The sequence below is a fragment of the Aotus nancymaae genome, unplaced genomic scaffold (assembly GCF_030222135.1).
Source record: "Aotus nancymaae isolate 86718 unplaced genomic scaffold, 86718_ANA_hifiasm-v0.15.2.pri h1tg000036l, whole genome shotgun sequence".
Lineage (NCBI taxonomy): Eukaryota > Metazoa > Chordata > Mammalia > Primates > Aotidae > Aotus > Aotus nancymaae.
In genome coordinates, this window is record NW_026988450.1 from 51,356,330 (window position 1) to 51,500,508 (window position 144,179).

The following is a 144,179-nucleotide window of genomic DNA, read 5'->3' on the forward strand; positions in this document are numbered from 1 at the left end:
GCCCTGCCTCCTACCATGCTAGTATGAAATGATGGAACACGGAATTGCTGCCTTTGTCACTCACATTTGGAAGAGAAAATAGAAGACACACAGCAGTCATTGGTCAAGAGAAAATCTGAAATCCTCTAGACGTTCATGCTTTCAATTAGGCCTGAGCTTTTCTCTCTGGGAGGAACTTTCTATTGCTTTCTGTGGCACCTGCATCCACCCTCTAGCATGGCTTTCATTCATTGTCCATCATTTTCGCTGGCCACAACTGAAGTATGTATTTGGAGGATGCCCTTCTTGAGCCAGATTAGGGGCTCAAAGCTTGAACAGTCAAAAGCAAAAAGCTTGGGATCCTGGATTCGAAAACTCTGTAGGCTTTCTGTCTCTTTACTTCCAGTCAGCTCCATGTGCCAGTAACCCAAAGTTTTTTCCTAGACATAGTTTTTTTTTTTTTTTGAGATGGAGTATTACACTGTCACCTGGGGTAGAGTGCAATTGTGCGACCTCGGCTCACAGCAACCTCTGCCTCCCGGGTTCAAGTGATTCTCCTGCCTCAGCCTCCTGAGTAGCTGGGACTACAGGCACAAGCCACCATGCCTGGCTAATTTTTTGTATTTTTAGTAGAGATGGGGTTTCACTATGTTGGCCAGGCTGGTCTCGAACTCCTGACCTCGTGATCTGCCCGCAGCCTCCCAAAGTGCTGGGATTACATGCGTGAGCCACCCTGCCTGGCCCCGAGACATAGTTTTCAAGCCTGCCTTGTTTTCTTTAGTTCCCTCTGCTTCCCTCTTCCCCCACGCCTCTCTCAACTTAATGGCTGCCACCTCACACTACCATACCTGGCTTAGGAGCCCATTCTCTTAATTTGATCTTTGGCACAAGGCTCAGTCACTTTGTTTAACTCATAAATTTTCTTAGAACTTTGTTACTCAAAGCCTTGTTCTCACATCTTTCAGTTCAGAGCCTAAAAAAATTTGGGGTTTTCGACTCAGCAGGACACTGAATTTCTGCACTCTATTCCTTTACTACATCTGCTTGTAAATTGGCCAATTTTTCCAGTGCCCATCGCTTTCTTGTAATAGCCTGTCCAGTGCGGTCCATAACAACCAACACACAATACTACTGTGCTGTGGTTACAGGTGCCCACCACCACATCTGGCTAATTTTTTGTATTTTTAGTAGAGACAGGGTTTCACCATGTTGGCCAGGCTGTCTTGAACTCCTGACCTTAAGTGATCCACCTGCCTCGGCCTTCCAAAGTGCTGGGATTACAGGTGTGAGCCACCACGGCTGGCCTTTCTTTTCTTTTCTTTTCTTTTTTAAGAGAATCTCATCCTGTCACCCAGGCTGGAACGCAGTAGCGTGATCTCAGCTTACTGCAACCTCCACCTCCTGGTGCAAGCAATTCTTATGTCTCAGCCTCCCAAGTAGCTGGGATTACAGGCATGTGCCACAACGCTCAGCTAATTTTTGTATTTTAGTAGAAACAGGGTTTCACCATGTTGGTCAGGCTGGTCTCGAACTCCTGACCTGAAATGATCCACCCACCTCAGCCTCCCAAAGTGCCAGGATTACAGGTGTGAGCCACTGCACCCTGCCTGCCACTTTATAAAATGGATCTGCAGACATCCACTTTGCCAAATCTGTTTCCTTGCTGCCTACTACCTGATGCACAAATTTGTGTGTGTGTGTGTGTGTGTGTGTGTGTGTGTGTGTGTGTTTTAACAGCACTTTTGGAACTAATTTCTGTATTAGTTGGGATGAGGAATTCTGGGTATTGTTCCAAACAACCCCGAAACCTCACTACTTTAACCCAACAAAGTATTTCTTGCTGGTTTCACGGTAGGGTGGGGCTATAGAAGTGCTGTGCATCCCACAGTCACTCAGGGACCAGCCTGCTATCTGGGCCTCCAGTATCTTCTAGGGCTTCAGACTCCATCTCAGAATCCTCTGGATTTGGGGACATATGAGAGAGACAGAATGAAGTATTTTACAAGAAATTTTAAAGCCCATACCTAAATGCAGCACATAGATCGCCCTTTTGTCTACATTCTGTTGGCCAGAATTCTAATATGCTTGGAAACTGGAAGCCATGTAACATGCTTATTAAAATTGTGTGCAGTACAAATTACATGGGCTATGAGTCAGGATCCAATGGATATGCTTGGCTTCTTAAGGGGAAAAATGCACAAATGCTTATAAAATCACAGGCATACCTCAGAGATATTGTAGGTTCAGTTCCAGACCACCACAATAAAGCAAATATTGTAGTAAAGTGAGTCATACACATTTTTTGGTTTCCTAGTACATATAAAAGTTATGTTTATACTATACTGTAACCTATTAAATATGCAATAGCATTATGTTTAAAAAAAACAGGCCAAGTGTGATGGCTTATGCCTGTAATTCTAGCACTTTGGGAGGCTGAAGCGGGTGGATTGCTTAAGCTCAGGAGTTTGAGACCTGGGCAACATGGTGATACCAAAAATACAAAAATTAGCTGGGCTTGGTGGCATGTGCCTGTGGTCCCAGCTACTCAAGAGGCTGAGATGGGAGGATCGCTGGAGCCGGGGAAATCGAGGCTGCTGTGAGCTGTGATCATGTCACTGCACTCCAGCCTGGGTGACAGAACGAGATCCTGTCTCAAAAAAATAAAAATAAACAACAAAAAAAATGCTGTACTGAAAAAAACTCAATGTATATACTTCAAAATATTTTGTTGTTAAAAATGCTAATGGTCATCTGAGCCTTCAGTTGAGTTGTAATATTTCATTGGTGAAGGGTCTTGCCCCGATGTTGATGGCTACTGACTGATTAGGGCAGTGGTGCTGAAGATTGGGGTGGCTGTGGCAATTCCTTAAAATAAGACAACAGTGAAGTCTGCCACATTGATTGACTCTTCCTTTCACAAAGGATTTCTTTGTAGCACGTGATGCTGTCTGATAGCATTTTACCACGGTAGAACTTCTTTCAAAATTGGAGTCAGCTGACTCTGGGCACACTGCCTGGAGTTAGCCCTGCTCTGTAAGGAACAGCCAAAAAAGAAAAAGAAAAAAAAAAGGAAGCAATCCTCTCAAACTGTGCCGGTGCTTTATCAACTTAGACTGTGGAATATTCTAAATCCTTTGTTGCTATTTCAACGATGTTCACAGCATCTTCACCAGGAGTACCTTCCATCTCAAGAAACTACTTTCTTTGCTCATCCATGAGAAGCAACTCCTCATCCGTTCAAATTTGATCATGAGATTGCAGCAATTCAGTCACATCTTCAGGCTCTACTTCTAATTCTAGTCTTGCTATTTCCACCTCATCTGCAGTTACTTCCTCTACTGACGTCTTGAACCCTTCAAAGTCATCTCTGAGAGTTGGAGCCAACTTCTGCCAAACTCCTGTTAATATCGATATTTGATCTCCTCTCATGAATCAGAAACATTCTTAATTGCATCTAGAATGGTGAATTCTTTCCAGAGGGTTTTCAATTTACTTTCCCAGAGCCATCAGAAGAATCACTCTAGCGCAACTATAGCCTTATGAAATGTATTTCTTAAATAATAAGACGTGAAAGTCAAAATTACTCTTTGACCTATGGACTCCAGAAGGGATGTTATGTTAGCAGGCATGGAGACAACATTAATTTTCTTGTACATCTTCCTCAGAGCTCTTGAGCAGGAATATTTTGAACAGAATATATTTTTTTTCTGAACAGTACGTCTCAATAGTGGGCTTAAAATATTCAAAAAACCATGCTGTAAATGACATGCCATCATCCAGGCTTTGTTGTTCCATTTATAGAGAATATGCAGAGAGATTTAGCATAATTCTTAGGGGCCCTGGGATTTTTAGAACAGTCAATGAGCACTGGCTTCAAATTAAAGTCACCAGTGGCATTATCCCTTAATAAGAGAGTCAGCCTGTCCTTTGACACTTTGAAGCCAGGCATTGACTACTCTTCTCTAGCTAGGAAAGTCCTGGTTTGCATCTTCTTCTAATAAATAGAAGGCTGTTTTGCCTGCATTGAAAATCTGTTGTTCAGTGTAACCATCTTCATTAATGATCTTAGCTAGATCTTCCGGATAATTTGCTGCAGCTTCTCCATCAGCACTTGCTGTTTTACTCTGTACAGGCGTGAGCCATCATGCCTGGCTTGCTATTACTTTTAATAGCAAAACCTACAATTACTTTTGCACCAACTTCTGTTAGCTTCAAACATTTCTCTGCAGATTACTCACCTCTCAGCCTTCATAGAATTGAAGTGAGTTAAGGCCTTGCTCTGGGTTAGGTTTTGGCTTAAGGGAGTGTTTTGGTGAATCTGATCTTTTTTTTTTTTTAGACAGTTTCATTCTATCACCCAGGCTGGAGTGCAGTAGTGCTATCTTGGCTCACTGCAGCTTCTACCTCCAAGGTTCAAGTGATTCTCCTGCCTCAGCTTCCCAAATAGCTGGGATTCAGGGATGTGCCACCACGCCCGGCTAATTTTGTATTTTTAGTAGAGATGGGGTTTCTCCATGTTGATCAGACTGGTTTCAAACTCTCGACCTCAAGTGATCCACCCAAATTGGCCTCCCAAAGTGCTGGGATTATAAGTGTGAGCCACTGTACCCGGCCTGGATTTGATCTTCTATTCAGACCACTATAACTTTCTCCATATCAGCAATAAGTCTGTTTAGCTTTCTTATCACTCACGTGTTCACTGGAGTAGTACTTTTAATTTCCTTCCAGAACTTTTCCTTTGCATTCACAACTTGGTCAGCTGTTTGGTGTAAGAGACTCAGCTTTCATCCTATCTCAGCTTTCAATGTGCCTTTTTCACTAAGCCTAATTATTTCTAGCTTTCGATTTAAAATGAAAGACATGCAACTCTTCCTTTTACTTCAACACTTACAGGACATTGCAAGATTATTAATTGACCTAATCTCAATATTGTTTTGTCTCAGGGGGTAGGGAGCCTAAGTGAAGGGACAGAGTGGGGAATGGCAGGTCAGTGGAGCAGTCAGAACACACATGTTACTAAGTTTTTCATCTTACACGGGCACAGTTGGTAGTGCCCCAAAACATTATTTAGGTTGGTGCAAAAATAATTGCAGTTCTTGCTATTACTTTTTTTTTTTTGAGATGGAGTTTCACTCTTGTTGCCGAGGCTGGAGTACAATGGCACGATCTCAGCTCACCACAACCTCTGCCTCCTGGGTTCAAGCGATTCTCCTGCCTCAGCCTCCTGAGTAGCTGGGATTACAGGCATGCGCCATCATACCCGGCTAATTTTATATTTTTAGTAGAGACGGGGTTTCTCCATGTTGGTCAGGCTGGTCTCAAACTCCTGACCTCAGGTGATCCACCTGCCTCAGCCTCTCAAAGTGCTGGGATTACAGGCGTGAGCCACTGCACCCAGCTTGCTATTATTTTTTAATAACAAAACCCACAATTACTTTTGCACCAACCTAATACAATAGTAACATCAAAGATCACTGATCACAAACCACCATAACGGATTATGATAATAAGAAAATCTGAAATATGAGAATTGCCAAAATGTGACACAGAGATAAAGTCAGCACTAGCTGTTGGAAAGATGGCACTGATAGACTTGCTCAAAGCAGGCTGGGAGGCTGAGGTTGGCAGATCACCTGCAGTCAGGAGTTCAAGACCAGTCTGGTCAACATGGTGAAATCCTGTCTCTACAAAACATGAAAAAAAAATGAGCTGGGTGACATGGCATGCGCCTGTAATCCCAGCTACTCGGGAGAAGTGCAATACAGTGGAATGCAATAAAATGAGGTATACCTGTATTTTATTTTCTCATAGACATGTGTGGTTCAGTTTTGTTTTTAGCTGTGTTCCTGAGCAGAAGGAGATTGCTGAGTCTCCTAGAGAAGTGAAAGGTTGTGAATTGGTAAACCTTTACTTTATTTTGTGACAGGATCTTGCTCTTTGGCCCAGGCTAAGGTTCAGTGGTATAATCATAGCTCACTGCAACCTCAAACTCCTGGGCTCAAGAGACCCTCCGGCTCAGCCTCTGGAGTAGCTGGCTTTACAGGTATGTGCCACCACAGCTGGCTAATTCAAAAAAAATCTTTTTAGACATGGGGTCTTGCTATATTTCCCAGGCTGGAATAAACTTTTATTTTAAAGCAGAGAAGTCTCAGCAGACATTTTTTAATTTTGGTAAAACTTCAGAGACAGCTACTTAGTTCTTAGTCCCCGGTGCCATGGGAAGTAGGTACTCGAAATTTCTGACCCTTTTAATGTTGTTTTTTCAGGTGGGTTATCACATTATATGCTTACAACTGACCCAGACTTTTTTTTTGAGACGGAGTTTCGCTCTTGTTACCCAGGCTGGAGTGCAATGGCACGATCTCGGCTCACCGCAACCTCCGCCTCCTGGGTTCAGGCAATTCTCCTGCCTCAGCTCCCTGAGTAGCTGGGACTACGGGCATGCGCCACCATGCCCAGCTAATTTTTTGTATGTTTAGTAGAGACGGGGTTTCACCATGTTGACCAGGATGGTCTCGATCTCTTGACCTTGTGATCCACCCACCTCGGCCTCCCAAAGTGCTGGGATTACAGGCATAAGCCACCGCACCCAGCCAGATTTTTTTCTTTTTGTGACAGAGTCTTGTTCTGTCACCCAGGCTGGAGTGCAGTGGTGCAATCCTGGCTCACTGCAACCTCCACCTCCCAGGTTCAAGTGATTCTCATGCCTCGGCCTCCTGAGTAGCTGGGATTACAGACGTGTACCACTCTGCCTGGGTAACTTTTTGGATTTTTAGTAGAGATAGGATTTCACTATGTTGGTCAGGCTAGTCTCAAACTCCTGACCTCAAGCGATCAGCCTGCCTCGACCTCCCAAAGTGTTGGGATTATAGGCATGAGCTACTGTGCCTGACCACAACCCAGACTTTAAATTTTCCTGTATTGGTCGATTTATTTTTCCAATTTTGGAGGGAAATGATGAGAAGGGTGGATTAGTCACTCAAATCTCTGCTAACTTCAGGGAGACTGGTGATTCCTACAGTTTAGATCTGGCTCCCTGGCAAATTGCCTGTGATTGGCTTTAACATTTCTATTTCCCCTGCTGAGGACCTGCTATTTTCCTGGAACTGTGATCTCTTTGCCATGATATTTATTCTATATTTATCCCACAGACTCCATGGCAAAGTTAATCATTGATGGAGCCTGAACCGAACCCTAAGCCTGCCGGTGATTCTGATCACACACTTGGAGCTGCTAGAGAAGAGCCTTCTTTATGGGCTCTACTGTTACAGACAGATATAGTCATCAAATGGAAAAATCCTCAGCATCCTTTTGAATGGCAGTATGTGAGGGTAAATCAGGGATTGGGGTGGTCATCCATAGACCACATTATAAATTTTTATTACTGTTAATCTCTGTGACAGAAATTATTTGCCCCAGGCCAAGAACAGTGGCTTATGCCTGTAATTTCAGCATTTTGGGAGGCCAAAGTGGGAGGATTGCTTCAGGCCAGGAATTCAAAACCATCCTGGGCAACAGAGTGAGAGCCTATCACTACGAAAAAATTTAAAAATTTAAAAACAGGGGCCAGGTGCAGTGGCTCACCCCTGTAATCCCAGCACTTTGGGAGGCTAAGATGGGTGGATCACCTGAGCTCAGGAGTTTGAAACCAGCCTGGGCACATGGTAAAATCCCATCTCTACTGAAAAAAAAGAAAAAAAAGAAACATTAGCTGAGCATGGTGACACATGCCTGTGGTCCTTGGTACTTGGGAGGCTACAGCAAGAAATTTGGAAGGGGTCTGGGCCTCTGATGAATCCAGAGCTTCCATATCAGTTCTGAACTGCCCTTTCAGATTTTTATGTAAGAGATAAATGAGTTGCTATCCTATTTAAGCCACTGTCACTGTGATCTTTCTGTCACTTGCAGCTGAGTGGGATCCCAAATGATAAAGTCCTCCATCTTTAGAATGAATATTCTGTATCAAGTAATCTTTTCCCTTTCTTTTCTTTGTCTTTCTAACAATGAGCCTGAATGCACATGTGATTGGAATGAGGAGGTTAAGTCTTTCAATTGCCGACCCCTTACTGGCTGAGATCTCCTTAAAACTCTGACTTCTTCTCTTACCACTTAGCCATTGTTGGGAACCAAAACTCAGTTCTACCTGCAGAATGTCCTGGCAAACCTGGTAGACAGTCTCCAAATACCTGTGTGGACAAAGTTTGAGGACGTGACTAAAATATTGTCAAAATTAAAGCTAATTATACATTTCCCATCACGTAAGAAAAGTAGGAACTACAAATCCCAGCGGGGGGATGTGAATTTGACTGTCAGCAATACAGATGAGTTTAGATTCTGGGAACAGTTAGTGAAGACATAAAACTTGCCAACCAAAATCATGTAGGCAAAGCCCCTGCTTGAGACATGGGTGACCCACACTGTACAAAATAAGGGCAACACTTCAGATCTTCCTCTGTCTGGAAGCTAGTAATTATCCCTTGCTTTAAATAGTTAATTGAAAAAACATCAAGCAGCCAGGCGTGGTGGCTCACACCTGTAATCCCAGCACTTTGGGAGGCCAAGGCAGGTGGATCACTTAAGGTCAGGAGTTCGAGACCAGCCTGGCCAACATGGTGAAACCCCGTCTCTACTAAAAATACAAAAATTAGCCAGGTGTGGTGGCGTGCACCTGTAATCTCAGCTACTCAGGAGGCTGAGGCAGGAGAATCGCTTGAACCCGGGAGGCGGAGGTTGCAGTGAGCCAAGATCATGCCTAGCCTGGGCAACAGAGCAAGACTCCATCTCAAATTAATTAATTAATTAATTAATTAAAAAACATCAAGCTGAATAAATGGCTGCAGGAGATTCCTGGCCCCCAGAGTTACTGAGAATAACACCCAGAAGAGTCAGCTCAAGTGCTCAGTAACCTTGGATCGTTCTCTCTGCATTGTCCGAGAGTGTAGGTTTTGTCTGTTTTTCAAGATGGCCAACTAGGGACATCTGCTTCTGGGAAGATGGAATAGACATATTTCTCCCTAGTTTTCCCACTAAAAACCCTGAAAATTATATAAAAACAAACATAAGAAACCCAAGAGATGAAGAGAGGAAGAGACGGACCGGGTAAGGACATTGAGACCCAGGGAACAGCACGGTGGTGACTTCCCTGGGTTTTCCTTTCGACTCTAGCCCTCACCCCTGCAAATGCTACTAAATGTTGAGTGGGAGACTAGATGTCCCATCTCATGAGGCTGTAATGTAGACTGTAAACATAAAATGCATATATAGAACCTACTGCTGGGGTGTTATGAGAGAGGGCCAAGAATTTCATCCTTAACAGGAGGTAATGACCCCACCTTGTCCTGCAACCCCACTTTATGGAATCAATGGAGACCATGTGAGGGGCCTGGACTTCTACCCCATAACTCACTATAATGAGCACCCACAGAGGCCTTTCCATTGGAGTGGTGGCAGAGGAGCCTAGTGGAGGGTCAGGATTTTCACCATTGCCTAGCAGTAACAAGGTCACTCTGCACCTTGTGGCCTCAGCAGCCACATGTGGTGTAATAACCAGGCACCCCTACCTCTACCAGCCAGGGAGGTATCCGTGCAGGCCTAGTGGAAGGCTGGATCTCTCACCCCCACCTAGCAATAATAATAAGCACCCCTTCCCCCATCAGATATCAACAGAGCCAACTGAGAGATCTGGATTTCTACCTCCATTTAGCAGTAATGAAGCAGCACTCATCCTTGCCTTGCCAGAATAATGTCATAGAAAGCCACCAGAAACAGAAGGTATTGATAAGATCCAAAGTCTCATTACCCCCAAATTCTAAGTTTAAATAAAAAAATCATACATTATGAGTGATCCAAAAACCATCAAGAACTCAAATTGAATGGAAAAAAAAAAAAACAATCAATAGATGCTAACACCAAGATGACAGAGATGTTAGAATGATCTTTCAAAGATTTTAAAGTAGCCATTGTAAAAATGCCTCAATGAGCAATTAATAATGAGCTTGAAGCAAACAAATAAGCAACAAAAAAACTCAGCAAAGAAATAGAAAGCCTCAGCAAAGAAGTGGAAGATATAAAGTAGAACCAAATTAAAACTTTATAGGTGAAAAATACAATAACAGAAATTATAAACTCAATGAATGGGCTCATCCGCAAAATAGAAGGCACAGAGAAACCAATCAGTGAACTTGAAGATGGAATGATAGACATTACTCAATCTGAACAGAGAGAAAATAGAAAAATGAACAGAATTGCAAGGACTTATGGGACTATAACAAAAAGGCTAATATTTGTTTCACTGAATTCCTGGAAGAAGAAAAGAAAGAGGCCAAGGCTGAAAAGTATTGGAAGAAATAATGGTGAAAACTTTCCAAGTCTGGCAGAAGACATAAGCTACAGATTCAAGAAGATGAGTAAACCCCAAACAGAATAAAACAACAGCAACAAAAACTCCAGGCCAACATACTTCATAATCAAATTTCTAAAAACTGAAGATGAAGAAAAATATCTTGAAAGCAGCAAGAAATGAAAAAGTCTTGCTTACAGAGGGAAAGAAATTAATTGTAATGGCTGGGCATGGTGCTCATGCCTGTAATCCTAGCACTTTGGGAGGCCAAGGTGGGCAGATCATGAGGTCTGGGGTTCAAGACAAGCCTGAACAACAAGGTGAAACCCCACCTCTACTAAAAATACAAAAATTAGCTGGGCATGGTGGCACACACCTGTAATCCCAGCTACTTGGGAGGCTGAGGCAGGAGAATCACTTGAAACCGGGAGGCAGAGGTTGCAGTGAGCCAAGATCATACCACTGCACTCCTGTCTGAGTGACAGAGCAAGAGTCTGTCTCAAAAACAACAAAAAAGAAATCAATCTTAATGACAGTGGATTTTTCATCAGAAGCCATGGATGCTGGAAGGAAGTGGCACAACATTTTTCAAGTGCTGAAAGTAAAGAACTACCAACCAAGAATCCTATACACAGTGAAAATATTCTTCAGGAAACAAGGAGAAGTCAAGGCATCCTCAATCAAAGGAAAACTAAAACTGTGTCATCAGCAGACATGTTTTAAATAGGCAAAAGGAGTTCTCAAAAAAGAAAGAAAATGATAAAAGAAATAATCTTGAAATATCTGGGAAGAAGAAAACACATGGTAATCAAAAATAAGGGTAAGTATAGTAGACTTTCCTTTCCTAAATTGTGTTTGATGGTTGAAGCAGAAATTATAACACGTTTGATGTAGTTCTAAATGAATGTATAGGAAAAATTTAAGACAATTATATTAGAAGTAGGAAAAGTAAGGGGCATAAAAGGAGGTAAAGTTTCAGCTGAGTGCGGTGAATAATCCCAGCACTTTGGGAGGTCTAGGTGGGCAGATCGCTTGATGTCAGGAGTTTGAGATCAGCCTTGCCAACATGGTCTCTACTAAAAATAAAAAAATTAGCCAGGCGTGATGGTGCATGCTTCTAGTCTCAGCCACTAGGGAGGCTGAGGCAGGAGAATCGGTTGAACCCGGGAGGCAGAGGTTGCAGTAAACTGAGATTGCGCAACTGCACTCCAGCCTGGGTGACAGAGTGAGACTCAGTCTCATAAATAAATAAATAAATAAATAAACACGACCCAACTATATATGCTATAATATACAAGAATCTCTCTTCAAATACAATGACACAGGTAGGTGGAAAGTAAAAGGATGAAATAAGAAGTATCAAAAAAATTAATCAAATGACGGCAGAATGGCTATATTAATATGAGATAAAGTAGACTTTAGAGCAAAGAAAATTACTAGGGACATAAAAGGATATTATATAATAAAAGACTTAATCCTCTAATAACACACAGCAATCCTCAGTGTGTTGAGCAATCCTCAACTGAGCTGCGAAAATATATGAAGCCGAAACTAATAGAACTGTGCTATGGTTTGAATGTTTGTTCCTTACAATCTCATGTTCATATTTAATCCCCATTGTTGGAGGTGGGACCTGGTGGGAGGTGTTTGATCATGGGGGAGGATTCCTCACGAATAGTTTAGCAGCATCCCCTTAGTGATGAGTGAGTTTTTGTTCTGAGCTTATGCAAGATCTGGTGTTTAAAAGTGTGTGGCACCTTCCTCCCCATCTCTCTTGTTCCCTCTCTCACCACGTGATATGCCTGCTCCCTCTTGGCCTTCTACCATGACTGTAAGCCTCCTGAAGCCCGCATCAGAGGCAGATGCTGGCACCACACTTCCTGTGCAGCCTTAAGAACGATGAGCCAATTAAACCTCTTTTCTCTGCAAATTACCCAGTCTCAGATGCTCCTTATAGCAATGTAAAAACAGCCTAATACAAACTGAAAAGAGAAACAGACAAATCTACAATTATAGCTGGAGATTTCTACACCTCTCTCTCAGTAATTGCTTAGAACAAGTAGACAGAAAATCAAGATTGTAAGAAGGCTTAATAACATCATCAGCCAACAGGATCTAATTAAACTTTATAGAGTACTCCACCTAACAATAGCAGAATGCACATTCTTTTCAAGTACCCATGGGACACACACCAAGATAGATTACATCCTGGGCCATGAGACAAGCTTCAGAAAATTTTAAATAATTAAAAACACAGAGTGTGTTCTCTGGCCAGTAGAATCAAATTAGAAATCAATGAAAGAAAGATGATGAGTACAACTACAAACACTTGAAAAATAAACAACATACTTCTAAGTAATCTGTGAGTCAAAGAGGAAGTCTCAAGGGGAATTAAAAATACGTTGAACTGAACGAAAATAAAATGGTAGCCTATCAAAATTTGTGGGACACAGCTAAAACAGAGCCAAGAAGGAAATCTAGAACACTAAATACATCCATTCCAAAAGAGGAAAAGCTGGTCAGGTGTGGAGTTTCATGCCTGTAATCCCAGCACTCTGGGAGGGTGAGGCCGATGGATCACCTGAGGTACAGAGTTTGAGACCAGCCTGGGCAACATGGTGAAACCCCAGCTCTACTAAAAATACAAAAAATTAGCCGGGTGTGGTGGCGCATGCCTGTAATCCCAGCTACTAGGGAGGCTGAGGCAAGAGAATCACTTGAACCTGGGAGGTAGAGGTTGCAGTGAGCCAAGATTGCGCCATTGTACTTCGAGCTTGGGTGATAAGAGTGAAAATCTGTTTCAAGGAAAAAAAAAAAAAAAAAAGAAAGAAAGAAAAGAGGAAAAGCCTCAAATCAAGCTCCTACCCAACAAATCTAGAAAAGGAGAGCAAAATTAACCCAAGCCAGAGGAAGGAAATAATAAAGATTAAAAACAGAAATCAATAAAATTCAAGACAGAAAAACAATGAAGAAAAATTAGTAAAACAAAAAGCTGTTTCTTTAAAAATGTGGATAAAATAAACAACCCCCTAAGCAAGACTCCAAAACAAAACAAAACGAAATAAGAGAAGGCCAAATTCCCAATATTAAGAATGAAACAAGGGCTATTGTTACTGACACTGCAAACATTAAAAAGATAAAGGAATTCTTAAAATAATTCTATACATATAGAATTGAAAATTTAGATCAAATAGACCAACTTCTTGAAAAACAGAAACTACCACATCACACCTAGTATGAAATAGATAATTTGAATATTTTATAACTACTAAGAAAATGTAATTTTTAATTAAAAGATCCCCCCCAAAAAAATCTCCAGGCCCAGATAGAGTTTTACTGGATAATTCTACCAAATACTTAAAAGAAAAATTAACATCAATTCTACATGATATTGTCTAGAAAATAGAATACTTTTCATTTCATTTTATGAAGCTAGTGCTACATGTAGGGCATTTAAAGGATTTGAAGAATTATAGGGCTAATCAAGAAAAATGATCTGGGCTGGGCACATTGGCTTATGCCTGTAATCCCAGCACTTTGGGAGGCCAAGGCAGGCAGATCACTTAAGGCTAGGAGTTCAAGACCAGCCTGGCCAACATGGCAAAACCCTGTCTCTACTAACAATACAAAAATTAGCCGGGCATGGCGGCGGGCACCTGTAATCCCAGCTACTTGGGAGACTGAGGCACGAGAATCACTTGAACCTGGGAGGCGAAGGTTGCAGTAAGCTGAGATTGTGTCACTGCACTCCAGCCTGGGTGACAGAGTGAGACTCCATTTCAAGAAAAAGAAAAAGAAAAAGAAAAAAGATCTGACCATAAGAGGTGGTAACTCATAGCATGAGACTGTGCAGAGACTTATGGTGAGCAGGCCACTATCCAGAAGGGGAAAAAGGCCAGGGAGCTCCCAGAGGAAGGGGAATGGGAGAGAGGGCTTCTGTGTCTAGGTGATGCCACTCAGCAGCATGGTGGGCGTCTCTGGTTCAGAGAACTCTAAAGGGCATCAGTGGCTTGGGATCTCATAACCGTAAGCCTCTGTCTGATAAATGGACAGCAGATGCAGATAAGGTTTCATGGGATATGCAAAGAAAGCAGGCCCTAAATGACCAAACCTTTGCTTATTTGGGTGATTTTTAAAATAATTGGGCCAGGTGTGGTGGCTCATGTTTGTAATCCCAGCACTTTGGGAGCCTGAAGTGGGAGGAATGCTTGAAACCAGGAATTTGAGACCAGCTTTGGTAACATAGCAAGATCCCGTCTTTACAAAAATACAAATTAGAAAATTAGCCAGACATGGTTGGGTGCTCCTGTAGTCCCAGCTACTTGGGAGGCTGAGGTGGGAGGATCACTTGAGCCCATGGGTTCGAGGTTGCAGTGAACTATGGTTGTGCCACTGTATGCAAGCCTGGGTAACAGAGACCTGTCTCTAACACAAAACAAAACAAAATAAAATAATTGAATGTATAAAATTTTCAGTTTGAAAAGCCAGTGGGCTTTTGAGCTAATAGCCTACAGTGAAAAAATAAATGACCTGGAATACAGTAAATAAAAGCCAACTTTAGCTTATTTATATAACATTACCCAAACCAGACAGGACAGAACAGCAACAACAACAAAAAGACAGAGACAGACAGAGAAGACTGCAGCCCAATACCCCTCATGAATATGGACACAGAAGTACTGAACAAAATATTGGCAGAGAGAATTCAGGTATATACAAAACAATTACACACTGTGACCAAGTAGCGTTCTTCTAGGAATGTAGGCTGGTCCAATATTCAAAAATTAATTAATGTGGTTCACCATATAAAGAAGAAAAAAACACGTGACTGTATCAGTCCATAAAGAAAAAGCACTTGATAATGTTCGACACCCATTCATGGTCAAAGCACTGAGAAAGAGTAAGATTAGAGGAGAACTTCTTCAAACTGGACAGAGAACCTGAACAAAATACCTACAGTTAACATTAAACTTAATGGTGAAAGACTGAATGCTTTCCCTGAAGGACAGAGAACAAGGCAAGGATGTATGCACTCACCACTCTTATTCAACATAATGCTGGAAGTTCTAGCCAGTGCAATAGGCAAGAAAGGGTAATAAGAAGCAAACAAATTGAAAAGGAATAAAACTGTCCTTATATGTAGATGACATGATTGTCTACATAGAAAGTCCTGAGGAATCTGCCAAACAAACAACCAAAAAACTCCTAAAAATAAGTGAGTTCATCAAGGTTGACAGACACAAGACAACACATAAAAATCTACTATATTTCTATAGACCCTTCCTTCCTTCCTTCCTTCCTCCCATTCTCTCCCTCTTTCTTTCTTATCTTTCTTTCTCCTCTTTTTCTTTCACTTTCTTCCTTCCTTACATTTCCTTCCTTCCTTCCTTCTTCCTTTCTGCCTTTCCCTCCCTCCCTTCCTTCCTTCTGTCTTTTTCTTTCTTTTTCTTTTTGTGAGATGGGGTACTCACTCTGTCATCCAGGCTGGAGTGCAGTGGCATGAGCTCAGTGCACTGTAACCTCCAACTTCAGGGCTCAAATGATCCTCCCACCTCAGCCTCCTAAGTAGCTGGGACTACAGGTACATGTCACCATGCCTGCCTAATTTTTTTGTATTTTTGGTAGAGATGGGGTTTTACCATGTTGTCCAGGCTGACCTTGAACTCCTGAGCTCAAGTGATCTGCTCACCTCAGCCTCTCAAAGTGCTGGGATTATAGGTATGAGCCACTGCATCCAGCCTTTATAACTAGAATACTTCTATATATCAGAAATGAAGACACAAACACCAAAATTAAAAATACAATACCAGGCCAGGTGCAGTGGCTTATGCCTGTAATCCCAGCACTTTGGGAGGCCGAGGCGGGTGGATCACTTGAGGCCAGGAGTTTGAAACCAGCCTGGCCAACGTGGCAAAACCCCATCTCTACTAAAAACACAAAAATTAGCCAGGTGTGGTAGCATGCAGCTGTAATTCCAGCTACTTGGGAGGCTGAGGCATGAGAATTGCTTGAACCCAAGAGGCAGGGGTTGCAGTGGGCAGAGATTGCACCACTGCCCTCCAGCCTGAGTGACAGAGCAAGTCTCTCTCTCTCTCTTTCCATATATGTATGTATATAATATATAAAATACATATAAAATAAAAATACAATACCATTTAAAATTGCTTAAAAAGTGAAATTCTTAAGTGTAAATCTAACAAAACATGTAGGACTTGAATGCTGAAAACTACAAAATGCTGACAAAAGAAATAAAAGAAGATTGAAATAAATAGAGACAAAATTGTGCTCATGGATTGAAACCTTAATTTAGTAAAGATGTTAACTCTCGGCCAGGCTCAAAGGCTCACACCTATAATCCCAGCACTTTGGGAGGCCAAGGCGGACAGATCACGAGATCAGGAGTTTGAGACCAGCCTGACCAACGTGGTGAAAGCCTGTCTCTACTAAAAATACAAAAATTAGCTGGGTGTGGTAACGCATGCCTGTAATCCCAGTTACTTAGGAGGCTGAGGCAGGAGAATCGCTTTGAACCCAGGAGGCGGAGGTTGCAGTGAGGTTTCAGTGAGCTGAGATCACACCATTGCTTTCCATCCTGGGCAACAGAGTGAGACTCTGTCTCAAAAAAAAAAAAAAAAAAAAAAAGATGTTAATTCTCCCCAGATTGATATGCAGGCATAAGTCAATTTCTATCAAAATTCCAGAAAGATTTTGTAGATCTTACTGGATTATTCTAAAATTTATATGGAAAGGCAGAGGAACAAAAATAGCTAATCCAGTTTTGTAAAAGAAGAATAAATTGAGAAGACTCAGTCTACCCAATTGTAAGACTTATTATATAGCAGCAGCAGTTAAGATTGTATGGCACTGGCAGAGGATAGACTTAGACCAATGGGACAGACTAGAGAAGCCACAAAGAGAAAAAGTCAACCACTCGCATATGTCCAGTTGATTTTGACAAAGATGCAGAAGGCATTCAATGGAACAAATATATTTTTTTTTTTTGCCACTCGAAAAACCATATCGAAAGGTCTTTTTATTTTTAGACAATGTCGTACACAAATTAATCATGTAGGCAATTATTTTAGGTGCCGTATAGGGAAAAACTTACTACTTTGGGTTTTTTTTTTGTTTTTTTTTTGAGACGGAGTCTTGCTCTGTCACCCAGGCTGGAGTGTAGCGGCGTGATCTCAGCTCACTGCAACCTCCGCCTCCCGGGTTCAAGGAATTCTCCTGCCTCAGCCTCCCAAGTAGCTGGGACTATAGGCACGTGCCACCACACCCAGATAATTTTTGTATTTTTAGCAGAGACAGGGTTTTGCCATGTTGGCCAGGCTGGTCTTGAACTCCTGACCTCAGGTGATCCACCCGCCTTGGCCTCCCAAAGTGCTGGGATTACAGGCGTGAGCCACCGCGCCCGGCCTACTGTGTTTGTTTTTAATAATCTGATGCTCTAGCCAATGAAACTGTCTTCTTTATACTCATAACACTTCTGACACCAGACATGTATGGGGTTTTCCCACACCAAGCAATTCTCCAGTTCTCCGCAGGCATCACCTGGGTGTCCTACAACTCAGCTCTGACACTATCTACCTGGAGTTAGCATAGACCACTCAGGTTAAGGGCTCAGTTCCACAAGACTGCCCCCCACTTCAGACGCCAATCTCATGTCCATGTTTTCACAGGTGCTTCTGATTGACTGGCTATAAATTTGAGGAATTTGGGTTCCTACAACCCCCTCCTAGGGTTTTAGGACAGAGATGCATAGGGTAAGCTGTGTGGGAAGAAACTGGGCTTCCATGCCCTTTCTAGGTGTGCCACCCCCCCAGTACCTTGACAAGTTCACCAGCCTGGAAGCTCTCCAAAACCTCCCCTTTAGATTTTTATAGAGATTTTTATGGAGGCCTCATGACGCAGGCATGACTGTTGACTCAGTCATACCTATGGTTGATTACATAGGCATGGATGATTACATCATTGGCCTAAAAAAGATTTCTTTTTTTGAGATGGAGTCTGGCTCTGTCACCCAGGCTGGAGTACAGTGGTGTGGTCTCAGCTCACTGCAACCTCCATGTCCAGGGTTCAAGCGATTCTTGTACTTTAGCCAGAGTAGCTGGGACTAGAGGTGCGCCACCATACCCGGCTAATTTTTGCATTTTAGTAGATACAGGGTTTTGCCATGTTAGCCAGGCTGGTCTCGAACTCCTGGCCTCAAGTGATCTGCCCATCTTGGCCTCCCAAAGTGCTGGGATTACAGGTGTGAGCCACCATGCCAGGCTTATTTAATAGTCTTGAAATGACAAAGTTATAGAAAGGGAGAATAGATTAGTGGTTGCCAGAGATTACAGAATGATAGGAAGAAGGCCTATGGCTATTAAAGGGCTTCATGATAATCCTTGTGATGGAAATTGTTCTGTATCTTGACTGTATCAACATCAATATCCTGGTTGTGATCTAGTTTTGCAACATGTTGCCACTGAGGGAAATTGGGTAAAGGATACACAAGATTTCTGTTTCTTTCCTTCCTTCCTTCCTTCCCTCCTTCCCTCCCTCCCTCCCTCCCTCCTTCCCAGGAAAGACCTGATAATCTCTTTCTTTTTTTCTTTTTTTTGTTGAGTCAGGGTCTTGCTCTGTTGCCCAGCCTGGAGTGCAGTAGTACGGTCTTGGCTCACTGCAACCTCCCCACTCCCGGGCTTAAACGATTATCCCGCCTCAGCCTCAGGAGTAGTTGGGATTACAGGCATGCGCCACCATGTCCAGATTACTTTTTTTTGTTTTTAATTTTCTTTCGGCTTAGTTTTGTATTTTTTGCATAGACAGGGTTTCACAATGTTGCCCAGGCTGGTCTCAAACTTCTGAGTTCAAGCCATCTGCCTGCCTCAACTCCCAAAGTGCTGGGATTACAGATGTGAGCCACCGCACTGGCCTGAGAATCTATTTCTTATAATTGCATATGAATCTACAGTTATCCCAAAACAAAATTTTTATTTATTTATTTATTTATTTATTTATTGAGATGGAGTCTTGCTCTGTTGCCCAGGCTGGAGTGCAGTGGAATGATCTCGGCTCACTGCAACCTCTGCCTCCTGGGTTTAAGTGATTCTTCTGCCTCAGTCTCCCAAGTAGCTGGGATTATAGCTGTGTTCCACCATGCCTGGCTAATTTCTGTATTTTTAGTAGGGACAGGGTTTCACCATGTTGGCCAGGTTGGTCTGGAACTCCTGACCTCAGGTGAGCCACTGTGCCCGGCCCAAAACAGAAATTTTATTTAAGTGTGGTGGCTCACGCTTGTAATCCCAGCACTTTGGGAGGCAAGATAGGCTAATCACCTGAGGTCAGGAGTTTGAGAGCAGCCTGACCAACATGGAGAACCCCACTTCTACTTAAAAAAAAAAAAAATTAGCCAGGTGTGGTAGCACATGCCTGTAATCCCAGTTACTCGGGAAGCTGAGGCAGGAGAATCGCTCCAACCAGGAGGTGGAGGTTGCGGTGACCCGAGATTGCGCCATGGTACTCCAGCCTGGGCAACAAGAGCTCAATTCTGTCTCAAAAAAAAAAGTGAAAATTTAAGGCCAGGCACAGGGGATCAAGTCTGTAATCGCAGCACTGTGGGACGCCAAGGTGGTCGGATCACCTGAGGTCAGGAGTTCAAGACCAGCCTGGCCAACATGGCAAAACCTTGTTTCTACTAAAAATACAAAATTTAGCCAGTCATGGTGGTACATGCCTGTAGTCCCAGCTACTTGGGAGGCTGAGTCAGGAGAATCGCTTGAATCCAGGAGGTGGAGGTTGCAGTGAGCTAACATCAAACCATTGAACTCTAGCTTACAGAACAAGACCCCATGTAAAAAAAAGAAGGAAAAAAAAAAAAAAAACCCTGAAAACTTGGACAAGCCCCGTGGCTCACACCTATAATCCCAGCATTTTAGGAAGTGGAGACAGGAAGATCCCTTGAGCCCAAAAGTTTGAGACCAGCCTGAGCAACATATGGAGACCTTATCTCTACAAAAAATGAACAAATTAGCCAGGCTTGGTGGTATGTGCCTGTAGTCCCAGCTACTCAGGAGGCTGAGGTGGGAGGATGGCTTGAGACCAGGAAGCAGAGGTTGCAGTGAGTCGAGATGGCACCATTGCACTCCAGCCTAGGTGACAAAGGGAGATCCTGTCTCAAAAATGACAACAACAACAAAACAAAACAAAACATAAAATCCAGAAAATTTTTTAACTGATTACAGATGTATTAATTTATCAGATGTTCCATGCAAAAGACAGCCTGTTTTTACTTAGATTTATAAAAAATCTACGTCTGGGGTTTTCAGGCCAGTACTTAATATGAGGAACCAGAGGTTTTAAATGTGACTATTTCACTATAAGCCACTGTCCATACACATATAAAGTGGTGGTCTTAAAAAAGCTTTTTATTGGGCCGTGACTCAGTTAGTCCAAGCTAAGTTGCATGAGCCCTGACGAGTCATTCTCATAAGCACCGACACCATAACCCACTTTGAGAGGTGATGGGTTCTCTTAATAATCTCCAGTCAGAAAAAAAAATATTTTTCTCCCCTCCTTTAGCTTAGACTTAGAGTGTAATGTTATTTTTCCTATTCTGGCTCAGCTGGATGCATAACTTTCTATTGTGAAAGAATGAAAAGATAAGCATACTTTTCTATGCAGATTACACATGAAGATTTTTTATCATGATCTAGGAGTGGCCTTAACAGGTATTTGGTCCTGATGACTAATTATTGCCCAAAAGAACAGCTTCGGGTCAACTATTCAAAAGCCAAGTTCACTGTTTTTTAATGTTTTTTTGAGAAGGAGTCTTGCTCTATCACCCAGGCTGGAGTACAGTGCTGCAATCTTGGCTCACTGCAACCTCTGCCTCCCTGGTTCAAACGATTCTCTTGCCCCAGCCTCCTGAGTAGCTAGAATTACAGGCACCCACAACTATACCTGGCTAATTTTTTATGTTTTTGGTAGAGATGGGAGGTTTCACCATGTTGGCCAGGCTGGCCTCAAACTCCTGACTTCAAGTGATCCGCCCTCCTCGGCCTTCCAAAGTGCTGGGATTACAAGCGTGAGTCACTGCACCTGGTCACAAATTCACTGTTTTAAGCAGATATCCCATAACGTTTTCCCAGTCTGCCCCAAATAAGCCCCTAAAAGACCAGTAAGCTCACTCATGGTCTGTGGCTTGGGTAGAAAATGAAGAGGGGCATGCAGTGTCCACTCAGAGACAAGGGGGTGTGCCTCTCCAGGGAAGGCAGGCAGACTCCTTCTCAGGAGGCCTCAGGTGGCACCTGTCACCTTCAGCAATTTTCCATGGTCCACTGGGTGGTCTTTGGTCTTACAGGCTAAGGAACCTGGTTTTGCCAGCTATACTCACCAGGCATATGAGATTAGATGGAAAAGCAAAACTTGATGCATTAATTTACTGAGAGGCATGTTTCATATTCGCTTTCATCAATGCTTTGAGACTACAAAGAAGTCTCTAAGAACCAGGAAATGAGGGTGCCCACTGAGACTTAAGCTACAAAATCAAAACAAATGCCATAGACTGAGATACCTGAGTGGCCACAGGCAGTGCATTCCCTCCCTGTAGTCAAGTTGTGTGGGAATCGAAATCATAAACTGAATAACAATTAAATTCATTTACAGCGTCAAAGATAATTGTTATGAAGATAGGAATACGTGGCGTCCATATTCTCCACATAGAATTTCTCTGCAGGGACGCTGACGTGAGCAGCCAGAGTAATCAGGAGATTGCTTATCAACATGGAATGAAAACAAGAAGAGTCAGATTAATTGAATTTTTTTTTTTGGCAGTGAGTTGTTACACACTCGTTAGCAGACTGCCACCATCCTGCTAGATTAATTGAATCTTTAATGGTATCAGGCACACATAGCATGATACACACCACTCACATTAGGGAAAGTCTTGTCTATGGGATCTAAACATTTATATTCCCTTGGTGACAATCTCCTATTTCTAGCCCCACATTGGGAATGGCCTTTCTAGGCAAAAAACAGTCAAGATTCAAAAGCTGTTGGCTGAGATTTCTGCTCCTCTAAGCAGCGCTGGCTGCGCATTGCCCAGTTTCTCTCCAGGCTTTTTCTAGGCAGCCAAGTCCTGCCTGGGTGTCATTCTCTCTCTTTTTCTTTTTTTTTTTGGAGACAGAGTCTCAAATCTGTCACCCAGGCTGGAGTGCAGTGGCATGATCTCAGCTCACTGCAACCTCCGCCTCCTGGGTTCAAGTGATTCTTCTGCCTCAGCCTCCAGAATAGCTGGGATTATAGGTATGTGCCACCACGCCCAGCTAATTTTTGTATTTTTAGTAGAGATGGGATTTCGCCATCTTGGCCAGGCTGGTCTCAAACTCCTGACCTCATGATGTACCGGCCTCAGCCTCTCAAAGTACTGGGATTACAGGCATGAGCCACCGCTCCTGGCCTGTCATTCTTTTTCTTTAAAGGCAATTTTTAATATTTGTACCTTAACCCATTATGGGTTTTGTTTTTGTTTTTTGTTTGTTTTTTGAGACAGGGTCTCACTCTCTGTGACATTGGCTGGAGTGCAATGGTGCGATCTCGGCTCAATGCAATCTCCACCTCCCCAACTCAAGCAATCTTCCCACTCAGCCTCTGGAGTAGACGTGACTACAGGAACGCACCATCATGCCCAGCTAATTTTTGTATTTTTTGTAGATACGGGGTTTTGCTATGTTGACCAGGCTGGTCATGAACTCCTGGGCTCAAAGTGATTCGCCTGTCTTGGCCTCCCAAAGTGCTGGAATTATAGGCCACTGCTCCTGGCCAACTCATTATATGTTTTGATTTTATAGTTTAGCTCTCAGAGGACCATCTCATTCTAAGCTCTTGGGATGCTGCTTGGTAGCCTACAAATACTGACAAGCAAATATCTTGCAGCTTATTTATCTTGGAAGCCACCCCAAGAAGCTGTGCAGCTGAAATCAATAAAGGTTTTTTTTTTTTTATTGACCCACGTGGTCGTTGGTATACCTGCTCTAAAACCTTCAAGGTCAAAATGACTTCTGTATTGTTACAGGGGTGGAGGCCTTGGGCTTTTTTCCATAGTCTATGTCAGACTAGGCTCCCACTCATTTTCTAAGTAATCACTCCTCTCAGTACAGTATAAATAAACAAAATGACACAACATTGAGCCTGCACATGTTGGTAACTCACTAAACTGGATGTTACTTCAAACAAATGGATATGTAGTATTTATTTATTTATTTATTTAGAGACAGGATCTTGCTCTGTCACTCAGGCTGGAGTGCAGTGGCACAAACATGGCTTACCACAGCCTCGACCTCCCTCCTGGGCTCAAGCGATCCTCTAGCTGTAGCCTCCCAAGGTGCTGGGACTACAGGCATATACCACCACATCTGGCTAGTTTTTATTTTATAAGAACTCATATATGTATAGGAAAATAGTTTTTATTTACACCTTTGAGGAATCTGTCTTTGTCTCTTTTGTACCAGTTGATTTTGAATGTTATACTTTTGCCATAGGGTGACGTGGGGTGACAAAGCATTCATCTACCAGAAAGAAGTATGAACTCCTTTCCTGTGACTTGGTTCTTAAGCATGATCTGTTTATGCTGCTGACAATAATTCCCCTTTTTAGCTTTGACATCGCTAGTAAAAAGTGCCTACATTTACTATGGAGTTTTAAGCACTAAATCTCTCTAAGTGGAATGGTGATGGATCACTGCTTGTTGTACATCTTTAGCGGTCACACAGCCTTGTTCAGAGGCTTATCATTGGTGATGAGAAGGATGCATACTGGTTTCTTCACCTGGGTTCCCTAGTTCAAGTCAGGTTGACTGATGACTTACCTTTGCTGCCACACCCTTTATCAGTTGTCATCAGATGAAGGAATCTGAACCAGGAATTCAAGTCTAGGCACCTTCATTGCTAGCAGGCAGGCGAGCCTGGAACTGAATTAGGGAGAGCCTCAGAGCAAGTGTTTCCCGAACAGGATTGGGCTCCTGGGGCACAACCATTTTGAGAGCATGGAGCCCTGAACTGTACACATTTACAATATACACATGCCAGGCAGAGACCCCCACTGCAAAGAAAATCCAAGGGTTTGATATATACAACTCCATTCCCACCCACCCACTCCCATCCCTCCCAGATTCTTCTTTTTTTCTTTTTCTTTTCTAGATAGGCTCTCCTTCTGTTGCCCAGGCTGGAGTGCAGCCTTGAACTCCTGGGCTCAAGAACCTCCTGCTTTAGCATCTTGAATAGCTGGGACTACAGGTGTCTGTCACCACACCTGGCTAATTTTTAATTTTTAATTTTTTTAGAGACAGGCTTTTGCTATGTTGCCCAGCCTGGTCTTGAACTTCTAGGCTAAAACAATCCTCCTGCCACAGCCTCCCAGAGTGCTGGGATTCCAGGCATGAGCCACTGCATCCAGTCTCCCACATTCTCATTTATGGGTCTCTGCTGAGAAAACAGACATTACTGTTATAATATATTGTAACGGCACTTCATATAGAATTTCTTATCTCATTATGACCTTTATACATTTCTTTGAAATTCATCAATGTAAAAATCACTGCATTTCTTGCCAAGTTATCTGTTGGAAAGTTGCCTCACTGAAGCATTTCTATCCCCTGGCATTTAGTTGTAGTAGCCAATGAATTGTCAGTTGCACTAATGTAACAGACCACTTGGCTCTCAGTAGAAATGTATCAATACAGTTACAATGTCTTTCTTTTCAACGATCACTAATCTAGCTCATGGCCTTGCAAAAATAATTTGGCTTTTTTGTTCTGAGTAATTTCCGTCTTGCCTACATCACTGTAGCATGTGGAGTTAAGATAATACAAGTAACACCAACCACCACCATCATCAACACAATCACAATAGTTGATGGTTAATTGTATGTGTCAGCTTGACTGGGCTGAGGAGTACCCAGACTGGGTACTCATACCTGGAATCCCAGCACTCTGGGAGGCTGAGGCAGAAGGATCATTTTAGCACCACCCAGACTGCTAAAACACGATTTCTGAGTATGTCTATAAGGGTGTTTCTGGAAGAGATTAGCATTTAAATTGGTGGACTGAGGAAAGTTCTGTCCTTACCAATTGGGTGAGCATCATCTAATTCATTGAGGTCCTGAAGAGAATAAAAAGAAAGAGGAAAGATGATATGCCCTCTGTTTGAGCTGGGATTTCAGGCCTTCTGATTGGTTTTCCTGGTTCTCCAACTTGCAGACGGCAGACTGTGGGACTTCCTCATCTCTATAACTGTGTGAGTCAATTCCTGTAATTATCATCTCTCTCTCTCTCTCTTTCTCTACATACACACACACACACACACACACACACACACACACACACACACACCCCTCCTGGAAAGTTACATCACTGAGTCATTTTTACTCCTGGACATTTAGTTGTAGTAGCCAACTAACTGTCAGTTACATATATGGTCAGATACCTGTTTATCACTTATCAATATTCTATTGATTCTATTTCCCTGTAAAACCCTAATACGAATAGCACTGAACATTTCAATGTTTTAAGCACTGTTCTCAGTATTTTACATATATTAATACATTTAATCCTCACAGTCTCATGAAGTAAACTATTGTTATCTCCATTTTATTTATTTATTTATTTATAGATGAAGTTTTGCTCTTGTTGCCCAGGCTGGAGTGCATTGGTGTGATCTCCACTCACTGCAGCCTCTGCCTCCTGGGTTCAAGCAATTCTCCTGCCTCAGCCTCCCGAGTAGCTGGGATTACAGGCCCAAGCCACCACACCCAGCTAATTTTTGTATTTTTAGTAGAGATGGGGTTTCACCATGTTGGTCAGGCTGGTCTTGAACTCCTTGCCCCAAGTGATCTGCCCGCATCGGCCTCCCAAAGTGCTGGGATTACAGGAGTGAGCCACTGCACCTAGCCCAGTCTGGTCTTGAACTCCTGGCATCAAGTGATCTTCCCACCTCAGTTTCCCAAAGTGCTGGGATTATAGGCATGAGCCACAGTGTCCAGCATGCAATCTACCTTTTCTTCTCCAGTAGATGATCCAGCACAGGTAGACAGCAGCAGCCCTTTAAACACTCTTGGGTTATTAGAATGATTGGGGCTGAGAGGAACCTCCCAGCTCCATCAGAAGGGTGGACTTGAGATCAGTGTTTCCAGTATGTGATGGATTCTTTATAGCAAGTTATATTTTAGTCTGATTTTTAATGTGGCTCTCCTTGAGAATGCCACAAAAATCCTTTCTGGAATGTAAGCCAGGAAGGGCTGCTGGCCACTGACTCTGAACTGAGAGCATGACCTTCTTCTCCAGCTCTCTGGAGAACTGGCACCAAGCTCTGGGCTGACCACCAGTTTGGTGACATCTGAGGTCATATGCCAGCTGGCACCAGGGAAGCCCAGCATGCAGACACATATCCTTAGAGATGACACTGGGCTGAGAGGTATCCCTGGACTGTGTTATATCAGCAGTACCATGGCATGTGATTAGCTAGTGAAGACAGAAGTTGAAACCATTCCAGAAAACCAGGTAAGTTTTGTGATGAGGGCTCCCATGCATCACAATAGGCAACACTATTCACACCACAGTCTATAGGGATGACACCCCTGGGTTGTACCATACACAGCATGAGTAGTCCTAGCTGATGGACCTACTGTGGATCAGCTGAGGCTGGGCCTGCAGGACAGAGTTACATCCTATGGCCAGTTGGCAGAAGACAAATAATGCTAATAATAATGACTACGACTAGCAACAGAACCTCCAATGTGCCACACACTCTATTTATCAGAGATGGGGTCTCACTCTGTTGCCCTGGTTGGTCTTAGACTCGAGACTTGAATTCAAGTGATCCTCCTGCCTTAGCCTCCTGGGTAGTTGGGATTACTGGCATGCGCTACCACACCCAGATGAAACATTCTACACCTCTAGGTGTTGGACATGTATCATCTCACTGGAGTCTTCCAACAGCCTATGAGGGAAATGTTAGTCTTAGCATGCCATCATCCCATTTTACAGATGAGAAAAGGCCAACACAGAAAATTTCATCAACTTGTTCAAAGTTTCACAGATTGTAACTGGAAGAGCAAGGGCCCACATCCTGGCACTCTGAGTTGAAGATCTGTGTGTCTACCCACCTTCCATGCTGCCTCCAGGGAAATGGGGCAGATATTTAAGGCTCCCAATATACTTTTTTCTTCTTTTCTGATGAAATCCTCCTGGCATTCAAGTTAAGGAAAACGGTAGAGTGTAGTGGTTAAGACCCAGATATGTCCCTTGAAAATGGTGTGGCTGCAGCAAGTAACTTACCTTCCCTGAGCCCTGGTTCCCTCCTCTGTCTCGTGAAGCTAGTACTTCGTCCCTCGTGGCATATGGTGAGGAGTTACTGTGGGCTGGCACACACATAGGCAATAATCAATACGGGGTTGTTATGGAGAGGCGTAAGGGTAGGGCAGTAAACCCTAAGGGGCCAATAGGTTTTCAACAGCAGTCTATTATTGGGGTAAAAATAACTAAAGGCTAAGCCACACTCTTTTTTGAGACCAAGTTTCACTCTTATTGCCCAGGCTGGAGTGCAATGGCGCGACCTCGGCTTACTGCAACCTCTGCCTCCTGGGTTCTAGTGATTCTCCTGCTTCAGCCTCCCTAGTAGCTAGGATTACAGGCACCCACCACCAAGCCCAGCTTAGTTTTGTATTTTTAGTAGAGAAGGTGTTTCACCACGTTGGCCAGGCTGTTCTCAAACTTCTGACCTCAAGTGATCTGCCCACTTTGGCCTCCCGAATTGCTGGGATTACAGGCGTGAGCCATTGCACCTGGCCCAGACCATACTCTTAATCTCTGAAGTGTACCAGTTACAGGAAACCAAAAAGCAGATAAGCCACAGAAAGAGAAGGAACAAAGAGAACAAAGACATTAACCTTGCGTCACAGCTCTTAAGCTTTGTTTTGTTTTGTCTCCTGGGTAGCTGGGATTACATTCAGGCATGCGCCTGTAAAGATGGGTCTTCATCTTTAAAATGAGAACCCTGATTTTATGAGGGTCAGCAGCAAATCTGCTCCACTAAGAAGAGAAAGAATGGGGAGTAGCATCTATTGAGCTGCTGATATGTCCCAGGCTCTTTTTTAAAAATGTAATGTAATGCAATTTTTTTTTTTTTTTTTTTGAGGTGGAATTTCGCTCTTGTTGCCCTGGCTGGAGTGCAATGGCGTGATCTTGGCTCACTGCAACCTCCGCCTCCCAGGTTCAAGCAATTCTCCTGCCTCAGCCTCCCGAGCAGCTGGAGTTAAAGGCATGTGCCACCACGCCTGGCTAATTTTGTATTTTTAGTAGAGATGAGGTTTCACCATATTAGTCAGGCTGGTCTCGAACTCCTGACCTCAGATGATCTGCCCGCCTTGGCCTCCCAAAGCACTGGGATTACAGGTACAAGCCACTGTGCCCGGTCCCAGGCTCCTAACATTTCACTTCCATTGATGGTAGGGAGAAAAAAGTTGTTTTTCTGAAAGCTGGAGACAGAATTCCTCTTGGGAGATGTTATACTGGGTTTGGGCCCCTTTGGGAAGAAAGGTGCAGCTCCTCATCTCACTTCACTCCCCTCACTTGAACAGCAGGAGGAGTGGATTTGGTCTGTGAGGGGCAGATGGCTCTACAGAGGAGGGCTGGGGACTGAGAGGCAGAGGAAACTTAGCGGCTTGAGGGAAGGCTACTGTCCGCTTGAAGAGAAGGGTGGAACGTGCTAGGAACGGCTGAGGAATTGTGAAGAACAAGGATATAAAATATTGATTCTGATTTTTAATTCGTGCTTCCTTGAATTATAATTCTCCTCCATAGTCTCAAACCCTCAGAAGACATCTGAGCCACCACGCCTAGCCTTTTTGGGGAGGGCAGACACTGGGGCCATGGCTGCAGCAGCGCAGAGAGTTCTTGAAAGGGGGCAGCACAGAGATCTGAGATGAAAGCAGTGATCCGTGGAAGAAGAGGTGTTGTCAGAGAAGACCGGGAGAAATGGCAGCTGCTGTGAGAACCCTTAAGATAAGAGGAGGGTGCTGGGCTTCTCACTGCAAGAGGAATGGGAGTTTGTATAACTTCTATTTAATGATAAAGGACTTGGAAGATGTGGGGTTCAACAGACATCTGAATCAGATTAAGACATCCGATTCTTCAGTAATGCATTTGTTCCTTTGATCCTTACAACAATCACATGAGAGAGTCCTCACTCCCCACTCAGCACTCCATGGGGACAGGGTCTGTGCCGCTCTGATCACTGTGGTGTTTTCAGCACCCAGAATAGTCCATGACACAAAGAAGGTGCTCAGTAAATATTTGTTAAATTAATGAAATAATTATCCCTATTTTACAAATGAGGAAACTGAGGCATGGGAATTCTAAATAACTTTCCCACAGTCACACAGAGCAAGTTGGTTTTGACCTCAAAATGTACACTTTCTTCTACAAAGCACCCCTGTCCCTCTGGTTCTCAATGGAGGTTTGAAAATTTTTGTTGATTCTTAAACAAAATCTTGTCAAAACATCAAGTTAGGGAAAGTGGTAAACAGTAGAAGTGCCAACATGAGAAAATGGATTCCTAGGCTGATTTTTTTTTTTTTTGAGATGTAGTTTCACTTTTGTTGCCCACAGTGGAGTGCAATGGCACAATTTCGGCTCACTGCAACTTCCACCTCCCAGGTTCAAGCGATTCTTCTGCCTCAGCCTCCCAAGTAGCTGGGATTACAGGCATGTGCCACTACACCAGGTTAATTTTTGTATTTTTAGTAGAGACAGGGTTTCACTGTGTTGGTCAGGCTGGTCTTGAACTCCTGACCTCAGGTGATCCACGCGCCTCAGCCTCCCAAGTGCTGGGATTATAGGCATGAGCCACTGCGCCCCGCCCTAAGAAGAAAAATCTCTGAGGCACACACACTCATCACGTGACTAAATCTCTCCTGGGCCTGTCAGTATTTGTTAGTGTGGGTAAAACTCCAGCTCACCAGAAGCATTTCTAGCACATTTCAATAAATGTTTTAAATACTATCTTCTGACTTAAATGAACAAACAGTACAACTCCCCCATCATCCATAATTCTTTCCACCTTTGCCCAAAATAATCACAGTTAATATTTAGGTATATTTTCTTACAGCTTTTTCTGTTTAGTATTTTTTTAAAGAGAATTGGGTATCTATACAGACAAGTTCACAATATTTATCATAAACATATTTCCCAGTATCATTAAAAAATTAGCCACAAATGTCAAGTTTAATGGCTTTATAATAGTTCACTCTATGGCTCTTTCCAAAGTTATATAGTCACTGCCATGGTCTCAATGCTTGTGTGTCCCAAAATTTATATATTTAAACCTAATCTGCAATGCGATAATATTAGAAGGTGCGGCCTTTGGGGGACAGTTAGGTTATGAGGGTGGAGTTCTCATGCAGGGAATTTGTGCTCTCAGAGAGACTCCTTTCCTCTTCCACCATGTGAGGACTCAGTGGGGAAGGCATCATCTATGAACCAGAGAGTTAGCCCTCGACAGATGCTGTGTCTACCATCCCCTTGATCTTGGACTTCTCAGCTTCCAAAATTGTGAACAGATGTCTGTGGTTTATAAGCTACCCAGTTTATGATATTTTTGCTATAGCAGCCTGAACAGACTAAGCTATCACAATAGTCTTTTAAAGCAATTAAAGAGGTTGTCTGGGACAGCCTGGGCAACATAGTGAAACCCCATCTCTACAAAAAATATTTAAAAAATAGCTGGGCGTGGTAAGTCATGCCTGGAGTCCCAGCTACTCAGGAGATTGAGGTGGGAGGATCAACTGAGCTCAGGAGGTCAAGGCTGCAGTGAGGTGAGTCGTGATTGTGCCATTGCACTCCAGCCTGGGTGACAGAGTGAGATCCTGTCTTAAAAAAAAAAAAAAAAAGGGTTGTCTGGGAACCAATGCTCAATGCTTAGATCAATGCTTAGATCATTCCCTCCAAAACAGATTTATTCCACAAGTCCAAGTAGCCCCTGTAATCTGGGGTGATGGCATTGATAAAAGGACATTCTCTTTGTTTTTTCTTGTCTCGTCTGTCACCTAGGCTGGAATGCAGTGGCACAAACATGGCTCACAGACGCCTCAACCTCTGATCATCAAGTGATCCTCCCACTTTAGCCCCCAGTAGCTGGGACTACAAGTGTGTACCACCACGCCTGGCTAATTCTTAATTTTCTTTCGGTAGAGACAGGATCTCCCTGTGTTGCTTAGGGTAGTCTTGAACTCCTGGGCTCAAGTGATTCTCCAGCCTCTGCCTCCCAAAGTGCTGGGATTACGGGCATGACCCGCTGCACCCAGCTCAGGACATCCCTCTTGTTTTCATTTTAGATTTAACTATTTTAAATTAATTCCTGCCTTTGGAAACAAACAAACAAAACAACTAGCAAACTTCAAAGTATTAAATGTATATATATTAAAGAAAAGGCTCCCTCATTTCCCTCCCTAGAGGTGACTCTACTGCCAGTTTCTTGGGCATTCTTCCAAAGATGTTCTGTGCATATGCAAACATGTATGTCATGGTCATCCCCAGTTTCTTTTCACGCAATGACATCGTACTTGGTACATTGTTCTCATCTTGCTTTGTGCACTTAATGGAGATAGATAGAGAGTGCGGTCTCGTGGTTAAGAGCACATGGCTTGGGAACCAGACTTCCTGAGTTTAAACTCGAGTACCAGCTGGGCATGGTGGCTCACGCTTGTAATCCCAACACTCTGGGAGGCCAAGGCAGGTGGATCACGAGGTCAGGAGATCGAAACCATCCTGGCTAACACGGTGAAACCCCATCTCTACTAAAATTACAAAAAATTAGCCAGGCATGGTGGCATCTGCCTGTAGTTCCAGCTACTTGGGAGGCTGAGGCAGGAGAATCGCTTGAACCTGGGAGGTGAAGGTTGCAGTGAGCCAAGACTGCACCATTGCACTCCAGCCTGGGCAACAAGAATGAAACTCCATCTCAAAAATAAATAAGTAAATAAATAAACTCGAGTACCACCATTAACTAGCCATGCATTTTGGGGCAAAAGACCTCATTTCTCTGTGCTGCAGTTTCCTTTTCTTGCATGGTGTTATGGATTGAATTGTGTCTTCCAAAAAAGATATGTTAAAGTCCTTATCTTCTGTATTTTAGAAGGTGACTTTATTTGGAAATAGGGCCTTTGCAGAAGTAATCAGAGTTCATTAGAGTGAGCCCTAATCCAATATGACTAGTGTCCTTATAGAAAGGGGAAATTTGGGGAGCCGGGCACAGTGGCTTACGCTTGTAATCCCAGCACTTTGGGAGGCTGAGCGGGTGGATCACCTGTGGTCAGGAGTTTCAGACCAGCCTGACCAACATAGAGAAAACCTGTCTCTACTAAAAATACAAAATTAGCCAGGTGTGGTGGCACATGCCTGTAATCCCAGCTACCTGGGAGCTGAGGCAGGAGAATCGCTTGAACTGAGGAGACGGAGGTTGCACTGAGCTGAGATGGCACCACTGCACTCCAGGTTTGGGCAACAAGAGCAAAACTCAATGTCAAAAAAAAGCGGGGGTGGGGGTAGAAATTTGGACTAGACACACAGACATGCACGCTGAGAGAATACCATGTGAATAATATTGGATTTATCAGTTTAACAATAACCCACAACACTTGGACAGTCATGAGCCACTGTGCCCAACCAAGAGCTGATTGTTGAAAAGATCCTGGGACCTCCTGCCCCTCTTTCTTGCTTCCACTCTCTTACCATGTAATCTGCACATTCTGGCTCCCCTTCACTTTCCACCATGTGTGGAAGCTTCCTGAGGTCCTCACCAGAAGCATATTTGGCACCAAGCCTGTACAGCCTGTAGACACATGAGCCAAATAAACCTTGTTTCTTTACAAATTAAAAAAATATATTGGATTTATGCTGCCACAAGACAAGGAACATCTGGGGCTACTAGAAACTAGAAGGAGCTAGAAAGGATCCTTTGCCTACAGGTTGGAGTAAGTTGATCCTGCCAACACCTTGATTTCTGAGTTCTAGCCTGTAGGACTGTGAGACAATACCTTTCTGTTGTTCTAAGCCACCCAGTTACCAGTGTATTGTACTTTGTGACAGCAATCCTAGGAAACCAATATACATACATTAAATGAGTTAGTATAGGCCCAGAATCTAAGACTATGCCTGCTATTCATGAAATACTATATGAGTGTTAGCTATTATTATTACATAGATCTACATCATTCTTTCCTTTTTTTTTTTTTTTTTGAGACAGGGTCCTTGTCACCCAGGCTGCAGGGAAGTGATGTGATCTCAGTTCCGCCTCCTGGGCTCAAGCCATCCTCCCATCTCAGCCTCTTGATTAGCTGGGGCTACAGGTGTAAGCCATCATACCTGGCTAATTTTTCTGTTTTTGTAGAGAGGGGGTTTTGCCACATTGCCCAGGCTGGTCTTGAACTCCTGAACTCAGGTGATCTGCCTGCCTCAGCCTCCCAAAGTGCTGGGATTACAGGCAAGAGCCGCTGCAGCTGACCTGCCTCATTCTTTGTAATGACTGCATAATGTTTTCTTTGTGGCTTTGGCAAAATTTATCACTTAAATAGTTTTATTATTATCAAAATAATACATTGTTAAACAATTTAATACTAAAAGGCTTGCAATGAAAAATAGCAGCATCTTCCCCCGCTCTTCTTCAACCCCTAGTCTCACTTCCCAAAGGCGCGCGTTTTCAGTTACTCAGGTCCTCCTTCCGCCATTTGTCTCTGTCTTTCTAAATGCTGTGCTGATGCTGCTGCTTCCTGATTTATCAGTTTCACAGACTCTCTTCTGTCTCCCTGTTACAATAAATGAGGATTTTGGTTTATGACACCCTACACCCTCCACACACACACACACACACACACACACACACACTTTTGTCATCCTCACAGTATGATTATATAACCATTTTTAGTTACGTAATAGATTGTTAAAATAGAATTTTAAGTCTTTGAGAACCAACTGAGACTCTAAAGCTGAGAACAATAGGTACAATGAACCCCCATATTCTACACAGAAATTCTAGACAATCCAGGCAGGGCTTGCAAATGAGGTGTCCCCAAAGTGACTCTTTCAGCCTTAGTCACTGACTACCTCCAGTCTATAAAAAAGAAAGCCAAGAATTAAGCAGGGGCTGAAGGGCCAGTACCGGGGACTGCTCTGGAGAGAGTTATCATTTCCTATCCCATCTGCAACATGGGATGAAAGACTCCTCCCTTTCATCCTAAACTAGTGAGCGGGGTTTCAAGAGCATCCTCAGAGAGTCAGATAGGTGTTTCCTGAAGTTTGGGAAGATAGTCACATACTCAGTGTACTCAGCAACTGACTCAAACCTGAAAAAAAAAAGGTGTGTGAAGGCCAGGAGCTGGCTGGAGCAGACTGCCTCACAGCAGAACAGAGTCAAGGTTGACCAGCATTTCCAGGGGCTTGGGGGATTTTCTATGGGTCAGATTGGATTCTGTGGAAAAGAGCTGCTAATGGGTTGCTTTCGAGATTCTCCACCTGGCCTGGCTTGGTGGCTCACACCTGTAATCCCAGCACTTTGGGAAGTCAAGGTGGGCAGATCACTTGAGGTCAGGAGTTCGAGACCAGCCTGGACAACATGGTGAAACTCCATTTCTACTAAAAATACAAAAATTAGCTGGGTGTGGTAGCACACACCTGTAATCCCAGCTAGTCAGGAGGCTGAGGCAGGAGAATCACTTGAATCTGGGACGCAGAGGTTGCAGTGAGCTGAAATCATGCCACTGCATCACAGCCTGGGTGACAGAGTGAGACTCTGTCTCAAAATAATAAAGAAAACTCCATCCAACAGTACCATCTGCAAGGGTGGAAAGTGACTCCAACCAAGATTGAGCCACCAGAAGCCAGGCACCAAGGGGACAGTTGTCAGTGGCCAGCCCAATGAGGCATCTCCCAGGTCAAGGGAAGTACATCTAGAACAGTGACGGGGCTGGTCCCATGACTCACCCTTGGACAGCTGATACACCAAGAAGGCACCCATGGAGGTGACAACCAGGGGGGCAAGAGCTCTCCTCCTCCTTACGTCTATCTTTTCCACGTCTTCCTCTAACCCGAGAGGAGCCAGAGACAGCACAGTGAGCAAGACGGGACATAGTGACATTGGCCCTGAACTGAGGGTAGCCAGATTTAGCAAATAAAAATAACTGGATGCCAAGTTTAATTTGAATTTTAGATAGACAATAAATGCTTTTTTAGTATAAGTATATCCCATGCCATATTTGGGATATAATTATATTAAAGTAGTTGTTGCTTTCTGGACTTCTCGTTTAGCTGAGCATCCTATATTTTATTTGGCTGCTCTAATATTCACACTTCTTGTCTGCTACCAACTTCAAGTCTGTGTCAGGCCCAAGCTGCAGGAGAAAGCTATAAATTGGATAAGAGCTTTGTATTCTGATATTAGACTAAATTGGACTTTGGGTTACCTTGGGGGAAAAAAAGATTATTCATTAATAACTCAAGAGTACTCAGAAAAGCTACAAAGATGGTCTGATATTTCATCCATGGAGCCGAAAAGGTGAGATGAAAAGGTTTGTGCTGGAACATTTCAAGTCCATTTTGTTCAGTAAGCTTGTTATAGGTATATTAAGTTCAGCATTTAGGGTATTAATATTACATAAACATTATTTGTTGCTGAGCCAAGTTGTGAATCAGATTGCGTTTCTTATACAATTTTTATTTTTTCTGAGTTAACAATTGCCTGGTTTAAGCATTTTCCATTTTTAAAAGCTATTTGTGTTTCTTTTTCTGTGAATGGCTTATTCATGTCTTCTGTGGGGTTGTAGAACTTTCTCTTACTAATTTATCTAAGTTTATTTATATACTAAAAATTAATCTAAAGGAAGCTCTTTTGTTAGCGAACTGGAAATTGCAAGTAAGATAGGATAAGTGGATCTTCTCTGACATTTGTGTTAGATTTCACTGTGCCCAGCTGTTAATATCGAGAACTGCTCTTCCAAAACAAACTTTCTCAAATCAATAGTCTTTAAATATTCCTTTAATGCTTATATGCTCATTTCTTGGTTAAAAATTTCCCAAGAAGAATGTTTACAATTAAGACACAGCTTATCAGCATTTTTCTTGTTTAAACATGATCATTCATCATTGGGATTTATTTCCATAAAATTAATCCACACCAGGAAAATAGCTGCAATTATCACCTCACTGATGTTGTGAGAAATTTCTCTTGAGAAACAATTGCTATTAGTAATAGTAATGTTGGAACAAGGGTCACAAAGATTAAAATCATGAATCTTCTTTCTTACTCTGTTCATGGTTTTGTAATTCTGATCTGATAACAAATGTTATTGTAATGTTGTTTTTGATTAGAGTATCAGGACCTTACTCCTGTACTTGCTGGTGAGATTTAGTCTCTGAAGTTTCTCTGAAGTAACGGGAATCATATAAGGTAAATGTAACATTTCAGATTACTGCCACTGCATGTAAATTTTCATTGTAAATGATGGCAAACCACTCAGCTAATTTTCACATAAGATTCTTTTCAAAGAGTCTCTTCATTCTTGAGGGAAATAAAATGCTCCAAAAACAAATACACTAAAATATGAATTCAGAAATGATTTTAGAGAATAATAGACAGGAAAATTGCATCTCAGATTAGCTGTCAGTCAAATCTCATATTTGTCTATAATTTCTCAGAAGAGTCCAGGGTGTGCTTCATTTCTAATTTTTATTTACAAATTCAGTTTTAAAACTGCAATGAGGCATGCTGATTCTCCTGTTTCGTTATCTAATTTATTTCTCTAGAATGAGCAACACGTAGGAAGGGCTGGATTCCAGTATCCCATGGCCCTGGAATAAAAAATCTTCGCATGTCTTGCAGATGCCAGCTCTGTTTAGTCTTGGCGAAATCATCCTCAGCATATGTAATATCTTCCACTCCTGTCCTCCTTTTCTCTCTATTCAGTGGGAAACTAGCTTTATGGGGACCTCTGTCTTGAAAATTGACAAATGTTATTCCTCTGCAGGACACAAGTTTATCTATCAGGCCTGGTGTTTCTTTGACAGAGTGGTGATAAGATAAAAATCTGATCAGTGTACCAATCATTCAATCAATAAAATGTACTCCAGGATATCTAAGGCATTAGGGAGGAAGAAGGTGGCTGTTTTTTGAGCGACAGTCATATTCTTGGCACAATATTAGGTGTTTTCACTGTGCAGTTTATTATTTTAGCGATGGGGTCTCACTCTGTCACCCAGGCTGGAGCGCAGTGGCACAATCATAACAGCTCATTGAAAGCTAGAAACCCTGGGCTCTAGTGATCCACCTGCTTCAGGGTTCTGAGTAGCTGGGACCATGGGTGTGTACCACCACATCTGGATAATTAAAAACATTTTTTAAAAAGAGATAAGGTCTCTCTATGTTGCCCAGGCTGGTCTCTAACATGTGGCCTCAAGTGATCTTCCCACCTCAGCCTCCCAAGTCACTGGGATTACAGATATGAGCCACTGCACTGGCTATGTGTGCAGTTTACTTGAACTCTTGCAACGATTTTCTCAAGACAGATGAGGAAACTGAAGGTCAGAAAGTTGGAGTTACTTTCTGAAGGCCTCTAGCTGGTAAATGTCAGCCTTTGTCCACTGCCCCCTGCCTTACTCTCTCATACTCAGCTGCAGGCAGTTCTTCAGCTGGTCTCATCCAAGTGTCTCTGGCTAGTTTGAGACACAAAAATAATCATACTTTGAATAACCTTTGTGCAAGTTTCATATAGCTGATGAAAGTGATGTTTTAGAACTGCTAGAATCATAAGCAAACACGGAGTTAATCAGATAACAATCAAAGAAGAAGACATTGACAAGGATGATAACATAATAGGATCTTCAAAAGAGAAGCCTGTGACAATCGTAGGTGAAGGGAGGCCACTGAGAAAAAACTAAGTACTTCAACGTATTTGTCAAATGTGCTACTGGACAAGTAGACCCCAAACCCTAAATCAACACTAACTTTGTTTTTTGTTCTAAATATTAGAGCAGACTTACAATTACTACCTAAATGTTATTGTATATATAACAACATAGAATGTTGTTGTTGTTGTTATTACTGAGATGGAGTCTTGCTCTGTCGCCCAGGCTGGAGTGCAGTGGCACCATCTCGGCTCACTGCAACCTCCGCCTGCTGGATTCAAGTGATTCTGGTGCCTTAGCCTTTTGAGTAGCTGGGACTACAGGCATGTGCCACCACGCCTAGCTAATTTTTGTATTTTTATTAGAGAGGGTTTCACCATATTGGCCAGGCTGGTCTTAAACTTGTGACCTCAAGTGATCTGCCTGCCTGCCTTGGCCTCCCAAAGTGGTGAGATTACAGGCATGAGCCACCATGCCTAGCCTACACAGAATATTGTAATGATCAATTTTTTCCATATCTTAAATGAAATTTTTGTGTGGGAATATCTTTGTCTCTTCCTGAGGCAAAACAGTGACTGAGAGACCTCCTATTCTTTGTCACGCTGTTTTGTGCTTCTGAACCTGTGTCCATGGTGTTCCGACTGCCTGCAGGAACTTCTCTTGTTCTGCAGGAAAACAGTTCTTGGCTGCTCTCAACCTTCAATATTACCTTTTATGTGAGAATTTCCTTTAACCTTTCCTGCCCATTAGCAGTCCTCCTACTGTGTTCCTGTAACACTTGGCACACATCTCCATAGCCGCTCCCCTCTGCATGTAATGATTTGTTGACATGTATCTTGCCTTCTGGGCTGTAACCACCTCTTCAAAAGCAAGCTAATCTCTCATCCACTCTGTCACCCAGGCTGGAGCTCATTGGTGCAATCATGGCTCACTGCAGCCATGACCCTCGGGCTCAAGCCATCCTTCTACCTCAGCCTCTTGAGTAGCTGGGACTACTGGCATGCCACCATACCTGGCTTATTTTTTGTAGAGTTGAGGTTTTGCCATGTTGCCCAGGCTGGTCTTAAACATCTGGACTCAAGCGATCCACCCACCTCAACCTCCTTGCTGGGATTACAGGAGTGAGCCACTGTACCCAGCCTGTTTTTATTTTTTAAATTAAATTTTTTTTTTTTTTTTTTTTTAGAGACAGGGTCTCACTCTGTCACTCAGGTTAGACTGCAGTGGCACAATCATGGCTTCATCACAAAACCCTGAACTCCTGGGCTCAATTAATAGCAATAATTATATTATTGTTTAATAATCTTTAAAGTTCCAGTTGAAGTGGTACATATATCTACCCAGCCTTCTCATTTTCCTGAAGCTGCAACAAATCACTCAGAATGCTCAATCTTCACTTCTCATTTTTTTTTTTTTTTTTTGAGACAGGGTCTTGTTTGTTGCCAAGTACATTTTATTGATTGAATGATTGGTATACTGATCAGATTTTTATCTTATCACTGCTCTATGTTGGAGCGCAATAGCACAATCTCACTGCAGCCTCTACCTCCTGGGATCAAGAGATCCTCCCACTTCAGCCTCCTGAGTAGCTGAGATGACAGGTATGCACCACCACACCTGCCATCTCTATGTAGAGATGGGGAGCTGATGGGGGCATGTCTCACTTTGTTGCCCAGGCTGGTCTCGAACCCCTAGGCTCAAGCGATCCTCCCACCTCAGTCTCCCAAAATGCTGAGATTACAAGTGTGAGCCTCCACATCCAGCTGGCTTCTCATGCTTTTTAATTGTGGTTTTTACCTCCTGTCTAGATTACTGCTTCTTGAGTTCAGAGACATATTTTGTTTGTCTTTGTGTCTTTCAATGCCTTGTATGTAGAAAGTGCCCATTAGACTTAATGCATTGTCACACGACTTGGCCAGCTTTGGTTGTCTTCATGACCAATCCATCACCTTATAATTTACTGCCAAAGTTGTATGCTTTATTCTGACATCTCTGATTTGGTTGGAGTTCCCACAGTGCCACAGTCTCTGCTTTCTTCACTGCAATGTCTGTGCATCTGATGACAGTTTAATAAAACTGGATATCCTGGTCTTTGAAATTCCCTTTTGCATCCCTCCCAACCCCCAACCAGAGTCTTATTCCCATTCAGTCTCGTGACAGAATTTCACAGGTAACTCTGCTGTCGGCAGCTCAAAGAAGCCACTCTTAGTGACGATGAGCTGACCATTAAAATGGGCTGCAAATCAGAAAGGACAGCACAGCTATCCCAATTGTTGGGGATTTTAGAATTCTGTTTAGGTTATTGATAGGTTTATGTCCAAATACACACTAATTGAGGAATCTCTGATAAATCCATTTGACATTCTTTTAGCAAATATTTAGCACCTAATATTTGCCACATGCCATGCCACATGCTAGAGATGCAGCAGGATATGTGACAGATGCAGTTCCTGTCATCATAAAGCTTTGTTTAGTGGTGATGAGAAGATGCAGAATGTAGGTGCTGGGAGTTATAATTGAAAAGGGCAGGGTGCCCTGGGTGATGTTGGAAGGGTCCTTACCAGTGACAGAGGTGAGACAAGGAAATGATCATGAAGCTAAGACTAGAGCAGGAATTAACTAGGTGTGTGTGTTTGGGGCATGGGGGAAGGGCTGGGGATTGGTTTGAAAAGAGAGTCCCAGGAAGAGTGACTGTGAGTGGGGAAAACATGAAGAAGGGGCATGCACATTGCTCTGGAAGAAGTATAATGTGCCCTGAGATAGCTCTAATTCTACAAAGGAATTCATGATTATTTGCATTGCACCTGTATGGAAAGACAAAATAATATAACCGAAATGTGAATTAAGTACCAGGGGAAATAGCCTCTTCTGGTTATACTAGGTCAGGATAATTAAAAGGGATGATGTGTCAACAGGTTTCTTATTAATTTCTTATTTTCAGTATTTATTCATTTCACACTTACCACATGTTAAGTGGTGGTAAGAATTCTACTAAGAAACTCATTGAGTGCCCCAAATAGACTAGAGATGTTACATAATGAAGGAAGTTCATGATCTTTCTATCTTCAGAAGACTTGTGTTCCAATAGAACTCACATCTTATTGATAGACATAGTAATTATGAGTAGAATATCAGATTTTGGTTTCCAGTTCAGTGTGTCCAAAATGTGACATTTCAGAAGCCCTACTAGTTTGTATTAAAAATGTATATCCATTACCCCGCTTCAGCTACTCAGCTGTGGAAGGTGAAGGCTTGGGTACATTTAGGATTCAGCTGCTGTGGCTGAGGGAGGCATTGCTGCTGGAGGTGTCATGGGCATTAATATTGCTTTACAAGAAGTGCCAAAGACCACTCTCATCCACAATGGCCTAGCACATGGAATTCTGAAAGCTGCCAGTCAGTCTTAGACAAGTGCCACGCCCACCTCTGTGCGCTTGCATCCCACCGTGATGGCCTATGGATGTCAAGCTGGTGGAGACCCTCTGTGCTGAACACCAAATCCACCTAAATAAGCTGATGACATCAAGAAACTGAGACTGGGTAGGCCTCTGTGAAATTGAAGAGAGGGAAACCCCAGTAATAGTTGGTTGCCGTTGTGGGGAGTTCTGGGGTAGTTAAGGACTATGGCAAAGAATCTCAGGCAAGAATGTCATCAGAGTGCTGTGCTTGCCTTTTTTTTTTTTTTTTAATTTTTTTTGAGATGGAGTCTCGCTCTGTTGCTCAGGCTGGAGTACAGTGGTGTGATTTCTGTTCACTGCAACCTCTGCCTCCCAGGTTCAAGTGATTCTCCTGCCTACACCTCCCAAGAAGCTGGGATTACAGGTGTGCGCCCCACGCCCAGCTAATTTTTTTGTATTTTTGGTAGAGATGGGGTTTCACTATGATGGCCAGGCTTGTCTTGAACTCCTGACCTCATGATTGGACTGCCTCAGCCTCCCAAAGTGCTGGGATTACAGGTGTGAGCCACCACGCTTGGCAAAGAGTACTGTACTTCCAAGACAAGAGATGAACAAATAAAAAACTTGACTCTTTTTTTTTTTTAAAGCAGGCTGAAGGCGATGGTTCATGCCTATAACACTTTGGGAGGCCCAGGTGGGCAGATCACTTGAGCCTAGGAGTTGGAAATCAGCCTGAGCAACATGGTGAAACCCCTTCTTTACCAAAAAAATGGAAAAAAAAAAAAAAAATTAGTCGGGCATGGTGGTGTGTGTCTGTATTCCTAGCTACTCGGGAGGCTTAAAAAAAAAAAAAAAAACATATTCATAAGGCTGCCATGGATATACTTAATCAGAATGCCCACTGTGGAATCTACACGACTAGCAACTCTCTGGAGGTTCTGCTGCGCACTTAACTTTGAGAACTTCCACCCTATTGAAGGGGCTCTAAGTGCTTCATGGCAGCCTGGAGCCAAGCTGGCTACATAACTGCCTGGAGTTTTGTTTCTAATTATTAACTAAACTCTACACTTGATTTGGATTTCACTAGTTGTTTTACTATCATCCTTTTCTGGTTCCAGGATCCAATCTGGAGTACAATATCACATTTAGTCATCATGTCTCTTTGGTTTCCTTTGGTCTGTGACAGTTTCTCGGTGTTTCCTTGTTTTTCATGACCTTGATTGTTTCTTTTATTTATTTTTCCTGAGACAGAGTTTTGATCTTGTCACTGAGTTTGGGGTGCAATGGAGTGATCTCAGCTCACTGCAATCTCTGCCTCCTGGGTTCAAGTGATTCTCCTCAGCCTTCCCAGTAGCTGCCATTTAGGCCCAGCTAATATTTTGTATTTTTAGTAGAGATGAGGTTTTGCCATGTTGACAAGCTGGTCTCGAACTCCTGACCTCAGGTGATCCGCCCGCCTTGGCCTCCCAAAGTGCTGCGATTACAGGTGTGAGCCACTGCACCTGGCCCTTGATAGTTTTGAAGAGTACCTTTTGGGTATCTTGTACAATGTCCTTCAATTTGGGTTTACCTGATATTTTTCTCATGATCAGACTGAGGTTATGGATTTAGGGAAGAATACTGCAGAAGTGAAGTAGCCTTCTTATCATATTATATCAAAGGTAGACACTATCAACATAACTTATAAACTTGGATTGCCAATCTTTGGCTAACTGACCAGGGAACGGATTGCCAGTTTTCTCCAGTCTAAAATTATTCCCCTGGCAATCCCCTCCCACAACACTGTATTCTTTGGAAGCGAGTCACAAAGTGAAACCCACAGTCAAGGTGGAGGTGAGAATTAAGAATTCCTTTCTGGAGAAGGGAATATCTACATAAAGTGTTTGGAATTCTTGGAATTCTTCTGTAAGGGAGATGTGCTGCTTCTTCCCCCTTTATTTATTCAATCATTTATTTATACCAATATGGGCTCATGGATGTTTATTTTATATTCTGGCTTATAATCCAACACTATGTTATTTATTTTATTGCTCAAAATTTCCAGCTTTGGCCATGGAAGTTTCTTTCAGCATGTCCCTTGAACATGCTCCGTCCTTTGGTTTTGGGGCGCTTTGTTCTTTTTGGCATTAAAAGATGCTCCGGTCTCATCTTGTACGTTTCCTGTCCCAGTCCTAGAAGCAACCATTTCACCAAGTGGAGTATTTAAAAAAGAAAACATACATTTTTGCCTCCTACTCACAGATGATCTAGAAAAACCCAAGAATATGATTTTTAAATTACTATTAAATGAAATAACACATGCTCATGGTAAAAATAAATCCAAACAATGCAAAGGGACTATCAGTGTTAAAAGTAAGAGTGTATCAGTCTTCCTGCTCAAAGGCAACCTATTGCCAGTGTCTTTCAAATTCTTTCATAAATGATCTATACATATTTCTGATACATATATATATGTACATATGTCCATATCACTCATATTTTCACAGAAATGACAGTACACCACCGACACTGTATTGAACCTTGTTTTCACTTACCAATACATTTTGGAGACTGTTACATGATCACAGATCAATATTGTCTTAGCCTGTTTGTGCTGCTATAACAAAATACCCAAGACTGGTAATGTATAAAGAACAGACATTTATTTTCTCATGGTTCTAGAGACTGAGAAGTCCAAGATCAAGGCACCAGCAGGCTCAGTGTCTGGTGAGCACTGCTTTCCACTTCCAAGATGGCGCCTTGTTGCTGTGTCTTAACATGGTGGAAGAGCAGAAGAGAACAAATCCACTTTCCCAAGCCCTTCTACAAGGGCCCTAGTCCCATCCGTGAGAGGGCTCTGTTCTCATGACCTCCCAGAGGCCCCACCTCTTTTTTTTTTTTTTTTTTTTTTAGTTGGAGTCTTGCTCTGTTGCCAGACTGGAGTGCAGTGGTGTGATCTCAGCTCACTGTAACCTCTGTCTCCTAGGTTCAAGCAATTCTCCTGTGTCAGCCTCCCAAGTAGCTGGGACTACAGGTGCGCACCACCATGCCCAGCTAATTTTTGTATTTTTAGTAGAGATGGGGTTTCACCATGTTGGCCAGGATGGTCTTGATCTCTTGACCTCATGATTTGCCTGCCTCAGCCTCCTACAGAGCTGGGATTACAGGCGTGAGCCACTGCGCCCAGCCATGGCCCTACCTCTTAATACTATCATATGGGCCCTTAAATTTCAACACATGAATTTTAGGGAACATATTTAGACCATAGCAGACATTATCCTTTTCTGCAGTGGCATAGAGATTTAGTGGCAGTGGCTAGCCATGGTGTAGTTTATTTAACCCCCTGCTTACTGATAAACATTTAGGTTACCTGTGGGTTGTCCCATTATAAGCAGTGCTGCTATGAACTTCCTGTAGATACATTTTCATACATGCTTTATGATATCACTGTACTGACCACAGAGGAGCAAAATCATTGGGTCAAATGGAATATGTCTGCAGCATTTTTTGTTTTGTTTTGTTGTTTTTCATCCTTTAGCTGTTTCTGAACAAGGAATATGCCTGTAACATTTTTTATTTTGTTTTGTTGCTTTGATTCCTTTAGCTATCTCTGACCAAGGAAGATTCCTGTAGCATTTTGATAGATATTGATGAGCTGCCATGCAAAAAGGTTATGTCAACATCTACTCCCACGTGGAGTGTGTCTTTTCTCCACATTCTTCACAATGCAGTGTATTGATGAATCTTTTTAACTTTTGCCAATCTGAAAGGTGAAAAATGGTACCTCAACATTTTAAATGTTTATGACTTTAATAATGAGTGATAATTTTTTTTTTTTTTTTTGAGATGAAGTTTTGCTCTGTCACCAGGCTGGAGTTCAGTGGAGTGATCTCAGCTCACTGCAACTTCTGCCTCCTGGTTCAAGCAATTCTCCTGCCTCAGCCCCTTGAGTAGCTAGGATTACAGGTGCGTGCCACCATGCCCAGCTAATGTTTGTATTTTTAGTAGAGATGGGATTTCACCATGTTGGCCAGGATGGTCTTGCGCTCTTGACCTTGTCATCGCCTTGGCCTCCCAAAGTGCTGGGATTACAGGTTTGAGCCACTGCACCTGGCCAACAATTATATTTTTGTCTGTTTATGAATATTTTGAACTTTTATGAGTATGTGAACTGCCTATTCATATCTTTGGTACTTTTTATTTATTGGATTAACAGCCTTTTCTTATTGATTTGTAAGCACTCTTTATATATTAAGGAAACAAATATACCCTTGCCTTCTGTGTTGTACATATTTTTCAGAATATGCATTTTAAAAATGTTTCCCATAGAGAGTGAAATAATAGACATTGGAAACTCTAAATCTATTTTTAAAAATAAATACATTTTAAAAAATGTTTCTCAGGTGACTCTAATGACAGCCAGGTTGGGGAACCACTGCTAGGAAATTGCATATTAATCAGGGTGAATGTGTCCCATGTGTGGGCCACCTCCAGCTGTAGGTAAAGGTAACAACTGCTGAGCAGGTGGGGCCTGAAGATTACAAAACTCCCTGTCTGAAATTGTCTCAGCTACTTGAATAGAGATTCTGAGCATTGAACCCACCTTTGAGGGGTAAGGCAGTGTTACCAGAGAGGTTAGCAGCACTGACCCCTCATTGTGCAGTGGCAGGACTGCCTTTCCTCCCGTGTCCCTGGGTTTAGGTACAGAACAGACTAGGATGACAGAGGGAGACTTTTAGCATAATATCATAAGACATAGCCACAGCCTTGTTAATGAGGCCGAGCGAAAGTTCTGATTCTCTCGTAAGCACCACATCCTGAGAGCAGACAAGGCAGAGGCCTCTCCTCCCCTTTTCTGTCTTTCACACCCCAGGTCCTGAAGCCTCATACTATCAAGATGGAAAAGAACAACACACAGCTCAGCAGAAGAAAGGAACCAAAAGAGGGGCTGTGTGGAGAAAGGGACAGGATAGAATGTCCAGGGGAAAAGGCTCTTCCTCCAAAGGGAAGGAGCTGCCACCTGGATGCCAGAGGGTCACAATGAAATCCTTGTTAGTGAGAGAAACCCAAGAAGAGCAAGCTGCTGAGAGAGGAGCACACAAGCCACTCTGGACACTTGGTTGCTTTGTGGTCTATCAGGTGGGAATATTCAACTGAACGTGAAAGCGCTGTTTTATACATAACTCCGGACTCCATTTATGTTTCACTGGCTAGCTATAGGACCATCTGCTCCGTCCCCTTCCTCCCATGATGATTGTGTAGAGAAGGTTGTGTTTGAGCCTGCATTCTGGGATCAGACCCAAACTGAGGAATGATGACATTTTAGATGAAATGCATAGACCAGTGGTTCTTCAAATGTGATCCCAGGACCAGCAGTGTCAGCATCACCTGGGAACTTACTAGAGATGCAAATTCTGGGCCCTCACACCAGAGCAACTGAATTAGAAACTCAGGGTGGGGGTGCTAGCAGTCTAGGTTTTAATAAACCCTCCAGGTGATTCTAAAGCTCAAGTCTGAGAACCACGGCTCTAGAAAGGAGTCACTGACGTCTGCCACAGCTTCTAAAGTTAGTGGAATGGAGCCTGTAAGCAGAATGAAGGGAAGAGGAGCACCACTCTGGATAGTCCCTTCAGGGTAGAGACGTTTTCACCGGAGAGCTGGCACCCGAATGCTGTGTGCATTTGCCGCACGGGTTTCTGAACGAGAACTCCTGCAGGAGATTCCAGGGGAGGCCCAGGAGCCAAAGCTTGTCTACAGACAAGAAATTTTTAAAGATCCACCCCCATCTGCAGAGGTGGAATTTTTAAAGAGAGTTACATTGCTATAGGAATGGAGGCATTAATTTTTCTTATTTCGCCTGGTGCAGTGGCTCACGCTTGTAATCTCAGCACTTTGGGAGGCTGAGGTGGGAGGATTGCTTGAGCCCAGGAGTTTGAGACCAGCCTGGGCAACATAGAAAGACCCTATCTCTACAAAACATAAAAAGAGTTATCTGGGCATGGTGGTGCACATCTGTAGTCCCAGTTACTTGGGAGGCTGAGGCAGGAGGATTGCTCGAGACTGGGAGTTCCAGGCTACAGTAAGCTGTGATTGCGCCAGTGCATTTGAGGCTGGGTGACAAAGCAAGAGCCTGTCTCAAAAAATGTTTTTTAAATTGTTTCAACGTGGCTTGGCGCGGTGGCTCACACCTGTAATCCCAGCACTTTGGGAGGCTGAGGTGGGTGGATCACAAGGTCAGGAAATGGAGACCAACCTGGCTAACATAGTGAAACCCCATCTCTACTTTTTTTTTCTTTTTTGTTTTTTGAGACGGAGTCTCAATCTTGTTGCCCAGGCTGGAGTGCAGTGGTAAGACCTTGATTTACTGCAACTTCTGTCTCCTGGGTTCAACAGATTCTCCTGCCTCAGCCTCCCAAGCAGCTGGGATTAGAGGCACGTGCCACCACTAATTTTTTGTATTTTTAGTAGAAATGGGGTTTTTCTCCATGTTGATCAGGCTGGTATCGAACTCCTGACCTCAGATGATCTGCCCAACCTAGCCTCCCAAAGTGCTGGGATTACAGGTGTGAGCCACCGTACCCAGCCTCCTATCTCTATTAAAAATACAAAAATTAGCTGGGCATGGCGACACATGCCTGTAGTCCCAGCTACTCTGGAGGCTGAGGCAGGAGAATTGCTTGAACCCAGGAGGCAGAGGTTGCAGTGAGCGAAGTCCCACTATGCTCCAGCCTGGGCAGCAAGAGTGACACTCTGTCACACACATACAAAAAATGGTTTCAACATAAGTGGAGTGAGGGCCCTGTGCTAGTGTCCCATGTCCCCTCACTTCTCTGGATTTGAATTGAGCTCATTCTACTTTAGAGTCCCTCTGGTTTTACCCAATCCCCAAACAATTCCTCCTGGCAAAGTTACAGAACAGGTTAAAAATAACAACAATAATTACACACACACACACACACACACACATCTTGACAACTGGATTATTTCAACTTTAACGAGTCAGCGAGTAACATTAATGAGTATCATGCTGTGATTTATTGCCAGTCAATTTTTTTTCAGAATACTTTTTGTATAAAATATTTAAAAGCTACATCTGATTTTGGGTCTTTGGAAGTGATTAAGTTTCCTCTAAATGTCTAATGCATCCCCTAGTGTTTTGGCCACAGCCCTGCCAACAAGCATGCTTGGCGAGAAGCTCAGTGCTCTGGGGTGCTGGCAGTTCATCGCCCCAACTCAACAGATTTTTGCATCAACTAGAAAAAATGCAGCAGACCTAACCATTATAAGAATTGTTTTAAAATTAAGGCGGGACACAGTGGCTCACACCTGCAATCCCAGCACTTTGGGAGGCCGAGATGGAAGGATTACCTGAAGTCAGGAGTTCAAGACCAGCCTGGCCAACATGGTGAAACCCCCATCTCTACTAAAAATACAAAAATTAGCCGGGTGTGGTGGTGCGCACCTGAAATCCCAGCTACTTGGGAGACCGAGGCAGGAGAATCGCTTGAACCCAGGAGACGGAGGCCAAGATTGCACCACTGCACTCCAGCCTGGGCCACAGAGTGAAACTTCATCTCAAAAAAAATTAAATTAAATTCCCTCTATTTTTCTTTCGTTGATAGAAAGAAATTCAAAAACTCCAAATACCAAAATTTTTTTTTTTTTTTGAGATAGAGTTTTGCTCTTGTTACCCAGGCTGGAGTGCAATGGCACGATCTCGGCTCACCGCAACCTCCGCCTCCTGGGTTCAGGCAATTCTCCTGCCTCAGCCTCCTGAGTAGCTGGGATTACAGGCACACGCCACCATGCCCAGCTAATTTTTTGTATTTTTAGTAGAGACGGGGTTTCACCACATTGACCAGGATGGTCTCGATCTCTTGACCTCGTGATCCACCCGCCTCGGCCTCCCAAAGTGCTGGGATTACAGGCGTGAGCGACCACGCCCGGCCCAAAATGGTTTTTTTAATGACGTTTTCTGTCTCCAGACCAGAATGTTCCAAAAGAAAAAAATGTTTAGAGCTAGGAACTGTGGCTCACACCTGTAATTCGAGCATTTTGGGAGGCTGAGGTGGGAGGATTGCTTGAGACCAGGAGTTTGAGACCAGCCCATTTCAGCCTCCCAAAGTGCTGGGATGATAGGTATGAGCCACCATGCCCAGCCAAGACTCCCATCTTTATTAAAAAAAAAAAGTTTCAGGTATGGTGGCACATCCCTGCAGTGCTAGCTACTGGGGAGTCTGAGGCAGGAGGATTGCTTGAGCCAAGGAGTTTGAGGTTGCAGTGAGCTATAATTGTACCACGTACTCCAGCCTGGGTGACAGAGTGAGACCTTGTCTCTAAATAAATAAATAAATAAAATTTTGTTTTAAAAGTCATCTTAATTCCAGCCTAAGGTCGGCAGACAAAAGAGAACTGCCTGGGCACTGGATGGGAAGGCTCTGTCTTCATTACAGAGTTTGGGTGAATCCCCAAAGCCTTCCATCAAGGAATGTCACATGCTGGCTGTGCCCTGAGCAAGCTGCTCATCCTGACCAAAGTCTGCCCACTGCGTGGTCCCTGCAGGGAGAGCAAACAGCCATCCTTCTGCAAGACCAAATGTGTTTCTCCAAATTTCCTGCTCCAGGCTGAGGGAGGCTCATTCCGAGGACCCCAACACTGGCATTTACACTGGCAGAAGCTGGGCTTCCTAAGTCTTGAGTTTCCCAGAATGATCTGACTTGTTTACATTATAGTTCAGGAGGCAAACTGAGAGTTCACGAGAAGCTGTGCTTACTTTTTTAGGGCATCAGCAGTTACACACTCAAACACACACACACAGAGACAGAGAGAGAGTGTCCAAACCTCCTTTCTTCCAAGAGAATGTTGTATTTATATTTTATTTTAACAAGTCTTCTTGGTCTCTGTTATGCATTTCTACTTGGCAGCTCTAAAGGTCAGAACGAGCCAACCGCATGCTATTCTGCAGCAGTGCAGACTCCACCTGAGGGCTGCAACCCCCCCGAAATTATACGCCAAACTGTGTAGGTGTATTTCCCCCCTAGAGTCAAGAGGACACCACTTCCATCAAAGGGTCAAAGAGGGCTGTAGGTGTTTAAAAGCCTCAGCCAACTGTTTGAATTTAAATGCCAAGGCAATGATTAATTTCCGTTGTCAGCAAGTTGATATTTCTAAAGGATCATAGTCAAAGTTTTTCACCAATCCCTCCCCACCCAGCACAATACAACACAACATACACATGTATCCCAAAAAACCCGACTACAGAAGCCATATTTTTGTTTTCTGAGAAAAAAAAATTTTTAAGATAGAAAAGTGTCCTTATACTCTAACCATCATCCTGAATTCAATTATTAATATTTGTCCTTTAAAACTCTAAACGTTTTTGTATTTGAAAGAAAGAAAACATTACAGATAAAATTTAACTCTTCTTGGTTCCCAAATTCCCCTTTCCAAAAGTAACTGCGATATGATGTTAGCATGTGCCTTCAGCCCATTGTTCAAAACTTGTACAGACATGTAGTTCTAAACAATATTACAGTATTGCTTGAGATTGAGTCTTGCTCTGTCACCCAGGCTAGCATGCAGTGGTGTGATACCGGCTTACTGTAGCCTCCGCTTCCTGGGTTCAAGTGATTTTCCTGCTCAGCCTCTCGAGTAGCTGGGACTACAGGCATGCACCATCATACCTGGTTAATTTTTTTCTTTTTAGTACAGACAGTGTTTCACCATAGCCAGACTTGTCTCAAACTCCTGACCTCAAGTGATCCACCCACCCTGGCCTCCCAAAGTGCTGGAATTATAGGTGTGAGCCACCGCACCAGCAACTGGCTGCTTTTATATCTTTAAATGGTATCATATTGATGGCATTTTTCTTCATTCAAGATTATACATTTGAAATCTGTCCATATTGATACACAAAAATCTTGCTCATGCCTTTGCATTTGCCAGTTTGTATTTTAACATTTAAATGCATCAAATTTTATTTCTTCACCATTAATGGATATTCCAGTTACTTTAATTTCTTGATTTTGTAAACAATGCAGCAATGCATCTCTTTGGACACATCTCCTTGTGAGAGGGTCTGTCTAGAGTGGAGACCTAGAAGTCCTGGGCCGCAGGGTATATGCACCTTCTGCCAAATGGGTCTCCAAGGTTGACTGTAGCAATTTTCATCCAGCATCATATGGAATTCTGTCTACTCAGGCTCAGATGGAAAAGTACCTAGTCCGAGGCCTCCTGCCTCCTTCCACCTTTCTGTGTTTAGAAACCTACTTCTCTGAGCATGCAGATGAGGGCTCTCCAAATAAAGGCTTTTGTGGGGAATCTAAACTGGGTTTGACCCATGAAACATGCTCACTGGTGGTCTGCACGTGGGGCTGTGCTGCAGCCCAACCATGAAACCTCTTAGTTACTGTTTTCTCCTCACTTGATAAATCAAGTGGAAACTCTTCACCTGCTCATTCCTATGTCCTAAGCTAACCTCTGAACAGGGGCCCAGTATCACATTGGCTTGATCTTACATTCCCTAAGGTCGACGTTGCTGATTGGTTTGGCTTGTCCACTTATTAGCTGAGTATTTACTGAGCACTTGGGTGAGGGGTGCAAAGGTGAACAAGACAATACTCATGTAGCCATTACCATCTGTAGAAGTGGGCACTGGCAGCTGATCTCAGTCAGTTCTTCCAACCTGCCTACGAAGTAGGTACCATTATTGACCCCATTTTACAGAGCGGGACACTGAGGCTTTGAGTTCAGGAAGATCTCACTTGCCCAGGCTTAGCTAGGATTCTAGCCCACATCTGTCCACAGATGCAGTCAGAATAACTGCCTTATTCTTCCACAATGTGTTAGAAGTTAGCTGGGGTGACAGGCCACTTTGGTTAAGGGAATCAAAGGAGAAAGGAAGGGACATTTGGAATGGGCCTAGAAGACTGTTTTCCATTTTAATGGGAAATGATGGTGAGAAGAACAGAGGATCCACATGGGCATGAGGTGGTAAAGAGTAGAATACATTTGGGGAGTGGCGTGAGAATGGATGAAGTCGAGGAAATTGTAGGAGTAGGACATACACCAGAAAAACAAGTTGGGGACTGATCACGGAGGGCCTCGAATGACAGATAAGGAAAGGATGAGTTATCTGAGGCTTTTGAGCTGGGGAGTGGTGTGATTACAGTCAGCAGCATGAAAGAGAATGGAATTGTGCAGGAGAGCAGGGAAGCTGGGAGGCAGGGCTGGGAGGGGAGGGAGACGTGGAGGCCAGGCTGGTAGAGTCAGAAACCTGAAGACTGCAATTCACGCATTTCTTTGTAGCTAGAGTTCTGGACAAGTATTTGTGCAGCCGGCATGGGTGATACAGAGGCTGCTTAGTGCTGGGGTCATTTGCTTCTTCATTCAGGGACTTCTGCATGGCAATGACAGCTTTCCAATCTTTTTTTTTTTTTTTACAGAGGTAGCAGGATTCCAAGAGTTAGGTGTTGCTCCTGGAAGCTCTGCTTCAAATATCTTCCCCAGATTTTTTAACAATGTGTTACATGAACCTGAGTTCTCCTGAAACTAGCTTGAGTGGCTGTTTCTGCAAATGAACTGAGGCCATTGCAACAGAATTAGCAAGGACTCCTACTTGGACGAAAAGCATCAGGGCTGGAAAAAAGGGAAATAGATGAGCACATTTTGGAGGTAGAAATGGGCAGGTTGAGGTAGATCTTTGAATGTGGGATGGAGGAAATTGTCAAAGATGACACAGGGACAATGCAAGGAGTGACAGCATCATTAATGGGTACAAAGGGTAGATTTTGAGAAGCTGGCCGTAATCTAAAGCTTTGGGCAATCAATTCCCTGCCCAGAAGCCTCTGTGTCCTTGAAGTTAAAGCTCCATGAGGACAGCTCTTTGCCAACGTATTCACCCTCATAATCACTTTGTCTGGCTATGTGCTTGGCATGTGGTAGACACTCAAGACATATCTGTTGAGGAATGAAGTTAGGGTCTAAGATGCAAAAGGAGTTAAGGAAGGAACATATTTTTAGAGCAAGGGGATAGGAAATTGTGTAGAGAATTCAAAAAAAGACTACGAGAAGGCAGGCATGGTGGCTCATGCCTGCAATCCCAGCAATTTGGGAGGTTGAAGTAGGAGGATTGCTTGAGGCCAGGAGTTCCAGATCAGCCTGGGCAACATAGTGTGACCCCATCTCTACAAAATATATTAATAAAAATATTTTTTAAATTTTTAAGAAGAAAAAGACTACAAGATATAACAATTAGTGATAGATAAAACAGAACTTTTTTTTTGAGACTGAGTCCTGCTCTATCACCCAGGCTTGAGTGCAGTGGCGCAATCTTGGCTTACTGCAACCTCCACCTCATGGGTTCAAGCAAGCTCCTGCCTCAGCCTCCTGAGTAGCTGGGACTATAGGCCCGTACCACCACACCTGGCTAATTTTTTTTTTGGCTGGGGGGGATGGAGTCTCTCTCTGTCTCCCAGGTTGGAGTGCAGTGGTGCAATCTCAGCCCACTGTAACCTCCACCTCCTGGGTTCAAGAGATTCTCCTGCCTCACCCTCCCAAGTAGCTGGGACTACACCACCACACTTGGGTAATTTTTGTATTTTTAGTAGAGACAGGGTTTCAACATGTTGGCCAGGCTGGTGTCAAACTCCTAACCTCAAGTGATCTGTCTGTATCAGTCTTCCAAAGTGCAAGAATTACAGGCATAAGCCAATGTGCTTGGCAAAACAGAACATTTTAAATGTTTTTCTAAACAAAATTTTTTAAAAGCAGTTGAAGTAAACATACATACAGAGAGTATATATCATATATGTATAGCTTAAAGAATTATCACAATCAAGTAACCACGTTCCTGATTTAAAAAAACCAGAATATCCCTAGCATAGCTGGAACCTCTTGAATAACCCCTCTTAGCCATTAACTGTCACCACCTAAAATAAATCACTGTCCTACTTCTAACAGCATAAATTAGTTTTGCCCATTTTGAACTTTATAGAGTCTATAGCACATATTCATCTATATCTGACTCCCTTGCTCAAAATTATGCTTGAGAAATTCATCCACATTGTTGCACATAGCAGTAATTTATTCATTTTCAATGCCGTACAGCATTCTGTAGTATGACTGTACCGTATTTATTTGTCTATTCTACTGTTGATGGACATTTAGCTTGCTTCCTGGCTTTGACTTTAATAAAGCTGCCACAGGCCAGGCGTGGTGGCTCCTGCCTATAATCCCAGCACTTTGGGAGGATGAGGTGGGCGGATCACCTGACGTCAGGAGTTCAAGACCAGCCTGGCCAATATGGTGAAATCCCATTTCTACTAAAAATACAAAATTAGCCAGGCGTGGTGGCACACGCCTGTAAATTGGGAGGTTGAGGCAGGAGAATCACTTGGACCCGGAAGATGGAGGTTGCAGTGAGCCAAGATTGCGCCACTGCAGTCAAGCCTGTGAAATAGAGCAAGACTTCATTTCAATAACAATAATAATAATAATAATAAAGCTGCCACAAACATTTGTATAGAAGTGTTTGGTGTCCCTATGTACATATTTATATAGAGTACATATCTAGAAGTGAAATAGCTGGAATATAAGGTATGGACATATTCAACTTTAGTAAATACTGTCACACTGTTCCAAAGTGGTTGAATTAATTTATATTCCACCCAACAAACATATTTTACAATTATCCTATATCTTCTCCAAAAAGGCTTAGTGGTTTCTGTACTCTGTTTAGCAAACCTTAAAGTCATGAAGATCATGTTACATTTTATCTTTTAAAAGATTTATTGTTTTGTTTTTTACAATTGGGTCTATAATGTACATGATGTTCATGTTTATATATGTTGTGAGGTACGGGTCAAGACTGATGTTTGCTCCATTTGTACATCCAGTTGGGTCAGCCACTATTTATTTAAAATAACTTTCCAGGCTGGGCGCGGTGGCTTACGCCTATAATCCCAGCACTTTGGGAGGCCGAGGCGGGTGGATCATGAGGTCAAGAGATCGAGACCATCCTGATCAACATGGTGAAACCCTGTCTCTACTAAAAACACAAAAATTAGCTTGGCATGGTGGCACACGCCTGTAGTCCCAGCTACTCGGGAGGCTGAGGCAGGAGAATTGCTTGAACCCAGGAGACGGAGGTTGCAGTGAGCCGATATCGTGCCATTGCACTCCAGCCTGGGTAACAAGAGCAAAACTCCGTCTCAAAAAATAAAAATAAAAATAAAAATAAAAAAAATAAAATAACTTTCCTTTCTCCATTGTTCAGCAGAACCATCTCTAACATATATTACGTATCCTCATAAGTGTGAATCAGATTATGGACTCTCTATTCTGAAATTTTGACCCTGCCATTTACCCAGATCCTATAACTTTTCCCTCTAAATATTCTTTATTCCTTGTTCCAAGAAATAGATATTAATGATCAGTCATTTATCCAATTTGCAGTGAACACTGAGATTTATAATGAATGTTACACTGGATTTTCCATTGGGAATAATTTCTTTCTTTGTATTATTCTGGATCGAGTTGGCAAAAAGTGAAGTTGTGTGAGATTCAGGAAGCAGAGATGAAGCAGGCACCATTGTGAGCTAAAGATTGATGTTGGTGAGAGGTGATGAGATACAGACACAGACATGCTGGCAGCTTTGTTTGCCCTAGTTCTTCCCCACTCTGGGTCCAATTGTCCTTTCTCCCTACTAACTCTGCCAACAACAGCAACCCCAGGACTACCAGCAAATGCTATGCCGTAAACTCAGGCTGCAGTCACGAAGAGCCCACAGCCCTTGGTAGACTGAACATGCCTGGGTTCCAGGCTTCCTTGCAAGCTGGGGCTAGTAAGTAACTTTCCTCTGATTCTTCATCTCCTCTTTCCAGACTTTTACCTCCCATCTCCTCCCCAAATTGTGCAAAGTCCACATCCTAGAATAAATTCCTTATCTCATAACTTATAGTGGTCCTGCTTCCCTGAATGAACCCTGACTGATACATGTATGTTGAAATAGTCAACAAATGTAAAAGTGGCAAGCCCTAAAACGGCACATGGTAAAATCCGCAATTGATAAAAAATGGACAGAAGAACTGCTTATGGATATTCTGGGCTGACAACATTGGCAACATCATCATGTTGTTTTGAATTTAAGATCTTGAGCCCGGCGCAGTGGCTCACACCTGTAATCTCAGCACTTTGGGAGGCTAAGGTGGGCGGATCACAAGGTCAGGAGTTCAAGACCAGCCTGACCAACATGGTGAAACCCAATCTCTACTAAAAATACAAAAGTTAGCTGGGCATGGTGGCATAGGCCTGTAATCCCAGGTACTCAGGAGGCTAAGGCAGGAGGATCGCTTGAACCCGGGAAGTGGAGGTTGTAGTGAGCCGAGATTGTGCCATGGCACTCCAGCTTGGGCAACAGAACGAGACTCCATCTCAAAAAAAAAAAAAAAAAGACCTTAAAGCTGGCTAATTTGCTTCTGTTCTAGAATCCTTCCTCTATCCCATCCTTAGCTCCCTTGGATCATGCCTTTGTCTCTACGGTTTTGTGTGTATTTCCCTCCAGGTTAGGGGCTTGTCTTGTCCTATTTGTCTTTGCACTCTTTGCCAGAAGGGAAGTAAACCCTGTGCCTTAAAAGAATTCAAGGAAGGAGTGATTAGTTCTGGCCAGAATAGCTCCCAAACATGTCCACGGGGGTGCTGGCACGTGACCTGGGCCTAAGTGTCTTATCAGGACCTCAGTGGGCAGAAAGAGGGAAGTAAGAATAGGTAATATTTATCTCCATGCTGTGTGCCAAGCATTGTGCTAAGGGCTTTCTTTACACATTAATGTATTATCACATCAATTATGTGAAGCAAGCACTATTATATCCTCATTTTATATATGGGGAAACTGGGAATCAGAGTAATTAGAAAACTAAACCATCATCACATTTCCCTACTAATATGCAAGCAAAGTTCAGGGCTGAGGGGGTTGGCTTGTCCTAGAATTTAACAGCCCTCTAAGAGTGGTACTTTCAAAACTGCAATATAGGGAGCTGAGCTATGAGGATGCAAAGGCGTAAGAATGATAAAGTGGACTTTAGGCACTGGGGGAAAGGGCGGGAATGGGGTGAGGGATAAAAGACTACACATTGGATATAGTGTATACTGCTCGAATGATGAGTGCACCAAAATCTCCACTAAAGAAATCACCACTAAAGAACTTTTCTATGTAACCAAACACCACCTGTTCCCCAAAAACCTATTGAAATAAAAATAAATAAATAAAAGCAAAACACAGGTTGGGTTCAGTGGCTCACACCTATAATCCCAGCATTTTGGGAGGCTGAGGTGGGTGATCACTTGAGGACAGGAGTTGGAGACCAGCCTGGCCAACATGGTGAAACCCTGTCTCTACTAAAAATACAAAAATTAGCTGGGCGTGGGGGCAGGCACCTATAATCCCAGCTACTGGGGGAGCCAAGGGAGGAGAATTGCTTGAACCCAGAAGTCAAGGTTGCAGTGAGCTGAGATCACACCACTGCACTCCAGCTTGGGTGACAAACTGAGACTCCACCTCAAAACAAAAAACCAAATGTTTTCCCAGGCATGAGAAAAAAAAAAACAACAAACTGCAATGTAGTCCTTGAATATGTAAAGAAGGCCTGGAAAATGGGAGGAGTGTGTGTGTGTGTGTGTATGTGTGTGTATGTGTGTCTGTGTCTGTGTGTGTGTCTGTGTGTATCTGTGTGTCTGTGTGTATCTGTGTGTCTGTGTGTGTGTATGTGTGTCTGTGTCTATGTCTGTGTGTGTATGTGTGTGTGTCTGTGTGTGTGTCTGTGTGTGTGTGTCTGTGTGTGTGTATCTGTGTGTGTGTATCTGTGTGTCTGTGTGTGTATCTGTGTGTGTCTGTGTGTATGTGTCTCAGCAGTGGTAATGATGTTTTGTGTTGTTTTCTTTTCTCCTGGGAGAACGGAAATGAGGCAAGAAGAGAAAAGGAAAGAAAACAGAAAGGCAATTCTGTAACCTTACAGAAGGTGGTAGAAATGATGGAGGGATGTTTTTAAGAACACGACCAAGGAGATTATAAAGTATGACTAACGTTCACTTTTAAGTTGCCTGACTTTTGCTGGGCATGGTAGCTCACGCCTGTATTCCCAGCGACTGGAGCAGCTGAGGTGGGAGGATCACTTGAGACCAGGAGTTTGAGATCAGCCTGCGCAACATAGCAAGACTGTCTCTAAAAAGGTGCCTGATTTTCTGCAGTGTAAAGCCCTCCATCTTCCTGAATTTTTAGTAAAAATAGAGTCTGCTGTACATGCAAAGACGTGTCAGTGTGAATTTATGTAAAATAAGGAAATGGCTGAGGCTTGCATTTGAGTTATACAAAATAGCAAGATGAGCCCTAAGCTGAACTAATTCACAGAAGCAGAAGGTCAGAACAAGAGGCAACCCAGATCGCAGGTCTCCTAGGAACTCGCAGAGGTCTTAGGGGAGGCACCGGACTTTCTAGTTTGTAGAATGGTGTACTCCAGAAAATCTCTGGATCTTAAGGGGCAAGAAGGCTCCAGCTGACTCTTCTGTTATTTAAGAAACTGGGTATGTGTATCCAGCCTGGAGGCAGAATCTGTGAGCTTGGGGACAGGCTAGCATCAAATGTGGCTGGAGGGTGGGGGCCAAAATAGAGTGCTGTGAGGAGTTGAGATGGGACAGATGTAGCCCTTATGCTCATGGAATTCAACAACTATTAGGATATTCAAATTATACAGATGAAAAAATGGAAAAGCAATGCAAGAAGGGATCTCACCGGGTGAGGTGGCTCACACCTGTAATCCCAACACTCTGGGAGGCCAAGGTAGGAGGATTGTTTGGGCCCAGGAGTTTGAGACCATCTGGGCAATACAATGATGTCCCATTTCTAAAACAAGTAGTCAGGTATATTTGGCACAGCTGTAGTCTCAGGTACATGGCAGGCTGAGGAGGGAGGATCACTTGAGCCCAGGAGGTTGAGGCTGTAGTAAGCCGTGATTGCAGCACTGCACTCCAGCCTGGGTGACAAAGTGAGACACTGTCTTAGGAAACAAAAATTTATTTAATTAAACATCAAAAGGAAAGATTAATGTGGCCTCCCACTTTTGTTTTTTTTTTTTGAGATGGAGTTTCACTCTTGTTACCCAGGCTGGAGTGCAATGGCACGATCTTGGCTTACTGCAACCTCCGCCTCCTGGGTTCAAGCAATTCTCCTGCCAGCCTCCTGAGTAGCTGGGACTACAGGCATGTGCCACCATGCCCAGCTAATTTTTTGTATTTTTAGTAGAGACGGGGTTTCCCCATGTTGACCAGGATGGTCTCGATCTCTTGACCTCGTGATCCACCCATCTTGGCCTCCCAAAGTGCTGGGATTATAGGCATGAGTCACTGCGCCTGGCCCTGTTTTTATTTTTTAAATAAAAAAATTTTTTTTAGAAACAGGGTCTTACTCTGTTGCCCAGGTTGGAGTGTAGTGGTGCAATCATAGTTCACTTCAGCCTAGAACTCTCAGACTCAAGCAATCCTCCCACCTCAGCCTCCTGAGTATCTGTGGTGTGCCACTACGATGGTTTTTTTTTTTTTTAATAGAGTCAGAGGAGAGACCACATTGCCCAGGTTGGTCTTGAACTCCTGACCTCAAGCAATCCGCATGCCTCGGCCTCCCAAAGGGCTGGGATTACAGGTGTGAGCCACCTCATCCAGCCTAGATCCCTTCCAAAATCACCATTTAGTTATTTTGAATGGACTTTGGTAGTGAAAGCTTTTGAAAATAGTCAACAAGCTGCCTAAAAACACTAGTCTTCCAAGATCAGACAAGATCGGGTGCATTCAGGGTGGTATGGCCATAGACTAAAGCCACTAGCCTTAACGTGCGTATATAGCATGGACAAATGCACCAGACACCTGTCATCTTCCCCCAAACCCTGACCTGAGAACTACCCTCTTTCAATCCTGATCAAAATTAGTAGGGAACAAGGAAAATCAGGCCCTTTTGATCAGGAATTTCATTGTGACTTCCAAAATATTTTGACCTTTGGAAATATTCTAGAACAAGATCCTAACTTATCTCTCAGCGTTAACGGTCTCCTGTGAATGCCCAAGTCAACAAATGTTTATTGAGCACAGACCATGTCAGGCACCGGGAGTTACAGAGAGAACCAAGACCCAGTCCCACTCTTGAAGAGCACAATGACTTACTAAAATCCAGAAATGACTTTTAAATACACAATGACCTGGCCTCGAAACAGTCTTGAAGAAGCATTCAACATGTAAGCTTTAAAATACTCTTTCCCAGACTTAACCTTCTTTCTTTTGGTACCTTACCTTGCCAAAAGTGGGTTGGGTTTTTGTTGTTGTTGTTAAATATTAAAATGTCAGGGATGTTCTTTTAAGAGATTGCTCAACAGGGCCTTATGTTTCTCAAACGAGAACTTTTGTACAAATTCAGTAACTTTATGGAATAGAATGAAAGACACTATCAAGCAGGCTTGAAGTTGAGGGACATTAAATCTACTTTTCAGACTTTATTAAGCCTGAAGCCCACAAATACCTTCACTCCCAAATCACCATTTATTATGGAAGATAAGAGCAAATGACTTAAAGAAGAGAAACTGCAAAACAACATCTTAGCGATTTGTCAGAAAACAGCCTCGGAGGACAGTTAATAAGAAAATTAATCCCAAAGAGCTAATATCCACCCCTGTGCTGTAGTAGAGTAGCTAATCATGATTTCCTCTTGCCTGAAGGCTGTTTCTGGAAACAGGGACAGGCTCTGCCCTTCCCAGGTGAGCACGCTCAGGTGGGTTGGGACTGCTGCTAGGCTGCTGTTTCTTAAGACTGCCTCCTTTTCCAGGCTCAGGGAAACACCATTGCCTTTTCCTAGATTGCTGAGAATTTCCATGGGCCTCATGGCCAAAGCAGCTTCTTCTGTGGCACAGGTAATATTGGAAACGGGTTTATACCTTCAGGAAAAACTCACACTGAGACAATGGATCACTCAGCAAGGCTAGTTTACTTCCTGTAGGAAGGGTGCAACTCGCTGGCAGTCTTGCCACAAGAGCACACCTGAACGAAGCAGACAGGGACATTTATAACTGTCACATGACGCAATTGCCCTACTGCTGTGTCCAGTTTTCATTAGCCAGAACAGGACCTCACATTCTACGCTTGACCCAATTGGCTAAAAACTTGAAAATTTCCTGGATAAGGCGGAAAGAAGGTAAGAAAGAAGACAAAGCTAGTCAGAAGGTCAGGAGTGTTTCCAAATAAGGAACAGCATGTACCAGGGTTTGGAGCTTGCCCAGTTCTGTTCAGACATGCTGGAGCGAGTCAACGTAGCTGATATAAGACGTAGCTGATTTAGAGAATATATAAACATGGGTATATGTTTATGCTAATAACAGACAATGGCCATAGAGCAAGAGATTGTAACTCTTTATAATGTAGTCTGAGATATAAACTTTGAAGAACTTTCCCATCTCTCACAGGTAAGTTCATGGATCTCTTGCTGCCCTCAAGTGTGGTCGCTGCTCAGCACTCTGCAAACCTAGAACTAAATCTTAGCCCCTTAGAGTCACCATTAAAAGCCTCTCACACAAGGAAAGTGTGTGTGTGTGTGTGTGTGTGTGTGTGTGTGTGTGTGTGTGTGTAAAACATGTGTAGCAAGCTTGATTGATGGTCTGGTAAAATGGAGGAGTCTTGCATTCCAGCAACACAACATCAAACATATTAGCAAGTCTTGTTCTTACAAATCTTTCTGCCACCCCACTTGTGGCCAGAAAGGCTTGCTCGTGCTCTCCCTTCTTGAAACTGCCTTTGCAAAAATTACAACACTGAGAAAATTATGACAGTGAAAGAGATCTGATCTAACCTCTTGCCTCTAACCTTCAAACTGCACTTGGTCATTCCTGGGTGTGGGCCAAGCTAACTTTGGGAGAAATTTAACTTATAGCTTAAATAATAGTCCTTTCCAAAACTAAACTTGCTTTGTAAAAGTAATGAAAGGCCACCAAGTTTGGAGGATGAGAGGGGTCTGAATTCTGCTAAAATGTTGGCATAGTTAAACAATTACCAGCCATTATTCTGGAGGTCATAACATTTGTGACTTCCCCAATTACTTCTGTAAATAACATTACTATTGTAGAACTTAAGATTGGCCTTTTGTGATGTCTTTTCAGACTTTTGCATTTCTGATGACCGGTGACTCCACTGGGACCAGAGACTCAATCCTCAACCGGTCCTGTGGCCCCCACCTAAAAGTGTACTCAGCACACAAGGACCATTTCCACGCTCCATGACTGCATCCCCAACCAATTAGCAGTACCCATTCCCTAGCCTTTCCTGCCAAACTATCTTTAGAAAACTCTAGCCTCCAATTTTTGGGGAGGCTGATTTGAGTGATAATAAAACTCCAATCTCCTGTTTAGCCATCTTTATGTGCATTAAACTCTTTCTCTATTGCAATTCCCTTGTCTTGATCAATCGGCTGTATCTGGGCAGCAGGCAAAATGAACCAATCAGTCAGTTACATCCTCTCTTCTCACTCCCCTTTTTATCTTCTTCTCTTCTTTTGATCTCAAATTCAAATTCCTCCCATTGGATTGCAATGCCTTGGAACAATTTAGCACTCCTCATCCTCTGCTCCTTAACCCAGCTCCAGCCTCCCTCTGCACCACTCATAGTGGCTTGGCTAAAAAGCCTGATTCTGTTCCTAGACAAAGGCCATCTCTCCCTCATGGGTAGTGTGGTAGTGTTTAAATATGTCTACAGATTCTTTGATACTTCTTTCAAAGGGTGACACTTATGTCTCCTCCCCTTTAGTATGGGCTGTCCTTAGTGACTCAATAAAGGCCCACAGAAGTGACATGTGACTTTCCAGATGAGGGCAAAAAAGGCACTGTGTCTCCCTCCTTAGATCACTCACCCTGGGGTAAGTCAGCTGCCCTCACAAGGACTCAGAGAAGCTTCTCTCTCTCTTCACATCCTCCATTGCTTATTCTTCCCAACAAACACCACCACGCACAACTCTGGGTCAATGTGCAAAGTGTGGAAAGGGTAGACAGGGAGGTGCTGGCTAGAGAAGTAAAGAGACAAGACCAAGGCAATTGAGTGCAGCAGAGCAGTGCATCGGCTCCAAGCCACAGTGACCTGAGTTGAAGTCCCAGTTCTGGCACAGATAGGCATGGTATAAGGCTTGGCCCAATGTAAGTACTCTTGTGGTGATAGCAATTATGGTGATTATTATTGGTTGAGCACCTACAGTGTGCCAAGCTCTATGCTAGCTGCATTAAACACATTACCATATCGTTTTCTTCCCTTTTTTTTTTTTTTTTTTAAATGAGAAGGAGTCTCAGGCTGTTGCCCAGGCTGGAATACAGTGGTGCAATCTCAGCTCACTGCAACCTCCACCTCCGGGTTCAACAGATTCTCCTGCCTCAGCCTCCTGAGTAGCTGGGATTACAGGTGCCCACCACCACACCCAGCTAATTTTTGTATTTTTAGTAGAGATGGTGTTTTGCTATGTCAGTCAGGTTGGTCTTGAACTCCTGACCTCAAGTGATCTGCCTGCCTCAGCCTCCCCGGGTGTTGGGATTACAAGCATGAGCCACTGCACCTGGCCCGAATACGTATGTTTTTGTCTCCACTTTATAGATGAGGAAATGAAGGCTCAGAAAGACAAATTTGCTGAGTCTGTTTTTATGCAAAGAGTCAATTTATGCTAGATACACATGAAGCTCCAGACTGCTCATAAGATAAATGATTGGAACTCAAAACAGGAAAATTAGGACAAATATGTAGCTCCAGTTCTCTACTGAAGAAAGGAAAATAAGTTCACGTCATTTCAATGGGCAAATTCACACAAATACCAGAACTCATTTAATCAGGTCAGGAGAAACCCTCTTGGAAGGAGAAAACCAGCAAAATAGAACATAAGGGTAACATGTAAACCAGCTCAGCAAAACTCTCTGTGGAAGAGACCAGTCCAGACCAGACAGAGCCCAGCCCCAAAGGCCAGTGACTTAGACTCTTGGGAGACTTTGAGCAGATTAAATTAATAGAGCAATTAGGGGCAGGAAGCAGGCTAAGCCTCTTAAAACTCAGAATCCAAGTGGAAATTTTCAGAACAATTTGGTTTGTAGGAAGGAATCGAGTCATGCACTTTTAATTTCTCTTTGTTTGGTTTCTTTTCAACATGCTGAAATGGCAAGTCTGAAGAGCAATAAATAAACACAGGTTTCTTCTGAGATGCAAACAGCAGGGAATCATTAATTTTTAAGGTCCACCCATTTCCCAAGGAGCCCTGCCTGGTGTTTGAGGTTTAATCAACTCACAGGGGACAAGTTTCCCCTAACCTACACCACGATCACCCCAGGAAGCCTCTCTTGCCTTTTGGAGGAAAAAATATTGGCATCTTCCATTGTTGCAAAAATAACAAATGCTCAATATACAAAACTTGGAAAATTTAAAAGGGCACAAAGAAAAGAAAAGGAAAAAAATAAGCACTGTAATCCCATTTTCTACTTTTTTTTTTCTTTGAGACAGGGTCTCATTCTGTTGCACAGGCTGAAGTGCAATGGCACAATCGCAGCTTACTGCAGCCTCAACCTCCCAGGCTCAAACGATCCTCCCATCTCAGCCTCCCAAGTAGCTGGGAATACAGGTGTACACCACCATGCACAGCTAATTTCTTTTTGTATTTTTTGTAGAGACGGGGTTTCCCCAAGTTGCCCAGGCTGGTGTCGAACTCCTGGACTCGAGTGATCTGACCCCCTCAGCCTCCCAAAGTGCTGGGATTACAGGTATGAGCCACCTTGCCTGACCGCCATCTCCTACATTTTGAAATACATTCTTCTGGTAGTTTAGATATAAGTATAAATATGTAATTCGAAACTAAACTGCCTTTAGCTGTTCCTGCATGTTGATGGGAGGCGTGGCAAAACCACCTTTGTAAAATTTTGACTGAGACAGTTCAAGAGATCTAACTTAAACTGACTCCATCTTGCTTCTAACCTCCAAGCTGTCCTTGTTCTTTCCTGGGCGTAGGCTGAACTAACTTTGGAAGAGACTTCATTTTTCTAGTTTAAAAAGATGGTAACAGCCCTTTGCCAAAGCAGACCTCCTTCTTGCCTAGGGACTAGATTGCCTTTGTAGGACTAACATTAGCCACAAGATTAGAAATTATGGTTTAGGAGTCATGCAGCTGGAGGCTACAAGAAATCCCTCCTAAGATCAGTGCTTGAGATATTTTGCAGACCCTGCACTTGATGGATTAGCTGGCACCACCCAGATCAATAAACTGGCTCATCTGCTCTTGTGCCCCGCCCCCTGCCCCCAGGAACTGACTCAGCACAAGACAACAGCTTCCTCTTCCTTTGATTTCATCCGTGACCAATCAGCACTTCTGGCTCACTGGCTTCCCTCAACCCACCAAGTTATCTTTGAAAACTCTGCTCCCCGAATGCTTGCGGAGACTGATTTGAGTAATAAAAAGAGCTCCGGTCTCCTGGACAGCCAGCTCTGCGTGAATTACTCTTTCTCTATTGCAGTTCCTCCATCTTGATGAATCGGCTCTGTCTAGGCTGTGGGCAAGGTGAACCCCTTGGGCGGTTACGGTGGCCGAGGACATAATTCATATTTGTGGAGAAAAGCGTAACATTGAATATTATTTACTATGTGCCAAACACTAAGCACTTCATACATATTAACTCCAAGAAACTTTCGTCTACTGCCTGCAAGTTCAAAGATATTCTTCTGTATGTAACTCATTTAATTCTCAGCAACCCTACTCAATATTAGTGCCATCCCATTTTGTAGATAAAGAAACTAAGGCAGGGAAAGAACTGTGCCCCAAACCACACAACCAGTAAGTGGCAGAGCTAGGACTTCCTCCAGAATCTGCTCCAGAAGCCTGTGCTGTGTGCTCCATGCTGTGTGCTGTGCGCTCTGTGCTGTGTGTCGTAGGCTGTGCGCTGTTTGCTCTGTGCTGTGCGCTGTGTGCTGTGCGCTCTGTGCTGTGTGCCGTAGGCTGTGCTCTGTGCTGTGCGCTGTGTATTCTGTGCTGTGTGCTGTGTATTCTGTGCTGTGAGCTGTGTACTCTGTGCTGTGTGCTCTGTGCTGTGTGCCGTAGGCTGTGTGCTGTGTGCTCTGTGCTGTGCGCTCTGTGCTGTGTGCTGTGCGCTGTGTGCTCTGTGCTGTGCTCTGTGCTGTGCGATGTGTATTCTGTGCTGTGCGCTCTGTATTCTGTGCTGTGAGCTGTGTACCCTGTGCTGTGTGCTCTGTGCTGTGTGCCGTAGGCTGTGTGCTCTGTGCTGTGCGTTCTGTGCTGTGTGCCGTAGGCTGTGCGCTGTGCGCTCTGTGCTGTGTGCTCTGTGCTGTGCGCTGTGTATTCTGTGCTGTGCGCTGTGTACTCTGTGCTGTGCGCTGTGTACTCTGTGCTGTGTGCCGTAGGCTCTGTGCTGTGTGCTGTGCGCTCTGTGCTGTGTGCCGTAGGCTGTGCGCTGTGCGCTCTGTGCTGTGCTGTGCGCTGTGCTCTATGTGCTGTGCGGTGCTCTGTGCCGTGAGCTCTGTGCTGTGGGCTGTGCACTGTGTGCTGGGCTGTGCTGTGAGCTGTGTGCTGTGTGCTGTGCGCTGTGTGCTGTGTTCCGTGCGCTGTGCTGTGTTGTGCACTGTGCTCTGTGTTGTGCTGTGCGCTGTGTGCTGTGCTGTGCGCTCTGTGCTGTGCACTGTGCGCTGCGTGCTATGTGCTGTGCTCCGTGCACTGTGCTGTGTTGTGCGCTGTGCTGTGTGCTGTGTGCTGAGCTGTGCTGGCATCGTTCTCACTCCTCCTGGCGGCGGCGGGAGAATGGACTGGTGGGGCTTTCTCCTTGTTATCTTCTGTCCCAGACCGGATGTCTGTCACAGTCATTAAGGGGTCTCGTCTGTAATGCCAGGAGGTGTAGCACAAGATGGGAAGGTGGGGGACACATTGAAGTGACGAAATCCTAGCGGGAGGGCCAGCCTGGAGGGGCGCCAACACCGCAGCTCGCAGGCCCTGCCCCGCCCCGCCCCGCCCCAGCAGCCAGAGCCCTGCAAGCAGCCTGGGCTTTCTACGCAAGAGGCATCCACGCTGTGCTGCTCTAAACATTTGGGAGAACGTTAGGCTGGGCGTGGTACAGGCTCACGCCTGTAATCCCAGTACTTTGGGAGGCCGAGGTGGGAGGATTGTTTGAGACCAGGAGTTCAAGACCAGCCTGGGTACCAGAGCCAGACCCGATCTCTAAAAAGAAAAAAAGAAAGGAAACATCTGCCACATGCTCATTTTCCTTACAAAGGTGGTTTTGGAGAAATGGCTGAATCCCACCTCTGAGCTGGGTCAGAGAAGGGAAAAAAATTAAGTCTGGTTGGTCTGAGAATGAACCCCATGGTCCAGAGGCAGCAGTAAACCCCTGGGAATCTGGATAAACTTGAGGAGGACACTGTTCTTTGTACTTTACATCAACGTGGACTGGAGGATACAACCGGTTTTATTTCAGTCCCAGAGGACTGAGTGACTTTGGATGACACGTGCAAGAGTGTTGTACATTCATGCATGTATATATGTGTGATTTGTAACATGTATATTATGTGGTTTATACAACAGATGCATGACATAAACATGTACACGTAGATACGTAGAGAATTCTTTATAAAAAGTGACATTATAATATAATGAATCAATAAATCTATATATAGTATACATAGTATATATCAATGTAACAGTATATTATAAATCTTGTATGTTATATATAACACATATACTGTTTTATATATAAGATATGTAAATGTAAGCACATATTTATATACTATTAAAATGTAACATGATATATGATTTAGTGTTTTTCCCATTAAATTTTTTAAATAGGACATTATTATATATATAATTTTGTGATTTTTTTTTTTTTTAAGATGAAGTCTCATTCCGTCACCCAGGCTGGAGTGCAGTGGCACGATCTTGGCTCACTGCAACCTCTGCCTCCCAAGTTCAAGAGATTCTACTGCCTCAGCCTCCCAAGTAGCTGGGATTACAGGTGCCCACCACCATGCCTGGCTAACTTTTGTATTTTTAGTAGAGACAGGGTTTCACCATGTTGGCCAGGCTGGTCTCAAACTCCTGACCTCAGGCAATTCACCTGCCTCAGCCTCCCCAAGTGCTGGGATTACAGGTGTGAGCCACTGTGCCCAGCTGATTTTTGTGTGTTTTTAATTTAGGCATATACTGTGTATGTTTCATCGTTTCAATATTAATGAGATGATTGTTAATATATTTTTATATTGTTTTGGTTGTTTTTGAGGCGGGGGTCTCACCATGTTGCTCAGACTAGCCTTGAACTCCTGGGTTCAAGTGATCCTCCTGCCTCAGCCTCCCAGCTAGTTAGGGTTACAGACACACACCACTTCACCCATCTATATTTTTATATTCTATATGGAGGTACCATAATTTGCTTAACCAGTCTCTTATTTTGGTTATGTGTTGCTGTTTTGAGTTTTTGCTATTATACCTAATGGTGCTAATTAACTTTCTTATAAATAGAATTTAGATTCTGATGTCATACATCCTGCCAGCACCAGTCAGGGCCAGACAGGAAACAGGTGGCACACTCAACCTGGGCAATTGAGGGATATCTAATAAAAGAAAGGTACAAAGGTGTAGGCTGGGTTTAGGGAAACCAGCTAGGGATGGTGCAGTGTCCTAGGGATACTACCTCCTCTAGAATATTTTGTTATTGCTTCATTTTTCATTCCTTTTAGTACTTGTGAGGTCAAGTACTTTTTATATGTTTAATTTTCTTTTGTGAATTGCTTTTGCCCATCAGGGAGTTTATTTATTCTGATTCGTTTGTGGAGTGTTTTATAAGTATATTAACTATTGGTTTGTTTCCACAAATATTTCAGTTGGTTTGTTATTTTTTATATATGGCTCCTGTTGTTTTTCATACAAAGGAGTTTAAAATTTTTACATAGTCAAACTATTAATCTTTGCTTATATGTTTTAGAATGATGCCAATTTAATAAGACTCAACAAATGGAATTTAGTCTATTTTATAGTTTCTTTTTAACCTCTAATTCTTATCTTCTTAACCAGAGCTATAACTTTTGTTATCAAGTAACCATTTATACTAAACCTGAAAAAATGGAATGTGATTTTTTCCCCTAAAAAATCTTTACAAACACAGGTATCAACATGAATCATCGTATTTCCTGACCTTGTGATCTTCCATTACGGTTTCAAAGCAGGGAAGAGTAACTCTGCTTTTTTTTTTTTTTTTTTTTTTAAGATAGAGTCTCACTCACTAAGCTGGAGTGCAGTGACATGATCTCAGCTCACTGCAACCTCTGGCTCCCAGTTCAAGTGATTCTCCTGCCTCATCCTAGGCTGGAGTGCAGTGGCGCAATCTCAGCTCACTGCAACCTCTGCCTCTTGGGTTCAAGTGATTCTCCTGCCTCAGCCTCCTGAGTAGCTGGGACTACAGATGCACGTCACCACGCCCAGCTAAGTTTTGTATTTTCAGTGAAGATGGGGTTTTGCCATGTTGGCTAGGATGGTCTCGATCTCTCGACCTTGTGATCCACCTGCCTCGGCCTCCCCAAGTGCTGAGATTACAGGCGTAAGTCACTGCACCCAGCCAACTCTGCTTTGTTAAAAGCAAATTCATCTTCTAGGTGCTACAAGAATGATAAACTTTTTTTTTTTTTTTTTTTTTTTGTCTTTGTACAAGATCTTATTAAAGGTCGTTACAGAGCAACATCCAGATTCCAGAATGCAGCTGCCAAGAAGACCCTGTTATGCTGTGGGGACTGGCTGTGGCATGGCAGGCGGCTCTGGCTTCCCACCCTTCTGTTCTGAGATGGGGGTGGTAGGCAGTATCTCATCTTTGGGTTCCACGATGCTCACGTGGTCAGGCAGGGGCTTCTTAGGGCCAATCTTACCAGTTGGGTCCCAGGGCAGCATGATCTTCACCTTGATGCCCAGCACACCCTGTCTGAGCAACACATGGCGCACGGCAGTGTCAACGTAGTAGTTAACAGGGTCTCCGCTGTGGATCATCAGGCCATCCACAAACTTCATGGATTTAGCCCTCTGTCCTCGGAGTTTCCCAGACACCACAACCTCGCAGCCTTTGGCCCCGCTCTCCATGATGAACCACAGCACACCATAGCAGGCCCTGCGCACAGCAAGCCCTCCCAGGAGTTTGTAACGCAGAGACTCTGCCTGAGCAATTGCGCACAGACCTCTAGTGGCCACCTTTTCAGCATAAAGCTCTACGCTGCCCTCTGGAAAGCCAAACCTCTTCTGAACTACCGCAGTCAGCTCCCGAATCCGCCGGCCCTTCTCACCAAGAACATTCTGTGTTCTGGTGGCTAAGATAATGATTTCTGTCCTGGTTGGTGTCACTCGCACCTCAACTCCAGAGTAGCCATCTTCAGCCAGCTCCCGAGTAAGAAACTCATTCAGTTCAGCTTTGAAGATGCCATCAGCGACAAACTTCCTCTTCTTAGAAATTTGCACGGCCATCTTGCCGCCGCGCTCCGCCGAAAGGAAAAGCGATAAACTGCTTTTTTAAGGAGAATGCTTGCCTGAACCTTAGCAGACATGCCCTGACTTAACACGTCTAAGCGAAGCTAGAGCATTTTTTCAAGAATCATCTTTATGATGTTCAGGATGAATTAAATGGAGGAAAAGTGGTTTTAAAAATAAAATCAGGCCAGGCACAGTGGCTGGCGGGGCGCAGTGGTTCATGCCTGTAATCCCAGCACTTTGGGAGGCCAAGGCAGGCAGATCACCAGAGGTTGGGAGTTCAAGACCAACCTGGCCAACATGGTGAAACCCCATCTTTACTAAAAATATAAAAATTAGCCAGGCATGGTGGTACATGCCTGTAGTCCCAGCTACTTGGGTGGCTGAGGCAGGAGAATCACTTGAACCCAGGAGGCAGAGGTTGCAGTGAGCTGAGATCACGCCACTGCACTCCAGCCTGGGCAGGAGCAAGATTTCATCTTAAAATACAATAAAATAATAAGATAAAATCAGGCCAGGAATGGTGTCTCACACCTGTAATCCCAGCATTTTGGGAGGCTGAGGTGGGCAGATCACTTGAGATCAGGAGTTCACCAACATGGTGAACCCCCATCTCTACTAAAAATACAAAAAACTTAGCCAGGTGTGGTGGTGTGTGCCTATTATTCCAGCTACTTGGAAGGCTGAGGCAGGAGAATTGCTTGAACCCCACCTCATCATTCTAACTACCCAGGAGGGGGAAGTTAGAATGAGTCAGTATCACACCACTGTACTCCAGCTTGCATGACAGAGTGAGACTCCATCTAAAAAAAATAAATAAAATAAAAGTAAAAAATAAAATCACTTCATAGACTATGACACAAATATAAAAAATAATATATGAACATAGACTTGGGGCCAGTCATTCTGTGTTGTAATCCAGCTTCACCATTTACAAGCTGAATAATAGGAAAAACCAAAGTTTTCTCTCTCTATACTCACACTCACTCTGTACTTCACTTCTGATACAAAATGTGTAGGGTTTTTTCCTCCCACACATCCATTCTCCAGTGGACACCAGCTTGTTCTAAATTTAAATCAATTCTGACACCATCTACCTGGAGTTAGCATCAGAACCCACAGGTTCAGGGTTCAGTCCTGCAAGATGGGCTCCCACTTCAGGTCTCAGTCGCAAGTACAGGCCGCCTACACTTCTCACCAACTGGATATAAATCAGAGGTTTCCATAAGCCCCTCCTTGGGTTCGATCATTTGTTAGAATGGCTCACAGAACTCAGGAAAACACTTAAGTTTATCAGTTTGTTACAAAGGATACAGAAGAACAATCAGAGGAGATTCTGTAAATGCCTTCTAAGCAATAAATATGCTTAATTAAAATTATATGCTCATAAATTGCTATCAGTATTTGGTAGTACCTATCTGTCTAAAAAGACATTTTCACAGTTGAAATACATAAAATTTCATTACGCATTAGTATTAACAGATGAACATTTGCAATAGATTTTGATAACAGGGAACAGCAATTTTGAACCTCAATCAAAATGTTTCCCTCTCCCAATGAAAAAAAATTATTATTATTATTATTATTCTTGTTGTTACCATTTTTTGAGACAAGGTTTCACTCTGTCTCCCAGGCTGGAATGCAATGGCACAATCACAGCTCACTGTAACCTCTACCTCCCAGGCTGAAGCAATCCTCCCTCCTCAGCCTCCTGAGTAGCTGGGACTACAAACACGCACCAGCATGCTTGGTTAATTTTTAAAATTTTTTGTAGAGACAAGGTCTCAGGCTGGTCTCAAACTCCTGAACGCAAGCAATCCATCTGCCTCAGCCTCCAAAGTACTGGGAATCGAGGCATGAGCCACTGAGCCTGGCCTAAAAATAAAAAATTTAAATTAGGTTTAGTTAGGCCTCAGAATCAAGTGTTTCCTCCTGTCTGATGGTTCTGTTACATGGAATCAGTACAATCCTGATTCCCACCTATGTGTGACTGCAAATGGTCACAGCCTTTAACTACTTGCTGGTACTCTCAGGATATACTTCAATTAAACTAATCTAAATGTTTGAAAAAGCAATAGATTTTTGTTTAAAAATGGAATCTACTGCCAACATGTCTTGTCATGAATACAAGTCCATTGAGTAGCATCCAAATCATAATCAACATTCAAATGATGAATATGTTCTATTTACCACCCAGTGCCCTCACTTGCCAGTTACTGCACAGCTCACTATTATGCTGGGTTTGATTTTAAGTGAATGGGTAAGTACAGACCTGAATTTTTTTTCCACTTCTTTTTTATATGGAACATTTCATGAATTTTCATGTCATCCTTGGGCTGCGGTCATGCTAATCTGTGTATCATTTCAACTTGAGGATGTGTGCTGCTAAAGTGAGAACCAGATCTAAATTTCTTTTATTGAGATGGAGTCTTGTTCTGTCTCCTTGCTTGCCCAGGCTGGAGTGCAGTGGCGCGACCTTGGATCACTGCAACCTCTGCCTCCCAGGTTCAAGCAATTCTCCTGCCTCGGCATCCCCTAGTAGCTGGGATTACAGGCGTGTGCCACCACACCTGGCTATTCTTTGTATTTTTAGTAGAGACGGGGTTTCACCATGTTGGTCAGGCTGGTCTCGAACTCCTGACCTCAGATGATCCACCTGGCTCAGCCTCCCAAAGTGCTGGGATTACAGCGTGAGCCACTGAGCCCAGCCAAGATCCGAATATTTTTAAGAAATAAGGGTAGATATTGGGCACAGTGGCTCATGTTTGTAATCCCAGCACTTCAGGATGCTGAGGTGGGTGGATTACTTGAGGTCAGGAGTTCGAGACCAACCTGATCAACATGGTGAAACCCTGTCTCTACTGAAAATGCAAAATTAGCCGGGAGTGCTATTGCATGCCTGTAATCCCACCTACTTGGGAGGCTGAGGCAGGAGAATTGCTTGAACCCAGGAGGCAGAGGTTGCAGTGAGCCAAGATTGTGCCACTGCACTCCAGCATGGACAACAAGAGTGAAACTCCATCTCCAACAAAACAAAAAAGAAATGAGGGTAGAGCTATGATGTTTCTTACCCGTGTAGTTACAGGAAGGTCATGGCAGTGTAGAATACAGACTCGATAAACATTCGTTCATTGAATGAACGGGTGAATGAGGTTTTTTCCTCCTCTGGTTTGTGCTGTGGTAGTCTCCACCAAGTCACAATCTGATATGGAACATCTGAATGTGCAAGTTTGTGTTTGCATGTGTTTGTTACAGTTTTTAGAGACAGCATGTAAAATAGTGACCAAGAAAGGCTCTGGAGTCAAGATTCCTTGGGTTCGAACCTCAGCTCTGCCATTTTCTAGCTTCATGGCCTTAGAAAACCTGCTTAATTCTCTGTGCCTTAGTTTATTCATCTGTAGAAGGAGGATAACAATAGTACCCACTTTATAGGATAATTGTGAAGATTAAATGAGCTATTCATGTAAATAACATCACAAATTTGCTTAATATAGTTCCTGCCGAGGTGTCTAGTTTTAGGCCTGACAAAGTTATCTGAAACCTAGTCATACCCATGACCTTTGGCCTAGTTACATCCTCCCCTTCAGGTGTGATTGTTTGTGCTATAGCCCCATTGTTCTATCCCATTGACACAAAACACAACACAGCCCAGAGCTGCTGGCCCTAATAAACCTAATGATCAATGCCAGAGTCATGTAAATAGGTTCCTCCCATTTCTTATTTTTTCTTTAAACAAGCCAATCCACAATCCTTATAGAAAAGCCTAAGGGGTAAGGCCCATGAACCTTAATAAAGACAGTTCAGCCAGGCACAGGGGCTCCTGCCTGTAATCCCAGCACATCGGGAGGCAGGAGGATCACCTGAGGCCAGGAGTTTGAGATCAGCCTGGGCTGCACAGTGAGACCCTCCATGTCTACAAGTAATTTAAAAATTAGTTTGGGTGTGGTGGCATGCACCTGTAGTTCCCAGATACTCTGGAGGATGAGGCAGGAGGATCACTTGAGCCTGAGAGGTTGAGGCTGCAGTGAGCCATGATCACGACACTGCACTTCAGCCTGGGTGACAGAGCTGTGTGTTTTTTTGGTCTCAAAAACCACTCAAAAAAGACACAAAGCCCTCCCTCCATCTGATGGCTGTGCGCCCCACCACCTACAGACTTCCTGTTGGCACCCCAACCTTTCTGGGACCTATAAGTAATATGTATCATACATTTTGATTTCATTTCCCCATTGTGGACTGCCTGATGCACACACCTGAACCTAACTTCACCATCACCCACCCCCACCCCCCACCCCCATCTCCTACACTAGCACTCTCTTACAGAGTGGCTAGCTTGGCTTATGGCCACTCCAGAGATCCGAAGACCAAATTACAAAAAATTACAACCTAATTTGATAAAGGTTTGCCATTTAAAGCTGGCAAAATATACAAAAGAATGTAAATTGAAAGCAAATGTTTACAGAATTCTACAAGGAATTCTCAGATTGCAGGGAACATAGTCTGAACAATACCAGGTTTTTTTAAGTTCTGGGGTACATGTGCAGATCTTGTAGGATTGTTGCAAAGGTACACACATGCCATGGTGGTTTGCTGCCTCCATCCCTCCACCACCTACACCACTTTAAGAGAAAATGAATAAGAGGGTTTGTGCAGCTCAAAGCAAAATGATCCCCCTCTTTGACTCACTTGCTCAATTAGTCTCAGAGAATGAGTGTATAACATGCATGAAAAGATGGTTTTAATTGGGGAATAACCTGGAAACTCCATGCTACTGAGCTGTGTGTCAGAGATGGAGTAAGAACCACTGAGGGCTTACTCTGTGCCAGACCCTGACACAAAGTATGTACTTAAATGTTCTCATTTAATTCCCAGAAAATGCCCAATGAAATTGGTATTTTAATTCCATTTCCAGATGAAAAAATCAAGGCCCATGGCCCAACTGAAACTCTTCTAAACGAAGTGGAGGAGGCAGGATCTGTGGGATTTCAGAGTCCAGGCTCTGAGTCAGGACTACCTCCCAGCAACACAGCGGCAACAAACACTTGCAGAGTGCAAACACACTTGCAGAGTACAAGTTTAGGGGGATGCAAAGACCTTCACCTTGAGGGTCTGCATGCCCTGCTCTCCAGAACCGAAAGGAGCCTTACCCCCACCCACACATACTATGGCACCTGCTCCTCCGCCCAGGGGCCTCTTCCCAGCGGTAGCAGGTGGCTTGTTCTCCTTGAATGTCAAAACTCTGGCTGCATTTCCTTTGTCTTTGCCACCCACACCCACCCTCTCGCCTTGTACTTATTAACACCACAGGCTTACCCAGCACCTTTTATTTTTAGCATCTCAAAATGTTCGAACAAGACATTTTTCTTACTTTCATGTACTTCTGCCTGAGAAAATCAGAATCACAAAGACTATTATGATCATAATGACTCTGATGGTTATGCAACAAACAATTCAAGATAAAAGGAGGGGAGAGGCCCTTCCAGGTTCCAGAGTTTGGGGGGTGGATCCGATTCAGAACACAGCTGCACCTCTGATACCAAACCTGCTGACCTGGCCCCTGGGAGTCGGGACTTGCTGATCTGTGCGAAACAGCTTCTTCCTACCAGGGGTGTTATTGACGGGAGCAGAGGCCAGACAGCTGGGCTGCCTCGAAGTGATGCTCGCTGTGTTAGCCATTTAACAATCATTTCAAATGCATTTCAAATACTAGGATAGCAGTTTGTCACTTTCTCTGATGTTGTTTTTTCCCACAGACATATTAATATGGATGTGGCTAGCAGGTTCCAAGCTTTGAATTGTGCTCATTAAGTCACAGCTGGCTGGGAATACGTGTCAGTCCCAGACCCTGATTTCTCAAGCCGGGTTTATAATGAAATTAAAATGGACTCCTCCAGACACCCACTTCCCAGGAAGCAAAGCATTTGCCCCTCTGGGGAGTGGATACTGTGTTCCGATATGCTCTTTTCTCAAAAGAAATGCATAAGTAATTTTGATAATTAAAACATTTAATTTGGAGATTACCCTTACCAAAATAAACTGCACAAATTAACCCTGGTGGGGAACATTCCATCCAGCTCCGTGTACGGAGTCCTTTTCTGCCCTCATCTGTGCCCTCCTTCCCTTCGAGGGAACAGCCCACTGGCTTGGGAGTTCCCCCCGTCACTCACCATATCCCAGTGTTCCCAGTAGAAGTGTGGCTGGCCAGATGGCCCCCACCATGAGTCACTTTCCTCCGCTGAATTACATGGCTGGACTTCTGAAACGGTATTTATTTGTAAAAGGAGCTAAGGAAAAAGCTGATTCATTGTTACTCCAGAGGAATTCCTTCAGGGAAGCGAATACCCTTAAGGAGACCAGACTTCAGGAAAGACATTTTGGCTGAAGCAGAACGAGCTGCATAAATGAACTCACCTGGGGAGCTTATTAAACAAGGGGGTTCCTGGACCCCACCCTGGACCTCCTGAAACAGAAACCCAAGCAGGGACCCAGGAATTTGAATTTTAACAAGCTCCCAGGTGATTAATTTGCAACCTGGAGTTTGGGAGCCACTGAGATGGGGGCCACCCCCTCATCATCAGCATGGGGGTGGGGTGTAACTGTGAGTCACTCAGGGAATAAAGCAGGGGGCGGGGTCTGACCTTGGAATGAGTGCAGCTGAGCTCACCTAGCAGCCTATGCTTCATTTGGAAATGACAAATTAGAAAACGATGTGCAATTAAGCTTTTCACGAGGCAGTTAATCAGTTCACCCCCTCTTGTACCTCTGAGCCAGCCTTTGCATCCCTGGGTAATCAGGAAAGTCACTGACACTCCCCATGTCATGTGGGCTGAAGGATGACAGAGCGGAAGCCCTCAGAGGTTGCCTGTCAGCCCTGAACAGGAGAACAGGCCGGGTGAGTCCTGCAGCCTCAACCGGGCTGGGTCCTAACTCTCAGGAGCTGCTGAGGAAGAGCATAGCATACTCATTTGCAGATGGTTTTGCTGTGGTTTCCGATTGCCATCCCAACCCCGGGCCTGGAGCTGGGCTGGCTATACCAGAGCCACCTGGGGAGCAGACTAAAAACACAAGATTCCTGTGCCACTGATTGGCTTGGAGGCTGGACCCTGACATCTGTATGTGTAGCGATCCTCCCTGGGCTTTGGGAACCACTGTGAACAGTCAGGACTGCCTGTTGGATCATGAAGTTATTAGAAATAAACCTACAGAGAAGTCGATGTAAAGAAAAGAAGCGAAAGCTCCGATGGCAGGGGCTTTGCGTGAACCTGAGCTCGTGGAGGACACCAGAGGGCCTAGCAAGGGGAAGGCAGTCAATGAGGACTGAAAAGAAGGACGTCCCTTCAAAAGAGGCTGTGCAATTCTTAATTGCTTGGCTCCCATTTAGCACCGGGAGCTTCCAGAAAATGATGAGGAGGGTGGGATGCAGAAGATTCTAATTTCACAGGCTGCTGTCTCTTGTGAGGGATTTTTTAAAAGGGGTATTTCCAGTGCCGTGTAGTAGGAGGCTGCTCCAGGGTGTGATGAGGTGGCGGGGGACGCCCTGATTTGTAATGTTTGCTGATTTCCTTGCCACCAGCATCACGTCACTGAACGTGGAGTTGGGAAGAGACCTGCGCAATCGGCTCTTTCTGTTGGCACACCTCTGCATAGTTCCCCGTCTTCAAAGAAGAGCTTCCTGCAATTATCCCGCAGTACCTGCAGCAACATCACCAAAATGCGGCCATACTGGAATCCCCGAGGCGGAAGCGGCTGGGCCGGAGGGCTCACTGATTGTGCTGTTGGGAGCGGGCTTTTCGCAGGTTTGCAGAGATCAGCTTTTGTTGCGCCAGGAGCTGATGCTTAATGGCCAAGCCTGCGTTTCCAAACCAAAAGTCAGCAGCCTGCCTAAGGCAGAGCCCAGTTACCTAAGGAAGTGGGGAGGAGCAAAGGAAGCAGGAGCTAAGAATTTCAGGTGGGGAAAGGGGCTCCTTTCGAATTCGGCTAGGAATCACTCAAAAAGAGGAAGAGTTCACAGTAAAGGAAATGGAGATGCTGCTGGCCGCCGGGTACACGGACAAGCCGATTCTTCACAGTTAGCAGGAGCCGGAGGCAGAGAGCAGGCTCTGCACAGCCTGACTTGTGGAATGGAAAATATCCAATTAATCATTCAAATTTGTGTCTAAGGAACCATGATGCTCAGTTACGAATTTCAAGCACTTTTAAAAACTGTTCTTGGGAGAGATGTAAAACCCATCATGGAAATAAAATTAGCACACATTTCCCCAAGTAAGTTAAAATGTGTTAGGTAAATAATGGGAAGGAAAGAAGAGATTTCTGGGAAATTCCTCATTTGTGTAACTGAAGAAACATTGCAAGGGGTGATGGGGGAACAACCCGTCCGAAAATGCAGAGCCCGGGTTTGAGGAAAATATCTTTCCCCTTCTTGGCCCTCACGGAGAGCGGCTTGGCTGTGCAATAAAAGCCAGACACTTTGTACAACTCAGTTCCTATGTCCCATTAACGTGCTGAGCACATTAGGTGTGAGAAGCAAAGAGTGGAAAGACAGTAGAAAACATGGACTGCCGTATTTTCAAGTCCCTTCCTGTCTTGAGAACCCCCATCCACGGTGTGTGAGTGCTTTTGGGGGTGGGGATGAAGCCACGCTAGGAAAATACCATTTTATTTTTAAAAAACAAGCAAATGAGAGCCTGCCACACAATGTGCTACTAAAAATATTTGCTCCTGGCATTGGCTGTCAAGCAGTGGCATGCTGCAGCCAGCTTGCGTTGGCTCACAAAAGCCAATGGTACACATCTCTTTTTAACCTGATATTCAGCAATATCACACCAATAACTTGAAACTGGCCATAGTGGAAGTATTTACACCATGGTAATTGACAAATCCTACAAACCAGGTCTTTTGTCCTTGGAGAGCTGGTTGTTAAAGATCTATCATCACACAGGTGCCGACAGGTTATCCTATTGAGAGACTGGATTGTAACCATGTGTATTAGTCAGCTTGGGCTGCCAAAACAAAAAGCCACAGCCTGGGTGGCTGAAACAACAGCCATTTATCTCTCACAGTTCTGGAGGCTGAAAGTCCAAGATCAAGGTGTCAGGGAGTTTGGTGTCTCCTGAGGTGAGGCCTCCCTCTTTGGCTTACAGGCAGTTGTCTTTTTTTTTTTTTTTTTTTTTTTTGAGGCAGAGTCTCCCTCTGTCACCCAGGCTGGAGTGTAGTGGTGCAATCTTGGCTCACTGCAACCTCTGCCTCCTGGGTTCAAGCAATTCTCATGCCTTAGCCTCTGGAGTAGCTGGGATTACAGGCACCTGCCACCATGCCTGGCTAATTTTTTTTTTTTTTGAGTTGGAGTCCCACTCTGTCACCCAGGCTGGAGTGCAATGGCGCCATCTCAGCTCACTGCAACCTATACCTCTTGGGCTCAAGCGGTTCTCCTGCCTCAGCCTCCCAAGTAGCTGAGATTACAGGCACCTGCCACCAGTTAATTTTGTATTTTTAGTAGAGATGGGGTTTCACCATGTTGGCCAGGCTGGTCTTGAACTCCTGACCTCAGGTGATCCACCCACTTCAGCCTCCCAAAGTGCTAGGATTGCAGGCATGAGCCACTGCACCCAGCTGCAGTTGTCTTCTTGATGTGTCCTGGTGTGGCCTTTCTCTGTGCACATACATTCCTGGCATCTCCTCCTCCTCTTTATTTTTCCTTGAGACAGAGTCTTGTTCTGTTGTCTAGGTTGGAGTGCAGTGGAACCATCTCAGCTCACTGCAACCTCTGACTTCCTGGTTCAAGTTATTCTCCTGCCTTAGCCTCCCGAGTAGCTGGAACTACAGGTGTGCGCCATCATTCCTGGCTATTATTTGTATTTTTAGTGGAGATGGGGTTTCACTATGTTGACAAGGCTGGTCTTGAACTGCTGACCTTAAGTGATCCTCCTGCCTCGACCTCCCAAAATGCTGGGATTATAGACATGAGCCACCATGCCCGGCCTCTTCCTCTTCTTATAATGACAGCAGTCATGCTGGATTAGGACCCTACCCTTATGACCTCATTTAACCTTAATACCTCTTTAAAGGTCTCATCTCCAAATACAGTTACGTTGGGGGTTAGGTCTTCAACACATACATTTTGAGGGGACATAACTTAGTCCATAACACCATGTGACAGGCACTTGAGGAAGATGCATTTTATTTTCAGGGAAGTGGTATTTCAACTCCGAAGGGAGAGAATTTCAAGGCATTTCAAGCCCTCTAGGATGGTGGAACAGGAAGGGGGTGATTTCTGTGAAGTAAAGGAGTGTTCTTGCTGGCAGTGGCACTGTTAGCCACATAGCTATTAGGCAACAGTAGACTTCTCCCAGGGGGCCCTGGAAACCCCTGATGCCAGATTCTGACTCTGGCAGGGAGAAAGGCAGTGGCCATCAGACTTGTTTCCAAAGATAGAACCATAAGGAAACACAGACTCTGAAATTTTCCATTCAAGTATGAGTAAATAAATTAGTAAAGGACCCGCTGAGCACCATAATAATAGCAATGACCTTTTACAGCAGTAAAGAGTGAGCATGCAGCAGGGTTGCAATCAGAATGAAGCTCAGGACTCTGACAGTTGTGGAGTGGACAGTCTCTCATCAGGCGTAACCCAGGAAGCGTGTAGCCTTGGTTGTTGCTATCAGCTGTCTACAAGCAGGAGGAAATCCAACAGAGGAGGGCAGAGAAATGAGCTAGAGTCTTGATCAAACAATGCCTGCCTCCCGGATATACAGACAAGTGGATTTTGTATGTTAATTATGTAAGTTAATACGTTCTTTTTATTGTCTAGTCCATTTTTCATGGAGTTTTCTGTTACTTACAATAAAAACAGTCTCAAGGGTGATAATCCAGGAGCGCTCTGTGTGTCAGGGGTGGCGGGGGAGGGTGGTTTATGTAACCTGAGTGCAGTGGTTCAGTGTGTCAGCGACATTACCATACATCTATTCAAATCACTCATTCTTATCCTGCCCATCTAACCGCTCACACGTCAGCATGAATAGAGAAGTAGGACTGAGTGCAAGCATCCACATAGGTCCTACCTAGGACAGGAGTTGTTAGGCCCCTTGCACTGTCTCCTTGAAGGTGCTAGCAGTAGGAGAATCCTTGGAAACCTCCAAAAGGGTGTGTCCTGGCTCAGAGTCTTGAAAGGCAGGAAGGAAGCTGGTCCCATTCTGTGCAGAGTTTTGACAACTCCAGCCAAGAGGGAACCAATGGGGCAGGAGGAAGGACGGGTGCCCAGCGGAGCTCTCAGGAACACAAACCTTCCTTTCTGATCCTGACAGATGCCCTGCCTGCCCTAGCTCTGCCTCACCCCTCTTTGCTTCTCCCCATCAGCACAGGCTCTGACCTGTTCCCCATCAATCCATTCATCCATCCCCACTGAGCCAAGGACACTATGCTGGGTACTGCAGATGTGGATATGCAGAGCAGGTCTAGAAACTGGCTAGGGGTGAATCGGACAAGTAAGTAAGCCATGACAACCACGACGCCTGCTATGAAACAAAGGCCCGGGCACTTAAAGGCACCTTACGGGTGAACAGAAGAGGCTGACCCCAGGGAAGTGGTATTCAAGTTGAGATCTGAACGGTGAGTGGGGTTAGCTGAGTGGAGAGGGGTCAGAGTGTGGCGGATGGCAGAGAAACAGCTTTGTGAAGGCACTGAGGCGGAAAGAGCGAGGTGTGTCTCACCTCTGTCGTCAGTACTCACTTTCCCCTTGGGAACTTCTCCCACAGTCCCCAGCCCCACCACACCCACCTCCAATCTGAATGACCCATGGAACCCAGCCTGGTGGGAGGTGGTGAGGGGTGAGGAAGAGCTCCCAGGCTGGGAGAAGGTGAAAGAGAAGTGTTTAGAGACGAAAGTCCTCCCTAAGTTTAAAGAAAAAAAATCAGTGTGTTATTAAGGGAATGAGGAAGTTAGAGAGTAGCAGATTGCAGTCAGAGAGTAGAATTTCTAAATTTAACATTCAGGCCAGGCGCGGTGGCTCACACCTGTAATTCTAGCACTTTGGGAGGATGAGGCAGGCAGATCACCTGAGGTCAGGAGTTCGAGATCAACCTGGCCAGCATGTTGAAACCCCATCTGTACTAAAAATACAAAAAAATTAGCTGGGTATGGTGGCAGGTGCCTATAGTCCCAGCTACTCAGGAGGCTGAGGCAGGAGAATTGCTTGAACCCGGGAGGTGGAGGTTTCAGTGAGCCGAGATTGCACCATTGCATTCCAGCCTGGGTGACGAGGACGAAACTCCATCTCAAAATAAACAAACAAAAACAACAGCCAGGAGCACCCTCATTGGAGAGCAGGCCCTAGAAGCTGTGAAGAACCCAGGGCTCTGCAGCTACAGAGGCTGGTTCTCAATTGCAGCCTTGCTTTCTGCGTTCAATGCCCCACAGCCCACGTCCCCCAATGCCAGGTTCCCAGAAGAGAGGACCTGGTTGGCCCAGCGGTTGTTGGGTTCTCTCTTGGTGCAGAAACTTGCCCCCAGGGCGGGGTAGGTCATGTTTTAGGAGGATTCCTGTCACAGTTCCTCCCAACCTTCCCTGTGGGTAGGGGTTCAGTTTAAAGAAGGGAATTACTGGGTAGATAGATTTCCCAAAAGCTCTGTAACAAAGTTGTGCAATGTGACACTGAATTGCTTTAGGAAAAGCAAAGTCATTGTGGCTTTGAGGCACTGTGCAGCTAGGACTCTGAATTAAAGCAGCGAGTCTCAACATGTGATCCCCAAAACCCTTTCAGGGGTCTGAGAGGTCCTTCCTTCACCAATTGCATATCTGTGTAAGGCTGGATTTTCTTCTGTATTTAAACCAAAAAAACATATTGCAATAGATTGAAGGCAGAAGATATTTGAGCTGCCCTCTGTGAAACCAGACACTAGAAAACTTTGTAAAAATGTAAAACAGTGCCCCTGTTCTCAATTTTTTAAAAAACATAATTCCCATAAAAAATGTTATTTGTGCTAAGATGTAATGGGTTTGCTGCCATTAATGTTTAAATGAACACATATTTTGTATATTTCTCAGTTTTAATTCCTAATATGGTCCATATTGATAGATAAAACCCATATCACAAAAAGCTCTTTGGAGTCCTCGATAATTATTAAGGATGTCCGTCAAGGGGTCTTGACACCAAGAAGTTTGAGACCCTAAATGAGATGGAGAAGATGGGATTCACGCTGCCGTCTGTCTTCATTTCTGCCCCTCCTCCTCCTAGGGCCATCCAGTCCCACCACTCACAGGGACCCTGGGTCTTGTCCTCTCTCCAGCTTTTAGCACCAGGAGCCCCCACCTTGTTCTTTCCCTGAGGGGAGTTGAAAAGGAGTCATTGATCAGAATGTACCTCATCTCCTGGGAGCTTTACTTAGGAAGCTGAGTCAGACAGAACAGCAGGTAAAAAGAGGGTTTTGGACTCCATGTTCTCTGCTTAAAAGCAACCCCAGCTGGAGGTAAAAAATGTGGGTAGAAAATCCATTCCCCATGCAGAGAAGCCCTGGCAGAATGGCTCTCCTCTGTGAGGATGTTTTGTTCTGAATTTTTGGTATGCATTGACAAAGACGGTTGATACTCTTCTACAAAATAAGCATCCCCGCCATGCGAGGGAAAGCATCCTTGGCGAGAAACGTTCCTTTGGGAAAGAGGAAAACTTCTACTGCCAAGAGGAGAGAGGAGGTGTTGATCACTAGCAGGGGCATGTAGGAAGCAGCCCCACCCGTCACAAGGTGGCTGCAGGCAAGACACAGGGGTGTCATGGAACAGAAAGGCACTTTACTCCATCTCAACAAAACGTGCAGCAAGTCCAGCTCTATGTGTGCAGATCATGATCGAAGCAGGGAATCTGAAATCCTCATGTCTGAGTTCAATTTCTTTTTCATCTTTAAGGTCAAAGCCAAGAGACATTTTCTTCTCAAGGGTCACTGCTCTTCCAAGACGAAGTGCTGACTGCCCAGGTGGAGCCACTTCCTGTGTGGACGCTCTGCCTCAGCATCCTTGTCTATAAAATGGGTACAATGATCGTCCTACTTCATGAGGTCATTGTGAGGACTGGCCTGGCACTGACTCAAGCACTCATTAAATGTGAAATATCATTATCAGTCGAGTAAACATCTTTCAAGAGATAGGCAGCTGTGGTGGTGGTGGTGGTAGTGGTAGGAATTTAATATTTTTTTCAACTCCCTCAAGCTAATCAGGCCACTAGCTGTGACGGAAGCAAGACTCTCTGTTCCTAGGTGGACATGAAAATGTGTGCTCTTATGTTTGAATGACTCTAGTGTGAAGTTGAAGACAATTTTTTGGGTCTCTGTTCTCATCGAGAACAATCTAGACAGCCACTAACGATTTTTCTTGGATAATTCATGAAACTGAAAGGAAGGAGGGAAAAACATGCAAGTGCAGGTGAGAGGGTAAGAAAGAGAAGAAACTAAAGCTGTCACAAAGAATTCAGGACTTCTAATGAGACTTCTGGCCAGACAGTGGCTCACACCTGTAATCCCAGCACTTTGGGAGGTCGAGGTGGGAGTATCACTTAAGGCCAGGAGTTCGAGGCCACCCTGGGCAGTATAGCGAGATCCTGTCTCTTAAAAAACAAAAAACAAAAAACACTCCTTACCACCCTTAGAGCTTGTAAGTGGGGAATGCAAGTTGCATTCCAGATATGGGTTCAGTTCTGGGCAAATCAGAGTGGTCAACCTAACACCCCCATCTACTCCTCAAAAAAAAAAATTATTTTTTTGAGACAGAGTTTCGCTCTTGTCACGCAGGCTGGAGTGCAATGGTGTGATCTCGGCTCACTGTGACCTCCGCCTCCTGGGTTCAAGAGATTCCCCTGCCTCAGCCTCCCAAGTAGCTGGGATTACAGGCACGTGCCACCACTCCTGGCTAATTTTTGTATTTAAAGAATCCAACTGACATGACAGCTTATCCCCTGGATCTACCCAAAGAAGGCCATTCCAAGCTGACCTTGCAAGTCAGCTGTGGCTCTAGTGGACATTGTCCCATGCAAGTTCAGCTCCTCCCTTTTAACCCAGATCTAGCTGCATTTATTAGAGACAGGGTTTCACCATGTTGACCAGGCTGGTCTTGAACTCCTGACCTCAGGTGATCCTCCTGCCTGGGCCTCCCAAAGTGCCAGGATTATAGGCGTGAGCCACTGCACCTGGCCTACTCCTCAAATTTTAAGAGAGTTGAGGAACTTATTCATGTATTTTTTTGGTATGTAAAACTCACATGACTCTGTCTCAGTATCTGAATGATCTGCTGAAAGCAAAAGGAAAACACACTGTAAACTGCTCTCCAGCTTTCAGACCCTGCCAGGCAAAAGCAACCTTCCTCTATAGCAACTTGGACCCTCAGGTTCACTTCTGTTGGGTGCAGCTGCAAGAGAATATACCAACACCGTCCTCCTCCTTATCCCTCGCTGTATTTAGCAGGAAGATATTTGCTAAAGACCTTGTGGGCCGGGGAGAAAAGGGGGAGAAAAAATTAACTACAGTATGGATGGTCATAGGCGTATTGGTTATCCACACCAGTAAGAGGGCATCTCAGCCCATATATACGCTCTCATTTCTTCTATACGTATCTGCCCAAGGTACTCTAGCAGAGATTTTCTACCTGAGTAGGAAGCTATCTGCATGACTTGGGTTTTCCAAAGCTAAAGTTCTGAGATTCTGGCACCAGCGAAGCCTCTCTGGCTCCAGGGACGGTGTCCATGTAAGAGTCTTCCTGGGGATTTCCAGCCATTTTCCCTAGTGTGGGTCACTGTCATTGACCCATACTCACAGGGTCTTTAGGAGTGGCCGCTGCCCTGATGCTGCTGGATCTGGGTTAAGAGGCAGGAGCTGGACTTGCGTGGAACAATGTCCACTGGAGCCACAGCTGACTTGCAAGGTCAGCCTGGAATGCCTTCTGTGGGTGGATCCAGGGGGTCAAGCTGTCATCTCAGTTGAGCTCTATAAATACGAGAAACAGAAACTGACTGGGTAACTGACTAGGAGCTTATTGGAAAGATATGATGGAACTCTCAGGCCCAAAGAAAAGCCAGGGATCAACTTAAGAATGATGGAACAGGGTAGTAACTAACGTGTAGTCTCTTAGGGCGCACTGTCAGAATGAATCAGCTCCAGCCATCTTCAGGCTTTATGTTTCTCTGCTAAAGATCAAATTCCCAGAAGAGAGTCGGATTGGCCAGCTTTGGTTTCATGCCTGCCCTTTGGCTAGGCAACTTTATTGGCAGCACTTATTTAATAGTGGAGGGCAGGAGTGGGGAATGGAGAAAGTTAATTTTCCCAAGAGGTGCCATGGATGATGGACAGACCAAATTCCAGATGTCCGTTCCAGGGTGACTTCCTTAATGGCCTGCTTAGGGGGATGACAGGGGCCAAAGGTGGGCTTAGCAACTCAGTACACAGCTGATTGTTGGAGAGTACAATATCAGAAAGTGATTCACTATAAAACTTGTAATAGCCTCATTGAAGAAATTTGGAAATCACAGAGAAGTCTAGAAAAAATAATTTAAGAAGCCAGCTATGATTCTATTAGCTAGAGTTCACCATAGCTAATTTTTCAGGATGTTTCCCTCCTTTCTTTTTTGAAACGGGGTCTCACTCTGTTTCCCAGGCTGGAGTGCAGAAGTGCAATCATAACACTGTAGCCTAGAGCCTCTGAGCTCAAGCGATCCTCCTTCCTCAGTCTACTGAGTAGCTGGGACCATAGGCATGGGCCATTGTAACTGGATAATTTTTTTTTTTTTTTTTTTAGACAGAGTCTCACTCAGCTGCCCAGGCTAGAACACAATGGTGCATTCTTGGCTCACTGCAACCTCTGCCTCTCAAGTTCAAGAGATTCCCCAGCCTCAGCCTCCTGCATAGCTGGGATTATAGCTGCACACCACCACGTCTGGCTAATTTTTTTGTATTTTTAGTAGAGATGGGGTTTCACTATGTTGGCCAGACTGGTCTCAAACTCCTGACCTCAGGTGATCCACCTCAGCCTCCCAAAGTGCTGGGATTACAGGTGTGAGCAACTGTGCCCGGCCTACCTGGCTAATTTTTAAATATTTTTGTAGAAGAGAGGGTCTCACTGTGTTGCCCAGGCTGGTCTTGAACTCCTGGTCTCAAGCGATTCTCTCCATCTCGGCCTCCCAAAGTGCTGGAATTACAGGTGTGAGCCACCACACCTAGCCTATGGATTCTTTTTTACAGAGTTGAGATTACACTGTGTGTAGACTTTCATATTTGATGTTTAAACACTGTGTACTGACCTAACATGCTAGAAAAGTGTCTTTGTGACACTGGTCTAGTGAATAGACTTGAGCTCTAGCTGTACTACCTGCTGGAAGAGGCAGAGGGACCTTCTTTGGCTCATGATTTCACCAATACTGGGGACCAAGCAAGTGTTGCCCAACTTGGGAGAGTGCCAAGACCTGCCTTCCATCCAGAGGAGGTTCTATCTGGACACCAGCCAAGGTGAATGGGAGCTTCCATGGACATAGTCCTGCATGAGGAAGGACCCTAGTTCCATGTTAGAATCCATATTAGAGTCCTTCTGATATGACTAGATCACATTCCCATCTCATCTTTTTTTGTTTGTTAGTTTTTGAGACACAGTCTCTGTCACCCAGGCTGGAGTGCAGTGGCACGATCTCCACTCACCACAACCTCTGCTGCCCAACTTCAAGCGATTCTCTTGCCTCAGCCTCCCAAGTAGCTGGGATTACAGGTGCCCACCACCATGCCCAGCTAATTTTTATATTTTTAGTAGAGACGGGGGTTTGACCATCTTGGCTAGGCTGGTCGTGAATTCCTGACCAAGTGATCCACCTGCCTTGGCCTCCCAAAGTGCTGAGATTACAGGCATGAGCCACCACGCCTAGCCCCATCTCATCTTTAAAGAAGACACTACCTTTATTTAGTCACTTAAAATGATAAGAATATACTTCATGATTGTTGGAAAAAATGCACGCTTTGAATGAAGAGACCTTCCAAACAGGCTTTGTATGAGCAACATGGCTGTTTATTCACCTGGGTGCAGGTGGGCTAAGGCCGAAAAGGGCATTAGCAAAGGGCAATGGGGTTGGTTTTATAGGTTTGGGTAGTTTTTTGGGGGGCAGGGGTGTTGCAGAATAAGATCAGTTACAGTGATTGGGGGTTACGGACAAGGAGTATACATGACCACAAGTTCAGTTACAATGGCAGGGTTGGGTGAGAGGTATTTACATTATCATAAGAACAGTTAAGATGGCAGGCAGAGTTGGGTGAGACATTAGCCGAGGCAAGCAGGACTTCAGACTTTCAGGCTCCAGGCTTGCATATGGAGACCTGACAGTGATGAAGAGTAAAATCACTAGAAAGGGCCTGGAGTGATGGCTCATGCCTGTAATTCCAGCACTTTGAAAGGCCAAGGTGAGCAGATCACTTGAGCCTAGGAGTTTGAGACCAGCCTGGGCAACATGGTGAGACCCCATTTCTACAAAAAATACAGAAGTTAGCCAGGCATGGTGGTGCATGCCTGTAGCCCAAGCTACTGGGGACGCTGAGGTGGGAGGATCACCTGAGCTCAGGAGGTCAAGGCTGCGGAGAGCTGGCGCCACTGCACTCCAGCCTGGATGACAGAGTAAGACCCCGTCTCAAAAAAAAAAAAAAAAAAAAAAAAATCACTAGCAAAGTGGGATAATGGGAGAATCCTAGTTGAAATATAGCTATACCCATCTTAATAATGTGCCATGTATACACAGATGTGTGTATACACAGATGCACCTGAACTTGTGTATTTAACAATATTAAACTGAGAGCTTGCCTGCTTCAATCTTTGCTGACATTTGCTAAGGGATAGAATTCAAGGTGATAGAAGACTTCTCTATCATCTGGAGCTAGAGAAATCCATACAGCTCCTGCAATTAACTCTCAGGAAGGAGTAGGCCATGTTTCTATGAAGAGGGTGCACCCCTCAGAATCAAATCTCAGTGTAATCACTTTTAAAGAGATGAGAATTTGTCCACAGAGGAGAATTATTCAACTTTGCTTTTTGACTCATTCCATGCAACTCAAGCGGCCAGCCTCTCATTCTAATACCTCTAGGGGCACTTGTTTGCCTTGCTAAGAAACATCTGCACAGAAAAGGGCCTCCGGATTCAAGGCTGGGGAACATCGAGCCTTTGGGAATGCCATGCTTCATCGAGTGACACCCAAGGGACTCCAGCTTAGGGGGCTCTCACCTCTCTATTACTCTGCTGCTGCTTTTTTTTTTTTGAGACAGAGTTTCGCTCTTGTTGCCCAGGCTGGAGTGCAATGGTGCAATCTCGGCTCACTGCAACTTCCGCCTCCCGGGTTCAAGTGATTCTCCTGCCTCAGCCTCCAGAGCAGTTGGGATTACAGGCATGCACCACCACGCCCGGCTAATTTTGTATTTTTAATAGAGACCAGGTTTTTCCATGTTGGTCAGTCTGGGGTCGAACTCCCCACCTCAGGTGATCCTCCTGCCTCGGCCTCCCAAAGTGCTGGGATTACAGGTGTGACCCACCACGCCCGGCCTCTATTACTCCCTCTGTGAGCCTTTCATGGGCTCCATGGGCTTCTTCACTCCCCTCATTTCTAGTTATTTTTCCCTGGGAGTCGGCTTCAGCCCTCTTTTCATTTCAGGCGTTATCTTGCCTGCTTTCAGGGTTCCAACTACCTATGGAATTGTCACTTCCTAATTTATATCTCTAGCCCAGCCTTTTCCCAAATTCCAGACCCACTTATCCATAGGATACTCCAGATTTCTACCTTAAAGTTGTCGCTAGCGCCACCTGTTCACCAAGTCCCCAGACTTACTCTTCTCCCTGTGTTATTTTTAATCTCAATGGCACCAAGAGTTTGGCAAGCGTGGAAGCTGGAAGTCATTACTGATTCCTCCCTTACTCCATCCTCACTCCGTTCACTAAATCCTGTTTAATTCACCCAGATGGTCATTCAGTGAATACATTTCAAGCACCTACTATGTGCCAGGCATTGTGTTAGGTATCTACTGTGAAGCAAAAATAGACAAGGTCCTTGCCCTCATGGCTTACAGTCTAGCTTGGGAATCAATGTCCTGAAGGAAATGTGTTCCAGGTTATGAGAGCGTTTAGTTTGGGATACGGGGAAGGCTTCCCCAAGAAAGGGGCAGATCTAAAGGATGCCTTAAGAATTAAGTAGATCAAAGGCATAGGTGGGGAGTTCAATTTCTAAGCAGACAGAATGGCCTGTGTATGAGCTCCAAATGGGGTGGAAGGAATAAGGAATGTCCTTCACAGGACTAAGGAATGGCCTTTGGGAAAGTGAGTGGTCTTCCAGGAAGGCCATCGTGGCTGAGGGATAATGAATTACAGAATACTGCAATGGGAGAGGACACTGGGGAAGTGGGAGAGGCCCCATTGCTCAGCACCCTGTAAAGATTTTGGTCCTTTTTCTAAGAGGACAGAGAAGACTTTTTTTTTTTTTTTTTTTTTTGAGATGGAGTCTTGCTCTGTCACCCAGGCTGGAGTGCAGTGGGGCGATCTTGGCTCACTGTAACCTCTGCCTCCCAGGTTCAAGCGATTCTCCTGCCTCAGCCTCCTGAGTAGCTGGGACTACAGACACACGCCACCACACCCGGCTAATTTTTGTATTTTTAGTAGAAAATAAAAAACCCTGAAAATTTTTGTATTTTTAGGGTTTTTACCATGTTGGTCAGGCTGGTCTTAAACTCCTGACCTCATGATCCGCCTGACTTTGCCTCCCAAAGTGCTGGGATTACAGGCGTGAGCCACCACACCCTGCCAACAGAGAAGACTTTTAAGGTGGGTGGGATGGTGGGAAGGGAAGGTTGAGGGATGACAGATTTCTATATGGAAGTCGCTCTGGCTACAACGTGAAAAATGGATTCGATGGGGCCTGGGTGGAGGTGGGGGAAGGTGATCCCATTGGCCTCCTCCTTGCCATCCCCAGAGCCATGATCCCCAGTTCAGACTTTGTTGTCTCTTCTCGCCTTGCAGCAGAAAACACCTCTACTATGGTCCCTAGCAACTCACCTTCAGTGTGGCTATCTCATTTCTTCTATAGAAAAGAAAATCAACAGTCCTTCTTTGGGCTCAAAATAAAGTTCAAACTCCTTAGTCTGGCTACAAGTCCCTTCAAACCTGGCCCTTGTCTCCCTCACCAGTGTCACATCCAACCACCTGTGATCAATACCCTGTGCTCTACTCCATACAAGGGAGACTCGAGAGCTGGACCGCGGTTTGAGGTGAAAGGACCAGAGGAGTAGAGGCACCGAGAGCCAAATCTGAGGCTGAGTCAGAGGTCTGGATGTTAACTGAACAGAAAGGAAAGGAAACTGGCCGAACGGGGGGTTTCAGGCAGTTGGCTTCCAGCACCTTCAGGCACTTGGCTACAAGAGAGACAAAGACCAACATTTGGGAAGCACTCAGGGACAAGGCATCTGGAGGCTTGGATGCAAGACCAAAGGTACACTTGCTGGGAGGTAGCTCCCCAGGACAGGCCCCCGAGCACTGACAGATGGGAACTTAAGGAAAGGACCCCCAACCAGTAGAGGAATGAGGTTCCCAGACGGCCATGACCACAGGTGGTAAAGAATGGGCAGGACTCAGAGACTTGTAACTCAGAAGGTCAAGGGCAATGGCTGACTTGATAGGACAATAACGATGAGAACATTATATTCTACCTATCTAGAGCCAGAATGAATTCTAGAACAAAAGGAGCAAGGTCAAGCTTCCAGTCAAGGCTAGAGCTAGAAGGGTGTGGAGAAAGGAGTGGGCAGCTCCGGCCTTCGCCTGCACCAAGTTCAACAAACACACATTCACAGCCATGGCTGGTCCCCAGAGCACACACAAGACAAGGACGTTAATGCTCACGCACCCCAAAGAGCTGCGCCCGCTTAGGAGACCCATCCTCCTTGAGGGTGAGTGAAATCTCAACATGAGTGTGGTTCTGAGAGTAGCTCTGTGACTCTAAGGAGGGTCTCTGGAGACCATGATTCTGTCCAGTTCACATGGTAACTAGAAAACTATGACATACTTTAGAGGGCAGTGAGGTCATAGAACACAAGCTTTAAAGTAAGTGAATCATGCGTGCCTCATTTATTTTTAAAAGCAACTTCTGAGAAGGGCTTAAAACAATTTTTTCCCCTGAGTGCCATTTCCCAACGGCACTCACAGAACAATAAGGTGTGTCTGTAATGGCTGCACTGAGTTGTCTCTTGGACAGTGTCAGAAGGGACATAAAGAAGGTGGACAGAGAACTAAGGCAACTGAAATGCATCGAAGAATTTAGCACGCGCTGCCTGTGCGACTTGTATATACATCCCTATTGCTGTTGCGACTTGCACCCATATCCGTACTGCATGTGCTATTCCAAGCAATCACGCTCCTGCGGCCCGTGTGATCTCTACCCATGTTGCCTGTGTGACTACAAGCTTTACTGCCATCGACCATCTCTCAGAAGTTTGGAGAGGAAAGCCATTAGAGCCATAGAAGATGAGAAGCGAGAGCTTGCCAAGTAAAAGAACTTATTTTTAGATTTTTATAGTTGGTATATTAGCCTTATAAGTTGGAATAAGGAAAAAATATGTGACAATCAATACTTGAACAAAGATAAAAAGGGTTCAGGATAATGACCCTGGTGACTTAGGAAAGATTTAAGGGAAGAAAAGTAAATGAGTCCATGACGGGAATTGTAGGGTTCTCAAAAGACAAGGTAATGATGTTGACTGGCACGGTCGTTGGTGGTTTATAGCAAGAATGCCAGTATGATAAATAACGTGGCTTTAATGAGGGGAAGAAACAGGGGGTGTCATTAAAAAGCCATTGGAAGCAGCAAACTAAACATTTTTCCTGGTTATGAGTAAAGTAATTTGAGTATATTTGGACTTACAGAAATGACTACAGGAGAAGTAATAATAATTGATCAAATCCTTAATGTGTGCCAGAGGCCTTACAAGCAGGAGAGCAAATTGAACAATAGAGGCCTTGCCTTGGTTTTGTGGGAATATCATCTTCCTATCCCCTGACTCCAGACAAAAGACTTACCTTGTATCTGAAATTAGGTCTATCATGTTGGCCTCCCCTCTAACTCTAGCAAAGGTCTTGCAGATAAACGATGGGGCTGAGTTGTAGCTTTCAGAATAGACTTGAAAGGCTTTTTAATTGAATTGGGCAACTTAAAAGAATCAGTTTAAAAAATTGTTCTTTGATTATATTTTCTTTTTGCCTGGAGAAAGCTTTCTGTTTCTAACTTTTTACATATGGCATTTAGTCTGTTACTATTGATGAAAAAGACGATTGAAAGTGCTGTCCCTGGTTAAATAAATGATAATACATTCAAACACTGGAATAATAAATAAATTTAAAAAGGTTTAATGAAGCATTTTACATATTGATGTATTAAATCAAACAAGCAAAGTGCAGAAAAACTGAAAGACAGATGATAGACACATAGATAGATAGATAGATAGACAGACAGACAGATAGATAAGAGTCTCTTGAGAACAGTGACAGTTAGGTTTCTTTGGACAAAGCAATAGGAATCCTGGCACTTTGGGAGGCCAAGGCGGGCAGATTACCTGAGGTCAAGAGTTCAAGACCAGCCTGGCTAACATAGTGAAACCCCATCTCAACTAAACTCCAAACAACCCCCCCACTTAAAAAAAAACTCTGTCTCAAAAAAAAAAAAAGACAATTATTGTCTAGGTCACCAGCCACCAATGGTCAGGAATGACCCTCCCTCATAGATAGCCTGGGAGCTTTCACCTGTAAATTCATCTATAGTCTGAACCAATGTTTATTTTTATTTTTCAGGGTATCAAGTTATATAAATTGCTCACACTGTGAGGCAGGGGCTCTTTTTAAAATATTTGGTCCCAGTTTCGGTTTCCTTGTGAGCAGATCGGTAGCCACTCTCCTCCTTTTGGATATTTGAATACCCTTGTCCAGGCCTTTCCAGCCTCTATCTGCTGGCTGCTCTCCTCTCCCCAGACTCCACCGACGACAGCGCCTCTCTGTCCTGTGCCATCTACTCTCTTTATGCGTCTTTCAGGAGCCCTGTTTTTTGGCATGCAGTAGAAAGAACTTCACACTTGATTCTGGGCAGTGTAGTTTAGGCAACAGGTAATGCTTTCTCTGGTTTGTGATGCTCTTCCTGACAGCGCCTGGGTCTTTGCCTGTTTTTCCCGTGCCTGCGGGCAGTATGTGAAGGTGGTGATGTCTTTACATTAGTTCCTGGATCTCAGGCGTGATAACTCCAAGTGCATTTTAGAAATGACCTCCAGGTTGTCCTCTTTATCTCTTCCCATTCACACTACCTTGTGAAATTTCTGTGCTCTATTTTTGACGACTTGACATTTCACTCTCCAGAAAGACTTAGTGTCACTTACCTAAACATTCAATTTTCCTGAATATGGGTGAAAATGTTAAGGATTCTAGCCTCAATCCCAGAAGACCCAACTGTAGTATTTTTTATTCTTCTAGTGTGATACCTTTTTTCTTATCTCTAAGCTAGCTCCTGATCCATAATTAAATAGATACAGAAATATCATGTTGGTTCAATTTTTTTAAACAATCTTAGGTATGAAAGCTTGCCCAAGGCTTTTTGAGTTTAGAATTCATATTCACATGACCTTCCTCCCCTTTAAAGAATATGAGGAGGTTGGTTAGTTATGACATATCCTTTCAGATAGCAGGCTGTTATCCAGAAGGTTCTTTGCCCAATAGGAAGTAAAGACTCTAGTCTGTAGTTGCCTTGGTCCCCTAGAAACTGTTTTTCTGTGTTAGAGTCAATTTGCTGTGTCTCTGGGTCCTCCTTACTAACTAGCAAAAAGACTCGGCCAATAATTTTTTAATTCATCCCACAGATTTCTTGAGCACTCCTGACTATATGTTATTTGATTGGGGGGTGTGTGTGTGTGCGCGCGCGCACGTGCACACACGCGTGTGGTGTTTCTTAGACTGGGCATAGAAAATCCAATCCAAGCTGGGTGCAGTGGTTCACCCCTGTAATCCCAGAATTTTGGGAGGCTGTAATGGAAGAATTGCTTGAGTCCAGGAGTTCGAGACCAGCCTGGGCAACATAAGGAGACCCCCATCTCTACAAAAAATAAAAATAAAAATAAAAAAATTAGCAGAGCGCGGTAGCAGCACATGCTTGTGGTCCCCGATACTCAGGAGGCTGAGGTGGGAGGATTGCTTGAGCCTGGGAGGTCGGGACTGCAGTGAGCTGTGATTATGCCACTGCACTCAAGCCTGGGTGATAGAAAGACACCTTGTTTCAAAAAAGAGAAGGAAAGAAAACGGAAAGAAAATCCAATCCATTTCCATTGTTTACTGGGCTGCTGCTTCAGAAGACAGCATGCTGGCAGTGTCTTCCTTAGTAGAGACCCAGGTAAGCACCTTTGTTTCTTTAGCTTCTTCGATACCCTCTTTTCCTTCCCAAGAGGCAGGCAGTTCCCCTGTCTCTTCCTCCCTCTTCTGGATTTAGAGGGTTGAGGGATTGCACTGGTTTCCTTTGTGGGAAGCCGTGCCGCCAGCCTGATTCAAGTTGTGCCTGATTCACCACCACATTCCATGGGCTTCCCTGTCTTCTGTCTTAAAGCTGGAGAAACAAACAAAACCCAGGCCCTCCTCAATCCTGCCCTAGGAGTTTATTATCTAATTCATGGGTGCCCTGTGTGGCCAGGACACCTGGCAGTCCTCGTGAGCAAATGAACCTTGATTTACAGCTGTACTCTACTCTTTACTGGTACCTAGAAACTAATCCTGAGACCATGTACCTAGGACCTAGAAAATAATCCTGAGACCATGTTTCTGTCCACCTACCCAAGTGTCTGTGGTTGGCCAGAATCTCAGTGAAAAAGTCCCTTGAAATCCTCACACTAGGGGCACTTTCAAAACTTCAAAAATCTGCCTTCTTATTTCTTGGCTCCCTCTTCATGCTCTGAGGATGAAGTTTTCACTGAATCCATTCTTACTTGGTGAGGTTGATGATAGTCAGGCCTCATGGTGAGCTCTTTGTGGATTTAGAGGTGCGTTGCCCAGGTCTAAGCCCTCGCAGAAAATTTTCTAGTCTCTCCCATTCTCTGACCCAGAGGTTGGAGTATAGGTGAGCCCTACAGGGCTTTCTGGCTGGTGAAAGACTGGCTCTCCCAATCGCATTGAGAGGAGCTCTCCCTTGCTTCCCTGTGTCCTCTGCAGGAGTGGAAGTGAGTTGGGCCCTTGGCTGCCTCTCTCTCATCATAGACTCTTTACAGCCATAGTTCTCGGAGCTCCGTCACCCCTGGCTGCGGGGGTAAGAGTTGCTCCCCATCTAGGCCAAATGCATCGCCATGATTTGGTTTGACCTTATTGTTTAAGGTCATGATATAAGATATAAAGCTTCAGATTTAGGGCAAGTCCATGTAAGGGGGAGCCTGGTGCAGCTTGATAAAGACTTACACTTTATTGAGTGAAACTCTGTTCCTAGCACTTCATGTTCATTTAAGCCTTGTAACATGGGTGACATGTTGGGTGATATTATCTTGGTCATTTTATAATGAAACAGATTCAGGGGCAATGTTCTTGATCACTAGGTGGTGGCAGAGCCAAGACTTAAAGCCGTGTGTGCCTGAGTCTGGAATCCATGAGCTTAATCTCTGGTCAGTCGTTCTCAAAGTGTGGCCCCTGAACCTGATTAGTAGCATTACGTGAAGCATGTTAGAAATGCAGATTCTCAGCTCTACCCTAGACCCGCTGGCTCTGTTGCCCAGGCTGGAGTACGGTGGTGTGACCTCGGCTCACTGCAGCTTCTGCCTCCCAGGTTCAAGTGATTCTCCTGCCTCAGCCTCCTGCGTAACTGGGATTAGAGGTGTGGACAACCATCCCTGGCTAATCAGCCACCTGTGTCTTAACAAACTCTGCAGGAGAGTCAGATGCACCTGTGCCATGCTGCCCGGCTCCCTGCTGAGTGACATTGTCCTCAGTATCAACCCAAACGCTGGTGAAGAGAGAAAAGGCTGGAAAACAAGAGAAAGGAAGAAGAAAGGAGAAGAGAAAGAGAAAGATGTGTTGGAAAGAGAGGGATCAAGTTTAAATGCGTCTTTGGGATGGGGCTAAATTCAGGAGAAAAAGCAAAGTACTCCAATGAAGCTTAGAGCAAGGCCTGCCCCACCTGGTTCCCTGGTAGAGGTAGACATTTTTGACATCTTCATTACTTCATTCATGACCAGGTTGAATCTGATGCATATCTTTGAGAAGATGGCTAGGTATGTGGCTCATCATTGGTGTGACCAGCATGTTTCGTATTCGGGAGTTTGGTTGTTCATCCAGCTGAAATTCAGCATTAGTAGGGAGGAGAGGAGGCCACACAGAGAGGCAGACACAGGCACCGGCTGTCTGCTAGCTTTCCCCAGCTTTCCTAAGAGGCTTCTGCAAAGGGGCTGATTTCCCTGTGTTTACTGAGGCTAAGCTTTGCCCTCATGATAACAAGTATAGCAGGCAAACTCCCTTTGCTCAGTACCCCATAGAGCCATGGAAAATTCCAGGTGGGATGATAGGCACATCAGCAGGCAGGAGTCAAACTGCAATTTCAGAGTTGAGTTTGATGAGTAAAATGTGGCTTCTGCAGTTTCCCCTAAACCAACACATCTTCCCTGATAACCACTGACTTCGAAGCAAGAAGGAAAGGAAGCATGATCTGGCCAAGACCTTTTGGGCGACTTCCTGAAGACGTTTGCAAGACCCTTACACAGCTGTCACAGAGCCACAGGAGCCAAAGTGACAGGAATAGAGGAAAAGAAGGAACCCAAGCACAAAATACATGAAATTGTGCCCTGGGATTCAGGTTACTTAGAGGAGATGAATCTGGGCACCGACTTGGGCTTGTAGACCTGGCTCCCAGATCCAGCTTCTGTGGAGGTTAAGAGGGCTTTGCCAAAACCAGCTGTGGCCGCAGCCAGGGCCACTAGCAAGGACTCCTAGTTGGGGTCCTTGGTCCTCCTTTAGGAGGCCCGGCTGCATCATCACGGCAGGATTTGATGTTTCTCATCTCATAAGAGAAGATCTGAGCTGAACAGGAGAAGTTTGATTCTCAGCCCATGCACACACCACGGGAGAGTCTTGAAAGGCCCAGAAAGTTCCCACCTTGCTCTGTGCTTCCCCTGGGCCTTGGCTGCTCTGGCTTTAAGCCTGTAATCCCTCCAGAGAGGGCACCATACCTAGAGTTTAGGCTGGTTCCCTGCATCTTTGTGAGCTATTTTCTGCCCATCCAGCATGATAGTTTGTTCTCCTGCTTACCTCACAAAGATAAAGATTTCAAAGAGTCCAAAATTCTCTCACTTTCTCTTTAGTGTGGCATAGGGTACCCTGGCACACCCAGGGCAAGAAAGACAACCATGCCCCATGACACCCCCAGGTTCCATGGGGCCAGAGGTAGAAATGGGGCTGAATGACTGGTGCAGTCCTCTGGGTATATTACACAAGTTGTTTCTGTTTGCCTCAGTGTCTTCTGGGACTGAGTTCTATTTGATCATTTTATAATTAGCCACTAAGAAGAGTCTTGATTTGTAACGTTCAGTACCAGGGTAGTGAACATGCAAACTGCTAATCTAATCATGTTAGGGCTCAAATGAAAAATACAGATAAAAATCAATATGTATAGCATGATTTCGTAAGAACACGTACAAAACTCTCTCTCTTTCTACATGTATATAGAAACACACACACACACACACACACACACACACACACACAGTGTCAAACACCAAAATGCTAAGTGTTATATAAGATTATAGGTATTTTTAAAATATTCCATATGTTTACCTGTCTGTATTTTGAATCTTCTACAATGAACTTGTATAACTTGTGTAACAAAAAAAGTAACTGCATAAACAAAATTCAACATACAAAAGTGATATAGTGATAATTACATTGGCATCACAGAGTTATTGTGAAGATTAAATAAAATATGCCTTTAACATACTTAGCACCTTCCACAGCACATTGCAAAAAAAAAGACAAAAGCCTAATATCCTATGTGCCAAGCAGTATTGTAAATATTTTCTTGCATTAACTAATTTAAGCCTCACAGCAACCCAATGATGTTGCTATTTTTATTGCCCCAGTTTTATAGATGAGGAAACTGAGGCACAGAGAAGTAGTTATCCACATGGCAGAGCCAAGATTTAAACCTAGATACTCCAGTTCCAGAGTCTGCTCTTAGGCACTTTGCTTTACTATCTCTTGACATATCATAATTGATCAATTAGTGTGAGCTGCTATTATTTTTATTAAGGATTTACACAGTAGAACTACTGAGTAGCAACAAGGCAGCTCTGTAGGAACCATGGTAGCTCTGCAGTGGGGACAGAGGAGAGCCCTGATATGTGGCATTTTCCAATTTCCATGGTGTAGATATCCTCATCATGACTATGATTACTTTTAAGCTATCAGCATACAGTACTAAACGGGGAGTCGGGAAGAGACGTGCACTATCAGCTCTTGTGAGCTGATGGGATCCTGATTCCGGACACCACTTGTAGGCTGTTCTTTATCTGATTAACACAGCCCCACCCAGCTGACTGCATTTCTGCTGGTGCCAACTGTCCAGAGTGTAGAGTGGCTTCCCAGCCTGGAGGAGCCAGGGCCTGCTGGGCAGAGCCAGGCAAGGGCTCTCCTGCCATGGTTGTTTGATTGAGCTTTCAGGCTGTCTCAGTGCAATTGCCAGAGCTAACACCTGTCCTATGAAGCAGTAGGGCTAGGTTCTAGAGGTGACAGCCATCACTAACATGCAGATTTTAAATGGTATCTTATTAGTTATATTCCATCTTTTTAATATATGTAAATATAAAATGTAATTTATATATAATTTAATTATAGCTATATATAATTTAATTATAGTGATAATGAGAGTGGTAATAATTAAAGCAGGATTTGTAATGTGCCAAGCACAGTGTTAAGTAAAATATAATCTTATCTAATCCTTCAATAGTCCTATATGATGCAGGCATTATTATTATTATCTCCATTTTGCATATGAGAAAACTGAGGCACAAAGGGGTTAAGGAACCTACCCCAGGTTCCATAACTAATAAGAAGAGGAGCTGGTATTTAAATAGAAGAGAAGGATTTGGAAGGCCAGGCAGCATTCATTATTAACAGAGGTGTCCTTGTGAGACAGTGCGATTCACATGGGTGGACTCACACTTTCTACTTAATGCATTTGTGTAAAGTTTATTTTCACAATGGCTAGTGTTAACTTCTGCTATTTCAAAAGAGAGCAATCAAAATATTGCTTCTCAAGCTGTGTCTGGATTCTGAGTTCTGAGCTTCCTCCTGCCCTTTCCCTTTTCTCAATTCCAGACTGAGAAGAACAACAAATAGAATTCTGGCTTCCTCTTGCTGTAGCAATAACATTTTAGGATCGGTGAATGTATGCGGCTTTGAACCTGATCAAGTCAAAGTTCAAGTGAAGGATGGAAAGGTATGTGTGTCGGCTGAGCGGGAGAACAGGTACGACTGCCTCGGATCGAAAAAGTACAGCTACATGAACATCTGCAAAGAGTTCAGCTTGCCACCCTGTGTGGATGAGAAGGATGTAACGTACTCCTACGGGCTCGGCAGTTGTGTCAAGATTGAGTCTCCTTGCTACCCCTGCACTTCTCCCTGCAACCCGTGCAGCCCCTGCAACCCGTGCAGCCCCTGCAACCCATGTGACCCTTGCAATCCGTGTTATCCCTGTGGAAGCCGATTTTCCTGTAGGAAGATGATTTTGTAAAGTGTGCGTAGGAACCCATTACTTAACAGAAGCCAGTTACTCCAGCCAGGCAGCTCTCCCAACGTTTCTCTTCTCCTTCCCATGGCCCCTATTGTTTAAGAACGTAAGAAACTGAATACATAACTGCAATCTGCTGGTGTTGTGTGAATGTCTTTTGGTTAAACCCGCTACAGGAGCCCTACAGAGTTAGTGAACATCGGAAGAATTAGCAGATGGGAATGGAAGGATGATACGCTGAGATACACCCTCCTACTCCCTCCTCCATACCCAACTACCTCCAAACGCCAGGAGACACTCTTTTTGTGGGTATCTCCAGACACTGTTTTCCCAGATGATCCAGTGAAATGGCCTAGCCCAGAAACCAAATGGTCAAAGCAGAAATAGAGTAGTAAGAGTTGAAGGCAAACACTTTTTCAAAGCTACTGCAGTAGGGAGTTCTGGAAGGAGACTCCCCAAGCACAATGGGGTTGTGGTTTCACTGGACAATGATCAGAATACTAAAAGTATGCGGTGGTAGGTGGGACGAGGGGCATGTTGGCTGGCCAAGAGGGGGTGGCCTCTGTATACCTTGTCATTTTTCAACATTCCTGTGATTTGGGGATTGGCCAGCTCTGGTTAGTATATGGATGCCAAGCAAAACAGAAAAACAAAACAAAAGCAAAACCAAAACTAAACACACCAGCCTACCTGCTTGAGATTTATTACAACTATCTTTTTTTCTGTTTCTTTCTTTCTTTTTTTTTTTTTTTCAGACAGAGTCTTGCTCTGTCCTCCAGATGGGAGTGCAGTGGTGCAATCTCAGCTCACTACAACCTCTGTCTCTTGGGTTCAAGTGATTCTTCTGCCTCAGCCTCCCGAGTAGCTAGGATTACAGGTGTGCAGAACCATGCTTGGCTAATTGTTTTAGTAGAGACAGGGTTTCACCATGTTGGCCAGGCTGGTCTCAAACTCCTGACCTCAGGTGATCCACTCACTTTGGCCTCTCAAAATGCTGGGATTACAGGCATGAGCCACCGTGCCTGGCTTGTTTTCTCTTTTCTTTTCTTTCTTTTTTTTCTTTCTCTTTTTTCCTTCCTTCCTTCCTTCCTTTTCCTTCCTTCCTTCCTTCTCTCTCTCTCTTTCTTTCTTCTTTCTTTGAGACAAGGTCTTGCTCTGTCACAAAGGCTGGAGTGCAGTGGTGCAATCATGGCTTACTGCAGCCTTATCTCCTGGGCTCTAGTGATCCTTCCACCTCAGTCTCCTGTGTAGATGGGACTACAGGTGAATGTTACCAAAGCAGCCTAAGTTTTGTATTTTTGGTGGAGACAGGATTTTGCCATGTTGCCCAAGCAGGTTTTGAACTCCTGAGCTCAAGCAATCCGCTTACTTCGACCTTCCAAAATGTTGGGATTACAGGTGTCAGTCACTGCACCTGGCCTGTCTCCTTTTCTTAATTTCTGAAACTGACTTTAGACACAGAAGTTCAATTCAAAGTTCAGAAGTGGAGAGGTACACCTTTCACAAAATGATAGCATAAGTCACCTGAACTTGGATCTGCCTGGAGGACACAGCCTGGGAGCCATTCTTTATGACCAGGATTGAAATAAGGGTAAAGAACGAACGAGATGCTGGGGAAGAATCAGAATGAGGACACTGGCTGGTTTCAAATTTGACTCTCAGAGGGAACATAAAACCCTCCAGTTTGCACAGTAAGTCTTTTTCCTGAGTTTCAGCTGCATGTGGGTGAAAGCAGTAGTTCTCAGCATTGGCTGCACATGGGACTCACTTGGGGCTCTTTAAAAATACAGATGCCAAACAAAACATAAAAAACAAAACTCAACTAAAGCTAAAAACTAAAAAAAGGCAAAAATTAAAACAAAACACAGATGTCTATGTCCTCTCTCCAGAGATTCTACACTTGATCTTAGTCAAAGGGCCGAGAAGCGATTCTCCAGAGAATCTAATGTAATAGACTTGAGATGCAAGCTGGGCATTGTGACTTTTAAAAGCTTCCCAAGTGTTTTAAGAATGCAGCTAAGGTTGAGACGCTCTGGATGGGATATTAAAGCTATCCCAGCCTTTTCTTTTAAAAGCTTCCTTTAAGCAGGGCACAGTGGCTCTCATCTGTAATCTCAGCACTTTGGGAGGCTGAGGTGAGAGGATCGCTTGAACCCAGGAGCTCAAGACCAGTCTGAGCAACATAGCAAGACCTCACCTCTGCTAAAAATTAAAAAAAAATAGGTGTGATGGTGCATGCTTGTGGTCCTAGCTACTTGAGAGGCTGAGGCAGGAGGATCACTTGAAGCCTAGGAGATCAAGGACGCAGTGAGCTATGACCAGCCTACTGCACTCCACCGTGGGCAACAGAGCAAGACCTTGTCTCAAAACAAACAAACAAAAATTCACAAACCAAAAAACTTCCTTCAAGTTCAAGGCTAAAGAATATTGACAGTGGTAACAGACATATGCTGCTTTTAATTAAGAAAAATAATGACTCTCTAATACAGATGGTGAATAAAATACATTGAACATTTCAGAAATTTCCCTGTACAAGTGTCTTGCCATGTTTTGAATATATGTTTATAAATATTCTATTTTCTAAGGTATAAATTTTTGAAAAATGATTTTGAAGAAATTTCACTCTAGAGAGTCAATGGGATACCCACCACTACTTCTTAAATGTGGAAAACAAATACTTAAAAACATATTTTTACAAACTTGAATCATTTATCAATAATAATTTTATTGTGTCTTCTATAAAGCCACTGAGGTCCTAACCTGTCTGTCCTCTGGAGAGCGCCATTCCAGGACACCCTTAGGAACAGTTGATTCTTCGATTCACTCACACACTGACCCACCCTTCTTTCTGTTGGTCCAGCAGCTCACACATTCATCCATCAACCTGCCAGCCAGACTTTATCATTTGAGTGCCAGATGCTGTGCCGTACAACAGGGATGGAAAGAAAAAGCCCCCCTTTTCATGAATGCCTCAAGCTCAAGGAGGGATGCTATAAAGGGGATGAGGGTGGAGGGCAGAGACAGCCAAAGAAACGGAATGCGCAAGGCCTAGAGAGGCCAAAGGGGCCTTCCAGACTGGCTCTGGGCATTCCCAAGGTTTACTGTCCAGATCCCTGCCTGGAAGGAAGCCTCAGGGAAGCCTGAGTCTGGCCTTCAGGGAATTGGTAGCCTTGGTCGGCTCACTACTCTCATAGGGAAAGAGTTGCTAGAAAGACAAGGATGTATCTACTGAGTCCACTGCTCTGAGTCATTCGCAGTCCAGGAGCATCTGTATGTTAAGGCAAGACTAAGCTCCATGATGTAATTGTCAGAGCACTTGACAGCATGGAATCAAGAACAAATCATGGAGTGTGGGGGTGAAGTGCCCTCCAATCTCAGAGGAGGTGCGGGGAGGTGAAGCAGGCCTCGGTGCAAGGCCCTGTCTGAGGCCTGCAGGAAAGGTACAGAGCAGGGCTTAGTCTGTGAACTAACTGGGTGCCTGAAGATGAGGAGGAAGTGGATACAAAGGAGAAGAAAGAAGAAACATTTGCTGTTTTCAAAATTGCCCTTGGCCGGTCGGATGAACCCCAGGCCTTGGACAGCTCTGCTATAGCCTTTAATGCAGGTTTGTAAGTCAGGGTCCAGCTGTAAACACCTGACTCCATCTACCTGGGTGGGAGATGGGAATGGGGGTGACTCTTGAAGGGGCAGAAGTGAGAAATCAGCCCAGATGGGAACTGAAAGATGAGAGGCTGTGAGCTGCTTCACTGCCCAGCACATGTGTGATGAATGAACACAAAAATTAGGCAAATGTGCCACCTTCTAATAAACATGCTTGGTAATACTGTAGAACTAAGGGCAATGAAGATAATTACACTTCTTTATTATTATTATTTTTGAGAAAGAGTCTTGCTCTGTCACCCAGGCTGAAATGCAGGGACACGATCTTGGCTCACTGCAGCCTTGAATTCTGGGCTCAAGCAATCCTCCCACCTCAGCCTCCTGAGTAGCTGGGACTACAGCAAACACCACCATGCCTGGCAAATTTTATCTATTTTTTTTTTTAGAGATGGGGTCTCGATATATTGCCCAGGCTGTTCTTGAACTCCTGGCTTCAAGTGATCCTCCCGCCTCAGCCTCTCAAAGTGCTGGGATTACATGTGTGAGCAACCACACCTGGCCTAATCATTACACTTCTTAGTGTTCATGGAATATATTCTAGAGCCAAAGAGCTATTTCACTGAATTATGAATTTCAAATTTCTCAGGTATAGGACTGGGGAGAATCTGTACCCAATGACTATCTTGTATTATTTGATTTCTTTTAAAGCTCATGTGGATTATTTTATAAAATGATATTATTGGGCTGAGTGTGGTGGCTCACGCCTGTAATCCCAGCACTTTGATAGGCTGAGGAAGGTGGATCACCTGAGGTCAGGGGTTTGAGACCAGTCCTACCCAATGTGGTGAAATCCTGTTTCGGCTAAAAATACAAAAATTAGCTGGGTGTGGTGGCGGGGCAGCTGTAATCCCAGCTACTCGGGAGGCTGAGGTAGAATCTCTTGAACTCAGGAAGCAGGGGTTGCAGTGAGCTGAGATGGCACCATTGCACTCCAGCCTGGGCCACAAGAGCGAGATTTTGTCACCAAAAAAAAAAAAAAAAAGAAGGAAATAAAGTGATCTTAGTAAAGATCCTCAGGTGACTATTCTTCAGTTAGTGTAAAATAGTTTTAAATAGTGAATTCTTTATGTCACCAGAACTAATGGAATAAGTAAGTTTTGAAATTATTTCAGCTTCTCTTCCTTGCACAAAAATTCCTTCTTTTCTCTCTGTCTTTATCTCTGTTCCTCTCTGTTTCTGTCTCTCTGTCTTCCTCTTCCATTCAAGTGCCTATGGGTGTCATAGGTTGGAAAAGTCTTCTGGATGAAACCAGAAGACTGTGGGTTTGCAAAACAAGTAACAGGAGAGGGTGTTGCTGGGTGACTCAGATGAATTCCAGTGAAGTTTATAGGGTTTTGGCCTTTACATAATGCAACTGTCAACCAAGGCCTGGATGAGTCACATGGTTTGTGATCCTGGGTAGAAGATGGACTCAGAATGTATCCTCAGGGAGCAACTGCTTTTATTACTAACAGGGAAGTATTACTAACCCAGAAGCACTTCCTTCCTCTCTGGAGCTGCAGTAAGTATTCATTCTTGTCGCTAAAGGTATAAAACAAAAACAAAACACACCCCTTGCTTAGGCCTCCAGATCCTGATGAATGTAGAGCATGTGACAGTCAGATTTAAATACCCCTCTCCCTGAGCCACATCAAGCCCTGGGACTAGCTGTAGCCACACAAATGTCAGCGGCGTGGTGGATGTAAACCTGGCCTTGGACAGATGACAAAGGTGATGATTCCAGACCCTCAAGTGTGCCTCAGAGAATTTGTTGGTGACAAGAAGGGTCCTGGAGCCAGGACACCAGGTGCTTGAAATCCCACAGTCACTGTTCCCAAAGCACCTGGTCCACCAGTTAGAAGCTCTTGCAGTCAGCGGGTCATCTTTCCCTTCACACAGTACAGAGTGCCCACAAGGGGATGAGGAGGTTGAAATAACTTCTGCTTTCAGTGGGATGAGGGCCGCCAAGCATCAGAATACCTAGAATTTCCAGTCTGAAAGGCTCAGGGGGAAGATAGCCCTTCTTTTCAACTCAAATTTTAGTGATAACTGCATTTTTATTCACCAAACTAAGCAAAATGGTCTCAAAAGAGTTTTACTCTGGTTTGTAAATTTAGTGGTGGGGGTTGTAAACTATTTCATCATGCTCATGAATTCTGTAGGTCAGAAATTCAGACGGGACATGGCGGGGATGCTTGATCCCTCTCATCTGGGAAGATCCGAATGGCTGGAATCTTCGGGAGGCTTCTGCATTCCCTGACACATGGGCTGGAATGACCCCAGGGCTGAGCTGAGTGGACGCTGTCCTCTGGTTTGTGATTTTAGATGAAAAGTCTTAACAGCGATGTAGAAAACATCATACTTTATTATACACACAACTGCTTTTATTGAAAACCACACAACATCAAAAGAATCACAATATTTGGAATTTGAAATGTCCCCCTAATAGAATATTTGGGATTAATACTGCTTTAGAAGGAATACGGTCACCACGTCTGTGGAAACAACTATAGTAGTCAGACACACTTCAATAAGCTTTCTTCATTGTTTTTTTTCTAATTATATTTCTGGGTTTTTTTTTTTTTTTTTGACAGAGTTTCCTTCTTGTCGCCCAGCCTGGAGTGCCATGGTGCGATCTCGGCTCGCTGCAACCTCCACCTGCTGGGTTCAACCAATTCTCCTGTCTCAGCCTCCTGAGTAGCTGGGATTATAGGCAAGCGCCACCATGCCTGGATAATTTTTGTATTATTCGGGGTTTTGCCATGTTGGCCAGGCTGGTCTCAAACTCCTGTGGGTGATCCGCATGGCTTGGTCTCCTAAAGTGCTGGGATTACAGGCATGGGCCACTGTGTCTGACCTTATTTCTAGATATTAAAACCATTTTAATTGAAATGGAGCAAGGCTTAGTATTGGTATATAAATATAATGAGCATGTATTCAAGATTTTCTGGGACAGCCCAGATTTCTAACGAGCATCTCTAGGTTTGGGAATGGGAGGATGTGGTCCCCTCATGTTTCCTGTGTGTGGTCAGGGTCTCCTAGTGAGGTGTGTAGGAGCTAGCACAGATCCTTCAGATTACACCGAAGACAGCAACAGAAATAAGGGTACAGGGACAAAAAAGGCGATTGAGACAAGCTGGCACTCTTGGAGAGCCGTGTGAAGGCGGCAGGAAAGCATGAGGCCAGGATTTGTCAGAGTAAAACTACTTGATCATAGATTAGGTGACGATCTTGGAAGAAGAAGCTGGTTTTCTTGAGTCAGCAGCTTAGTCACCTTCTGCTATCATCGGTGTCAAATGGTTTTTAGCCTTCAGGGACTGGCCATGGGTTTCTGAGGTAGAACTCCATGTGGCTGGAATAATTTCTGCTCTTAGTGGGACGGCGGTCACTAAGTGGGATGGTTCTACTGCCTAGGAAGTGGGTGGATTCTAGAAGGGTACACCCACAGAGTTCATTTGTGGGTGAAGCCTCTATTCCTTCTTCATGTGAACCCACGTGAGGACTTACTGTATGCAGGGCAGCCTGCAAGAAACCAGGCAGTTTGCAGAATGGCCATGACCAGAAATCTTTGGCTTTTAGGAATTTTTAATCTAGTGTGGGAGATAGACATATAAATTGATAAGAGGCCAGGCACGGTGGCTCACACCTGTAATCCCAGCACTTTGGGAGGCCAAGGCGGACAGATTACTTGAGGTCAGGAGTTTGAGACCATCCTGGCCAACATGGTGAAACTTTGTCTCTATTAAAATTACAAAAATTAGCCAGGCGTGATGGCGCATGCCTGTAATCCTAGCTACTCAGAAGGCTGCCGCAGAATTGCTTGGGAGGCAGAGGTTGCAGTGAGCTGAGATTACAGCACTGTACTCACTCCAGCCTGCGTGACAGAGAAAGGCCCTATCTATTAAAAAATAAATAAACTGGTAAGTGACAATGCCATCTTATCAAGGATTCTTACTGAGATGGAACCAAGCACTGTGGGGCACAGGAAGGACAGAGCCACTAGCCATGTGGTGATGGGAGTGACTCGGGCCATACTGTGTGGGTCACACACAAGTCCTTTCTAGGCCGCCTTCTCCCTTCAGTGCACAAGGTCTTTGGGGGGTTTAATTCTCCTGAGAAGTAAGGAGAGTGAGGGTCTTCTGAGAAGCCCCCTTGTCCTTCCAGGCTCCCTTTGCTTCCTTCCCTATGTCCTCCACTTTAGGGACCTGTCAGAGTCCAGGAAGGAAACAGAGGATGCTCAGCTGGGATTTTGACATACTTTAATGAAGTGGCTTTATAGAAGCATGGGTGGTTCCACGTGAGTAATAAGGGATGCTGTGCACACAGCAGCTAGCAGCTGTCCTTGCACTGGGCCTAGAGAGGAGGGAAGCAATGGTGTCATTGGTGCCCAGGAAAAAGCTGGAGCTCTGGACCCAGGGCTGCTTCACAGGAGCTGGGCTGTAGTAAGGACTGCCCAGCAAGTGGGGAGCGAGAGGAACAAACACTCCCCCCTCTCTTTGCTCCCAAACTCCAATTCACCCATAGTGCATCCCCCTGGCCAACTCCAGTGGGACACCAGAAGGCAAGGGACTCTGGTGATGCAGTTCATGCGGTTAGACACCCAGGCCCACAGCAGAGTAGAGGAGAGCCTGAAGTGGAGTTTTAGGGTTAATGGAAAATAATCAGCTTGCTTTCTTTCTCTCTTTCTTCCTTTTACCTTCCCTTCCCTTTCCTTTTCTTTCCCCTTCCCGTCCCTTCCTCTTCTTTTCCCTCTTCCCTTTTCTTTCCCATCTTTTCTTTCTTTATATTTCCTTTTTTCTCCCTCCCTCCTTTCCTTTTCCTTCCTTCCTTCTTCCTTCCTCCGACCCCCTCTCTCTCCCTCCCTTTCTCCCTTCCTTCCTTATTTCTTTCACTCTTTTCTTTCCTTTCTTCCTCCTTATCTGCTTTTCTGCTTTCCCACAGGCCATCATCCCAGACATTCTTCCATGTGTGGGATGATGGCCTTTGGGAAAGCAGACAGCATCAAAAGCCAGACCTGCTCCCCAACTTTATGGTGCTTATGGTCTAGTGGGGAGAGAAATATGGAGCACACAAATAAAGGGGTGCAGGAATGAGATGGGCAGGCTCAGGGAAAAAACTCTAGGGCCTGATTTTTCTTTTCCAAAGTCAGGCCACATAGCTTCTCACTCCTGGAACTGCAGTGTCCAGAGACTCCATGAAACCCCTCACTCAGAGCTGATCCTAGAAAGCCCAAAGGACAAACTACTCAGAATTCATAGGCTAAGCCCTGCGCTACCCCAAGTTATGATCCCTCCATTCCCTCTGCTATTCTGCAGCATTTCTATCTCTTCTGCCTAAGCCTGTGCACTCTCCCATAATATGTAAGGAAAGAGAAGTTCAGAAGAACATCTTTAAACCTTAGGATGGAAGAAAGCAATCTAAGGCAGACTGAGCACCCAGAAGCCACAGCTGAAATATAGGTATAGTCAATTACATTTCTAAATAAAGCCAATAGAGAAAGAATAAGTTAGGAAAAAAATAGTTGAAACTTGTTAAAATTTATGTCCTTAGTAGTCAATTTGAAAAGTAGAGGACAAACAATTTTAAAACGGGCAAGAAGAATGTTCATAGCAGCTTTATTCATAATGTCCAAAAACTAGAAGCAAACAAGATGTCTCTCAATAGGTGAATGAATAAACTGTGGCATATCCATCCGATGAAATCTTATTTTATGATAAAAAGAAATGAGCTATCCAGGAAAACACATAAAGGAAACTTGAATGTGTATTACTAAATTTAAAAAGCCAGTCTGAAAGGCTGTATACTGTATGATTTTAATGATATGGCATTCTAGAAAAAAATAAAACTATAAAGAGGCCAGGCATGGTGGCTCACACCTGTAATCCCAGCACTTGAGCCTGGGAGTTCGAGACCAGCCTAGGCAACATGGAAAATCCCATATCTACAAGTACAAAAATTTGCTGGGCGTGGTAACCCGCACCTGTAGTCCCAGCTACTCAGGGGGCTGCGGTGAGAGGATCACCTGAGCCTGGGAGGCCAAGGCTGCAGTGAGTTGTGTTCCTGCCACTGCACTCCAGCCTGGGTAACAGAGTGAGAGAGCCTGTCTTAAAAGCAAATCAAAACATAAAGACTATAAAGATAGTAGAAAGATCAGCAATTGCCAGGGGTGTGGTGGGAGGGGAACAGAGGGTTGAATAAAGCATGAGGAATATTTTTTACAGTGATGAAACTATTCTTTATGATACTGTGATAGTAGGCACAGGACGCTATGCATTTGTCAAAACCGAAAGAACTTTACAGCACAAACAGTGGCCCAATATATGCAACTTTTTAAAGAATCATTTAGGAGGTAAGGGGATTTCAGCATAGAATGGAGACTGTGACAAAATAATCTAACTATATTACAAATGTATCAAAATATCTCACTGAAGAGGATGAGGGAAAAGGTGCTGACCTAAGTAACTTTTGGAATTAGTGAAGTCCCTAAGACTAAAGGCAAAAAGGACATAAGCACTGTATTCTAGTTGGTAACGTTTTTCCCCATCAGGATGTGGGTTAACATTCTGATAGTGCCGTACATGTATACCAGAGTTGAACAATTAGTAGACATTGCTGGATGGTGAGAGCAGGTTTCTCACTATTGGAGTGGGAATTTACAAATACACAAGCAGAGGTGGCAAGCATGATCCATGTGGTAACGGATTACAGTTGCAGACACAGAAATGAGCTATGTTCACATAGAAATATAGATATGTGTCTATCTAGCTGTCAATCATCTGGCTTCCTATCTTGAGTGCCCTATTTTTCATACATATATACACAATCGTCAGGGGTTTAATGGGACATACCCCTGGTTACTGGTTAGTATGCCCACATATATTTCCTTGCTCTCAGCTGAGAGAGCCTAGAAACAATGACACCCCAGTAACAAAAGGGCAGATCTTGTGCCCAGAACTTGGTTTCTCATACTATTCTTCAGCTTAAGAAATCAAGAGTCCTTGGAGAAATGGTTGATTCTAGAAATGGGGCAGGAAGTACACAGGGGAACCTGGAGCATCTTGTAGTACCAGAAAGCAAGGAAGAGCTTTAAAAACAAGCCATATAAGTAGGGGCATGTTGAAGGGACATGGGAGCAAACTGAAAGAGCTCCCAATGGTCAAATCTGAAACACTTTGAGCAACAAAATTAAGTAGCATTAGATTATAACCCAAAATATAAAGTTTCCATGCATCTATACTATTATGAATGAACGACTGAATAAAAAATTAAATGGGAGAGATGTGACAAGTCTCTCATACAGATGAATTCCAAATAATTTATGAAGATACTCTACCTTCAAGGAGGTGGAGCCAAAGTCTCCACTCCCTAAACAGGGGCTGCACTTAGTGACTTCCTTCCAAAGAGCACAGTGTGCAAAGTGAGGAAAGAGTAACTTCACAGTGAAGAAACCTAATGAACACACCGCTGCCAGGTCATCAAGGTCAACACCAACAGCAATAAATCATGTGGGGGGCATGCACCCTCACACCAGCCTCGCCGTGAGGAAAACACCACACACAGCACAAGACAGGGACGTCCTGCAAAATGCCTGACTAGTACTCCGCAGACTGTCAAGGTCAACAAAACAAGGAATATATGAGAAACCGTCACAGCCAAGAGGAGCCAAAGGAGATGCGATGACTAAACGCAATGTGGCATCCAGAATGGGATCTTGAAACAGAAAAGGGATGTTATGTAAAAACTAAGAACTAAGGAAACCTCCATAAAATATGGACTTTAGTAATAATAACAAATGAATATTTGCTCATTAATGATAACAAATGGACCATACTAATGTAAGATGATACTGTTAGAGGAAACGGTGTTGGGTATATGGGAACATTACCATCTTTGCAATTTTTCTGTTATCTAAAACCTTTAAAAAATAAAGTATACTTTAAAATAATAAAATAAAATAAACAATGGGTAAGAATACAAATAGGCAATTAAATCAAAGAAGATGAAATGCAAGTCAAAAAACATTAAAAATATCCTTAACCCCTGAGGTTTTCATGGAAATGTGAATTAAAACAACAGCATACTCTTTTTTCACATGTGAAATTAACATAGACTATAAACAGCTTTACTATTTCATTCTGGCTGGGAGGCTATTTTTTGCAGTAAAGAGGCCACACATTTCTTGCTGGTGAGAGTGTAAAAATTACTAAAATTTTGGAATATAATCTGGCATGATCTACTAAAATACATATCTAGAGATATCTTTGAATGATGCATTCTACTGTAGGGAATCTTTCTGAAATAAGAGATCTGGTAAATACAAGCCAAAGAATGGGTTTGGAAGCTTGTTTCAAGAGGTGGAAAATGGGAAACCATCCAAATATCTCTCAATAACGGAAAAGCTGAATCAATTCAGTTTACCCATCCTGTGAAATATATGACTTGCTAATAAAAACGATGGGCGAGATCGCTATGGATTGGTTTGGAGGGATTTCATAATATATTAAGAGGAAAAAGTTGCAGATTAATGTGTGTGATCCTGGTTCTGTAAAACAACAATTTCACGACACAAAAACACCCAGATTTGTATGAGGATGGTCATAGACGGACAGTCTGAGCCAAACTTTAGACATTCTTTACTTGTCAAAAGGAGTTATTAGGGGAGAATGGGCTGAACCATCACCTTTTTCCTCATTTATCTCTGTTTCGTTTGTAACAAAATAAGTATGTGTTACTTTTCAATTTTAAAAAACCTAATAAAAGACTAGGTGCCAAAAAAAAAAAAAAAGGAACAACAAAGCTGGGCGTGTGGCCTACAGCTGTAATCCCAGCACTTTGGGAGGCAGAGTCAAGTGGATCACTTGAGTTCAGGAGTTCAAGACCAGCCTGGCCAACACGGTGAAACCCTGTCTCTACTAAAAATTCAAAAATTAGCTAGGCATGGTCATGCGCACCTGTAATCCCAGTTACTTGGGAGGCTAAGGCACAACAAGAATCACTTGAACCCAGGAGGCAGAGACTGCAGTGAGCCGAGATCATGCCACTACCCTCTAGCCTGGGCAATGGAGCGAGGCTCTGTCTCAAAACAACAACAACAACAAGCCTAATTAAGTTGAAATGAAAAAATTCAATGGTCATGTGTTAGGCAATAATGTCCCTCTTTGCCAAGATGTCCCTGTCTTAACCCTTAGACCAGTGGATAGCTTTCTTTATATGGCAATAAGTATTAAGTAAAATTTGCATGTGTGATCAAGTTAAAATGTTTAAGATTGGAAGCTGATCCTGGATTATCCAGGTGGGCTCAACATTATCACCAGAGTCCTTAGGAGGGAGACAGGAGGGTCCTCTCAAGAGCAGAGAGGCAAGGACAAGCAGAGGTCAGAGGGATGCCAGCCAAGGGGTCATGAAGAATGCAGGTAGCCTCATGGAGCCAAAAGAGGCAAGAAAATAGATTTTCCCCTTGAGTCCACAAAAGGAACTCAGTCTCGTTGACAACTTGACTTTAGGACTTCCGACCTCCAGAACTGAAAGAAAATACTTTGTGTTGTTTTAAGCCACTAAGTTTGTGGTCACAGCAACACAGGAAATGAATACAGGGTCCAATTTAAGATGTGATTTATCACTTCTGCTTTAGTACTTTTGAGTCCCTTGAAGGGAGATTTTTTTGTTTGTTTGTTTTTTGGGGTTTTTATTGAGATGGAGTTTCACTCTTGTTGCTTAGGCTGGAGTGCAGTGGCATGATCCTGGCTCACTACAACCTCTGCCTCCTGGGTTCAAGTAATTCTGCTGCCTTAGCCTCCTGAGTAGCTGGGATTACAGGCATGCGCCACCACACCCAGCTAATTTTTGTATTATTAGTAGAGACAGGGTTTCACCATGTTGGCCAGGCTGGTCTCGAACTACTGACCTCAGGTGATCCACCAGCCTCAGCCTCCCAAAATCCTGGGATTACAGGTGTGAGTCACCATGCCCAGCTAAAAAGAGATTTTTACAAAGTTAAAAAAAAAAAAAGGAGTCCAAGAATATCAGACTTTAGTTGGGAAGGAGCCAGTCCTGTAGAAGAGCAGTGTGAAGTAAGCCTTAAAAGATCATTAAACTTGTTGAGGGATGGCAGTGGTCTGTAACCTGGCTACACATCCGAATCAACTGAGGACTACTAGAACCCTCGCTACCGAGCGATTCTCACAGGCCCCCGAGGGACAGAAGGATGCTCACCACAGAGCTGCCACAGCTAGAGAAGAGCTAAAGGCAGCGTGGGCAGACACTCCCAGGGTCATGGAAAGTAGGAAGTGAGAGATCCTATGCAGAATTCACACATCAATCAAGGTAGAATCTTCAAACACAGTGTGAATGAGAACAGGTAAGAAATAATGACATTTACAGAATGTACACTAAAAACCCATACACCCAAACATTACATATTTATAAGAATTGATTCACATTTAAGACCATATCCCAGGCTGGGCGCGGGGGCTTATGCCTGTAATACCAGCACTTTGGACACAGAGGTGAGCAGATCACCTGAGATTAGGAGTTTGAGACCAGTCTAGCCAATATGGCAAAACCCCGACTAAAAATACAAAAATTAGCCAGACGTGGTAGAACATGCCTGACTTCCCAGCTACTCAGGAGGCTGAGACAGGAGAATCGCTTGAACCCAGGAGGCGGAGGTTGTAGTGAGCCGAGATTGTGCCATTGCACTCCAGCCTAGGTGACACAGCAAGACTCTGTTTCAAAAAAAGAACATATTCCAAACCCATGGGGTACCCATAGCTGGGGGCTGGGAGTGGAGGGATGAAGAGGTCAAAAATAATATGTAAAATAAAAAGATGGGCACTAGGAATGCACTGGCAATGGTAAAGTACTATATATTGAGAGGTCTGATCAAGTGAATTCTGCATCTGGACTCTAAAACAGAAGAAAAGATTCAGGTTAGAGAAGATCCAGCTCAGGGCCAGGTTTCAGTCATTTTTAGGTGATTCTGATGTGTGTCTAGGGCTGAGAGCTGGTGGCCCATGCCTAACTCAGGCAGGTCTGCAAATAACCGTCCAGAAAAAACGGAGTTCTGGAAAAAGCAGGAAGTGAGAGAGGATGGACATGGATGGGCCCCCGAAATAGCAGCTCTTGTGTTAGGACAATGGTATCATGGGAATTATCTTCCTGTATCTTCTAAATTACTTTTAATGTCATTACATTGTGATGTATTTTTTTTAATGCCATTGATGTTTTGTTCCTAAGTAGTTCAGAGTTTCTAGGGAGAGTTAAGAGCTATAACAGAACTCAACAGCCACTCGAGAGTTTAAAAGCTCAGCCTGAATGGCAGCAGATGCCAAATTCAGGGGGAAAAAAAGTCACACTGCAGTTAAAACAAGAGTTAACGCTTTCAGATAGAAGTCTTAACAGTTACACTTAAAACATTTATCCTTATATGTTGCATTTCACAGCTTCAATACAGGAAGTGAGTTGAACTAATATTTGCTATCTAAATGACACGCTATGAAAAGTGAGCCCGCTGAAAGGGGAGAATTGGCCAGGTCTTCCCAGAAGCAGATGCAAGACAAGACGAAATATTCAAGAAATTAGGAGAAACATCTGTGAGAGGAGCCTGGGAGGGAGCCAGAAGACACACTGAAAGAGTGTGGCTCCAGACCAGATCTGACGCCTAGTGAAGGAGAGAGGAAGGAAAGGCAGGTCCCACAGCCTAGGGCAGGGTTGCGGAGGCTGCAGGGAGTTCTCCAGCCAGACACCTGTCAGAGGGGGCCACGCCCCCAGCAATAGGCCCGCCCCCAAAACTCTGCTGAGCCCTGTCATTGGTCAGAAGTAGCCTCTAGGAAGCATGGCCTCCGTGTGAACACGCGAGGGATTTTAGGGCCGGGCCGCTGGGGTTGTGGGTCAATGCCACTCCCTGCAGTTGGAGAAGAGGGATGCTTCCTTATGGCGGCCACAGTTTGCCAAGTGTTTATAAACTAAGCTTAATGTCTGCTCCTGGACTGTGGTATTTATCTCTCTCATGGAGTGGTGGTGGAGCTGGATTTTTTTTTTTTTTTTTTTTTTTTTTGAGACAAGGTCTTGCTCTGTGGTCCAGACTGGATTGCAGTGGCGTGATCATGGCTCACTGCAGCATCAATCTCCTGGCCTCAAGAGATCCTCTCATCTCAGCCTCTCAAAGTGCTGGCATTACAGGCATAAGACACCATGCCTGGCCTTAAGTGGCACTTCTTCATTGGTGAGGACAGTAACTAATTGGAAAGAATTTTAAATTTTTCTAGGACTTGCCTGAAACCTTCCCGAAACCTCTTGCTTGTGATGGAAGAAACATGGAAGGTGGAGGATAAAGGTCATCCACTTGAAAAGGTATTCCATGGGTAACCATGACCAAGAACTAGCGCTATGCCAGGCTAAAGCTGGCAGTATGGCATGCTTTCTCCTTTCTCATCCTCATAGCAGCCCTCAGAGGTTGATGCTGTTATTATCCCTGGAACCGGATCAGTGAGAGAGTCTTTTATATTTGGCTCTCCCTGAATTTCACACCCCGCATCCTCTGCCTCCTGGGAGGTTTGTGTTGCTGAAGCAGAAAGCAGAAGCTGTCCACATATACCTGTCCTTCTGGCTTTTTCAAAAATATGAATTGCTCAAGGAGAAAAGGGTGGTGATGGAGGGGGACAAAGGCTGGATCCTGGACCATAGAAAGGGTTAGAGGGAGATTCCTGAGGTTGGTGGCTTCCTCAAGTAGGTAGAGGACCTGGCCCTATTCTTAACATGGTCCAGAGTATACAGCAGGACTGCAGAGGACCCAGGTTGCTTCTCCTGAATTGAGGATGAAAGGCCTTCCCTCATTTGGGGCGCTGAGTTGGACTGCTGGGTACTATGTAACATGGGGGAGGTGCAGGGAGCATCAATAATGCTTGGAACTGATTCCCACCAACTTGGAAGGGTGGAGGCTTAGAGACTAAATTTGATTGGCATTTATGGAGTACAAGCCACAGCCATTTCAAACTCATTCTGTGTGTGTGTCGTGGGAGGTCCGATTTCAGGCATTTGTCAGGGCACGCTCCTTTTAGCGTTGTTCAAGGGTCTTGGGGTAAGAAGTCTTTTGGTCTGCAGCCACTCATATGCAGCTCTGTCCTCCTCTACCCATCTCTGGCTATGGAGCTACATGCAGTGGGTCTCCCTTGTCTGGTGGCCTGTCCAGGCCAGTGAGACTCTTCAGAGGGTGGGCTGCCCCAGGGTTGGCATCTGCTCCTTCTATGCCCACTCATCGGGCATTTCATACGGCTTCTCAAGCCTCAAACCTACAAACCTGGATTTGTTAGGATAATACTATCTGTTGCACTAATCAAATCCCAAATTTCCAGTGGCTTGAAAAATAAACGTTTGGTTCTTGCTCACGTATCAAGTCCAGCACAGGTATTCTTGCTTGGCAGGTGGCTTTCAGGGGCCCAGGTGTCTTTTATCTTATGGCCTCTCCCTCCTAGAGCCTTGAAGTCTCTGTACCCAGCAGTTCGGTATAAGAAAGAGAAAACAGAAACACTTTGTTAAGATGGCCAAATAGGAACAGCTCTCGAGTGCAGTTCCCAGTCAGAGAAATGCAGAGGGTGAGTGATCACCGCATTTCCAAATGAGTTATTACTGCCCACAGACCAGGAGATTCCTGGGCTGAAAAGCGCCATGAGTTTCCAGCATGGCTATTTCAGCTGGCACAGTGGGTTTCCACAGAAAAACTCACACAAATCAGGGCAGCCATTTCAAGTGGCGCCTGGAACGCCTGGGAGACAGAGCTGCCCATTCAACTGAAAAAAAGGGGGCTGAAACAGGGAGCCAGGTGATCTGGCTTGGTAGGTCTCACCCCCACAAAGATAAGCAATCTGAAACGCTCTGGATCCAGAGTTTCACAGCAAGCACAGCTGGACCCAGGACAGTACAGCTCTGTGGGAGGAAGGGCATCAGCCATTACCGAGGCAGTCCACCACTTTCAAGGCAGTCCACCATTACCCAGACAGTCTGCCATTACTGAGGCAGTCCGCCATTACCAAGGTAATCTGCCATTACCGAGGCAATCTGCCATTACCAAGGCCATTCTAACTATACCTCTATAAACAAAACCGCAAGGAAGTTCACACAGCAGCTGGGAACTCACATCAGCAATGCCTCTGCTGGTAGAATGTGACTAGGCTACATCCTAGCTGGGCAGGGCATCTCTGAAAAAAGGCAGCAGCACATCAGGAACTTATAAATAAAGCCTCACCTTCCCAGGACAGAGCACCTGGGAAAAAAGGCGGTTATGAGTTCCGTTGCAGCAGACTTAAATGTACCTGCCCAGCAGCTCTGAATGAAACAATGGAGCTCACAGCTCAGCACTTGAGGTCCTATAAGGGACAGACTGTCTCCTCAAGCAGCTCCCTGACCCCGGTATATCCAAAGAGACATCTCATAAAGGAGAGTTCAGGCTGACATCTGGCAGGTATCCTTCTGGGACAAAGGTAACAGAAGAAACTGGCAGAAACCCTTACTGTTCTGCAGCTGCCACAGGTGATCCCCAGGCAAGCAAGGTCTGGAATGCACCTCCAGCAGTCCTACAGCAGAGGGGCCTGACTGTTAGAAAGAAAACTAAGAAACAGAAAGAAATAACTTCATCATCAACAAAAAGGACGCCCACTCAGAGACCCCATCTGAAAGTCACCAACTACAAGGCCACAGGTAGATAAATCCACAAAGATGGGAAGAAACCAAGGCAAAAAGGATGAAAACACCCAAAACCAGAATGCCTCTCCTTCTCCAAGGGATCACAACTCCTCACCAGCAAGGAAACAAGGCTGGATAGAGAATGAGTTTGATGAATCGACAGAAACAGGCTCCAGAAGGTGCATAATAACAAACTTCTCTGAGCTAAACGAACATGTTCTAACCCAATGCAAAGAAACTAAGAACCTTGAAAAAAGGTTTGATGAAATGCTAACGAGAATAAACAGCTTAGAGAAGAATACAAATGACCTGATGGAGCTGAAAAACACAATATGACAACTTTGAGAAGCACACACAAGTTTCAATAGCTGAATCGACCAAGCAGAAGAAAGGATATCAGAGATTGAAGATCACCTCAATCAAATAAAATGAGAAGGCAAGAAAAGAGAAAAAAAGAGTCAAAAGAAATGAACAAAGCCTACAAGAAATATGGGATTATGTAAAAAGACCTAATATACATTTGATAGGTTTACCTGAATGTGATGGAGATAATGAATCCAAGCTGGAAAACACTCTTCAGGATATTATCCAGGAGAACTTCCCCAACCTAGCAAGGCAGGCCAATATTCAAGTCCAGGAAATACAGAGAACACCACAAAGATATTCCTCAAAAAGAGCAACCCCAAGGCACATAATCGTCAGATTCACCAGGTTGAAATGAAGAAAAAAATGCTAAGGGCAGCCAGAGAGAAAGGTCAGGTTACCCATAAAGGGAAGCCCATCAGACTCAAAGTAGATCTCTCGGCAGAAACCCTACAAGCCAGAAGAGAGTGGGGGCCAATATTCAACATCCTTAAAGAAAAGAACTTTCAACCTAGAATTTCATATCAACCAAACTAACTTCATAAGCAAAGGAGAAATAAAATCCTTTACGAACAAGCAATTACTCAGAGATTTTGTCACTACCAAGCCTGCTTTACAAGAGCTCCTAAAAGAAGTACTAAACACAGAAAGGAACAACCAGTACCAGCCACTCAAAAAACATACCAAATGGTAAAGAGCATTGACAGAATGAAGAAAGTGCATCAACTAATGGGCAAAACAACAGCTAGCATCAAAATGACAGGATCAGATTCACACATAACAATATTAACCTTAAATGTAAATGGCCTAAATGCCCCAATCAAAAGACACAGACTGGCAAATTGGATAAAAAGTCAAAACCTATCGGTGTGCTGTATCCAGGAAACCTATCACACATGCAAGGACACACATAGGCTCAAAATAAAGGGATGGAGGAAGATTTACCAAGCAAATGGAGAGCAAAAAAAAGCAGAAAGTTCAATCCTAGTCTCTGATAAAATAGACTTTAAACCAACAAAGATCAAAAGAGACAAAGAAGGGCATTACATAATGGTAAAAGGATCAATACAACAAGAAGAGCTAACAATCCTAAATATATATGCACCCAATACAGGAACATCCAGATACATAAAGCAAGTTCTTAACAACCTACAAAGAGACTTAGACTCCCACACAATAATAGTGGGAGACTTTAACACTCCACTGTCAATATTAGACAGATCACTGAGACAGAAAATTAATAAGGATATCCAGGACTTGAACTCAGATCTGGACCAAGCAAACCTAATAGACATATACAGAACTCTCCACCCCAAATCCACAGAATATACATTCTTCTCAGCACCACATCACACCTACTCTAAAATTGACCACATAATTGGAAATAAATCACTCCTCAGCAAATGCAAAAGAATGGAAATCATAACAAACAGTCTCTCAGACCACAGTGCAATCAAATTAGAACTCAGGATTCAGAAACTAACTCAGAACCACACAACTTCATGGAAACTGAACAACTAGCTCTTGAATGTTGACTGGATAAACAATGAAATGAAGGCAGAAATAAAGATGTTTTTCTAAACCAACAAGAACAAAGACACAACGTACCAGAATCTCTGGGACACATTTAAAGCAGTGTCTAGAGGAAAATTTATAGCAATAAATGCCCACATGAGAAGCAAGGAAAGATCTAAAATCGACACCCTATCGTCAAAATTGAAACAGCTAGAGGAGCAAGATTAAAAAAACTCAAAAGCTAGCAGAAGACAAGAAATAACTAAGATCAGAGCAGAACTGAAGGAGATAGAGATACACAAAAAAACCCTTCAAAAAATCAATAAATCCAGGAGCTGGTGTTTGGAAAAGATCAACAAAATAGACAGACTGCTTGCCAGATTAATAAAAAAGAAAAGAGAGACCAAATAGATGCAATAAAAAACAATAAAGGGGATATCACCACAGATTCCACAGAAATACAAACTACCATCAGAGATTACTACAAACAACTCCATGCACATAAACCAGTAAACTTGGAAGAAATGGATAAATTCCTGGACACTTGCACCCTCCCAAGCCTAAACCAGGAAGAAGTCAAAACCTTGAATAGACCAATAACAAGGGCTGAAGTTGAGGCAGCAATTAATAGCCTACCAATCAAAAATAGCCCAGGTCCAGATGGGTTCACAGCCAAATTCTACCAGACATAAAAAGAGGAGCTGGTACCACTCCTTCTGAAACTATTCCTAACAATCTAAAAGAGAGGATCCTTCCCAGATCATTTTATGAGACCAGCATCATTCTGATATCAAAACCTGGCAGAGACTCAACAAAAAAAGAAAACTTCAGGCCAATATTCATGATGAACATAGATGCAAAAATCTTCAATAAAATACTGGCAAACTGATTGCAACAGCACATCAAAAAGCTTATTCATCACAATCAAGTAGGCTTCATCCCGGGGATGCAAGGCTGGTTCAACATAAGCAAGTCTATAAACGTAATCCACAACATAAACAGAACCAAAGACAAAAACCACATGATTATCTCAGTAGATGCAGAGAAAGCGGTCAACAAAATTCAACAGCTCTTTATGCCAAAAACTCTCAATAAACTAGGTATCGATGGAACGTATCTTAAAATAATAAAAGCTATTTACGACAAACCCACAGCCAATATCATACTGAATGGGCAAAAACTGGAAGCACTCCCTTTGAAATCTGGCACTAGACAAGGATGCCCTCTCTCACCACTCCTATTCAATATAGTATTGGAAGTTCTAGCCAGGGCAATCAGGCAAGAGAAAGAAATAAAGGGTATTCAATTAGGAAAGGAGGAAGTCAAATTGTCTCTATTTGCAGATGACATGATTGTATATTTAGAAAACCCCATTGTCTCAGCCCAAAATCTCCTTAAACTGATAAGCAACTTCAGCAAAGTCTCTGGATACAAAATCAATGTGCAGAAATCACAAGCATTCCTATACACCAATAACAGACTTAAAGAGAGCCAAATCAAGAAAGAACTGCCATTCACAATTGCTACAAAGAGAATAAAATACCTAGGAATACAACTAACAAAGAATGTAAAGGACCTCTTCAAGGTGGCGAAGGATATGAACTACAAAACGCTGTTCAAGGAAATAAGAGAGGACACAAACAGATGGAAAAACATTCATGCTCATGGTTAGGAAGAATCAATTTTGAGAAAATGGTCATACTGCCCAAAGTAATTTATAGATTCAATGCTATCCCCGTCAAGCTACCTATGACCCTCTTCACAGAACTGGAAAAAAACACCTTAAACTTCATATGGAACCAAAAGAGAGCCCGCATAGCCAAGACAATTCTAAGCAAAAAGAACAAACCTGGAGGCATCACACTACCTGATTTCAAACTATACTACAAGGTTACAGTAATCAAAACAGCATGGTACTGGTACCAAAACAGAGATATAGACCAATGGCACAGAACAGAGGCCTTGGAGGCAATGCCACACATCTATAACCATCTAATCTTTGACAAACCTGACAAAAACAAGCAACAGGGAAAGGATTCCCTGTTTAATAAATGGTGTTGGGAAAACTGGCTAGCCATGTGCAGAAAGCAGAAACTGGACCCCTTCCTGACACCTTACACTAAAATTAACTCCAGATGGATTAAAGACTTAAACATAAGACCTAACATCATAAAAACCCTAGAAGAAAACATAGGCAAAACCATGCAGGACATATAGGCATAGGCAAGAACTTCATGACTAAAACACCAAAAGCATTGGCAACAAAAGCCAAAATAGACAAATGGGATCTAATTAAATGCCAGAGCTTCTATACAGCAAAATAAACAATCATTAGAGTGAACCAGTAACCAACAGAATGGGAAAAAATTTTTGCAATCTACCCATCTGACAAAGGGCTAATATCCAGAACCTACAAAGAACTAAAACAGATTTACAAGAAAAAAAAAAATAAACCTATTCAAAAGTGGGCAAAGGATATGAACAGACATTTTTCAAAAGAAGACATTTATGAGGCCAACAAACATATGAAAAAATGCTCATCATCACTGGTCATTAGAGAAATGCAAATCAAAACCACATTGAGATACCATCTCATGCTAGTTAGAATGGTGATCGTTAAAAAATCTGGAGACAACAGATGCTGGAGAGGATGTGGAGAAATAGGAACACTTTTACACTGTTGGTGCGAATGTAAATTAGTTTAACCATTGTGGAAGACAGTGTGGCGATTTCTCAAGGATCTAGAAATAGAAATTCCATTTGACCCAGCAATTCCATTACTGGGTATATATCCAAAGGATTACAAATCATTCTATTATAAAGACACATGCACACGTATGTTCACTGCGGCAATGTTGACAATAGCAAAGACCTGGAGCCAACACAAATGCCCATCGATGATAGACTGGACAGGGAAAATGTGGCACATATACACCATGGAATACTATGCAGCCATAAAAAACCGTGAGTTTCTGTCCTTTGTAGGGACATGGATGAATCTGGAAACCATCATTCTCAGCAAACTGACACAAGAACAGAAAATCAAACACCACATGTTCTCACTCATAGGTGGGTGTTGAACAATGAGAACACATGGACACAGGAAGAGGAGCATCACACACTGGGGTCTGTTGTGGGGGGAATAGGGGAGGGACAGTGGGGGGGTAGCGAGGTTGGGGAGGGATAATGTGGGGAGAAATGCCGGATATAGGTGACGGGGATGGAGGCAGCAAACCACATTGCCATGTGTGTACCTGCGCAACAATCCTGCATTTTCTGCACATGTACCCAAGAACATAAAATGCAATTATATATATATATATATATATTTATTTATTTATATTTATATATTTAAAAAAAGAAAAGAAAAAGAGAAAACAGAGAAGGGCATACCTACTTTTTACCTCCCTAGCCAGGAAATGCCACAAATTGCTCTACTCCCAGTCTATGGGCAAGAACTAGTTACATGGTCCCACCTCAGGGTTAGGGAGTGTGGGAAACATAGTTCCTGTTATGTACAAGGAGAACGTGAGGGAAGAGGAGTCTTTGCTGTCCCACTGGCCTTCTTTGTCCGTCCCTCCATGATCCCCAGTTCTAGCCAATGACCATACTTCACACTTTACTAGAAGGTAGAACCACTCAGACATTTTCTTTCTTTCTTTCTTTTTTTTTTTTTTTTTGAGACAGATTCTTGCTCTGTCGCCCAGGCTGGAGTGCAGTGGTGTGATCTCGGCTCACTGCAACTTCCATCTCCTGGGTTCAAGCAATTCTCCTGCCTCAGCCTCCTGAGTAGGTGGGATTACAGGCGTGCACCACTATGCCCAGCTAATTTTTGTTTTTAGTAGAGATGGGGTTTCACCATGTTGGTCAGGCTGGTCTCGAACTCCAGACCTCGTGATCCGCCCACCTCAGCCTCCCAAAGTGCTGGGATTTTAGGCATGAGCCACCGCGCCCAGCGCACTCAGACATTTTCTTATCTTCCTGCCACTAAATCCACCAGGACATGTACCCACACTCTCTGTCTTCTCTCTTGTTACAAGTATAATAGATTGTTACATGGTCTTTTTCTTGTTGTCTCTATTTTGATTGAAGACAGAAAAAAAAATGCCACAGATGCTAAATACCCTTGAAATGGAGTTCTGGGCCACAGTGGTAGGCAGCCCCTGAGATAGCTCCCAGTGCGCCTCCCCTCCTGGTATTCATGCATTTGTGAGATTTCTTGCCCTTGAGTATGGGCTGGGTTTATGACTCACTTCTAACAAACAGCATACTGCAAAAGTAATAGATGTCACTATGAGATTAGGTTATAAAAAGACTGTGCTTCTGTTAGGCCCTCGCCCCACCCCTCACTCTCCCCAAGGGCAGCTGGCTACCATGCTGTGAACTGCCCTATGGAGATGCCCACACAGCAAAGGGCTGATGTCTCCAGCCAATAGCCTGCCTACAGCCATGAGAGACAGCTTGGAAGCAGATCCTCGCCCTGTTGAGCCTTGAGATGACTGCAGCCCAGGAGACGTTGTGATTGCAGCTTTGGAAGAGAGCCTGACCTAAGGCGCCCAGCTAAGCTGTGCCTGAATTACTTTCCTGACCCACAGTGTATTCCTTTGCTAGGGCTGCCATAACAAAATACCACAGACTTGGTGGCTTCAACAACACACATTTGTTTTCTTCTTCTTTTTTTTTTTTTGAGATGGAATCTCGCTCTGTCACCCAGGCTGGAGTTAAGTGGTGTGATCTTGGCTCACTGCAACCTCCACCTCGCAGGTTCAAGAGATTCTCTTGCCTCAGTCTCCCAGGTAGCTGGGATTACAGTTGCCCACCACCACGTGGTAATTTTTTGTATTTTTAGTAGAGATGGGGTTTCACCATGTTGGCCACGCTGGTCTTGAACTCCTGACCTCAAGCAATCCACCTGCCAGACATTGATTTTCTCAGTTCTGTAGGCTGGGTTCCAAGATCAAGGTGTCAGGGAGTGTGGTGCCTCCCGGGGCCTCTCTGCTTGGAGGCGGGTGGCTGTCTTCTTGCTGTGTCCTCCTGTGGGCTTTTCTCCCTGCGCATTCCTGATGTCTCTTTCTCTTCTTATAAGGAAACCAGTCCTACTGGTTAGGGGACTGCCCTTATGACCTGATTTAACCTTAATCACCTCTTTAAAGGCAGAATCTCTAAGTACAGTCACTTTCTGTGGTACTGGAGGATTAGGGCTTTAGCATAGGAATTTGAAAGGGGCACAATTCAGTTCATAGCACACAGGAACTGTGAGATAATAGATGTGTGCCATTTTATGTTTTACTTTTTTTTTTTTTTAAGAGACAGGGGCTTGTAATGTTGCCCAGGCTGGCCTTGAACCCTTGGCTCAAGTGATCCTCCCCCCTCAGCTTCCTAAATAGCTGGGACTACAGGCAGGTGCCACCATACCCGGCTGTAAACGTTTGTTGTTTAAGGCACTGAGACTGGGGTAGTTTGGTACACAGCAATCAACAACCGAAACAAGCACCTAGGCAAGGCTCTGAGAGGCTGGGAAATCATCTCATCCTCCATGGCTGGGGGATGAGAAGGCTGTGGCTTCCCTGGGCCATAGAAGCAGCCAGAAGTAAGGATTTCTTTGAAAAGAGATGTGGGTGTGCTGAGCTAGGCCACTCCTGCCCCACCTCACCCACCCCACACCCATTGGGCTGGAAGTAGTGCTTCCACATCCCCTCAACTAGCACAGGAAGCTTGAGAGAACACGTGGAGCATCTGAAGGGTGTTCCCTGCGGCTTGGAGGAGCAGGGCTGTTACCCATCCCCCCAGGAAACTCTGAAAGGGAGAGGCTCTGCCTGAGGGTGACTTCATCAGGCAGCAGAGCCCGATGAGAGTGAGAGGGCCAGGGGCAAGCCTGTTTCCCAGGGTTCAGGTGGACACTGGCGGGAAGAGGCTGGATCTGGGGGCCCTCGAAGGGAACACTGGTGAAGGAGCTTTCTGGAGCTGTTTGACCCGGCAAAGAGGGACACTGCTCAAGCGTGTCTCCCACCTCACCACCTCAACCTCCTGAGTAGTTGAGACTACAGGCACATGCCACCATGCTCACTCACTGTTGTAATTTTTTATATAGAGAGAGAGAGACAAGGTCTTGCTATGCTGCCCAGGTTGGTCTTGAACTTCTGGGCTCAAGCAGTCCTCCAAATTGACCTCTCAAAGTGTTGGGATTACAGGTATGAACCACCACGCAGTTAATATCGCTATCTTTTTTGTATTTACATATTTTTTACAACTTTTTTAATGCAATATTATATAACGCATAAAAATATTTTTCTATCTGACCTCTTCAAGATGCAGGCGGGCGCTGGCCGGGCCGGGCCTCTGGACGCCAGCCTTACTTGCCCTTTACTTTGTGGTGACTCTCTGTCTTCTTAGGGAGCAGCACAGCCTGGATGTTAACGATCACTGTCTTTCACACGGTTCTATTTTATTCCGTTGTATGCAAAGCTGTGTGTGTTGAATTGCTTGTGTGTGACTGTAAGGTGCTGGCTGGCTCTGGGAGTGTGCGGCAGAGCTTTAGACCTGACTGTGCACCACACTCCTGGGGGGCTTGTAGAAACACAGACCCTCATTCAACAGGGGTGGGTGAGCCTAAGAGTCCATTCCTTTGCTGCTTTTATTTTGAGATGGGGTCATGCTATGTCACCCAGACTGGTCTTGAACTCTGTCTGGGCTCATGCCATCCTTCTGCCTCAGCCTCCCCAGTAGCTGGGACTATGGGTACATGGCACCGCACCTGGCATCTCCATTTCCAACAAGTGATGCGATGCTGCTGGTCCATGGCCTACACCTGGCTCGTATGATTGTGAGCAGAAAACTGGGGCCACTCTCGGCTATGGGAGGCTCTGAAGCACTCACCCAAATGGCTCTCGAAGAATCAGGGATGGTGTATCTGCCCCATGCCAAGTAAGGACTGTGGGATTCAAGGAACACCTTTCCTGCCCATCACCCACTTCCCTTCCACCCGCACTGCCCCAAGCCAGCAGCTAGTGGATGAGAGAGGGGGGCAAAGGGAAAGAGAGAAGTAACCACATTTCCTCTTTCACTGTGTACAAGCCTGGTCCAAGCTGAGGAGAGAAGAGCTTTCAAATTGGACCAGGATTCGGGGTTTCCTTGTCAGTCTGGACTGGACTTTTTTTTTTTTTTTACCCAAAATAAGCTGAAAAGCTGTAGAATCTGCCTTAGACCTCGCTTGGGCAACACTGGGTGCAGTGGCTTACACCTATAATCCCAGCACTTTGGGAGGCCGAGGTGGGTGGATCACCTGAGGTCCGGAGTTCGAGACCAGCCTGGCCAACATGGTGAAACCCCGTCTCTATTAAAAATACAAAATAGTTGGGCATGGTGGCACCACTTAGAATTCAGGAGGTAGAGGTTGCAGTGAGCCAAGATTGCACCACTGCACTCCAGTCTGGGTGACAGAGTGAGACTCTGTCTCAAAAAAAATAATAAACAAATAAAGACCTCTCTTGGCCAGAGAGGAAGCAGCTCACAACAATGGCAAAGAGGCGGTGGGAGGAAGAAAAAGCTGGCTTCCTCCACTAGCTTGAGAGCTGCACACGTTAGGGGGCCCTGATGCCCTCAGTCTTGCCAAGGCCTCTGTTCTGTCTCCTTACAGGCTCCAAACCTGCCCTCCCTCTCCTGTCTCAGCATTTTCTCTCTCTGTTAGATCATTCCCAGCAGCATGCAAGCACAAGGCTTCCTCCCTTTACCCAGCAAAACCAAAACAAGACAAATCCTTCCTCAACCCCTTGCTGCATTCAGCTACAGTTCTCAGTAAAACTCCACAGGAAGCCCCCACGTTCTCCACTCTTTTGCTTCTCATTCACTTAAAAATACACACATATTTAAAATTGGGAAATATGTTTATCAAAGGGTGCTAAAAAAAGATTTTCTCCTTCCTTGATGAGTAACAAACATCTCTGAGGCTTCCTTTTCTTAACTATAGCAAAGGATGTGGCCTTGCTGTTTTTTGAGAGCATGAAATAAAATAATTCTGTTAACCTCCATAGATAAAAGTAGGCATGTACTCAATCATACCTACGATGATCTACCATATCCTGGTAAGTCCCTGGATCACCTTCTCCTCCCTCCCTGCTTTCACCCTGTTCCAGTTCCTTGTAGGCTTCAGTCTCTGGGACTGGGCCTGAGCTATGAATTGCAAAATAAAAATGTTATTGAGCAAATGGGCGTGCTGCCCGATGCTCATGGTAGCCAGTACTATGGCCACGGCTTTTAAGAAAAGAAAGGCTTTCTTGTGTAGCCAGGCAGCAAAGAGATAGGCTCAGATCTTATCTCCTTGATTTGGGGTCTGGGGCAAGTTTTAAGGGGTCAGAGGGCAAAGGAAAGGATTTGGGAGTGATGGCTTGGCAGGGTCTGACTGGAGGGTTTCAGATTAGACCATTTATGATAAGGTACGTTGGGGTGGATTTTAGTTCTGGATCTTCCTTTCAGTGGACCCCTTGCTTCTGAAAGAGTTCCTGTGGCCAAGTTCCACTCATGTCCCAGTCTTGGTTCCGCAGGCAGGAATCACTGGTTCCAGGTGTTGTTGGAGGTCAAAGCTTTTTCTCTTGTGCATGCCTGGGCTGCATGACTTGCACTCTTAGCTCTGTTTTGCCTACAAGGTAACTTGACATTCTGTTATCAACAGAGTAGGCCCAATTTGGGCTGGTCCTGTGGTTACAAAATCAGCAGTCAAAAGGGCAGTAATGATCCCATACACCATGAATTCTATGCACCAGCCAGCAGTGCACTCACCAAAGCCCAGATCCCAGGGCTCTGGTGATTTCTAGATCATTCTCTCTGTTTTCATAGGGTCACACCCTCTTCTCTCAGACTCTGCAGGTTCCGAGGGCCTTTAATGTGCCCGCTGCACAGGGCCAGGTGCTGTCAGGTTTTAGAGACTAACCCAAGACCTTCCTGTCCTCAGGAGTTCACCAGAGGGGAGCGCAACTCCGGACTTCACCCAGGAATAGCTGTGTGGCTTTGACCAAAGTATTTCTCCTCCCTGGACGCCCATTTCTTCATTGACAAAATAGAGAAAGACATAAGTCTCTTGCAAGACTGTTGTGAAAATGCCACGGTGCAACCTAGCTACTGGGATTCACACAACACAGAAATTGTGTGGTTTTGCCTGTTGATTAAAAATGGATCAACATCATAAAAAGAAATAGAATTTACCTCTCTCTAAAGACATGTAAACACGCTGGAGATAAAAAATAATGCATAGGAACACGTAGTAACAGCGGAGAGGCTGACAGCAAAGCAGATGGGGGATGTTTCCATTCTGTTGATAAATAAATCCCAACTTGCCAAGTGAAAGCTGAGAGGTTACGTCAACCTCTCAGCTTTGGTGCCACCGCTAGGGAGCGTCAGTTTGCATGACTCCAGCTTGACTGCAAAGTGATTCTGCTTTCCCTGCGGAAGGGCAGAGACAACATAGATAACTGTCAAGAACTAAGCTCAGGCAGGAATTGTGTTTTCTTTTTCATGTCATTTCTAACTTTAGTTCTTAATCCATGTGACAAATATAATAAAAGAGACTGCTGAGTGCCAAGGGAGTGAGAGAAACCTGCATTTTGGTCTTTCCTCTGTAAACTACTTCCTCGAGAACAAACAGCATTACATCACAATGTAATTAGGTTGCCGGGGCTCTGGAGAGCACATTATTAAAGGAATTCATTAATATAAATCCCACAGTAGTGAATGGACACTGAATATCCTGCTTTGAGAGGTTTCTTGTTTGATTTCCCGGGGGATTTCTTTTGATTCATATCTGACCTAGAAATGCATGTAAAACATGAAAGTGTAGTTTATGTTCATTTCTCTCTGAAATGTTTTCTGTTTTGTTTTTGCTTCTGTGGGGATGGGGTGCAGCAAGTGCCCTCAGAGCTGTACTTCTCACCCACTTTATTCAGGATTAAAAGGAGGGTGTTCACTACCCTCTAGTGGCTGGCTCTGGTCTCCTTGCCAGGTAGAAATTGCTGGGCCAACACCCTGCAGAACAAGCATCCACCCACCTCCAGAGTCAGCAGAACAGGCGAGAAGTCTCCAGGCCGGGCAGGAGAGGGAGACAGGAAAATTATTTCCCATGGGGTACTTCCTTCTGCTCCCCAACCCCACTCCCAGGCAGGAGAACAGGCAGGTTACCAGCAGCTGCAGGAGACCCCCTGACTCCAGGCAGCACCCAGGAGGCCCCAGCGGGGACAGTAGGAGGGCTGGCCCCTCCAGGAAAGCTAACGTAGAAGCCACTCTTGCCTTATGCCTGGGTACTGAGAGGGGAAGGAAGGGTGCCTACAGCCCAAGGGCACCCCCACCTTGCTGTACCTACATGGGCATGACGGCTGAATGTCCTCAGTGGTCTCATGTCCCATGTTCACTGTGCCACCCAGATGGGTTGCTGAAAAGCCCTCCATGTGTGAGTCTGTATCTGCTGCCCATCATGGTAGGAGTAGGAAGGGTTGGGGGAGACTCTAGGTAGAGGGGGTCCCTCCCTTTTGTGGGAGTATCCCCAGGGACTGTGCATCTTGCCACAGACTGCCCCTCACCACCTCTGCCCCCTTTCAGGGAAACAGCTATGGTGATCTGTGACTATCCTTGTTATGATTGTTGTTTTAAGAGAGAGGTGTTTATTCCACGATCAGACCAAATGCATATCCACTGCATGAAAGTCAAACCAGTCAGTGACTCCCAACACTGAGGCACCAGTGTCACGGTGTAGAGTGGGTTCTCACAGCATGTATAACCTCACCAACTTGGCATGATTTGAATGTAGAGAAGGGCAGTGCTGCCAAGCATGGTGGCACATGCCTGTAGTCCCAGCTACTTGGGATGGGAGGCTGAGATGGGAAGATCTCTTGAGACCAGGAGTTCAAGACCAGCCTGGGTGACATAGGGAGATACTGTCTCTAAAAATTTTTTTTAAATTAAAAATTAAGAAAAAAAAAACAACAGAAAAAGTCAGTGCTGCTTCCTAACTCTTTAAGGAACATTTTTTGCCTTCAGAAAGGAAGATGCTGAAGTGCAGAGCCCCCCGGTGAGCTCTGCCAGGACACCAAGCAAGCAGGTGGAGGAGAGCCCAGGGCTGGCTTTGGAGGCTATAGCTCAGCACTGTGAAGTAGAATTTTCTGCCATGGTGGAAATGTTCTATATTTGCACATCCAACATGGTAGTCACTTATGGCTACAGAGAACTTGAGACTCTGGAGGTCCATGGATGCCGTCCTGCATGGTTGTTGGCTAGTACAGCTAAGAAACTGAATTTTAAACTATGTTTAGTTGCAATTAATTTGCATTTAAATGGCCGTATGTAGCCAGTGGTTATGGTATTGGACAGTGCAGTTCTAGAGATAATGTGAGAGGGAGACCTTTGTAACCCTAGAGCTGTGTACCAGGGTAGTCTTGGAATGAGACCCATCGGCAACATTTTAAGGGTAAAATTGGTGATTAATGGTGCAAGTTTGCTAGTGAAGTTAGGTATCAGATGGGGTGCACACATTCATTTATCCACCATCCAACAAAGCTCTTCCGCCCTACCTTGGCACAATGTTCTGTTAGGATTTATTGGGTCTTGTGGTTGGCCTCCCAACTGGACAGACGCTGAGGGCTGAGACCCTGCCCCATTCATCTCAGTATCCTTAGCACCACACACTATACCTGATGTGTTACAGAATCTCAAAAGTTGTTTGCATTGCATAAATGGAGCTGGGTCAGGCCTCTGGGGAGATGCACAGATCAATTAGACATAGATCCTGCCCCCAACGACCTATGGTTCAATCATAATAATTAAATTACTAGATGGGAAGACTCGAATGAAGGAACTGCATTGCACTGGACACACAGTAGGCCCATAATAAAGGTTAGTTCCTTTCCTCAATTCCTCTCTTACACTCCCTCTAGGACTCATCCTCCAAAAATTTCTATAAAAGGGATAAAATGCTCGAGGGTTTAGAAGAGGCCCAGTTTAATTTTGTCTGGAGAACTAATGAGGGCTTCCTGGAGGAGTTAGCATCGGATCTAGCTCACCTAGATCTCTGAGCAGCATAAACAAAGACATAGAGGGATGGGGATAAGTTCAATTTAGTTTGAGGAAGGGTATATGAAGAGCAGAAGTAGAAACCAGGGTAGGAAAGTCCTTTGATTCTTAGGCTACTAAAGGCTCTTGAGCATGATATTGTAAATCTGGATTTTCTTTTATGTATGTATGGATGGATGTATTTTTTTTTTTGAGACAGAGTCTCGCACTGTCACTGGGGCAGGAGTGCAATGGCGCAATCTCAGTTCACTGCAACCTCCACCTCCAGGGTTCATGTGATTCTCCTGCCTCAGCCTCTCGAGTAGCTGGGATTACAGGTACACACCACTATGCCTGGCTAATTTTTTTGTATTTTTAGTAGAGACGGGGTTTCACAATGTTGGCCAGACTGATCTCAAACTCCTGACCTGGTGATCCGCCTGCCTTCGTCTCCCAAAATGCTGGGTGTGAGCCACCACGCCCAGCCAAATCTGGATTTTATTACCAGAGAGACAGACATCCCTGCACTCTCTGCAGACTCGGTTATCTAGCGATGGACTATGCGATGACCCAAGCACACGACTTCACTCCTCTGAGCCTCACTTTCTTCATCTGTAGAATGGGAATGATACTACTTATTTATTTAAAATACAAAGAAGAATGCATAGTACCTATATACTGTTCTTGGGTTTTTCCACCAGGGAAGCTTTTTTATACTAGCACATACAAAGTTGACCTTGTAATTTAATTAACTACTTCTCTACTCATGGATATTTAAGTTGCTTATAATCATTACAAAAAATTATATATACATCTACAGCATAAATTCCTAAAATGGCATTGCTAAAAAAAAGGTTATATGAGATTTAGATTTTTTTTTTTTTTTTTTTTGAGGCAGAGTCTCACTCTGTTGCCCAGGCTGGAGTGCAGTGGTGCTATTAGAGCTCACTGCAGCCTCAACTTCTTGGGCTCCACTGATCCTCCCACCTCCGCCTCCCAGGTAGCTGGGTATACAGGTGCGTGACACCACACACCCAGCTAATTTTTTGTATTTTTAGTAGAGACAGGGTTTTGATCTTGAACTCCTGGGTTCAAGCGATCTGCCCACCTCAGCCTGCCAAAGTGCTGGGATTACAGGCATGAGCCACCACACCCAACCTGAAATTTAGATTTTGACAGAATTACCAAATTGCTTTCTAGAAAGAGTGAATCAATTTCCACTCTCATCAACAATATATGAAAGGATCTGTTTTCTCTGCCTTCACTAAAAGTCTTACCAGATTTTTTGGTCTTTGCCAATCTGAAAGGTTTTAAATTGCTATCTAATTGTAGTTTTAATTTGCATTTATTTTATTCTGAGCAAGGTTGGGCATCTTTTCAATGTTTAAAAGTTATTTGCATTTTCTTCCCTGGGAACTCCCTATTTGTAGCCTTTGGCCATTTTGATTTGGTTGTTAGCCTTTTTCTTACTGATTGATAGGAATTTCATATTTATTAAGGAAATTAGCCCTTCAAGATAAGGTTGCAAACGTTTTTCCTAAATTGCCGTTATCTCTTACTTTGTCTATTTTTCTCCCCAGATATTTTTAATCTGTATGTATCAGATTGATCAATGTTTTCCTTCATGGTTTCTGGATTTAGAATCATGCTCAGGAAGGCCTTCCCTACTCCAAGAAAATAAGTGAAATCTTTCATCTCTCTGTATTTATTCGGGAGGGAGGAGACAGGGAATTCTGCTTCACTTTGTTTCCACATGGCGGTGGCCCTAACACCATTTCTCAGGATTCCCTTGAACACTAAGTGCCATTCAAGAGCCAGTCTAGGGGCCCCGCTTAGCGGAAGAGCAGGTATTGATTAGATGCCTCATGTATGTGGAATGTCACTTTATTTACTCCTCGCCACAGCTCTGTGAGCTCTTAATATCCTTGTTTTTCTTTTCTTTTTTAAATTTTATTGCATTTTAGGTTTTGGGGTACATATGAAGAACATGTAAGATGGTTGCGTAGGTACACACATGGCAGTGTGGTTTACTGCCTTCCTCCCCATCACCTATATCTGGCATTTCTCCCCATGTTATTCCTCCCCAACTCCCCACCCCCAATATCCTTGTCTTTCAAATGAAGAAACTGAGGTTCAGAGAGATCCAGTAAGTGGCCCACAGTCGCACAGCAGGGAAGTGGCAGTGCTGGGATTTGAGCGCAGATTAGTCTGACTGCAGTCTGTGTTCTTTCTGCGTGCCACAATCATGATTCAAAGGGAGAAGCAGGGCTTTACAGAAGTATTGAAGGGGTGGCTTTTCAGACTTCTCATCCTCTTCATTCCTTCCCTCCAAAGCCCTTCTGTACTGCATTAGGAGAACTGTAAAGCACAATGACCCCTTTCTGTTGGTGCCTGAGCCATTAGGGATAATTATCAGCTGCCCGACTGGCCAAAGTGCCCTTGGCCAGAAGAGAGAAGTCTGTCCCAGAAAAGCTGCCTACTAATCAGGAATGCTGACAATGAGCTGTTACATAAACAAGAAATCAACTTTTATTGTGTTCAATGACAGGTTGTGGTTGATTTGTAACAGCAGCTAGCTACCATTAACCTAAGTATGGTCATGAGCTGCATACGACATTTTAGTCAATGAGGAAACCACGTAGATGACGGTGATCCCATAAGATTATAGTACCATGTTTTTTTGTTGTTGCTATTTTTGTTTTTTGAAACAGAGTCTCACTCTGTCACCAGGCTGGAGTGCAGTGGTGCAATCTTGGCTCACTGTAACCTCCGCCTCCTGGGTTCAAGCAATTCTCCTGCCTCAGTCTCCTGGGTAGCTGGGACTACAGGCTCGTGCCACCACACCCAGCTAATTTTTGAATTTTTAGTAGAGATGGGGTTTCACCACGTTAGCCAGGATGGTCTCCATCTCTTGACCTCATGGTCTGCCCACCTCGGCCTCCCAAAGTGCGGGGATTACAGGTGTGAGTCACCACGCCTGGCTATAGTACCATGTTTTATTGTAACTTTTCTATGGCATGCTTAGATACACAAATACCACTGTGTTACGTTTTTCTACAGTATTCAGTACAACAACATGCCGCACAGGTTTGTGGCCTAGGAGCGGCAGGCTCTACCATCTAGCCTGGGTGTGTAGTAGGCAATACTATGTAGATTTGTGTTACTACACTCTGTATGTTTGCACAACAATTAAACTGCCTAATGACACATTTTTCAGAACCTGTCCCATTGTTAAGTGACGTATAACTGTACTATAATTGTTCCCCAAGGATGGATCACACAGAGGGAACCAGATTAAGGGTAGTTCATCTCAGATCGTTTCCTTCTGTCCCTGGGTCCTAGAAGCAGTGAATCCTCCCTCCCACCTCAATAGCCCCACGCCCTCCTTCCCTTACTCCCTCTTCCCTTCTTCCTCTCCTTTTTCGTAGCCCTAGTCTTAAATACTCTTTGAGAGCTGAGAAGCTCATGCGGTAAGCATACATCGAAATATATGCTGTCTCACGCTCAGGCCAGAGGTTGGTAGAAATCTGGATTCCTGCTTTAGAGGAAAAGAAAAGGGTCCTAGAGCAGTAGTGAGGAGCAGAGGGGAGGGAAAGTCACAGGAAATGCTCCGAGGTGAACCCTTCCACCTGCACAGTCCTGGCTGGGCCTGCCGCAGGCTCTGTGGGCTCTACGTGACTAATTCCCCACCAGCCCCTCCAGGCCGGACACAGACCCAGCAGGGAGTCTGTCTTGGCTTGATTGCAATATCCAGCTTTTGTTACTGTTCTTTCTACATCTTATCAGTGGGGAAAAGAGTATGGGCTTTAGGCAGGTGTCCAAAGATAAGAGCCAGGCCTCACAGCAGCTCTCCTCGGCCCAACACACAAAAGTCATACTTTGAGAGGTCAAATTTAACAAGAGAAAGGTTAAGTTGCCTTGTAGATGGTGGGCGGTGGTAGCTGGGGCAATGGAGAAAGATGATGGGGGGGTTATCAGCAAGGACAAGACCCCAGAGGCCATTGGGAGGAGGCTGTATTAGTAGAAAATTTAAAAATGCCTCAATTTCTCAAAAAGTAAGAACTAGAATTGAAATAAGTTAGACTGTTTGCTTTCTTTCTTTCTTTTTTGTTTTTAGAGATGGGGTCTTGCTATGTTGCCCAGGCTGGCCTGGAACTCCTGAGTAGCTGAGACAATAGGTGAGGACTGCCATGCCCAGCTTAAGACTGTTTCTGATAATGGGAGCCCCTGTCCTTCCAGGTGACAGGAACTACTCCGTTCTGACCACTCATTGACCTTGTTGGGCAACAATTAGAAAGTATTTTTGTCTCAGATTCTTTCTATTTTAAAACTAATTACAGCCAGACATGGTGGCTCACGTCTGTAATCTCAGCACTTCTGGACGCTCAGGCGGGTAGGTCAATTGAGCTCAGAGGTTTGAGACCAGCCTGGGCAACATGGTGAAACCCTGTCTCTACTAAAAATACAAAAATTAGCTGGGCGTGGTGGCACATGCCTGTGGTCCCAGCTACTCAAGAGACTGAGGTAGGAGGATCGCTTGAGTCTGCAGAGGTCAAGGCTGCAGTGAGCTGTGATTATACCACTGCACTCCAGCCTGGGTGACAAAGCAAGACCCTGTCTCAAAAATAAAATAAACTGATTACTGCCCATGATGCTGCAAGGATGAAAGTCTATTTGTACTTTCCCAGTTCTGGCTAACTGACTTTTTCTCTGCAACTCAGCTTGGGTGTCATCTCTCCCAGGAAACCTCAGATTCCCAGGTTGGGTCTCAATGCTCATCTCTGCGATCTTGGATCTCTGCACATACTTTTCACACACCCTCCCCTTCTGCTCCTCCAAGCCCCTCTCATCAGGTGTTAAGCCTCTCAAAGGCAGAGATTGTTCCTTACCCAGCTCTGTAACCCGCCTCATCTCAGTGCCTGGCAGAAAGCGAGTGCTCAGTGTGTTCAACTAAATTCAACCTTTTTAGCTAAAGTGGAATACTTTTCAATGGATGGTGCTAGAAAAACAAGTATTACATGATATGAATTGAATCTCAGGACTTTAACATTGTGTGGACCTAACCTGCCATAAGGGGAAACTGAGGCTGTGGAGATGAACTGGCAGGCCCAGAGCAGAGCAGTGTGTCAGAGGTCAGGCCAAGCTGTGAGCTCCTTTGCTGATGGAACAATGCTGTGAGTGACAACACAAACCATCCAGACTTACGTTTGTCGGTATATAAAGCAGCCAGAAACATGTTCATCAGCCACTGTGGTCTTTGTCCCTCAAAGTCTAAAACATTCACTGCCTCTGGATTTTCTGTCTTTTTCATTTACACTACATATCTGTCTTTTTGAAGTTTGTCTTTGATTAAATTTTGATTATAAAAGTATACATGCTTATTATAAAGATTCTGGAATATGCTGAAAAGGAAAAGAAAGAGATTTTTTCCAGACAGGGTCTCACTCTATTGCCCAGGCTGGAGTGCAGTGGTGAGATCACTGCTCACTGCAGTGACCTGGAGGTTGAGGAGCCCCAACCGCCCACCTCAGCCTCCCAAGTACGTGGGACTACAGGTGCGAGCCTCACTAATTTTCATATTTTTGGTAGAAACAGCGTCTTGCCATGTTGCCTAGGCTGGTGTCGAAGTCCTGGACTCAAGCAATCCACCTGCCTCAGCCTCTCAAAGTGCTGGGGTACATACATGAGACACTATGCCTGGCCTGAGAAAATTTAAAATACTTGAATTCCACCAACCAGAGACAGCCTGTTATTTCTATAGCATATTGACACAAATAAATATATATAACTGACCAGAGTGGGAGTTGTGCCTGTAGTCCCAGCCACTTGGGAGGCTGAGGCTGGAGGATTGCTTGAGCCTGGGAGGCAGAGGTTGGGGTGAGCTGAGATCATGCCACTGCACTTCAGCCTAGGTGACAGAGGGGGACTCTGTCTAAAAAAAAAAAATTAAAAAAATATATATGATAGGGACAGGAGACAGGGAAGCACTGGGTAGAAAAGGGTGGTTTCCCCAGCAAAGGCCCCATCTTCAAGCCTGAGGATCCAGCGGCCCTAAATGAGGACAGGCATTCCTGTTTTTGCACCTAAAAAGTTGTCTTTTGGCCAGCCATGCTTTTATCCCGTACTAATGTAAACCCCAAATCCCAGGGTCCAGAAGCAGAAGAGCAGGCAGGGAGATAAGACAAGCAGATGGACAGTGATACCACATGGCAGACAGAGAGAAGAGGAGGAACGTCGGAATGCCAAGAGGAGTTTGGTTGGGGCAGTCAGAGAGGGGTTCAGCTGTTGGACAGCCAGGCTCCAGGGGAAGATCATCTTCCCACTCCATCCCCGACTTCTGGCTCCCCATCCATCCCGCTGAGAGCCACCTCCACCCCTCAATAAAACTGCATTCATCCTTCGAGTCTGTGTGCGACCCAATTTTTCCAGGATGCTGGACAAGAGCTCAGGATACAGAAAGCTGTCACACTGGCCTGCTGCCCTTCCAGAAAGGTAGAAGGTCCACTGAGCTGGTTAACACTCAAGCTGTCAGCGGACGGCAACGATAAAAAGGGAACACTGTAACACATGCCCACTTGAGCTCCTGCATCTGTCTGCGTGCTCCTCTCCTGTAAGGAGTTTGAGCAGCTGAGGCAACTGAACAGGAGAGCCACAACGCTGTCCGACGTCCTGCAAGGGGCATCAGGGAACTCTCCCGTTTCATATACATATATTTTATATGTAAATATATAATACATATAACATATATATTATAATGTATATTGTATGTTATATATTATATATGACATATAACATATTATATAATGGTATATAAAATATATGTTATATATGTTATATATGTTATATTTGTAAGATATATATGCTATATATTATGTATATAATTATATTAGTAACAATATATTATTAATTAATATATGTTCTAATATAACATAACCAAGATTGAGCTCTATGTTGAATTCATGTTTTTTTCTTTCAGTAATTGTTTGATTGTAAGCATTTCTCCAAGTCCTTAAAAATGAAGTATTTTCTTTGTAGCCTTTGTGCTTTGAAGCTTTTCAATGAGCACATTTTGCAATTAGTAAATATATAAATAAAAAGAATCTAATAGTAAAAATAAAAAGGAAAAATGCTACATAAGCTATTATTTGTAATAGCTATACTTTAATCTACATAGATATACCATATTTTACCTAACATCTAGGTGGCTTGCAATTTTTCATTGTAATAAGTGAAAAACGTGTTTATTTCATCATCTTACTGTGATGAGACAATATTGTCAAATGAAGTCTCCGTCTGTAATTCTAATTATTGCCTTGGGAGTAACATATTGGTTATGTCCTCAATTTTGAGGAAACTATTTTTCAAAGGAGAATTATTTTGAAATTCAGGGTCAGCTCAAGAGATAATATTATTTTTCAGGTTATCTTAAAAGCAATGATTACTTTTCAGTCAGAAGAAGGAAAGATTATTTTTAATAAGCAGAAAAGATATCACATAGTGAAATGGTGTGGAAAGCCTGCAACATGAGACCCGGCCCTCAACATTGAGGGAGGAATTGATTTCTCGTTCTACCTAGAGATGTAAATTAGGTGTTGATTGCCATTAGGTGATGCTGAAGGAGACATGTTACTTTTTGAATTATTTTCTCCATTTGTATAAAAGTCAGTTTGAGTTCAAAGGTAAAGTAACTAGAAAGAATATTCTGGTTCATAGCACACGGATGCCTTCTTGTTAATATAGTGGTGAGGAAAAAAAAAGAATTAAAAAAACCATGGATGCCATGGATACCAGTTACTAGATTTAAGTTAGTAGCCACAGAAAATGCCAAACTAAAATAAAATCTATTTCCCAAATAATATGATCACAGGGAAGACTTTCATCCCAATCCCCAAAATATGACTTTTAAACATTGTAGCATCATAAAATGTTATAAACAAAGTAAAAACTAAAATAAAATTCAGGTTTGACAGATTAAAAAATGCAAGAAAGTAATAAAATAGCCCCTCTAAATGTTTCCATTTTTAGGTTCTAAAAATACGTGGAAATCATAGAGATACTGGATTATGGTGATTATACTTTTATCTCACAGACTTTACATCTATTTTTATCATATGAACATAGCCAGAATGACAAATCTTCAATTATAATGAAATGAACAATAGAAATAATTTTTAAAAAGGTAAACACTACACCTTGAAGCAGCTTTCAACATGGCATGTTTTCCAATTTGCCCTTGCATCACTTTTTTTTTTAAATCACTAGAGGAAACTGCTTAAAAACAGGATGAATGATGGACAAACAGGATTGCTAAAGATGTGATCTTGAGGCTACAAAACAATTTTGAACTCACACAGGACTAAACCACTGAGGCTCTCTTCAAAACAAAGACTCATGTTTCAGGAGAGAGCTCCCCAGGGAGAAAAACTGTAACAAGGTGAGCCCTCCACACACATCTTTCACAGATTTCTGAAAATAAAATAACTGCCCACATTTATTGACTTGTTACTATGCACCAGGAACTGTGCCGGGAACTTTGCAAACATTATACCAGCAACCCCCAGGGCACAGCCCATGAAGTGACTACTGTTAGGATCTGCGTTTGACAGCAGGGGAAGTGGATTCTTGGGGAGGTCCAGCTTCTTGCCTTGAAGTCACAGGCTCGGGTGTGGCTGGGATTCAGTCCAGGTCTGTGTGATGACCAAGTCCCAGTTTTTCAATCCCATTCCCTCCCTGCCCATTAGGCAAGTTTTACGAATGAGAGAATACAGAAACCAGAGTAGGCTGGGCATGGTGGCTCACGCCTATAATCCCAGCACTCTGGGAGGGTGAGGCAAGTGGATCACGAGGTCAAGAGATCAAGACCATCCTGGCCAACATAGTGAAACCCAGTCTCTACCAAAATTTACAAAAATTAGCTGGGCGTGGTGGCACCCACCCCAGCTACTCAGGAGGCTGAGGCAGGAGAATTGCTTGAACCCAGGAGGCAGAGGCTGCAGTAAGCCAAGATCATGCCACTGCACTCCAGCCTGGTGACAAAGCGAGACTCTGTCTCAAAAAAAAAAAAAAAAAAGGAAAAAAAAGAAACCATAGTGCACATAAAAACAGGAAGGAGGATGACGTCCCCAAAACTGGCTCTCTAAACTAAAATGCAAGGAACATGTGGTGCTTCAGCAAAAGAATTACGCAGGTTCTCTGAGGATGCCCCATGGATATATGGCTCAAGGATGAGAGCTAAAAATACAGCTGAGTGAGACACTTGGGTCAGACACTTGAGACACAGACCCTTCTCTCCCTATCCTCGGCCTCCCTTGGAGATGGGGCTGCTCCCACTGGCCTTCAGTCCCAAGACTCCATCGTACCTGCTTCCAGCATCACCTGAGAGTCCAGACAGGCCTGCCAGCCCCTATCTTCATATCATGGACCCTTGAGGCACTGGTGCTGGCTGGAGTCAGGGTGTGACAACTGTCCTGAGGGGGATGCGGAAGAAGTCCCATTTCCTCCCCTCCCCCAGTGTCCCCTGAGTTCTTTGGTCTAGGTTTCCTAGTAATAAAACTGATGCTTCACTTTGCCATGTTGTGAGGTTACTTGAGTCCCTTTACTCTTGAGGCCTGAAGGAGCTCAGCTGAGTGTGCGAGGTCTTAGATCTCTTTGGGCTGTAAATCCTATGCAATTGATTCAAAGAAAAAAAAAAAAGCTAAGGCTGGGTGTGGTGGCTCATGCCTGTAATCCCAGCACTTTGGGAGGCCGAGGTGGGCAGATCATTTGAGGTCAGGAGTTTGAGCCAGCTTGGCAAACATGGTTAAACGCTGTCTCTACTAAAAATACAAAATTTAGCCAGGCATGGTAATGCACACCTGGAATCCCAGCTACTCAGGAGGCCGAGGCAGGAGAATTGCTTGAATCTGCGAGGCAGTGGTTACAGTGAGTCGAGATCATGCCACTATACTCCAGCCTGAGTGACAGAGCAAGACTCCATCTCAAAAAAAAAGGGGGGGAGATGCTAGAAAAAGGAGTAAGAGAGTA

The 144,179-nt window shown here is 44.2% G+C and overlaps 2 protein-coding genes, 1 long non-coding RNA gene and 1 other non-coding gene across 5 annotated transcripts; 2 read left to right on the forward strand and 2 right to left on the reverse strand.

The window, feature by feature from the left end:
* The first annotated feature begins 5,938 nt into the window (after window positions 1–5,938).
* On the forward strand, window positions 5,939–66,152 carry LOC105719680 (uncharacterized). Of its 2 annotated transcripts, XR_010345599.1 has the most exons (5): window positions 5,939–6,022; window positions 7,131–7,310; window positions 36,720–36,798; window positions 65,345–65,437; window positions 65,974–66,152. It is a non-coding gene; the product is annotated as an uncharacterized LOC105719680 (long non-coding RNA). The 2 variants fall into 2 exon arrangements; XR_010345598.1 differs by lacking the exon at window positions 36,720–36,798.
* Window positions 66,153–70,351: 4,199 nt separating this feature from the next.
* Window positions 70,352–71,198, reverse strand: LOC105719681 (small ribosomal subunit protein uS3). The gene has a single exon (XM_012455871.3). The coding sequence runs from the start codon at window positions 71,167–71,169 to the stop codon at window positions 70,438–70,440; it is 732 nt and encodes a 243-aa protein (XP_012311294.2). The 5' UTR covers window positions 71,170–71,198; the 3' UTR covers window positions 70,352–70,437.
* Window positions 71,199–73,466: 2,268 nt separating this feature from the next.
* On the reverse strand, window positions 73,467–73,570 carry LOC135278146 (U6 spliceosomal RNA). Its single transcript, XR_010345703.1, has one exon. It is a non-coding gene; the product is annotated as a U6 spliceosomal RNA (small nuclear RNA).
* Window positions 73,571–93,233: 19,663 nt separating this feature from the next.
* Window positions 93,234–102,067, forward strand: ODF1 (outer dense fiber of sperm tails 1). Its single transcript, XM_012455872.2, has 2 exons — window positions 93,234–93,692; window positions 101,519–102,067. Exons 1-2 carry the CDS (start codon window positions 93,373–93,375, stop codon window positions 101,931–101,933), a joined length of 735 nt encoding a protein of 244 aa, XP_012311295.2. The 5' UTR covers window positions 93,234–93,372; the 3' UTR covers window positions 101,934–102,067.
* The last annotated feature ends 42,112 nt before the right edge of the window (window positions 102,068–144,179 follow it).

What these genes read in the sequence shown, in the direction of transcription:
- LOC105719681 (XM_012455871.3), bottom strand. Translation starts at nt 71,169, where the DNA reads ATGGCCGTGCAAATTTCTAAGAAGAGGAAGTTTGTCGCTGATGGCATC.
- ODF1 (XM_012455872.2), top strand. Translation starts at nt 93,373, where the DNA reads ATGGCTGCACTGAGTTGTCTCTTGGACAGTGTCAGAAGGGACATAAAG. An exon ending in GAGAAGCGAGAGCTTGCCAA is followed by an intron (nt 93,693 to 101,518) that starts GTAAAAGAACTT and finishes TCTCAATTCCAG; the next exon opens with ACTGAGAAGAACAACAAATA.